Source organism: Primulina tabacum, chromosome 3, assembly GCF_025594145.1.
Source record: "Primulina tabacum isolate GXHZ01 chromosome 3, ASM2559414v2, whole genome shotgun sequence".
Classification (NCBI taxonomy): domain Eukaryota; kingdom Viridiplantae; phylum Streptophyta; class Magnoliopsida; order Lamiales; family Gesneriaceae; genus Primulina; species Primulina tabacum.
In genome coordinates this window covers 6,193,792-6,337,970 of record NC_134552.1, presented here as the reverse complement: position 1 = coordinate 6,337,970, position 144,179 = coordinate 6,193,792, and the positions used below count along the sequence as shown (strand labels likewise).

The following is a 144,179-nucleotide window of genomic DNA, read 5'->3' as shown; positions in this document are numbered from 1 at the left end:
CATGACATTATGAGGCTTGACATCACGATGCATGATACCTTGAGAGTGGCAGTAATCTAAAGCCTGCACATAGTAAAGAATAAACAGAATCTTTGAAATCAAAATAAACAACAATAACAAATCATATTATGGAAGAGTAATAGAGTACCATTTTTCTTTGTTGGGGGGTGGGGTGTTTAGTGATTCATCAAGAAAAATTAAAGAAAGCACCGTATTACTATAGACAGTTAATAAATATGAGCAAGACTAGAAAAATAGAAGTCATGGAACAGATTACTGAAATTAAAGCCAAATCCATCAAGTGACCTGTTATGTGACTCTTTGAGAACCCGGAATCGTAACTCGAGAGCCATACTACCTATAAGCTGGTTTTACAAGATGAGGATGGCAACTACAGCTAATTTACAATCATTACCTGTCAATGACATGTGCGCACTAATTTCTTCTCTAAGCAAATATTGTGACCTGATCCCATAATTTTTTCACTATTAGTGGCTGTATAAAAATGAATCCAACAGAATACCAGAGGAGCAAATTATAAACTAAATGTGTGTTAATCTATTCTTCTGATAACATGGACACCTGAGAATGTGCTGACACAGTAATTAACATGTTTTTTTTTGAGGATTCAGGAATCCAATTATATTTCTGTTACAATTTTTGCCCCTTTTCTCCCTCAAAATCAAACTTTTCCTCGACATAATCGTTTGGGTCCTATGAGTATCCACAATGACACAAGTCAAATCCAGATGAGGAAATATAAAAAGTCAAGTCCACTCTCCGTCGAAACAAATGAAATTATCGCGGATATATAACATTCAAAAATTAACCAGATCAACCCGATGTAGAGGTTCAGAAAAACAAATTATTGGTCCATCTATGATTCACTCATGATATTAGTAAAGATGGAATTTGAGATGAACACATGAGACTTCATGGCTTCAAAACATGAGGAAGAAAACAAACTCACCTTTAATAGTTCATATATGTAGTATCTAATATCGAAGTCTGAAAGTGTGGGATACAGCATTTTAAAGTCTGTATTGTTCACATATTCAAATATAAGACTTGGTGTCTTTGACTGCTGGTCTCTTACAATATCAAACAACTTTACAATATTAGGCCCACCACAAAGATTCTGTAATATTTTTATCTCCCTCTTGATCTGCACCAGTAAATATGATTGTAAGTCCTCCAATATATTCATCTCCATGCTCCAAAAGAAGCATCGAACCCTTTCACAAAAAAAGAAAAAAAGTAAAAATGAAAATATGGGTTGAAACATTATAAGAACAACCTGCGATTTTACAGATAACTATAGCCTGCATACAATAATTCTACAAAATCTCATTCATAAAGCCAGGAACAAACACTTTTCTAAATTGAAGCAGAATGCCACAATCTTGGTGCACTTAAATCCATAAGAACCAAACATTACCATAACTAAGCGCAGAAAGTCTAAGAAACAAACGGCAGACAGCTAAAAAAAAGTCGGACAGGTTTAGACAGGGCAACTCATTTTACATCAAAATAGCGCACACTTTTCAAAGAGGCATAAACTAAATAGGCAAGATATACTTCGATTCCTAGGTTCAAAAAGCCTCAAGATAGGGTCCCATACATTTACCAACCAAAAAGTAAGAAGAGAGCAATCTGACTTATATTTATGCACAACCGTTGCTAAAACAAATGGAGTTCAGAAACACAAATTTCTTAATTGATAATCCCCAACCCCCTTTCACATAAGGTTTGGCCACCTGTTCGGATCTTCATGCAATCCATTCACCGAAAACACCGCACTCTTTGATTTAATCAGAAGCTTTTCATATATATGGTAAAATAACAGGGATTCTGCAACACTAAACTCTATATAGTGAGAACTCAATAAATAATCTGCATCACAAAATTTGCCATTAACTTCAATGTATCCCTTCATTTATGGTACTCATTAAATTTAGATCTCAAGTATTAATCGCAAAAAAACAGCAGAAAGTAGTTTAAATAGACAATAACTAAATTGAAATTAGACAAAATGCGCAAAGCTAAAAGAACCTTTTTCTTCTTGACAGGTTTAAGGATCTTGATAACGCATTTCTCATTGTTGGTGGCATGAACACCCTCAAAAACCTCGCTATATTTCCCCCTCCCCACCTTTCTCGCCACCTCATAATCATCCTGTTCCCTATCAAGCCCAATCAATCAAAACCCTAAAACATCGCAGAAAACAAAAAAAAATCAATTCCAAGAACCAAAATCATGTAAAAATAATCCGTTACCCCCATTGAACAGCGAGGGACTCGTAATCCCAATACTCCTTAGGGCGGATGACATTGACGTCGGGGTAAACCCGCGCCTTGGATGGGGCCCCAGGCCGGCGAATAGATTTTCCTATCTTCTGAGCCATGGTCTGAGGAACAGATACCCCGGAGCGTCGACTGATAGAGGACAACTGCTGCTTCTGGTTCTGCGGCCGCGGTAATGGCTTTTCTTGTTGCTGCCGTTGTATAAGAGAAATTGAGGTGGATTGGAAGGCGATGCGGCGGAATAGAGCGGCCGGCGTAGAGAAGAGGCAACGAGTTGGAAAATGCCTCACGACCGTGAAACGGAACAAGGTTTCCTATAAAAATATAGTTATTTCCATTGTTAATAGGGACCCCTCCCAATTGGAACCCCTTTTTCTTTCCCCCAAATCAGAGACAAAAACGACGTCATATTTCGATCGGATAAGGTTGGGCCATCGAGACTGGGCTTTTCCGAATACTTATCCCACACACGTTTGACAAAGTAATAATGTTTAGCCTGGAACATTGAAATGTCACACCATATTTATTTTTTGCTATAGAGATTTACTTAAATATAACCTAATTGAACAAACATCTTAAATAAACAATGCGATTTACCCTTGTATGTGAGAAGATTTTGGAGATCACGTAAGTTTATCCACTTAATTCTTACCGAGGCTGAGCATCTCCGCTGCGGATTATTTTGAAAGCGAGTAACGAAATTAGTAGTGTTTGTAAATGATTAAAAAAAAGATTATGAATTTTTCTGAATTCTAGAATAATATGATTGTTTTTATTTCATTTAAAAAGAAAATGGCAGGGGAAATTTAAGAAAAGATGGATTATTCAATCAAGACTCAACACATAAAGTAAATAACATAAAAAAAGAATATACTTGGTACATCAAAATAGAATAAATATGAATAATAATAATTTATAAGAAAAAATGGGATTTTTTTTATATACACCGGGAGTGGGGGAATATTTTGAAAGTTTTTTTTATTTCTTTTTATAGATTTTTGAAAATACATAAAATTATGTTTTTACTACCCTTATTTATGATGTATTAATGACAGTAATGATTATCACTTAGATTTATATAATGTCTATTTACTGACACTTAGATTACAGCTATATTGTAGTAAATAACATCTACGTTCGTGGATGAGTGTTCCAGACTTATTAATGTGAAACGTCGTTCATATTAATCTATGTCCTTCACATTCAAATTTTTATTAAAGTTCTGTAAATTTAATGTAAACTTATAATGTTTCTCGTACATGAAGAAATGGAACGTCGACTCGGAGATCCCCGAGGCAGTTTGATGATGGCTTGACACGGGATCCTAGCGTAGAGCTTATTAATTAATTTTTTTTATATTGTCCGTGGGTGAATAGGGCTGAGGGAGAAGATTTCATCCTATCTCATGGGACACTGTCTCCATGAAAAGATCAAAAGCTCAAATTTATACACACATACATGCAGAGGCGGAGCCAGAAATATGGTTCCGCCCGGACTAGAATTTTAAACTCTAGAATTTTTTAATATTTTAAATTGATATATCCGGGCTAATATCATATTATTCTAAAATTATACAAAATTTAACTATAAATTTTTTCAAAAAAAATTGGGCCACTCGGACTAAAGCCCGGGTACAAGCTCACATAGCTCCGCCCCCGCATACATGGGATCCACCAGTTTCTTTAAAATCAATGGCCCATATCCTGTGGGGCAGTGCTCACGCAGCAGGAGCCATTAGCATGGCTGATGCGCGACGAGGACGGCTGTAGAGATTGCATTTGCTATGGCTGCAGCCACACAGAGGCACGATTGGCGCACAGTCGGAGTGCGAGGCCATGAGGTCATGTATTTCGTAATTGGAGGAGACGGTTTCACTACTCGTTGCTGGGATGGCACGCGGAGCACCGATCCAGACCCCACACGGCAGCTATTAGAGCTCTCAAATGGGACGGGTCCGGCGCATTTGCCAGCTATGACGATCGCGGTCCCTCACGTGCTTGTGGCTCCCCACACAGCTCCGCCGGTCGCAGTGGCGTGACATACAATATTTTTTATAATTAATTTGATTTATATTTAAATGAGAATCAAAATATAATTATTAGAAATACTGAAGGACTACAATGTAATTTTGATTAAAAAATAAATAAGAAAAAGAAAGGAAAAAAGACCATAATAGGAACTGAACCTACAACTTGATACGTCACATGAGACTTACTTCAAAGTTTTAACACTTTACTAAGATATATAATTATTAAAACAGACTATGACACCAAAAATTAATTACTCTAGTATCTCATACTTAATAATATTGTATAGATGTATAGATAAACAACTAATTTTAGACAAAAAAATGAGAATTTAAATTTCAACTCAAATAGTCCTCAATATTGGGACATGATTAAATAGAATGGCGTACACTTCCCGATATTTGCATTAAAGCATCCATATAATTTCTTGCTCTCTAAATGTTAGTGTCTTAAGCACGTGATTATCTGTTCATTTCCAGTGTTGATGCTCTTTCGTTTTGTGTATTTTGAGGAATTAAATTAGCTCAAATTAAATAAATTTTGGCATTTTCCCGAATTTTATTGTATTGTCGAGAATTCCTCTAAACAAAAAATTCCAAAATAATTAAGAACCCCCAATTTGTTTTTCACACAAATATGTCCTCTTGCATTTGAATTCCTCAGAGTCATCTTTAGTACTAAATTAAAATTCAACTCCCTTGTCTTCACTTGATTCACCCTATATGCTTACTTCAAGATTCTTCTGATTAATATTCATTACATACTCATAAATTTAATAAAATCTTAATTCTTTATTAAATTTGGACCATTTATATTAAGGACAAGATGGGACAACGAAGTGAGTCAAGTTATTTTTAAACTAATAGAATATATAATTTTGAATTTTAATATAATATTTTCCCAAATTATTTTAATCAAATTTTCTGTAATTATATATATCCCGAGAGCTACGTTCTATATCCTGTTCTTTTTAAATTTTATATGAATTTAGAACAAATTGAGGATGCCGGAGATCGCATTAATAATATATAGAGCTGTTTTTTAGTCTTTTTAATACAATAAAATGTTTTCTCTCCACTTTTAGTCCTTTTTCATTTTAGTGTTGACGTGACGACATCTATTATTAACATGATACTAAAAATTACGTACCTATATGTCCAACGTCGTGTCAGTACTCCAATGAAAAATAACTAACAACTGATTGAATATTTTTCTATTTTCGATGTGGGGGCGGAAGGCGGAGCAACAACATATTTAATCTAAAACTTACGTATCAGTAGATGAAACAAAATAAAATAGAACAAAAGATTAAAAAGAAAAAGGCGAGAGTGTCACATGCGGAGGTGCGAAAAGATCCAAACAGAGAATGATAAAAAAGGATCGCATATGGACCCGTTTGATATGATCCAATATATGGAGTGTGATCTTCACATGTTACTCCACATTTGCAATTCTCTTCCGTCGCTTACATGCCAGGTTTCTTTCCCTTGTCTGGTGGATATCACTGGATAAGTTTTTTATTCACATTTTTTGATATTTGTACTTGGTTGTGTTGCTGCTAGCTAGTGGCCTGGATATACACATGCACAGAGTTTTTTCTGCCACAATCAAAATTAAAATATGCACCTGTAAAACTTTAAAAAATATATATAATAAAGACAAATAATAATCAGCAATTTTGATATGTTTTCATCCACCGTGTCCACCAATAGATGTCACTCATCCATTGAATCACCACAGTATCCACCCATGCAGGTGATATATATATGTGTAGTACACACTTCCTGCAAGTGGGAAATACTAGTCAATATTAAAAGGAGTATGAAATTCCTGAATCAGAGGCTCGTCCTCATGAATTGTTAAATTGACATGGAAAAAGACCTTTCCTTGCGCTAACGTTGATTGCATGCAGCACAAATATTTGGCTGCGTATTGAGTCATCCGAGGGTCCCTCGATTGCGAAAACCTAACATGCAACTATTCCCGGTCTATTTAATTTTACTTTACCATGAAAAACCAAAACGAGCGCATGATAGGCACACACAAATATGTATATATATAATTTTGATATGATGTCAATTAACTATGTTCAACTCTATGCCCACAGCTGAGATATCACTCACCTATCGAGCATGGTGAAGTATATCGAAATTGTACATCCACTATGTTAGTGTTACCTTAGTTGTGGATACGATTGGTTTCGTAACGTAATTTCGTAGAAAATCTTCTAATATTTACCCTCGTAAAAAAATATTGGGTCCTCCCCTCGATAGATAATTCCATCTACGTTTAAATATTTCTCACATATGATTCAAAATAATTGTATGAAATCAAATAAACAAGTCCATAGACACAAAAATCATAGCCACATCAAAAGGGTATAAATAATGTTGCGGTGCTGAAGTGTTTATTAACAGTTTGTCCCCACTTCATCCAAAGAATATATATGACACAAATATAGAGGAATTCTTGAAGTTGGTGTAGTTAGCAGCGGAATTTTTCTATTATAATGATTTGTAACCCTCAACAAAAATGATTTGTGCATCATGAGTCTGTACACATAGCTCGTGAGTAAGCCAAAGCTTTACTGCGTCCAGCCTTCACTGTTACGTGACAAATTACAAGTCCCATATGTTGACAAATACTGATGCCTGGCCGGCCACCTCACATGTTACCAAAACCTACGCCTAGTGGAATTAATCTTGCATCCTAAAATCAAAATTTCAAAATATATGTTATTTCTTTTAAAAAAACTGTGCATATATTTTGAAATTTAGGATGCAAGATTAATTCCACTAGGCGTATATATATATTAGTGAAATGAATGATTGGAAATTCACTTAAAAAAATTCATCCAAGCAGCCTAATTAAATGACTTTGAATCCATGAATTTCAAATTGATGAAGAATTTCATGAAACCACAACCTGAAGTTAACAAAGATATAAAGAGGGTAATAATTGATTTTGGAAATGTCTAATTACTGATTTTATTTGTAATTCTTATTTTTAAAATAATAATAATTTCAATAAAATTTACTGATAATTAAATAATTAAGTACTTGATTAATTTTTATTTAATATTTTCACACACATAATGCATGTATTAATGACCAACATAAATATTCAAAATATCAAAAGAAACAAAACCCTACTTATAAGAACATGCTGTAAGTTGATAATGACTTGATCTAGACCATAAATGTAAGTATTTAATTCTAATAATCAGAAAAAACAAAATTTATATTTTAAAAAGGTCGTCTTTTCTTGGCCGCTCCTCCTTTCTCCGTCGCGCACCCACCAAGCCACCCCTTCTCCTCTATATTACATCATTTTCTCTTTAATTTCATCTGGTTTTTATGAACGTTCGTACTAGCTTTGAAAGAAAGTCCCCTCTTTTATTTCTTGAATCAGTCACTATATGGTGAAAAAGTCGGCTAAAAGGAGTTTCTTTTCCCTAAACTTACTTTAAACTAAGATTTTCTGGGACACGAGAGATCTTCGATTTCCCTTCAACAGATCCCTTTGAACCCACAAAAGGAAATAATTTTAACCCCTTTTTGGAAAAGTTGAACAGTCGATTTCCAACTGATTCATTTGCAGAATTTTCCTTCAAAATAAAACATAATATATGGATCGTTTAGCAATTCCCAATTGTCAGGTACCACTTCCAGTATAGTCCCTTTCTCTCTTTCTGTCCCCATTTCGGTTTTCTGAATTTTCTACTCGTTCCTCCAAATTATTTTTCATCGTATATATAAATATTCTTTCTTTTCCTGTCATAACAATTATTTGCTGGTTTTAATTTATCCCCAATGGTGCAATTCACTGAAACATTACCCCCATTGAATCAAATTCCTCCATTTCCATCTCTTCCAATGAAAAAGAACCAGCTTTTCGGGGCCCGGCCCTGGCCAGGATTCCCGACGCCGAAATCCGTGGGAAATTTCGGGGATGCGAATTGCATGGAACAGTTGCTGATTCACTGCGCAAACGCCCTGGAAAACAATGACGCGACTCTTGCTCAACAAATCTTGTGGGTTCTCAACAATATTGCTCCTCCGGATGGGGACTCGAATCAGCGGCTGACTTGCGGTTTCCTCCGAGCCCTCATCGCACGCGCCGCCAAGATTGGAACCTGTAAATTGCTCACCGCCATGGCTAATGTCCAAGCAAATGATCTGTCCATGAACAATCATAAATTCTCTATCATCGAGCTCGCGGGATTTGTGGACTTGACTCCATGGCACAGGTTCGGTTTTACGGCCGCTAATGCGGCGGTTCTGGAAGCTGTCGAAGGTTACTCTGTGGTTCACATAGTTGACTTGAGTTTAACACATTGCATGCAAATTCCTACCCTTATTGATTCCATGTCGACGCGGCTCGACCCACCTCCGCTGATCAAGCTTACGGTAGCCGGTACCATGGAAGATTTCCCACCAATGTTAGATCTCTCTTACGAGGAACTAGGCCTGAAATTAATTAATTTCGCAAGATCCCGCAATATCATAATGGACTTTAGAGTCATTCCTTCGAGTTCTAAAAATGGGTTCTCTTCTTTGATCGAGGAACTCAAACTGCAACATTTTGTACGTGCCCAAAATGGCGAGGCACTAGTGATAAATTGTCACATGATGCTTCACTACATCCCAGAAGAAACCCTATCAAATATTCCGAATCCACCTCAAATTTCGATCCGAACCTCATCCAGGCTGTCGCTTCGAACCATGTTTCTCGAGTCCATACGTGGTTTGGAGCCGACAATCGTCATATTAGTCGACGAAGATGCAGATTTCACATCAAGCAGCCTAGTGTACAGATTAAGATCAGCTTACAATTATCTATGGATACCCTATGATACAATGGACACTTTTCTTCCGCGGGGAAGCAAGCAGAGACAGTGGTATGAAGCGGACATTTGTTGGAAAATAGAGAACGTGATTTCGAACGAGGGACCTCAGAGAGTTGAGAGGCTCGAACCAAAGAGCAAATGGGTGCAAAGAATGAACGATGCTAGTTTTCGAGGTGTAGGATTCAGCGAAGATGCGATTTTAGAGGTGAAGAGTATGTTGGACGAGCATGCAGCTGGTTGGGGAGTAAAGAAAGAAGAAGAAGATCATGTGGTGCTTACATGGAAAGGACACAATGTAGTTTTCGCTACTGCTTGGTTGCCTGTAATTTGATGGTGTCCATCGTATTGATTGGGGAATTTTATTACAATATTTTCTTCCTAGATCAAGATCTTGATTGTGATTCTTAGCCATGGATAGAAAATCATTCGAACCAGTTCCATGCTTCATAGTTACGATCTCCCTGTAGGGCCCGAAATTAGAAGCTCCAGCGTCAGCATTCGAGCCGAGTTAATTTTGTTGTGGTGATTGAGACAAAGTAGGCTTCAAGCTTATTCACATGCACAAAGCTTGAGTTATGATTTAATTATTTACTATTATTTAAGTTACAATTTCTATCTTGAACTTTTCATGAATTATATATTTAACTTTAACGTCTTATTTAAAATAATAAAGAACATTTCCATGAAAATTCTAAAATTTGATCTTATAATTTGCTCATTTCAACCTTTTAGTCTAAGTTGCATTTTTCATTTTTAGTTATTTCATAAAGGTACTGACATGACGCTGAAAAATAATATTATTACATTAGTTGTGTACGATAAAAAGATGGTCTGAGTCACAAATGATTTTTTCGTGAAATTCACAATGCATAAATTATAGTGCGGGTGAGTTATTCATATTTGTCACAAATAAATTCTTCCAAAACCAAAAACACGACATGATGTTGCTGAAATTCGAGATGGTAGCAGGGAGGTCGGAATTTTCACTTGGGGAGCTCGGATCGGACCTTCGAAATCCGGAAGCACAAACAAGAACGTTATAAGGGGTTTGGAAGGTTGTTTTGTCGTAGCTCTTCGATGCTCAAGTCAGATAATAGAAAACACAGATAATATTGTGTGTAGAGTGAGTGAATATATTAATGAATAAACAATTGAATGAAACCTGATATTTATATTAGAAGAATAAAGTCCTGATTTGGTAAGTCTAGATTCTCAGAATCTTTGACGATATTAGATTAAATCTTCGCGGACTTTACCTTTTTGGACTTTGTTTCTGTGGGCTACCCGTTAATGTCTGAGTGGGAGCTCTCCTAGGCAAGAGCTCGTCTATAGTCTGGACCCTGTGGGAGCTCGGCAGAGACATTCCCAATAGATATGTCACCATAATCTGGGAGGTCGGCTCGGTTCGTGATGGGAGGCCAGCCACCTCTTTCTGATTGGTGAGATTACGGGCGTTGGGAGGTCAACCTGTATGACCCCCAGATGACCTCCCACCAGCTTAGTATGAATGAGGTGACCTCCCTACGGGCTCAGTCATGAAGATGACCTTCCTGGACTTTCTGAGTACTGGGCCCAAATCTATCCGGGCTATCGAGAGTGGGTCGGACCCATCTCCGGTCCAGGATTATCACAACATTTAAAGTATTATGAGCCATAAAAACGTTTTAAATATAATGATAGTTATTCAAAGAGAAAATGATTGATCACAATATATTGAAATAAAAGGGATGAGTTATCTTTTTCTCTCGAAATATCTCGACTCTTGTGTTTCACATTGGTATTTTATTTCGTATGCTTACGTAGATGAATGAGAAACTTATGTCAAACAAACTTGTAATTTTCTAACAGAATGCTATCAATATAAGTATTCTATTATGATTAGTTAAAGCTTCCACAATCGAAGCGAATATTTCCGTTCCTCCCGGTCTTGACTTTGACCCGACTCGACTTAGTTATAGCCTCGACAAAAGCATTGTTAAAAGTGAGTGGCCTTTTTTCCCACGTATTCACGGTGAGCCCGAACCTTCGATCCCTGAACAAAACCTGGTCCGATGTGAACAGGCCCTTTCCATTTTCAAGGTTTATGAAGTAGAAATCTTGAATAACTAGTGAATTACAATTCTACTATATAGGGCATTGATCTTCGCTGCATTAGCGCTTTTTGCTGCTTGGTTTCATTATAATAAAGCGGTCACAATTTGACTTGGTTTCAAAATGTAGAATCTATGTTGAATCACTGTTTAGTGGGTGCTAGGAGTTGGGTATCTCTCTTGCGCGGGCATGTCCAATTTTGTTGGTGGTGTTGGGTCCATATCAACGGCAATTGTTGGGCCAACTTTTCTTGGGCACGTTCTCTAATTGGGCCGCATACTGTTCTTCGAGCGATGGGTCCACCGGATTTTGACGGCTGAAATTGTATGTTCTGTTCGAAAATTTGTTGCAGTGTAGGGGTGTCAAATGGGTGGTTTACTTGGATTGGGTCGGGTTGAGTAATAGTATTATTCAAAAATTGTTCAATCCAACGCAACTCGAACCCGAGCCAATCGGAAAACTCTCAATCCGAACCCAAACCCGAATCAAACCGATCAACTCGATTTTGAATTTTTTTAAAAATAAAATTCAAAAAAAATATTTTAATTTAAACACATAATAATAAAATCTTCATCATATATATGATTTAAATTTGAAAGTCTAATTGTAGAAAAATAAAATATATTTACTAAATCAAATATAATTGTTTAAAAAATTAAAAATATTCAAAATAAATATTAAATTATGAAATTTATGATATAAATATACAATATATAAAAATGTAGACGATATTTATTAATTATATTTTTATAAAAAAATAATTAAAATTTTCAGGTCAACCCGTGTTGACCCGAACTCAACTCAACCCAACCCAACTCGATCATTTTTTTCGGGTCAGCTATCGAGTTCAACTCGATCTGACCCGAACCCGAAAATTTCAAATCCAAACTTAATTTTTTTCCGTTTGAATCATATTTGGTTGGTGAGTTGTGTTAGGTGATATTTATTTAATGGGATGAGGTCCACATTAAATAAAATAATATAAATCACATATCCCACATCGGTTTGTTTACAAAAATGAACGAGGAAAATTTGTTATAAATTGAGCATTCATTCTCAAAATCAAAAGCTTTTCAGCTTTGATAAAAAGAGAGTGCATAGAAAAAAAGAGAGTATTTTTTTCTTGAGTGCGGGAATTCTCTTGTGTGAGTTAGAGAAATTATTTTCTCGGTATACTCGGGGTTTGGGAGTGAGAAATATTGAGTGTATTGATGTATACACTTGTTGTAATATTTCTTCCAGTTATAAAAGTTGCAGTGCTCCGTGGACGTAGACTATCTTGGGTGAACCACGCAAATCTTTGTGTTGTTGTTGGTTATTTTATTCCGCAAGTTTTTTGGGTATTATATTATCATCGTTATCGGCATCGCTTTGGTGTAATTTCCCAACAACTGGTATCAGAGACTTGTTGTGAAAATTCTTAAGAATTCTGAGTATGCTCTGTGGTTGCAGCTTTGTCTGATCTTCCACATCAGAAAAGATTTTTTAGATCTTTTACTAAGGCTAGAGAAGTGATGGCCGGAGATGATGGATCGGGAGCGGGAATCAGCAAGTTCGACGAAACAGATTTTTCGTTCTGGCGGTTACAGATTAGAGATTATCTGTATAGCAAGAAGTTGCATCAACCTCTATCAGGAAACAAGCCGGAAAATATGGAGGATGATGACTGGAAGCTTCTTGACCGACAAGTGTTAGGTGTAATACGATTGACCCTAACGAAGAACGTGACACATAACGTGGCGGAGACAAAAACAACGGAGGAAATGATGTCCATTTTGTCAGACATGTACGAAAAGCTATCAGCAAATAATAAAGTATATCTCATGAAGAAGTTATTTAACTTGAAAATGAGAAAATGCATCGGTGGCTGAACACATCAATGAATTCAACATGATTGTTTCACAGCTAACATCTGTTGAAATTAAATTTGATGATGAGATTCGGGCACTTATTCTTTTGGCGTCTTTACCAGACAATTGGGAACCGATGCAGGCAGCGGTTAGCAACTCTGTTGGAAAAGAAAAACTAAAATTCAATGATGTCAGAGATCAAATTCTTGCCGAAGAAGTTCGCAAGATGGATTCTGGTGAAGAAACATCATCAAGTTCTGCTCTAAATCTCGAGAATAGAGGAAGGGGCAGGAGTGGCGAAAAGTGTTTTAATCAATGGCATGGTAGATCCAAGTCAAGAAATGAAAAAGACAATAACACATTTGAAAAGAATGCGAAGTGCTGGAGCTGTGGTGAGACTGGTCACTTGAAAAAGAATTGCAAATCAACAAAGAACGACGCTAATGTTGTTACTAAGGAGGTACATGATGCTCTGTTACTATACATGGAAAGCCCGGTTGATTCTTGGGTTATGGACTCGGGAGCTTCATTTCATACCACTGGTAATCGTGATGTATTCGATAATTACATTGCGGGAGATTACGGAAAAGTTTTCCTGGCTGATGGAAAACCTTTGGAAATAATTGATATGGGTGATATGCGGATGAAGATGACAAATGGATATGTGTGAAAAATCAACAAAGTAAGGCATGTACCAAAGTTGATACACAATCTGATTTCAGTGAAACAGCTTGAGGACGAAGGTCATAAAGTGACCTTCGGTGATGATTCTTGGAAAGTGAAAAAGGGAGCCATGATTGTTGCTCGAGGAAAGAAAACTGGAACACTTTATATGTGGGGCCCTTAGCTCCTAATCGTTATTACAATGCAATCTGATTAGGGTTAACTAATTACAGCGGAAACGAGTTTAAATTTTCTTTAAAATGAGGCCAAATCATTTTATTTGAATACTAAAAATAGTATTTAATCGTACGTCATAAACATGCCCACACGTAATCAAAACCAATCATATACAAACAACTCATATCCTCGGGACATGCCCCGGTATATAGATACATATACATATATACTGGGAACAAGACATAAACATAAAACCTCAGCCCAAGCTGTGGCTCCCTCCAGAAGTACCCTCTCCGGTCTCCTGATATCCTGGAGTACCTGCCATTGTCCACACACAAAGACAACAACAGCCCCCCTTGGGGGTGAGCAAAGATCCGTATGGAACAACCAATCATATATACCACAAGTATCTAAACAATGATATATGGTATGCAATGCATGTATGTCGTGGAGGTATCGGGTCAAATGCCCATCCACTGAGCACATGTCAGAATCAATCGAATCGCTATCAATATAATGCTCGAGCTGGCACACCGGCCTCAATAAGGGATACTCGTATGATAGCGTTGACGAAGCGCCATCAAATCCCAAATCTCATATCAATCGTCAAGGCCACAATTGTCTATGCTTTACGGGTCATATAATACCAAACATAGCATTGTGTTCACAAACCCCAGAATCCAATCAAATCATATCAGGGTATCCAAGGATCATAGCTCAACGTGCATGTCATGTATCGATGTATGCATCAAACGATGTGTGTTAACAAAACATTTATTTTATACATCGATATCTCAATCTCAATGTCATGTATGTCACATCAATCAACAAATAAGGCATATAGACATGTATTCTCATTCCAATCCATCAAATCAATCCGACATATATCATATAGTACAGATACCTGTCGTATGTTACACGGTCGCAACATACCTCAATTCTTCATTTCCGGTTGATGTAGCCTGAAGATATCGGTAAAATACTTTATCTACATCAATACTATACTCATTCCAATCAATAACATACTCATTCCAATCAATAACATAATTCAAAATCATTAATATGAGTTTCAAATATCATTTGAAACTTCAAAAATTCATATCAAATCATATCATAATTCAATTCCGACTTCGAATATGAATTTATTGTCGGTTATTGTACCACATATAGGAATTTCAACTTCAAATACATGCTATTCCAGCACTTTGATATTTAGAGCTGCTGGAACCAGAAGAAATTTACCTCAGTCAGAAGCCCTCGACGCGAAGATCACAAATATATAATTTGTTTCGCGTTTAGACAGCGTTTCAAAGTCGATTCGGATGAAAGAAATTCGAATTCCCTCGCATTCTCTCGAAGCCTCTGAAATGAAATGAAGAAAACGAACGGCAAAAATTGTTCTTATCTTCCCACCGCTCTCGCGCTCGGGCGGTAGAATTCTCGCGCCCGAGCGCGAGACATTCTGCCTCGAGTGTGAGTTGTGCCGCGCTCGAGCGGTCAAACATTACCGCTCGGGAGCGGAGTGTTCTGCCCGAACACAAATTTTACATACCCTGGCGCTCGGACGGTCATTTTCTAGCGCCTGGGCGCCACACGTTCTGTACAAATATAAATTTTTGTACTATATTGGCGTCCGGCTTTTCCACTCAAGCTCTTACAACGTCAATTCATATTCAATATTCATTTTCTCAATTTCATTGTCATGATATACATAAATTGCATAATCACATATCAAATTCATGAATTATCGATAATCACATAAGATTTACGATAATACGATACACGGTCCTTACATTTCTCCCCCACTTAAAAGATTTCGTCCTCGAAATCTCAAACATCTCTATATACATAATATTGGCAAACATATATATGTTACCAGTTATAGTACATATCAAAACTAAAATCAGTAAACGGATCAGAATACATTGAATACAATGGAACATGTGGAATAGAATCAAATAAGTGCGGATATGATTCTCGCATCTTGCTCTCCAATTCCCACGTCGACTCTTCCACACCATGTCGTGTCCACTGTACTCGAACCAATGGAATCGATTTATTTCGCAATATCTTCTCCTTTTGATCCATAATGCGAACATGTTGTTCAACATAGGAAAGAGAAGGATCCAGTTCAACCTCATCAGGTGCAAGCACATGCGATGGATCTGGTTCATATTTCCTCAACATAGAAACATGAAACACATCATGAATCGCAGATAGAGCTGGTGGCAATGCCAATCGATAAGCAAGATCGCCAACTCGATCCAGAATCTCGTATGGACCAACATATCGAGGAGATAATTTCCCTCGCATGCCAAATCGAACAGTGCCTCTAAAGGGAGATATTTTCAAAAACACTTTGTCACCTTTCTGGAATTCCAAGGGTCGTCTTCGTTTATTCGCATAACTCGTTTGACGATCCTGAGCAGCTTTCATACGCTGCCGAATTAACTGAACCTTATCGTTCATTTCCTGTATCATTTCAGGTCCAGTCAATTGTCTCTCACCAATCTCATCCCAGAATAACAGTGATCTACATCGTCTCCCATATAGAGCTTTAAACGGTGTCATAGCGATACTCGTCTGAAAGCTATTATTATAAAAAAATTCAACCAATGGTAAGGCATCTTGCCATCCCATTCTGAAGTCCATCACAACAGCACGCAACATATCCTCTAACGTTTGAATCGTACGCTCAGTCTGGCCATCAGTTTGAGGATGATAAGCAGTACTCATAGCCAAACGCGTACCCATCGCTTCTTGAAAACTACCCCAGAATTTAGAAGCAAATCTGGGATCACGATCAGATACAATTGAGACTGGCACACCATGCAGTCTCACAACATCGGGAATAAAATGTGCAGATTTCGAAAGCCGATCAATAATGACCCAAATAGCATCGCAGCCCTTGGGCGAACGAGGTAAATGAGTCACAAAATCCATAGCAATATGTTCCCAATTCCATTTCGGGATTTCAAGACTATCGAGTAATCCTCCAGGTTTCATTCTCTCGGCTTTCACTTGCTGGCAGACAAGACATTTAGAAATAAACTCAGCAATGTTTTTCTTCATACGTTTCCACCAGAATTGAGGTCTCAATGTCAAATACATCTTTCGACCTCCAGGGTGAATACTGTATTTGCTACAATGTGCTTCTCGAAGAAGAGCAGATTTCAAATCAGAATCATTAGGAACTACCAGCCGACCATTAAGTCGTAAAGAACCATCAGAAGAAATTTGAAATCCAGACTGATGTCCTGCAGATACAAGTTCTTTCGACTTTTGGATCTGAGCATCACTTCGTTGGGCCTTTCGTATTTTCGATATCAAGTTCGGCTCAATTTGCAATGCTAAGACAGTGACAGAATTCCAATTCGAGTGAAAAATCCAACCAGAAGTACATATATCCTCATGTACCTTGGCGACACAAACAGATACTAGAAAAGAATCATAAACTTTTCAACTAAGGGCATCCGCAGTAATATTCACCGATCCAGGGTGATATTGTATCTCACAATCAAAATCCTTCAAGAGATCCATCCACCTGCGTTGCCTCATATTCAAATCAGATTGAGAAAAGAGATATTTCAGACTCTTATGATCTGAATAGATAACAAACTTTTCTCTATACAAATAATGGCGCCAAATTTTCAAAGCAAACATAATGGCAGCCAATTCGAGATCATGAACAGGATAACGTGTTTCATGAGATTTCAATTGACGAGACGCATAAGCAAACACTTTGCCATGTTGCATCAGAACACAGCTCAAACCTTTACCAGACGTATCTGTACAAACCACAAATCCTCCGGTACCTGAGGGAATAGTAAGCACAGGTGCTGTGGTCAATCTCGTCTTCAATTCAAGAAAACTAGCTTCACATTCATCTGACCAAATGAATCGCTGATTCTTCTGTGTCAGTTGAGTAATAGGTTTAGCTATCTTCGAAAATCTTTCAATAAAATGACGATAATATCCAGCTAAACCCATGAAGCTACGAATCTCAGGAACATTCGTAGGTCTTGGCCAATTCAATACAGCTTCGACCATCGCAGGATCAACAGATATGACATGTCTCGAAATGACGTGGCCCAAAAATACCACCTTGTCCATCCAGAATTCACATTTGGACAATTTAGCATATAAATGACTAGTACGAAGAGTTTAAAGTACCAGTCTCAGATGTTCAGTATGCTCCTTTTTCGATTTCGAATATACAAGAATATCATCAATAAACACAATAACGAATCGGTCAAGATAATCTCGAAAGACACGATTCATTAAATCCATAAAGATAGCAGGAGCATTCGTGAGACCAAAAGGTATAACCAAGAATTCATAGTGGCCATACCTCGTACGAAAAGCAGTTTTGGCCACATCTTCGTCTCGAACTCGTACTTGATGATACCCAAAACGAAGATCAATCTTCGAGTATACAGAAGTACCCCGAAGCTGATCAAATAAGTCATCAATACGAGGAAGTGAGTACTTGTTTTTCACAGTAGCCCGATTCAGTTGCCTATAATCGATACACATTCGCATAGTACCATCTTTCTTCCGAACAAATAAAACTGGAGCTCCCCAAGGCGATACACTCGGTCGAATATATCCCTTATCGAGAAGATCCTGCAATTGTTCTTTCAATTATTTCAATTCCAATGGTGCCATGCGATAGGGAGCTTTCGAAATAGGCGTAGTCCCCGGCACCATATCAATACTAAACTCGACTTCTCGATGAGGAGGAAAATCAGGAATCTCATCGGGAAATACATCCGGGAATTCTTTCGCAACAGGAATCTCAGATAAGGAAGACTCCTTCTTCGAAATATCAATAGCGTAGATAAGATAACCCTCATCTCCGCTAGTCAACAATCGGGACATTTCCAAGGAAGATACCAATGGAATTTTGGCTTGGGAACCCTTGCCATAAAAATTCCACTTTGGTCCATCAATCGGTCGAAATCGAACCACTCCATGACAACAATCAACAGTAGCTCGATTCGTCATCAAGATATCCATGCCAACAATACAATCAAATTCGTGCATTAGGAGGACAATCAAATTCAAAAATACCACATTATCCTCATATATTAATACACAATTATGCACAACTTGCTCAGACAGAATAATCTTTCCTGATTCTGAGTCGCAGGGCAGGCTGCTGAGCTGACAGTTAAGGTGGACTGTAGACCTCCTCGCCTTAGTCCAGCTTCGGCTGCCTTTGCTCGTTCAACTGCCTCTGCGTAGCTGGTAGGCAATCCAGAAACAACATAAGTTTATAAAGTAGGATGTAATCCATTTACAAACCTGTTATATTTTTGCCCTCGCATTCTCAGCTACGTAAGGTGCATACTTCAATAGAGTAGAAAATTTCGAAGCATACTCTGCAACAGTCATAGTTCCCTGCTGCAGATTATTAAATTCATTCTCCTGAGCAGTATAATAGGAAGGAGGGGAATACTGCTCCAGAAACTGGGCCTTGAAGACATCCCATGTGACTTCAATCCCGGCCTCTTTCAGTCCAATCTCAGCGGCTTCCCACCAAGATTTAGCTCGGTCTTTCAATTGATAAAGAGCAAGTTTCAGTCTCCGAGCCTTGAAATACTCAACAATATTAAACAAATGCTCGATATCTTTTAACCAAGCCTCTGCTCTTTCAGCACTCTCAGTGCCAAAGAACCTCGGTGGTTTTAGATCCTGGAATCGAGCCATCACTACATCCATGGACAATCCTTCAAATTGCCCAACTATTCTCTCAGTACTGCTACTCGCAGTTTCATTTGTGGGATCCATCTACAAATCAAATGATGAATATCACAAATCAATATCAATTTCGCAATACCATCATCTCATATCATCAATCTCATCAAATACTTACTCAAATCAAATCAAGTAGGAGCAAGTAATACAAATAAATCAAACACATACGCACAATTCATTTGTGCCTATTCAAGGGTACAAAAAACTCAATCGAGCATTCTCAGCTAGGCTCTAATACCACCTAGTGTGGGACCTTTAGCTCCTAATCGTTATTACAATGCAATCTGATTAGGGTTAACTAATTACAGCGGAAAACAAGTTTAAATTTTCTTTACAATGAACCCAAATCATTTTATTTGAATACTAAAAATAGTATTTAATCTCACGTCATAAACATGCCCACACGTAATCAAAACCAATCATATACAAACAACTCATATCCTCGGGACATGCCCCGGTATATAGATACATATACATATATACTGGGAACAAGACATAAACATAAAACCTCAGCCCAAGCTGTGGCTCCCTCCAGAAGTACCCTCTCCGGTCTCCTGATATCCTGGAGTACCTGCCATTGTCCACACACAAAGACAACAACAGCCCCCCTTGGGGGTGAGCAAAGCTCCGTATGGAACAACCAATCATATATACCACAAGTATCTAAACAATGATATATGGTATGCAATGCATGTATGTTGTGGAGGTATCGGGTCAAATGCCCATCCACTGAGCACATTTCAGAATCAATCGAATCGCTGTCAAATAAATGCTCGAGCTGGCACACCGGCCTCAATAAGGGATACTCGTATGATAGCGTTGACGAAGCGCCATCAAATCCCAAATCTCATATCAATCGTCAAGGCCACAATTGTCTATGCTTTACGGGTCATATAATACCAAACATAGCATTGTGTTCACAAACCCCAGAATCCAATCAAATCATATCAGGGTATCCAAGGATCATAGCTCAACGTGCATGTCATGTATCGATGTATGCATCAAACGATGTGTGTTAACAAAACATTTATTTTATACATCGATATCTCAATCTCAATGTCATGTATGTCACATCAATCAACAAATAAGGCATATAGACATGTATTCTCATTTCAATCCATCAAATCAATCCGACATATATCATATAGTACAGATACCTGTCGTATGTTACACGGTCGCAACATACCTCAATTCTTCATTTTCGGTTGATGTAGCCTGAAGATATCGGTAAAATACTTTATCTACATCAATACCATACTCATTCCAATCAATAACATACTCATTCCAATCAATAACATAATTCAAAATCATTAATATGAGTTTCAAATATCATTTGAAACTTCAAAAATTCATATCAAATCATATCATAATTCAATTCCGACTTCGAATATGAATTTATTGTCGGTTATTGTACCACATATAGGAATTTCAACTTCAAATACATGCTATTCCAGCACTTTGATATTTAGAGCTGCTGGAACCAGAAGAAATTTACCTCAGTCAGAAGCCCTCGACGCGAAGATCACAAATATATAATTTGTTTCGCGTTTAGACAGCGTTTCAAAGTCGATTCGGACGAAAGAAATTCGAATTCCCTCGTATTCTCTCGAAGCCTCTGAAATGAAATGAAGAAAACGAACGGCAAAAATTGTTCTTATCTTCCCACCGCTCTCGCGCTCGGGCGGTAGAATTCTCGCGCCCGAGCGCGAGACATTCTGCCTCGAGTGTGAGTTGTGCCGCGCTCGGGCGGTCAAACATTACCGCTCGGGCGCGGAGTGTTCTGCCCGAACACAAATTTTACATACCCTGGCGCTCGGGCGGTCATTTTCTACCGCCCGGGCGCCACACGTTCTGTACAAATATAAATTTTTGTACTATATTGGCATCCGGATTTTCCACTCGAGCTCTTACAATGTCAATTCATATTCAATATTCATTTTCTCAATTTCATTGTCATGATATACATCAATTGCATAATCACATATCAAATTCATGAATTATCGATAATCACATAAGATTTACGATAATACGATACACGGTCCTTACATTATATGACTTCCAGTTGGAGAAATAAATTAGCGGATGTGGATGCTGGAGCTAATTCAAGTCTATGGCATAGTAGGCTTGGGGATACGAGTGAGAAGGGAATGAAAATGCTTGTTTCAAACGGGAAGCTACCGGAAATAAAGATCGTTGAACACAAGCCGTGTGAAGCTGTATTTTTTGAAAAACAGAAAAAGGTGAGCTTTTCAAAAGAGCTTAGAGAATCGAAATTGGCGGATTTGGAGCTGGTACATACTGATGTATGTGGACCATCTTCTATGACATCCCTTGGAGATCACTCAAGATAATATGGCATTACTGTTGACGATTCGAGCAGGAAATTTTGGGTTTATTTTGTGAAAAATAAATCGGATGTTTATGAGACTTTTAAACAGTGGGAGTTAGCCATAGAAGATGTGATGGATTCACTGTCATTCAATCACATGTGGGAGTTGTCAGAACTTCCTGAAGGTAAAAAGGTTTTACATAGCAAGTGGGAGTACCAGGTTAGAACACGACGGTAGCAAGCGGTACAAAGAAATACTTGTTGTAAAAGGTGAAAAGGAAGTCATTGGTTACACTGATATTTTCTCTCTGGTGGTAAAGTTAACTACTATCAGGACTGTATTTGGATTGATGGTAAAAGAAGATTTACATCTGGAACAGTTAGATGTAAAGACGACGTTTCTTCATGGTAAGCTAGATGAAGAAATGAATCAATCATAGGTATTTGAAGTACGAGGAAAGAGAAAATGGTGTGGAAACTTCAGAAGAGCTTGTATGGTCTCAAACAAGCTCCAAGACACTGGTACAAGAAGTTTGATGGTGTAATGTATAATGATGGTTTTCTGAGGTATCATGCTGATCACTGTTGTTGTGTGAAGCTTGGTGGTTATTATATCATACTACTGATGTATGTATATGATATTTTGATAGCTGGAGCTTGTCTGGAGGAGATTGATAAACTCGAGAAAGAGTTATCAAAGGAACTTGCTTTGAAGGATTTGGGTGCTACAAAACAAATCCTTGGAATTGGGATCCTTAGAGATCGGATGAATGGAGTCTTGAAGCTTGAGAAGATTCCTGGAAGCAATAATCCAGCTAATATGCTCACGAAGGCTGTTATCTTTGAAAAACTGAAGTTGTGTTTGACTTCAGTTGGTGTCCTGGACTAACAAAGGAGGTATGAGCTGCTGCATTGATGGTGTGAAGACATGATTGAAATCAAGTCTTCAAGTGGGAGAATTGTTATGTGACATTTATTTAATGGGTTGGGGCCTATGTTAAATAAAATAATATAAATCACATATCCCACATCGGTTTGTTTACAAAAATGAACGAGAGAAATTTGTTATAAATTGAGCCTACCTTGTTTGTTTTTAGTATCCCAAAATCAAAAGATTTTCAGCTTTGATAAAAAGATAGTGCATAGAAAAAAGAAAGTATTTTTTTATTGAATGCAGGAATTCTCTTGTGTGAGTTAGAGAAATTATTTTCTCGGTATACTCAGGGTTTGAGAATGAGAAATATTGAGTGTATTGGTGTGTATACTTGTTGTAATATTTCTTCCAGTTATAAAAGTTGCAGTGCTCCGTGGACGTAGCCTATCTTGGGCGAACCACGTAAATCTTTGTGTTCTTGTTGGTTATTTTATTCTGCAAGTTTTTTGGGTACTATATTATCATCGTTAGCGGCATCGCTTCGGTATAATTTTCCAATAAGTTGTGTCTTATTTTGACACCCTACTGCAGTGGGAGAAGCCTATGGTGTGGCATGCCGTAGACAATCAAGAAAATGGGGTTAAGATATTAATTATTTTATATTTAAATCTTATTATATGATATGCACCTTATTATTATTTAAAAAATGTTCGTTTAAAAATTAATCAAGTGACGCTATTGACTGCAACAATATGACAAGTAGGGACACAAAGTAATAGAAATAATGTTTTTGGTCCTGCAGTCTATAAGCTGATTTTAGATTGAAAAAATATTTAAATATTATATGGGATTTTTCTAAAATTACTTAATTTTAAGCTCGTCGGAACTTGTGAATCTATTTACAAAGATGTAATGATTTCAAGGAGATATTTTTCTTAAATATATAATTGACTAAGATTATTTTACAAATTCTCTCTTTCAAGAGGGCTATAACAATTATAGAATATAACCTCACTGTATATATATCCTTTATTTAAGGGCACCCACATTGGTGCATTAATGGGTGTTAATAACGCCCATTAATGTTCATGCACCAATGTGGGCAAGAAAATTATTAATCTTCGCTGACATGGCAACCAAAAAATTAATGAGAATGAACGGCGTTATTCTGGAATTTGCGACGGTTTTTCAAAAACCGTCGCCAATTCAAAAGCGTCGCTACTTTCGAAAGTTTTTAAAAAAAGTCACTACTAGCGACGGTTTTTCAAAAACCGTCGCTAACATTATTCGCCAACGACTCTTTTGAAAAATAAATACTACGTATCATATTTAACAAACTATAACGGCTAGTTTTTATATAATATTGTAAAATACAAACTATAACGGCTAGTTAAATAAAATAATAATAAAAAATCACTATAAATACAAATCAATTTCTACAAATTTATTCATTCATCCAACACATTTCTACTCATCAACCACACTCAATATATATTCTCTATCATTCTCAAACTTCTATTTGTAGGTTCAATATTTATTTCTTTAATCCTTATTTGTATACAATGTCTCATTCTTCGAGCAGCTCGAGCTCCATCTCTAGCCCAACAAGCGAAGACGAAGTACAAGCTGAAGTTAATGACGAAATTTGTGATCCGGGAGAAGAAATGATGTTATGCATGCTTGAACTAAGCAGAGAAATACATGAATCTTCTGAAAGTAGTAACGATATTCGACGAAGAAGAAGGTTCATCCAAAGAAATCGTGAAGCCGGTCACTTGCGGCTCGTCAATGATTATTTTTCCGCCAGCCCAGTGTATCAAGATCATATATTTCGAAGATGATTTCGTATGCGAAGAGAGTTATTCATTCACATTGTGAATGCACTTGAGGCTAATTCAATGTATTTTCAAATGAGGAACGATGCTGCTAGAAGGAAATGATTGTCACCACTACAAAAATGCACAGCTGCTACTACATGACCAACTTCATGCCGACTTAGTTGAGCATATTTGGACAGAGTACAACAACAATTAGTGAAGTCAGTTTATTACAAATTTCAAAATGTTTGATTTATATGTTGTTTTTCATTATGTTCAACTGTTGTTTCCTATGTGTACGCTTTCAGTCAAATTTGTAATAAATTTTTAAATTTACATAAATGAAACTCGTAAAATAATAAATAAAACTATTAAACAGTTGTTTTTTCATTTTTTAAATAATATTTTAAATAAAAAAGTCCAACCTTTTTTTTCATTTCTTAATAATATTTTAATGAATATTGGAATTAAGTTATTTTTAAAATAATAATACTAATTATTTTTAGTAATATTTGTTGTAAAATTTTAGAAATATTAGAAAGAAATTGAAATAATTAAAAATAAAAAAAATGAGTAAATGGACAGTGGGACCCATAAATAATGAAAGTTGAAATTAAATGAATGTGATTGTGTGTTAATAATGGGGAAGTGTTAATGTAATGAATATGTGGCTCATGAACCCCATCATTTTTGATGAGATGGAGAGTTATTAACATGGATTAATTTCAGACGGATGCGGATGTCCTAACTAGTAAAACATGAAAATAAATGCACTAAAAAGCAAATGTTTGACAATTAAATCCAGTTTTCATTACTCGTGGATCAAGAACCTTGTTCACAACTTGCAATAGAGCATGCACCCGTGTCAGCATTTGTTCCTTCATGGATTTTCTGAAAGAATTTCAGAAGCTTCAACCATGTGTGTGTGTGTGTCAGTGTGTGTGTATTATATATAGCAAAACCCCTTTCGGAATCCTTTTTATATTTTATTATTATACACAATTTGTTTTAGGGTTCCTCAGTTTGCATGAATCCCAATTGTTTTACAACTTCAAGTTAAAATGCAGAAAAGAAATAGTATGTCTGTCCTTTTTTTTTAGTATTTAGCAGCACACTCAAGAGAAAATTAATTAAATTTATCAAGAAGAAATGATTAACAAAATGGTCGAAGATGAAGGAATTATGCGGTGATTGAGTTCGAAAACGGAGCCTTCAGCCACGCTCAGTTCCTCTGAATTGGGAATGTAGCCCCTACTCCCTAGCTAGGGTAAACAAGGAAAACGACATCTTTACAGTACTAATTACTTGATGGAGAAATCAATTTTAGAGGGAGAATTATTTAATCAAGATTAGGGGTATCAAAATGGAATCTGATCCGTCTATCTAATAATATTCTACTAAAAAAAATCAGAGTTGAGCTTGGAGTTTCGGGTTTGAATCAGGTCGGATTGGACCTGATGCTGACTCGAAAAAATAATAGAGATATGGTTGGGTTCAATTGATCCGAAAATTTTAATTTTTTTTATAAATATATATATAATTAATAAATATTCGTTATATTTTTATATATTGTATGTTTGAAAAATTATTTGTTGTATATTAATATCATAAATTTTTATAATTTAATATTTATTTTGTATATTTTTTTAAATAATTGTTTATTTGATTCAATAAATATACTTTAATTTTCTACGATTAGAATATCAAAATTATATTATATATAAAGAAGATTTTGTTATTTTAAGTATAAATTAAAATATTATTTTTTGTATTTTTTAAAAAAATCAAAATTAGGTTAGTCGGGTTCGGATTGTGAGTTTTCAGATTGGGTCGAGTTCATATTAAGCAATTTTAAATCATATTATGTGTCAACCCGACCTACTTGAATGGATACTATTGAAGATACAAAATATATAAATTAATATAATATTGTTTTAGCAAAAAGACGAAACAACCAACTCTGAAGGCACAGGAGAGATAAGAACGTAAGTGATTTTTCATCAACAAGGTCGCCATCCCTTTTGCTAGATCACACAATTACAACCAAACACGCAGTATTTCTTTTTCATTGCGTTTATTTTATTTCAAATTATATATTAAAGTTTAATGTGGAAAAAATCGAATCGTAGATATATATGATTTATAATTGTTATTTTTTAAATAAAAAACTTAGAATCATATATTGTTTAATTTGTTTAATTTAAAGTCTGATGCATCTAATTGAACTTAAGTTGAATATATTAAATTCAACTTAATTAAAAAATGAAAGATTTTTAAACGGTGCACAGTTTACTATGGCTATAAATTATTATTGGAAACTTGTTATATATTAAACTTAAGAGTATCTCACTTGTAAGACGGTCTCACGAAACCGATATTCACAATAAAAAATAATACTCTTAACATAAAAAATAATATTTTTTCATGGATGACCCGAATAAGATATATGTCTCACAAAGTACGACACGTAAAACTGTTTCATACAAATTTTAACAAAATACTCTTAGCATAAAAAATAATTTCTGTTAGACCAAATGTGTGCTTAGCATAGTCTTAACAAGACATCTACTATATATCTAGGACGAGATTGCTAGCTTGTAAAGGTATTTTTTTAGATAGGAAATTTTTCATTTTGTTTATGTATAGATTTCTTTTTACGATTTTGATCTATGTAAAATTTCAGTTTTAGTTTGATATCTTTTTTTTAAAAAAAAAAATAGACATTTTTCCGACATGATACTAATATGGTATCGATACGAATAGTATCACATCAGCACTCTCGATGAAAATAGATATAAGTTGTAGAAAAATGAACGACATATAATTAAAATTAAAATTTGATAATATAAAATATCAAACTTAGAAAAAAAACAAACAAACGTAATTGACCAAAGTTGTAATATTTCCACAAAAAATCAATAAATAACACAAATATTCACTAGAAATGTACTTGAAATCGAAAGCAAGAAACTAACAAAACATTAATCATTAAGTGAAGTAGAAAATTATTTCTTTTCAAAAGTAGACTGATTAATAACTGCCAAATGGTATACAAATTTGATAAACTCTATTATCTAATCTATTAATGTATCACATCGTTTCTTTTATTATTCTCGCTCTTGACGACATATAATTAGCAAAAAGGACGATAAAAATCAATTACATCTTATTAGTTGAATCTCGACCACAATCAACCTTAGTTGGAAGAAGTAATTAATTAAATTAATTATAAAAATAATTTTTTTGCTTTACTTATTTTTATAATTTTGGGTTTTAGTCAATTAATTTGTCAAACTTTTGGTCTTGTATAATAATTTTTAATTTATTACAATTTTGATCTAATTGTTGACGTGACCAAATACAGTCATGTGAAGATTATATTTTTTTTTTTTATCTTTTTCAAACATTGTAATTAATATTTACAAAGAAATTAGGATCTTGGATTCTTGTATGAAGTGAGAAATATATTGGAAATCCTTGTGTTTTGGAAATCTCTAATGATGGAGCTTAATAATATCTACACTTGTGCATGCAAATTTTGAAAATTGATAGGAAATATTACAATATCATAGAAGATTTGTGCAAGCCAAGGAAGTAAGGAAAGTAAATAATTACATGAATGGTGGATTGTGGCCCTAAATTTGGAGATTTTGAATTTAATGGCATGCATATACAAGAACATATCTATGCATGAATTGGAAAGTCTACTAAATAGAAACAAATCAGCAAGACATGCACAAGAAATCAATAGGGTTTGATCCAAGATTCAGCAAATCCTCCCCACCCTTGAACCTAAATTTCGAGCCAATAAAGGTTGTTGGATTAAGGAACGATTGGAGTCAAATAAGGGTGAGATTAATTTGGTGACTGAAATGAAAAAAAAAATCGGGTGATTTCGATGCCATATGGGTAGGATATGACTGTCACATTAAACTCATTCCCTCACCTATAAAAGGCCATCCTCCCCACACCTCACCACACCACAATCTCGAAATACTTAGCTGAAAGTTTCGAAATTTCCAGTAGCATTCCCTAGCCGAAACCCTGCTCAAAGATAGTCCAACGCTAGCCTAGAAAGTGAACCGAAGTGCTGTCCGAGCAAAGAGAAAGAAGCGATCCAATCCCCGAAATCGTGCACTTGCGTGTTAGTATTCAAAAATCAAAGTAAGTGGGCTTGTTTTAAAGATTAATTTCACTTATGCATATTTATTTTCGTTTTCAAAAGTGTGGTCGAGTACAAATTCTTCTTCTACTCCGTTCATGTGTTGTTTGGCATATGGTTTTGGGCACTGGGAGGACTGTATATGAGTGGGAATCCCAATATGTTATGTTTATGACCCTTACACGGTGTGATTGTAACTGTTATATGGTCTCGTATCCTTAGAGAAGTAAAAATTAGAGACTGATATCAGCAAACCATCATAAGTAGAGGAATCTCAGTGACTGATCAATGTTATACATGTGATATGAATTATGTTATGCAAGTCATGTGATTTTCGAAATTTATGCACGTTGCTATGTTGTACTTGATTCGGCCCTCACTTGCTTAGTATTTCTCAAAATACTCACTTCCTTACTCTCCCCTCCCAGATAAAATCGAAGAACATGTTGAGAAAGAAGAGTCAGAACAATTTTGAGGCTGGTGATGTGCAAGATCAGTAGTAGATAGATATTTTGAATTTTATGTTATTTAATTGTAAAACGATTCTGCATTGCTATTTCATTTGGTTGTAAAAACAATGAGATTTGTTTGGGATTTATGAAATAAACCGGCTTTCGGTCTACACTGTACTACAACGCTAGTTGTTTTTCAATTGTGTGATTGTTGAACAACGCCAGTGTCGTCCCTGAATTTCGGGGTGTGACAGTCAGTATTTTTCGGTACTAACCCAAGAAATTTTCGATAGTGAAATATGCTAAAAGATAACAATAAAAATAAAAAATCAAAGTCACTACACTAAAATCAAACTATGACAACTTATATAATTGACCAAAACCTAAAATATTGCTTGATAAATTATAAAGTTTTGTTTAATTAGTTTGAGATTAAAATAAAATAAAATAAATTATAAAGTTTTGTTATTTTATTTTAATCTCATCTATTGATGTCTGAGGCGCCGTAACTTATATATGTAACTTTCATGTACATGTAATTCACTATGGCATGCCTTGCACTTTCATTTATTTATTTATTCATTCATTCTTGAAGTGGCCTTTATGATACAGAACTATATTATATAATTTTCACAATATTTTAATAGTGACTGGTAATGTATAATATAGACAAATTTTATAAAAATAATATCCTGTATATGGTGAGAGCAGGATATGTCTGGGGGCATCTCTTTCGCAAAGTGGAATCAGATTGGCCAAAGGCACTGGGATTTGTTTGGCATGCCCTCTTTACCATCATTCAAACCAAATCCAAACTCCCATTTGCAACAAACAATTGCTTTGATTTCTGTGTCTCAAAAATAAATTTATTATATTCTCTCCAATCCCATGTTTCTTAATTTGCCTATCCAAACATTTCACCCCCATACATATATATTAGCCAGAAAGTGTATAACAATATATATAGTTGAAGGCTTGAAGCTGAAGATGAATAGCGAAACATATATACATAGATCTGATGTTTTCTTGCTTCTTTGTCTTCTCCAGATGTGATTGTTTCTATTCAGGTAAGAAGATTTTCTATTTTCCGCAAATTTGGTAAAAAAGAAAAAGATTTATCTTCGAGTCAATCGATGTTTAGTTAAGTTTAACTATTTTTTCTGATTGATTTTGTACTATAAGATATACTATATATGAATGTCGGAAGATAAAAAGGTTCTTGGTTTTAGTTAAATTCAGTATTTATTGAGAATTTACTCTCTTTTTTTGCTGAATTTATGCTTAGGAAATAAACTTGGGTCTTCTAATTCTTACCCTTTTTTTTAGGAAATATTTTTCTTTTCTTTTTGGTGAATGTATTTTTCATATGTGTTGGTAAATAATATTGTACGTGGTTATGGTTCTTGAATGAATATATAATATGATAAAATTAATAAAAATATATGAGCCAGCCAGCATGCATTTCAGCATACATGATCTTTAATGGAAACACTGTTCTTACGAAAAAGACAGGAAACCACGCTTACAGATATTTCATACGCAAAATAATTATCAATGCCCGAAACATTATGACACACAAAATTAATCAAAGAAGACGTACAAAAAACATGTGGGTTTTCACTGTCATGAACTTTTTAGCACGATACTTTCTCGCTACTCTTTATTGTCCATAAATTTCTCTGCCTGTGTTTCTTGATTGATCCGCAGGTGCTGTCCCAAGTACAAGATTGATCTCCAGATCATATTCTAGATTTACTTCCAGCGGTAGGATTTCGATTTCGCAAGAAAATAGCTAGGAGTTCGTGTAGTAGTAGCTTTTTGGTTTCTCAATCTGCTATGGAGTCGAGGTTTCTGAATCCATACGACAAGGAATACATGAAAATGGCGATGCTAAAGCACGAGGAAACATTTCGGGATCAGGTCCACTTCCTTGATTTTTGATTGAAGAATTTTATTCCAGGGTCTCAGTTGGATTTTACTAAATCAATCTTTTGAATTTGTTGAAATTTTTTCCAGGTTAATGAGCTACATCGTCTGTATCGAATCCAGAAAATGTTGATGAAGGAGATCGCTAAAAACAGGCACAGGCCCTGGAAATGTCTGAACCTAGAGAATCGGGCCGTGGAGTTCATATTTTCAGAACCCGCGGGCGGAAAATGTAGGGTTTTAGATGTTGAAGATGATCTTGAGAATGATCTTGAGCTGACTTTGGGCCCGAAGAGCTACAACCAGAAGAAAATTAAAGCTGCTGAGCAGACTGTTGCATCAGATCTCGGGCCGAGTTCTTCTTCTTCGAAGAGAACAAGAAATTCAACTAGAGAAGAATTGTTGAGCCAGAAGAAATGGGCCGGGCTGGAAATGAGTAACTTAACAAATCAAGAAAGATTAGATAATCCCCATTGGCATTTCAAGGTCTTGAGCTTGAATAAGGCTTGAAAATTGGGAACATGCATGATTGTACCTTTTCGTCAATTGATTCTGTGAATGTTGATTAATGTATCATTCAACTTCTCCGGGAAATTATGGGATTTTGTCCTTCAATTCTTCTTATTACTATTTTACTCTTTCTTCTGAAACGAACCCGAAAACTAGATCCATTTTTCGAATTTTAAAATGAAAGATCTTGCAACACGTCGTGCTTCTGTTTTCGAAATTTTTTATCAGTACTGAACTATGTCCGTAAAACAAATGATCTGTATATTCCATAGGCAACTATCTTGGCTTGATTCAAAAATATCTATGGGAAATCCCGAGAATGCAGCATTGTCCCACATGCGTCACATGCATATAAAGACAATGTACGATTGGTCTTTTATTAGATTTAAATGTGATGAATACCAGAAATCATGTAATGAAAACTAGTACAACTATATATATACACATTATCAAAACCTCTCCTAACTTACTAATCATGCATGGATATCATATTAAGCATAATCCAAAAGAGAAAGGTCTGACAAACAATAAAAGAAATAGAAAAAAAAAAAAAGATTTGATTGAATAGCCTTCTAGACATTTAGTACCGAGACGTCAGTAATGTTGGATTATATTTTACTTTCAATCGAATGACAACGATATCGAGTTTAATTATTCGAAATTCGTTATAACTAATACTAATTATTGATATGAGATGAATTTGAAATCCATATATTAAAAATCCCTGAGTCTAAGTGATTTGATCCAAGCGCACTATTGATGTCCGAAGCAATATTGTTCTGTCTCTAGATCGACCTCAACTTTTATTTAACAAAAAATTTATATTTTAAATTATAAAATCATTATTTACAATATTTTTTCAAGATTTTGTCACCATAATCCATCCTTCGCATTGCTTTCCAATTGCAAGAATCAAAAGATCATTGGAAAACTTGCGTTTCTTTTATATTTAATATAATTAGGCCGACAGAGAATTTCAATTCCATTATTGAGAGCCAATATTATACTTAAATTGGAACCTTTTACAAGTGATTCCATTGCTCTATTTTCTGCAGCAGAGTTACCTCATCAAGGGCCCCATGTATTGTATAATTTCCAAATTATGTTAGTTTTATACTTTTATTCTCCTTGAAAAGATAACAAAACGGGGAGAATCTCAGGTAGATAAGGTTGTTCATATTTCGATGAATTATTATTATTATTATTATTATTATATGAAGAAGTCGACCATTCATGCAATCTTGATATTTTTTTAATGTGCTTCATCTGGAAACTAGAATATAAAAAATTTCCCTAATAAACAATGATTTGAACTGTTTTTATATGTCTGCCATTAAATAAACATAAGATTCCCTTTCAAAATTAATTAACGATAGATTATTCACTTCGAAGTCTTGATCGAAACATGGTCTCAAAACCATACGGTTTATCATCTTATTTTTTATTTTTGTTTTGGTTTAAAAACTAGAGACTTTTTTTGGTTTAAAAAGTAGAACATGTTTCTTGTAAGACGGTCTCATGGATCTTTATTCGTGAGACTTGTCAATCTTGCTCATATTTACAATAAAAATAATACTTTTGACATAAAAATAATATTTATTCATGGGTAACTTAAATAGAATATATGTATCACAAAATTGATATGTGAGACCGTCTCACAAAATTGATATGTGAGACCGTCCTACATAAGTTTTTGTGTAAAAAAATATGGGCATTGATTATATCGCTTTCTGCCCGTCATTTTAGTATCACATATTCTTCTGGACCGCTATTGACTTGGGTTTTATAATTCTCCATCCATACCCAATCTTTTACACTACCCGTTTAATTATTTTTTTACTAGGAATGGGTCGAGGAAGATATGTGTATTCCAAAATTTAAACATGTCGTGTATCGAGTTCTAGTCGACACAACTCATGCCTGAACCAATTGTCATCGCTAGTTGTAATTAAATTAGTTATTATGGGAAGAAGAAAACCCATCATGGAAAAAGGAATGAAATTATTTCCTCCAAAAATGATATAATTGACTTTTAATTTACATTATTTGACAATAAATTTTATGCACAATTGGATATTATTATAAAAGTATGTTTATAGTACACCAATTAAATATAATTAAATTCCTAAATATCAAGGATTGGAATCTCCAATATGATCATCAGATATAATTTCGTTAGTCGGATGCCTAATGCCCGAGTTATTCAAGAAATGGAAGTACTATTGATAAAATTCAACAGATATGCTAAATAGAGAATTTTGGAATTTTCCTAAAATTATAGATTTTTTTTATGAAGAATTTTTGGATTGATTGTTGAGGACAGCCAACAAAATTGATTTTTGAATTTATGAAGAATTTTCGTTAGTCGGATGTCCAGTAAAGTTGATCTGTCATACATATAAAATGTGTGGATTGTGTAAACAATTTTTCAATCCGTCTGTCCCACCTCATTTAATGGTGGGTTGCAAACGGACAAATTACAATAAAATTGTATATCTCCGGCCACCACCTAAAATAAGTAAGTTGAATTGATGATTTATCAACCAGTTAAAAAACGGGTCTTCCCAACCAACTAGTCTATTTTGACATTACTAGACTAATAACTAAAATAAAATTAAAAAGTCGAATGATAAAAAAGGTTTTTCATCAAGAAAATACTTAGAAGAAACTCAATCTCGAATTCCAACTTAGCAAGAAGTCGAATCTCAATCTCAATTTGATTAATACATAATTCATAGCAACAAAAATACATATATAATGTAGACCATCTTCCTATGCACAAACCAATACAATGAATGATCCACATATATTCTTCATTTCGTACCCGAAGTAAAAATGAAAAACTAACCTAATGTACATGTCACGATATCGAGTGACGCCTAGTTTTAGTCAGTTTATTCCAACCTCTGGTACCTGGTAATAATCTACCGAGTTTCCTTGAAACCGAGCTTATGAACGAATATTTTTGCGACAAAGTAGGTTTATCGGTGGACGTGGTGTGGCTAGTCACCAAGGTGCTAACAGGTTTTGACAAAGATTTATTGCCTGAAGATTTTTCTAATTCATTTAACTTCATTTTCATGTTCAGGAGCTCGAGTTTCAAGTCGTGATTCTCCCTTTGTAGAGACGAGGTCTCGTCCCGCACCACAGGGTGAATGCCGACGGACTTATGATTTAGTTTCCCTGAATGAAGAGAGGACTCGTGATTAAGGCTACTATTCATGTCCATGACTTCCCTTAAACGTTGCTGCTCGTAGTAAAGTACTTGAATGATAGTTTGAACCGGTAGCCTATCGTTCTGAGCTGCGTGCGCACATGCCTCTCGAGAGAGCTTTTGACAGTTCATGACGCTGCAAAGTTTCTTTCTCTCCATATCACTTAAAGAAGGATGAGCCCGCTTATGTATACATGAAATGAAACAGAAATATATTGCATAAACGGAAATATTTTTATGTATAACATAGAATATTGACTGAGCATATGTGCTTAAAGTTATAGCTGATGACAACTACGTTTTCAACTAAGATTCACTAGATGTCTTGGCCAATAGAATAGGCCAATGAAAAGAAAATGTGCAAGTACAAACTTATGAAATGAAAATCTCTTAAGAAAATAGTAACTCGTTGTGAATTTGATTTTGACACGCAATAAAATTGTATATTTGAGTACGTATGCTGTCGTATTGAAGGTTGTAACTAGCAGAAATGACGGCCTAAGCAGCACGTTTCGACTATGTCTCTATTTTTGCCTAGATCAGAAGAATCGATCAATGTGAAGAGAATTTACAAAGTACAAACCTTCAAATAAATGTCGATGCCTCTGTACATTCCATCTTCTGTCACTCTTGGCTGTTCAGGTATAAGTTCTGCAAAAACAACAAACTTAGTAACAGATAGATTGCGATCAGAAGCGATTTCCGATAGATAATTCTCCAATAATCGTGTGGCTCTCTCCATATCACTTGCTGAAGGGGAATTATAATCTTCAGCCGCATTATAATTATACCCTATTTTATTCATCTCCCTTTCACATTCAAAGAAATTTTTTGTGATTCTTAGCACGGCTTCAACATCGAACAAAGTATCACCGGTGCAGGAATAAGATGGGATCAAAAGATCATCTAGCGCGGCCTGTGCAAGATGCGAGGCCACTCTCCTCTCCAAATCAAGCTGACAAGCAGCTGTTGTCTCTAAGTATATCGAAGCTCGAAGAAGCATAGATAGAAAGCTGACTGAGATCAAGTTTTTCGCTCTTGGTAAGAGGCTAACTATTGTTTCTAACACGACCCTTTTCTCGTGTTCTTTTCTTGGTTCTATTTTCTTCCGACCCTTTCCAAATATCTCCTAAAACACGAAGAAATTTTTTTTAAATAGGCTATTCATATATGATCAGGAAATAAAAGTTTCTAGGGGTATGTCCTCACCAAACCTCTAAGAGATCTTTGTGCATATAGCATAACTATTTGAGCAAGATCGTGTTGCTTAAATCCTCTTGCTATCAACGCAATGAGAACCCTTTGGAACATATCGATTCGTAGGATGGCCAAATCCTCACCCCACCAATCGGCAGCTCGCTTTGAGCTATCATGACACATAATGATCGATATGGTGTCGATGCTTCTGCTCACCAACCGTACTTCCTCAGCGACAGGAAGAAGGTTTTCCGATGAATGTAAAATTGATACAGCCCCCGACACAGTCTTTAATGCGGCTTCATTTAAATAAGACTCAGTTCGTTGGATCAAATTCCCTGTGCCGCAGTCCTCTGTCATTTCAAGAAACTCTGCTGCACATCTAAGCATGGCGATGTTCTCGGAGGTGATTTCAAAGCCCGTACCATAGCAGAACTTCGCTGCAAGTTCAAATGCCTCCGCCCCACCCGGGACATCGGGGATTTCAATCATGGATTTTGCAGTATCAGTGGATTCTGAGAGTTTTTTGTTTATGTATCCACTTTTTGAGACTAGAGGAAACTGTGTGCATGTAGGAAAAAACATGAAAATAAAAAATTCAGAATTCACCTTGGCCTTTGAATATCAATCAAGAAACTATAATATAGCATCATTCTTTCGGAAAATTTGGTTTGTCATTCCTATCATCGAGTATTATGAAATATTGACTTCGAACACTGTAAGAAATCACCTTCATATTGAAAAATTAATTTAAGAAAGCTAAAATTCAACACCATGAATCAAGATTTCGATTTGGAAACATAGAAATATGTCACCTTGTGCAAAGAAAAGGAAGTTCCTCCTGCAGTAACCGTTACATCACTTGGAATTTCATGGGAGAAAACCCTGTTCAATACAAAAAAAAACTCTAAACAATTTCCCATTTTCATTCCCATTAAAACAAAATTCAAACAAATAATATAAATACTTGGGAATATGATAAAATCCCAGTCCAGTAAGTAACCAGAATGACAAAAACGAAGAAACCAAACCATTGGCCAGTCCTCATCATGGCACAAGAAAGATGCTTTTTTTTCTTAGCAGACATGTTTGCAGCACAGGAAGGTGAACTCTGCTCGTTTTCAAGATCCATCGTCTCAACGGGAGTAGTATTTTTGTAAACCAGAATGTCCAAATCATTAATAAGTTGCTTGGAAGACGAATGGATTCTTGCGGGAAATTGCGATCTGATGAGTAATAAATGTCGATCCTTGTCTTTTTGCTGACAAACACTGAGTGGGCTGAAGAAAAGACTGAATCAGTGATTCTGAGATTGCACAATTATGGTTTCCCGGTCTTATATTGGTTATTTTATCAGCCATTCAGCTTCACAAAGATCATTTGTAGTACTCTTGAGAATTCCATTTACAGTAACCCATTTTACCTAGAACTGGGTGAATATGGTGATGAATTTTGTCCATCGAATCATAATCCTACCTAAATTTGATTTTTTTTTTTAAAAAAAAACAACCTTCCTTTGTTAAAATATACATAGTTTTTTTATAAAAATAATTTTGGCGGTCAAACATCATTTTTTTTTGTTTAAAAAATATCATTTCAAATGTTGAGTTATTTTTCTAAAAAAAATGACCAAATACCACACTGTTTTTATCCAATGAAGTCCAAATAAAATGACAAGGCTTTGAAAAATATTAACATGGTCAAATGGATGGGACAATGTTTTTTTTTTATTTTTTTTTTAAAAAATAAGGTTATATTTTGAAATTTAATTGTAGGAGGTTATCTAACATTGGTCAAATGGATGAGCAAATTATTGGATTAGAATCGAATTTTGACCATTTAGAAAAAAATTGAATTTATAAAATGAAATATGTATTATCTTCCTTTTGAAATAATCGTATTTGTAATACATAATGCCCTTTCAATTTTCTAAGCAAAATTTGGAGGAAGAAAATGATATCAATAATTCTGCAAGTGTGAGGACCCGAACCTAATTCAACACTTAATTGTTATTAAGATCAAAGTTAACAACTAAGTAATAGCGGGACATAAATTTTTTTTTTTAATATACAAGTGCGGAAACATAATATAATAAATCTGGTACACGTGTCAGTGTAATAGTACAAATATTGCACAACATTTATTTAACTTAATTAAAGTTCAGTCGCTAGGTCAAGTACTGAAAATCACTCTACTCTAAGTCCGGATCTCCACGCTAATTCTGAATCTCTCATCCTCTTCCTGATCCTGGTCCTGCCCCACCTGTTGTCATGCACACATACAAAACAAGACAACAGCCGCATAACTCCGGTGAGAAATACATCCCATTATAAACAATGTATACATGCAATCATATACACAATATAAAAGCATATAATAGATATTCATGACATGTATCGAATCAGAAACATAATTCAATATCACGTAATGAATCACACTCAGACTCGGACTCGACTCAATCCTAATCTAGGGATCCCGGTGTCTGGATATTGAAAAATATATCGAATCTCAGTCGATAGGAATGAATCAACTCCTAAACTACATCGATATAATTTATATATCCAGTGTCTGGACGAATCAGCCACAGAATTGGCGAGTCAGCCAATGACTAGGCGAGTCAGCCAGTGCCTAGGCGAATCAGCCGATAGCTAGACGAATCAGTCTATGACTCAATACATACATTGTCTATGAATCAATAGACCACGCACATCAATATCATTAATTGCAAATATCACTGCAATAAACTAAGGTATGTGATTTAGGGAAACTCGAGTCAAACCTCACTCGAGTTGTGCAATCCTAACTCAACATTAATTTATACCTTTCGTTCTGTTACTCTGACTCTGTCGAAGTCTCGAACTCAAAGCCTGTCAATATCAATCTGGCAATAACAATATCAAGGAGTATAATATCAACACCCGTTCAAATCACTACGGGATATAATCAGAATCCAATCAAATTCCGTTTCAACGGCATAGTGGCGTAATCTCAATATACCCAGCCATATCATATCTATCAGATATCAATTCCAACATCTCGTAATCAATAAAGACTCAATTCTGACATCCAATCAACTCCAAAATTCATAACAATTCCATATGATATTTGTTCTTCAGTCCGGTTTCGATTATACGATGTTTAACATGTCAAGAACATCATATATGAATCATATCAATTCCTACAACATCATATTTTCAAGTGATGATAGAACTCAGTAAAACTTACGTCCAGTTGTAGCCTGCGTCGGTAGGAACACAGTACTGAAGTCGGATTCACAATCAAACGGACAGATTTTCTGAACCTTTCTCTCCGTTTTCCCTCTTTTCTTACCTCTGAATGAAGGCTTGTATACATTATATATTCACACGTTGCATGTAAAGGTTAGGTGGCTCGCCCTTTGTAAAACACGTCTCGCGTATATGCGCGACATCACGCGGCGCATATGCGCGAGACCTACTGGGCTGCGCAATATTCTCCTCGGCAGCTCGCGCATATGCGCGTGCAACCTCCGCGCATGTGCGCGACATGTTCTGGAAATCAAATTTTGGCTACTGGACATCTCGCGCATGTGCGCGCTCCCCGTCGCGCATGTGCGCCCACTTCTCTGGAGTTGACTTTGAACCCTCGCACAGCTCGCGCATATGCGCGCACACCCACCGCGCATATGCGCGAGACCCTCTGCCCGTTTCGCGCATGTACGCGTCTTATGTCGCGCATGTGCGCGAAAGGCACTGTCCTCGCACATACATCTTTTCATGCTGAATCAAATCGTGTCCCGATTAATCCTCTCATAATCATATCAAATTATAAATCAATAATTACAGATTACTAGGATTAAATTCTCGGGCATTACAGCAAGATATATTTTGAAATGTGTTCTGTTGTTCATACAGGCTGTGCCACTAAAGCCATGCCCCAGTCTTCGTCCAAATTCTTTATAATACGAATTTTGCAAAGGCACATAGGGTCTACACTATCCATATCAAACCTAATAAAGATGTACTGTAATGTCTCAGATTCGATGACTGTCCTCATTGTACCAAGACGAGTCTTTCCAGCGTGTTTATGTTCTCACTCACATGCATCCTGGGAAACTTCCCAGGAGGTCACCTATCCCAAAATTACCTCAAGTCAAGCACGCTTAACTTTGGAGTTCTTATTTAAATTTAAAAGATTATTTCTCCCTCAATTTTTCAATTTTATTGATTAAAAGCCTAAAAAATATAAATTTTTTTTTCACTTTCCTCCTTGTCCCCATCTTTTATTTTTTAGCTCCGTTCCCGGCTATAATGATATGATCTTTGTATATTTAATTTACATACTTTTTTTTACAAATATATATGTGCATTATGTAAATTAAATATACAAAGATCATATCATTATAGCCGGGAACGGAGCTAAAAAATAAAAGATGGGGACAAGGAGGAAAGTGAAAAAAAAATTTATATTTTTTAGGCTTTTAATCAATAAAATTGAAAAATTGAGGGAGACGGTCGCACTCACCCGTCCCCATTGGCTCCGTCCCTGATGGTAGCTACATTTTTCTAGGGTAATTTCACTCCGCGATCCAAGCGAATCGATGTAGAAGAGAGTCCTAGTTGCCAGTTGCTTGTTTATTTTATTGAGGTGGACAGTGGAATTTATGGTCTCTTGCTTTCATACTCAATAATGGTGTATCATATGTTAACATCCTATTCTATATATCACTATACTATATTGTTCCAGACTGCAGGATCATCCCTACTAGGATCCAAATTTATTTGAATTAAAATTTAATTTTGCACATTTTTAAAAAATATTTTACAACTTTATTTTAATGTATATGGGGTACATGACTGTAGTTTCATATCAAGATTCTGTGGTCACAACTTTCAGTCTCCTTGGTAAAGGGCTCCCTACCTCTTGTTGATTGATCATCCATTATTTGGAAATAAATTAGATTGGTTATCTTGGTCCTAACACCACCCGCGGTGCTCACATAGATGTCAACGACGGGTGATTATAATTAGGGATGGTATACCGTACCTTACCGTATCGAAAATTTCGATATACCGAAAATCGGTATACCGAAAATTTCGGTAAAATATAACTAGCATACTGATTATACCGAAATTGTACGGTATACCGAGATTTCGGTACGGTATCGGTATATACCGTTTTATACCGAAAAATACATTACATTTTAAAATTTTTATGAATTTATTGTTTTAAAATATTATATATTTTAAAATTTTTAATATTTTTTCGGTATTTCGGTATTCCGGTATATACCGAAATTTTCAAATTGCATACCATTACCGTACCGAAAAATTCGGTATTCTTACCGTACCTTACCGAAATCTTTGATATACCGCAAATTCGGTAAATTCGGTATTTTTCGGTACGGTAATCACGGTATACCAAAAATTCGGTATTTTTTGCCACCTCTAATTATAATATCAAAACTATATATCTGTGTGTGTGCACACATCACAGCACAAGAAAACCTGTGACCTTCAAATTCAACACATTTCAATGAAAAAAGCAAGACTTATCATAGGCAAATAATAATGCTGTGGACCAGTGACCCTTTATCCTCTACATAATATATATAATACCTATATGTGTATGACTGTATGTGAAAGGGAATTCAACACCTAACATATAAAGGAGAGGACTGCAAATGAATGGTTGTCATCCAATGGTGAACTTTTAAATTTAAGACTTTGAGTAAAATCCCCGCTCTTAACATATGTAGTTGACATAAATTACACAAAAAGATTCTGCAAGTTTTACTCCAACTCCGGCTGTGACAAATACAGTCCCAGCTAAAACACCCCGAACACAGAAAACATCGGTTTTTTTTATTGATTTTTTGACCCTCTTCCCTTCCTTGTAAATCAAGCTAATATGTTATATGTTTTAAGAGTTTTCTGTAATTTGAAATATTTCGAGTACTGAATTATGGAATCAAGTTGTCGGAAGATATCTTGAACTTTGTTTCTGACCCTGACGAGGTGGTGTGATAACCACTGCTTTGTCACAGGCATGCTAATCAACTGCATCAAGTACTTAACTAGACATGAGAATCAATACAGAAGAAAATTTTAAACATATATGGTCACTTTGATATATCAAACCTGTAAAAATGTCTATTAAATTTAAACACCCCGAGTTTTGACAATAAAAAAGCACCACCGAGTTGTTTCAGAGTCCGGCTGCTAATTTTATTTATTTACAGGACTCTAGGCGTTGGACAAGTCAAGTTACTCATATTCTATCAGAAGCTCAAGCTGTATATTTTATAAGATCATCTCTTGAATATGTTTATAACCAGACCTCTTTATCTAAGAAATGTTCAGAGTCAGATCGTTCAACTCTAACCATGTTCCAACCGATCAGACATTAACAGATCAAGATGGATACAACAACTCAAGTTGTTCAATGCTATCAAAATAAAGTGTCGAACACAGTATCCTTTTAACTCCCGATTGACAGGAATAGTTTCCTAAAATATCAAGAGTCAATCAACTTTTCAGAAACTAAAAGAGTCGAAGCCGTGAAAAGCAAATAAACATTAAATGAGCATTTAATGCAGTATATGATAAATAGAGATTTACAATACCAATTTGTCGAGAGATAGTATAGATGACCATTGACAAAATATTCCTACTTAGCGCACACCTATATGTTCAAATCATATTATCAATGGCCAACTTGTGCTACCTTATTTACTCTAACCGTTCAAGAAAAGATTTTAACACCTAATAATTGTTAAAGTCGACTTAATTTTTGCAAAATATTTTTAAAAAATTATTAAATTTACCCTTTAAACTCTTTTCGAATTCCAACAGACTCTCTCACCCATCTTTTATTTATTTTCATTTTAGTTTGTTATCCATATTAAGTTTTTCTCGAAATCAAACTATTCTAGATTTGACCAATTTTGCCTCCATATCATAATGGGCCTACTTGCACTACTTTCATTTTAGTTTGTTATCCATATTAAGTTTTATCATATACTCTCTCAGTCCCAGAAGCGGAGCCATGATTAAAAATAGTTGGGGCTGGCTTCGCATTGTGTTACTATAATTAATATAATAAATTAATTATTTAAAAATATAAATATAATTAAAAATGTATATGAATATTGATTTTTCAAAAACATAGAACAATAGTATTTGATATTCATTACTTTCAAAAGTATGAGAAAAAAGCATTATCGAAATTGTATTATTCGATTCTTCTTGGTACATAATAAAACAAATTAAATGTAAATAATCAGAAGTAACTTAATACAAGATTATATAGTCCATGCAATTATTAAAAAAAAAAAACAAATGTCAGAAAATATTTGAAATTACAGAATTAATTTAATTCGGCATTAAAAAAAATGTTAATTTCGATCAAGCCTACTTTCCAAACAATAACTTTAAGCATTAAAATTCTGAAATCGCGATTTTCAAACAAAAATCCTCGAACTTAACATTTTTTGTTCAAAAGTCGTCAAACTATAATTTTAAAAAATTGTATTTAACAATTCTAAAGCATAGCAACAACCAAACTTCAATTACCCGACACTGAAAATTCGAAATCCCGAAATATTATAGACTGAAAATTTGAAAATAATCAAATAAATTCCAAAATTTCGATCAATATCTTCAATTACTTCAAAGTTAGTACCAACAACCAATAACAAAATAAACATCGATTAATGGAACCAAACTCACAAAAATCAAACCAAAATTTGGCTCCTCCTTAAACAACCTCTAAATGTCAGCAAAGACGAGATTTCGAACTCCAAAAGTGCCCTAAAATTGGAGAGAGGGGATAGATTGTTGATATTTTTTGGTTAAAATTGGACTTGATTTTATTTATTTCAACATCATTGTTTTAATTTTATTTAAATATATATTTTAAAATCGTCCGTCAATTATAATTTTTCTACATATTTTTAAACACGTGATTGAATTATTTGACAAAAGTGAAAAAAAAAAATTGTAAATCAGAGTTGTAAACAATTTTTTTTTAAAAAAAATGTATTCATTTTTTAAAAAAACATAGGTGGGGATGGAGCCTACTTTAGCTCAAGGATGGCTCCACCCTACTCCGTCTGAAATATAAAGACTAAATTTATTACTTCTTTCATATCAAATATATAATTTGATTTCCATATTTAGTATGATTTTCTCCATTCTTTTATCAGCATACCATCTTCATTAAATATTAGGGTAAAATGGGAAACTTCTTTGTAAAAATTTAATTTTTTATTAACGTTTTTTTATAATCAAGTGTTTACTAACAAGTCAAAAGATATGATTGTTTTGTCAAGTCGCAAATTTATTTACTTATACTTGTAGCATCGCAGAATACATCTATTTGTGCCAATGATTCGAACTGTTAGGTGCATGTTTATCTACTGATGTTCTCTCATATCCCATGGAGATTAGTCTTACAATTTACATACCGTCAGTTTTATTCCCAACAGACAATATTATCCTGTTAAAATCTTACAAAGTTAGCAGCATGACGTATGAAATTTCCCAAAATATCACCACTTATATCAATATTATCCTCACTCATTCACGTTTCTTACAAATAAATCTAAATATATGGAATACAACGAGTGTGATATTTAGATTTGACCAATTTTGTTCTTTTTTAAAAACCAACTCCAATACATTCATTTTTAAAGATCCATGTCACTTTTATTTGGAGCAAGGTAGTGCAAGTAGGCCCATTAAGCTACCTACATACATACCAAGTTGTTTGGGTCTCAATGCGGGTACGATCCGGTTTGGGTCCAACCCGAACCTAGTTACTCAAACTCTCAATTCTCTGCACAACGCTTGACATTAGAAAACCAAATGCGTTTTTTCTTATGTCATTCGTCACGCTTTTTTAGATTCGGGAGTTATCGTTTTCACTGACACTGACCCGTTGGCGAGCCTCTCCCCAAAAACCAGTTGCACCTTATCCCCACCACCTCCGCCAATCTGTGTTGCAAAACCCTGCAAAAACCTCCTTCAATGCCTGCCATAATCGACACAATTTCACTGTAAACCCCTACTTGTCAATCTTAGTACCAATTCCTACCAAAAGATTCTGTAATTTAATCTTCTCAATGGAGCTATCTTCGTCTTTCAAACTCCAATCCGCACCAGACTTATCCTTTTCCTCTTCTTTATCGTCCTTCCCTTTTCAAACCCTCCTCAAATACCCTAAAATCCCATCAAATTTCCATATTTTGGCAGTAGCAGTGGACCCAAAAGAGCTGCCTCAGAACAGCCCTAAGAGACTCTTGAAAGAGCTGGCAGAGCGCAAGAAAATAGTGTCCCCCAAGAAGAAGCCACCCCCAAGAAGATTCATCCTCAAGCCCCCACTTGATGATGCGAGATTGGCTGAAAGATTCCTCAACAGCCCACAGTTGTCGCTGAAAGCTTTCCCTTTATTGAGTTCTTGCTTGCCCTCTATGCGGTTAAACAATGCGGACAGAACCTGGATGGATGAATATTTGCTGGAGGTGAAGCAAGCTTTAGGATACCCATTGGAGCCTTCCGAGAATTATGGAGATGATAACCCGGCTAAGCAGTTAGATACATTGTTGTATTTGGCATTTCAGCACCCCCATTGCGACAGGACCTAATGCGCGGCATGTGAGATCGGGGCATTCACGGTTGGGCTTCTTGGGGGAGCATGTATTGGAGTTGGCCTTGTGTGAGTTTTTCTTGCAGAGATATCCAAGGGAATCCCCGGGGCCAATGAGGGAGAGGGTCTATGCTCTGATTGGGAAAAGGTTTTTGCCTAAGTGGATCAAAGCTGCTAGCTTGCAGAATTTGATTTTTCCTTATGATGATATGGATAGGTTGATTCGAAGAGATAGAGAACCTCCGGTCAAGTATGTTCTTTTTTTTTCAAGTTTGCTTACTTATTTACTCAATGGGACTTAATTGTATACATTTGGATTACTAATCTAGATTCCTTTATCGGATGTGCTTTGAGATATATTATCTCAAGGCTGTGCTTGGTGGAAGATGAGAGAGATTACATTTCAGTCAAGGTTATTCAAATTAATTTGATTTGAACGTAGTCTTTAAAATCTCACAAGATGTGCACCTAGGCTCAAGTCTCGACTGAGACTCGGTGCACCTTGACAGGAGCCCTGGCTCAGCCCTTCAATGAAGCCCTCACTGGAGCCCTGAATTTGGTGTGCTTTAAAGGCTCGAGGCACTTTTTTCGTGCTATTTAAATTTAGGGATAATAAATTCAGGGTGCGTTGTGTAGGGATGATAAATTTAAGTTGAGACGCGAGATAATAGTCATTCATTTTCACTCATTAACAAATGAGTGTTTATGATAGTGTCAGTCAATTGTTTGTTACGTATATATTTGGTTACAGTAAGAAATTTTCTCCAAATAGTTAGATCATGTCATTCTATCTCACAGTGCGGCTCATTTTAATGAGATCCAATTCTTACCTTGCACTTTTTACCTTATGCTCTAGGCATTTTTTACACCTTAGGGCGTCTTGTGCTTCTAATAAATATAGACCAACAAAATATAATAGATACTGCAATTGTCTGTTATATGCTTCAACTATACGAATATGTCATTACATATGTGGGTTGTGACAATTCTAAGTTGTGGAGTCATTTATGCTGTGTTTCATCAGTTATGCTAAAGTGAGTCTTTGAGTTAGATGATTGATAACATTTTGAATTCATATACATGATACTGGCAGAGCTTGCCAAGTAATCAAATATGCATACATTACAAAAAACAATGTGAACTCTAAATCCTTGAGGAAAATTTAATGATATCAAACGTGAACCAACGTATTTGGCTGTGTAATTCCTTGCCCACGATCTTTGTCATTTATCAAATTGGCTTATTATGATTTACTTTCATTGTATATGTTGGCGGCAGATCTGTATTCTGGGCCTTGTTTGGTGCAATATATCTGTGCTATGGCATGCCAGAAGTGTATAGAGTTCTTTTTGAGGTGTTTGGAATGGATCTTGAGGCTGAAGATTGCCAGCCTAAACTGAGGAGACAGCTTGAGGATGTAGATCATGTATCTGTTGAATTCGAAAGTCAAAAGCTGAGTTGGCAAGATGTAGCTGCTTATAAGGCTAGCATTATTAGTTCCTTACCATCTCTATTCTTTTTCTTTGGATTAATTTACTGTTAAAAAACTATGACCTTTTATTTCTGACATTCTTGTTTAAAAAATGGTGTTTCTATTATTCCATTTATTAAGAAGATGGATTGTCAACTCATTGGTGTATTAATGTTTGACAGCCCCCAGAAGACACCCTTTTTACTCACCCAAGGCTTTTCAGGGCGTGTGTTCCACCAGGAATGCATCGATTCCGAGGCAACATTTGGGATTATGATTGTAGACCTCAAGTCATGCGAAAACTAGGATACCCGTTAGTGAGGACTGATAGGATTCGTGAGATAACGGATGCCAGGAATATTGAACTTGGACTTGGATTACAGGTAATCCTTTCAGCTTGATCTGGAACACATGTATTGGTTGGTTCCGTTACTTTACGTAGATGATGCTCTAGGCATAAACTGAAAATTTAAGGGGGCTGGCAAAAAAATACAAAATGGAACTCTATGTACAACACTATCAAAACTTTGAAAAATGTGAGTGACTTTTCAGTTGAGTATAAAGTCGAAAATGATATATATCGCTGTTGCAGCTCCTGATAACTCTATGTGTGTATCTATCAACCCTGAAATTCTTTTTGTCCTTGCATCTAAATGAATAACATAATATAGCTATTATATATCTTTTCATGGTATTAGGTAATAGTGTGTTACATTGTTGCCTTGTTGTGCTCAAATTAAGGTTGAGCATCAATTTTTTCCAGGAAATTTTACGGTTTCTGACAAATCTTGCCTATAATGAAATACAGCTTTGTTTCCTTCACCCGTCCAAGTACAAGTTCGAACACCCACGCTTTTGCTTCGAACGACTGGAATACCTTGGTCAAAAAATCCAGGTATGTACTCTGTAAATTTATAGTGTTCTGTTCGATATATCAATTTACTAGCTTTGTGTGTAACTTTATAATACTCCTGTTCCATGTTGGATTCTGGGAAGAGTTTGCTATGATTTATCTAGTTCTGCCAACTCAAATTAATCATTGAGTGTAGCTACTATAAAAAAGCATCATGTACAATCTTGTTTGTGCTGGCCCGTCATCACAGGGCGTAAATATTTTGAACTTAAATCTTCTCCGAACTTTCACTGCATAATTGGCACAAACGCAACTCAATTTCCCAACTGTGTGCAGGACCTTGTGATGGCCGAAAGGCTGCTCATGAAGCATATAGATGCTCCAGGAAGATGGTTACAGGAAAAACATCGTCGCATTTTAATGAACAAATTTTGCGGGAGATACTTGAGGGAGAAATATCTCCATCCTTTCATAATTTACAGTGAAGAAGTGCAAGACGCATACGAACACAACCGAAGGCTTAGAAATCCGGCTTCAACTTCAGTTCAACAATCCCTTCATGGACTCGCTTACGCTGTATATGGAAAGCCAGAAGTTAGACGTCTCATGTTCGAAGTTTTCGATTTTGAGCAGATTCAACCTAAGGCTGTATCATGAAAAATGAAAAAAATATTTGTGCTTTATCTTGAACGAATGGGCTCATCTTTATTCACTTAAATGGCTCCTGAAAGATTTATGTTCATTTTGTTTGTTTTTGGCTGAACAAATTGCACAGAAAAAAGGCATAAAACTGCACACGGTCGATTAGATTCGTATAAATTTTTTTATGGAGTTCGTGTATCATGCGTAAGTAGTGTAACTCTCCCGCTACCGCGTGATTAACTCCTAAAAGAAAATGGGCCCTATTCGGGCCTTACAACCCAACCAGCAACAAATATATGTCAGGTAAACATTAATGATATTGCTAAAGTCTGGTCCTCTATTAAATGTTAATGTCTCTTTTTTCCAATTAATTAAAACTTGGATACATTCATTTATAATAAAAATAAATAAATAAAAATTGATACGTTAATAATGTTAACGTATTTTATTAAATTAAATACAATAAATAATATTAACTTCAATTATTACCAGATTGCACACTTTGTACTATTTCAAAGAAAAAAAACATTAATTATGTGACATGTGCACGTACATTATGTCAAAGGATATAAATATATTACTACATATGATGTAATTAACTTTTAATTTTTGTTATTTTGTAAACATAATTTTTTTAAAATAACAATAATAATAATAATAAAATAAATAAATTTCAAAGAAAAAATACACTAATTATGAAATAAAATATTATATAGAATAAAAAAAATTACCAAATAATGTGACTAGAATGAATGAGAGGAACAATCGGATAAGACTTCCAGAAACGCAGGCTTCGATGTCGTTTACTTAATAAATAATGAATAATTTCCATACTAAACAGAGACAGAAAACCTGGGTTGATTATCGGATAATTAATATGCATACAAAAATTAATTAGCGGAACCTTTGTCCCCTGCTTAAAGTGCATCACGTGATCCCTAACCTTTTGTCTTCGAAGTTTCAACATTATTGACTTTTGTCCACTTTATAGTTTGTATTTAAATTTATTTTTTTTAAAATATCTTATTTTATTTTTCACCGCCATTATTTTAATAACGATAAATGATATATAATATGGTCATCCTTGTTATATTTTTTTCATTAGAAAACAAATATACGCGCGATTAGCGTAAATACCTTCGTTATATGACTAACATAATAAAATTATAGCATGAAATGCTATCTATCACAAACTAGGATGGCCTCGACTCGAGCTCGATTTTACCGAACTAGTTTGTGGTCAGACTCAACTAGCTTGAACACAGTACATTCTTGTTTATTTTTATTCTTTAATTTAATTAGTATTCTCTGGGATGGCCTTGATTCGAGCTCAGTTTTATCCAAAATGTTCTCTATCATGAAAAACACAACAAAATAAAAATATTTGTCCATATGAACATATTTAATCCATCGAGCATCTCAAAATCCATCACATTAAAGTAGTCCACGTAACTTCTCCATTTCCCCATACAGATTTTAAATACCCTCACGCTTCTTCCATTGAACGTACGCTCATTTTTCACTTCTGCAAACGAAAGCCATTAATAAAAAGCATCGTTTGTAATAATAAGTCTGAGGAAAAATGGGTTTTTTTTTTATGGTTGGAAGTTGCAAGTTGAAAGGTATTCCACATCTGGTCTCCACCCACCCAACCACTCCATGGATAATAAATTTCAATCACTTACAGCAATGGGTCGATGATGTCAGGTTCTTTATCGGTCTCACCAAATGTATCTTAATCACAGGGAAGTTTTATGTGAGACGGTCTCATGAATCTTTATTTTAAGACGGTCAATCCTACCAATATTCACAATAAAAAGTAATACTCTTAACATAAAAAATAATACTTTTTATGGATAACTCAAATAAGATATTAGTCTCACAAAATACGACCACCGTCTCACACAAACTTTTGTCTTTAATTAAACGAAAAATCGTGGAAATGGTCTTTTTAAGTCAGAATTTGTTCTATTACAATAGTTATTTGTGTCATATATATGCATGGTTAATTTAATTATTAAAATATAATTTATAATTTCGAATAAAACAGTTCAAACGTTATATATGTTTCAATCTATTTCCGTTCAAAATTAGTTATTGCTCCCTGTGATTACACTTTTGCAATCCAGAAAAATAGAACTGATGATATCTCGGGATGACCCGGGTCATGGTTAATGCCCGGAAGGACCCGGACCAAGTAGCCTGGTCATGGGTAGTGTCGGGTCAGTAGAATGGAGTATTCCCGGGTCAATCTTCCCGGGATGACTCGGGCCATGGAGCCGGGCCGTAGAACACCAGGGAAGTCACCTGCCCAGCCTATTGGATACCCAGGCTCTCTTATAATTTTTCGAGAAGCATTCTACCCGAACAACTTCGATATCAGCGCTGCATTTAATTGCGCCGACATAGTAGGGTGTGTGCAGCCGACATAGTAGGGTGTGTGCAGCCGACCTATCTCTGACATTAATATAAATGTTTGACAAAATCAGGTGGGCTTGATGTGACTAGTATGAGATTTGACATGTCAGAACAATATGGTATAATCAGTCGCCCTACTATAATTAATGCTCAACACAAAGAACGAGGTCATCATTGCATTATCTACTATAAATATCAGGTTCTTTACTTGCATTTACTCTCTATTCAGATATTGGGATACACATTGAATGCTCTCATTTATTGTTCATTTACTCTCACTCTCCACACTAATCACACAGCCATCACTTGGCTACATTGGTTTTCTTGCTAGAGTTATTCACTGACTTAAGCATCAGAGTGTTCACGCCGGACACCCCTCCGGCGCCCATTCACGTGGTTACTCTCTTGTTCGTAGATCTTTCAAATCATTCAGGGAGTAAAAGAAGTTCAGCCCAGACGTCCAACTCATATTTTCTTCAACATTTTGATAGCAAATCCGGTAGAATACCCGACCCGACTCGTTCATTTCACCCAGATTGCATCAAGAATGTGTTCAAGCGACAAACAAAGCTTGTGGTAATCTGATAGATATAATATAAGAAATCGTAGCATATTTATATACGAAAAAAGATTAATAATCCAAAAAAGAGGCAGCCCGTGACCAAGTAAACGTAATGTTGAAGATAAGATTTATGTTCCCAATTAGCGGCTGCGGTGAATTGCAGTGCGGTTCGTGAATTGCGCCACTCAATGGACCAACGGGTTCATCGAAGGTTTCTTTTATTCCTTTATGATAATAATAGAATAATTTGTTGAGATTAAAGCCTGACTACACGTGATCAAAGGTGATTAATTCGAATATATTCCATTTCCACACGACCATATTGAATTGACCATGTTACGAGTAGATCTATTGTGAGACGATCTCACGAATATTTATTTGTGATACATGTCAATCATACCGATATTCACAATAAAAAATAATATTTTTAGCATAAAAAAATAATATTTTTTCCTGAATGATCCAAATAAGATATCCGTCTCACAAAATATGATCCGTGAGACCGTCTCACATAAATTTTTGTCCTATTGTTATTCTTGCAAACACCAAGTTCGATAACCTAATAGATCCTTCTACACGAACTGTCGATTTGATATCCTCTAACGAGCTTGAAATGCCTAAATGCAATAAATGGATGAACAAGCAACTGCTCCTCCGATGGAAAAAGTTCTGCTCAATAAATGCGATCAAATACGTGACAAGGTGAAAATACAATCCGGGACGAGATCTCGAGTACGATATTATTTACAAAATATGTGTGACATTTTCAAAATTGTCTCAATTCAATATGGGAGAGTGAATGGATTAGTAACTCGTGAGTATATTTATCAAACTTCTTTTGAATTTTTCTTTCTAACATGCATTTTCATCTACGAAGGCACAATTATAAAAAATAAAATGACAGATGAATATTGGCTAATTTATTACCAATGTAATTCGAAATAGGATTGTTCATCAATCTTCAAACTTTCAAAGCCACCTCCGAATTAATCTCACGCTCAGTGCGGATTATATAAGTTCTTGATGGATTATGTCAAGTCAAATATATTTTTGTAATTTAAAATCAATTTTCAAGTTAGACATATTATGAATTATTAAACACAAAAAAAATCTGATGAGAACTACCCGTGAATCAATTTTGTTATACGAATCTTTGGTCCGATTCATTTTATGAAAACTATTATTTTTATTCCAAAAATATTAATTTTTTTTATAAATATGCACTGGATCACCCAGTCTCACAAATAAAAAACTAACTATTCATTAAATGCTTTCATTGTATTTAATAGAATCAGACTAACACATGAGCTTGCAGATCACATTAACCAAATAATACTGCACTGAATAAGTCTTATGTCATGTGCTCATCCGAATAGACGTTGATTAAAAAAATGGAACTATTAATTATCAGTGAAACACTTGTCTATTTTATCGAGTTGGACACTCGATTGTGATATGGAATATGTATTTGATAAAAAAAATTGACATATCAAAATATTTTAAATACTTTTAACATGCTTATTTTCACCAATTATATTGAATTTTGATAAAAGATTATATTATGTTTACTGCTCAGGTAAAAGAAAAAAAAAATAAAATCAGATATCATGAAATGAAAATATTTATTTAGGCGTATGTGTTAGTAATCTCTCTTTCTACCAACCTGTCTTCCTTTTCCTCTTTTGTGGCAACGCAATCATTCACGAACAGGACAAACTACAAAGTCCCCACTCACTCACATCTCCATGGTTTCACACTTCTTCGTTTTCTTCAAGCCTCCTACTCCAGCTGTATTTCTATCCAGTACTATTTAGTCCAAACACTTTCTTCCCTACGAACTACACCAAGAAATGGGGAAAAAATCTGAACTTTACGTGTTTTGGATTCTGGGTTTCATTCTGTTGGCGTGTTCTTGCCATGTTTCTGTTGCTGTCACGGGGACTAGAACTTACATTATCCACATGGCGAAATCGAGAATGCCCGCCATTTTTGAGGATCATTCTCACTGGTACGACTCGTCTCTGAAATCGGTGTCGGGCTCGGCGGAGATTTTGTACACGTACGATAATGCGATTCATGGATTCTCAGCCCGGATGACGCCAGAGGAGGCTGAGGCGCTGGCGAATCGGCCTGGAATTGTTTCTGTTATGCCCGAACTGAAGTACGAGCTTCACACGACGCGGACGCCATCGTTTTTGGGATTGGACCAGAATTCTGCTATGTTCCCGGAATCTGAGTCTGCCAGTGATGTTATTGTCGGGGTTTTGGACACTGGTGTTTGGCCCGAAAGCCCAAGCTATGATGACACTGGCCTTGGGCCTGTGCCAAGTTTCTGGAAGGGGGAATGTGAAGTTGGAACGAATTTCACTAAATCCAACTGTAATAGGAAGTTGGTTGGAGCCAGGTTTTTCTCTAAAGGTTACGAGGCAACTCTAGGTCCAATTGATCAGTCCAAGGAATCAAAATCTCCGTGTGACGACGATGGCCACGGCACGCACACCTCCTCCACCGCAGCTGGATCGGTTGTCACCGGCGCTAGCCTGTTTGGGTACGCAGCCGGGACTGCACGAGGAATGGCACCGCGTGCCAGGATTGCTGTGTACAAAGTCTGCTGGATCGGGGGATGTTTTAGTTCCGACATTTTGGCGGCAATTGAGAAGGCCATAGACGACAATGTTAATGTTCTATCAATGTCTCTCGGCGGCGGAGTTTCCGATTACTTTAGGGATAGCGTTGCATCGGGAGCCTTTGCCGCCATGGAGAAGGGTATTTTGATTTCTTGCTCCGCTGGTAACGCGGGCCCAAGTTCTTATAGTTTGTCTAATGTAGCACCGTGGATAACAACAGTCGGTGCCGGCACCCTTGACCGTGACTTCCCGGCGTATGTCAGCCTCGGAAATGGGAAAAACTACTCCGGAGTTTCACTTTACAAAGGCGGCCCATTACCTGGAAAAATGCTTCCTTTAATTTACGCCGGAAACGCAACCAATGCCACCAATGGTAATCTCTGCATGACGGATACACTAATTCCTGAAAAAGTAGCCGGAAAGGTTGTGCTCTGCGACCGTGGGGTGAACCCAAGAGTTCAAAAGGGTTCCGTCGTCAAAGCTGCTGGCGGGGTAGGGATGGTTTTAACCAACACCGTGGCAAACGGCGAGGAGCTGGTGGCAGACGCCCATCTTCTTCCAGCCACGGCAGTGGGGCAAACCGCCGGTGAAACAATCAAATCATATCTGTTCTCCGATTCAAATCCAACCGCCACAATTTTCTTCGAAGGCACCAAAGTCGGAATCCAACCCTCGCCCGTGGTGGCCGCTTTCAGCTCCAGGGGACCAAACCCCATCAGCTCGCATATTCTGAAACCCGACATTATAGCACCAGGTGTCAATATACTAGCAGGCTGGTCCGGTGCTGTGGGGCCCACAGGCCTCGCAGAGGACAACAGGCGCGTGGGATTCAACATAATCTCCGGCACGTCGATGTCCTGCCCCCATGTAAGCGGCTTAGCAGCTCTGCTTAAGGGCGCGCACCCAGAATGGAGCCCGGCCGCCATACGATCGGCGTTGATGACTACGGCTAAAGTCGTAGACAAAAACGGCAAATTAATCGAAGACGTCTCCACTGGGAAACCATCCACACCATTCGACCATGGCGCCGGCCACGTGGATCCCGTCTCCGCCCTGAATCCAGGCCTCGTCTACGACTTAGATGTGGATGATTACTTAAACTTCCTCTGCGCATTGAATTACACGGCCGACGAGATCAGCGGCCTGGCCAAGAAGAATTTCACATGCGACTCCAGCAAGAGCCACAGCATAAACGACTTCAATTATCCTTCTTTCGCGGTGTCCCTTCCGGCTACCACAGATCGTACCCTCGACAGCGGAGATGGTACCTCTTCGAATACAGTGAAGTACACAAGAACTGTAACAAACGTGGGATCGCCTGGAACGTACAAGGTTTCGATTTCGACGAGTGCTGCCTTCAAGGTATCAGTGGATCCTGAGGAGTTGGCTTTCAGTCAAACAAACGAGCAAAAATCATATACGGCGACGTTTACCTCGGTTTTACAAGAGCCGGTGGATGCAAATGAATTTGGTAGGATCGAATGGTCAGACGGGAAACACGTCGTTGGGAGCCCAATTGCTGTGAGTTGGACGTAGACTTCTCGACCGAAGGGGAGAGTAATTTACATTATATTTTAGTTGCTTTTCACTTTTCAGTCATTATTATCGTGTTCAAATCGTGTTCATCCATTCAAGATGAATTTTAGTACGCTGTTCTGTTATTTTATGCTTGAATCGATAGATTCTAATTTCATATTTTTCAATTAGTTTTATTATTTACTGTTAAATAGTAGATCAAATATTAAATTTATATTTTATTTATGTATATATCAGTAATACAAAATAAAATGTGGGGGGAATCAATCTTATGTGTCAACCACATTCTTAATAAAATACCACACAAAAATAAAGATGAAACTATATATGAATTATGAAAGGATCACAAATCATCTTACAAATACCTAAAAGTGTGGGGGTGTTTGGCTAAAGTAGAAATATCTAAGCCAAAACAAGTTAAAATTGGATCCAAAACAGTTAGATTGCATTTTTATTTGATATGTATATAATAGTAGTTCATGTAGGTTTTTGGTTCATAAGACAACAATTCCTGATATTAATGAATGAATAATTTAATATTTATTTTAAACTTGTGAAGTTACTATCGACTCAAACAACCACCTAAGCAATGACATGAAAAAATTAACCTTACAATGAAGTCAAATGGTTTCAAAATGAACGAATGTGACAAATGTGTCTATATTAAAGGTAATGCAAATGCTTATGTAATTGTCTATCTTTATGTAGACGACATGTTGATTATGAGAAGTAATCATGAGTTGAGTATAAATACCAAGAAAATGTTGAAAGAGGGTTATGTGATATCATATTAGGAATTAAAATCTTTAGAATACTTGATAGAATTATTATATCACAAACTCACTATATTGAAAAGGTACTTGAATGATTCAGCACCTTAAATAGTCGTCCCACTAGAACATCTATAGATTTAGGCGTTTATTTAGCAAAGAATCGAGGAGAACCCATCTCACAACTTGAATATGCAAGGATAATAGGTAGTCTAATATTATTGACTAACTGTACCCGTTCAGATCTTCCATATACAGTAAACAAGTTAAGTAAGTTCACAAGTAATTCAAATAAGGATCGTTGGAAAGCCTTAACGAGAGTGATTTTATATTTAAAATATACATTGAACTATGGTTTAATATATACATTATCCAAACAACTGAAATGCATTTGAAATATATTCATCCAACTACGATCTTTATCCTATGAAATGTGAAATCAAAAAATATTGGTAACCGAAATGAAATCGTGTTTCATGTATCGATTTCGTTACTAGTATGATTAAACATTTCTCATTGTAAAACATGTTTTGTTGTTAGCCCCTGCACACAAGAAAAAACAATATCTTTCCATCCAAAAATCAAACATCACCAAAAATCCTCGGAGACCGTTGACTCGTCTTACTTGGTTGCAACATGGAATCACCTGTCCTCGTAACTTCAAAAAGAATCCACATGTGTGTTCGTTGTCAAATCAATTTGATTTATTTAGTGATGTAACATTTCATTTTCCAAAATCTTGAGACTCTATTTTAGTCATCCTAAAGTGGCGGAGCATGAGTTGCGGACTAAATTGGGCACGACAATTATGGGTTCTAGAGCGAAGCGTGGTGTATGTGTCATCGCTTGGTGAGATGAAATCATTACAAGAAATCAAAGTTAGGGTTATTGGATCATTTGGTGGGTGTAAAAAGTCTTAACATCGCTTAACTAACCATTTAAATACACATAATTGCCACACGTAACTGAATACTAAATGTATGTGGAACTTATAATACTTTTTATATATATATAAAAGCAATAATAAGTTTGAAATGATCAGTTTTGCTACGGTGGTAAGTAAACAGATGAATACGTGTAACACACTTTATTATCCACGTCAGCACAAAACCAGAACAAGCATGTGGAGCTAGTTGTTAAGTAAACATATGAATACTATATGTTGTTAACTATTTCAATTAATTTAAAAGGAATCAATGGTTGTCTTAATTTGGTTTAAATTTAATTATTTTTATGCATTTAACAATAATTAAAGTGTAAAAAATACATATACAAATGTAGACGCATGTTTCATTTGCTTGAAAAAACATAAAAATGGTAATATGATGCACTGCATGCTTGGGTAAACATCTCAAGAGTTGAGGTGACCATACATAATATTGGATAAAAATGTATATGATTGTTCTCCGAAGGAATTATATTTCTTTAAATTTTAAATTCCACGTTCAAAAATCAATCCTGGAGTACTATGCGAGTCTGATAGCAAATTGGATAAGCCCACAACCACAGTACAAGAATCAGAAGGGGGATTTTCCATAAATTGGGCCAGAAGTAAATCGTAGACCAGGCCAACCCTATCTACTGTTTAGTTAAAATGTTAGAAGAAAGCAATATGGAAAGATTCAAAATTGATTGGCTTTACATACACATAGCCTTGGGTCACTCAGAAATAGACACCTCACGCAAAGAACAGACAGCTCCAGGACTCGTGTCACCTTCACAAAAACACATCGTTGTTAGATTTTTTTAATTTTATTCGGTGAAAAAAAGAAACCCTTATAAATAAATTCGACCCACAATCTCACAAAAAGACCAGAAGAATTATGGAGAAGAAACAAGATAGTGAGAAGAAAGGGAAATGTACAAGGGTTACCCGTGGAAACAAGTCCTTACACACAGTACAAGGACCTGGAAGATTACAAACAGCAAGGGTATGGCACACACTGCCACCTCCAACCTCAACCTGGCCGTGGCGCCGCCGCCTCCACGGATTAAAATTTTCTATTTTAATAATATGATAGGGTTATTTTCTATATTTAAATAATGTTACACCAAAGATATTAAAAAAAATAGTTAATCTAAGTTCATCTATTAAGTATAATATAATATAAAGAAAAGATAATTTATTTTGCTTAAAAAAACTTGATTATCATATTTAGTGCGATGGCCACGGTAGGGCCTCGCGCGGTGGAACTTTCTGAAGGGGAAAATGTCAAGGGGCGTTCTTATTTGTTTAAGATCAGATTTGTGAAGGAGTTGAAGCTATGCAAAGTGAGGAACTCTCCTATATTCCTCGTGATATATTGCAAGGGATGGACTTGGTAATGAAAGAAAATCCTTGTAGGCAGCGAGTTTGTGTTGGGGGATAACTTTTACTCCTCGGAATACATGAGAGATGATGACTTTGGTAATGGAGTCTCGCAGCTTATAGAGGTTTTTTTCGAAACTTAATTCACAAGGTGTTTCTTCGTGTTTGGACTACTCTGTGTTAGCATTTCGTGAGCCAATGTCAGTCACAGATTTCCTAATGGAAAACGTTCCACAAATTAAATCAATATATGACATCAAAAGATATAGACAGTCGACCATCAAAGCTCTCAAAGGGTGGAGAGCATGAATAACACACCGCCCCTGTAAACAGAAGTATCTCATTGTAGGTCTGGCAGAAAAGGATACTTGCCATAGTTGGTTTGATCTTGTTGATCGTGAAGGTAAAAATCCTCCTTAAAAAACGAGCCTTGTTGCCTATTTTTTTTCTGGAAAAGTTGGGAAGAAATATTGAGAACTTAAATATTCCTTGTGGGAGAAGCAACTAATCAGCAGACGATGTTCCTGTGGAATTATGTGTCTTGGTTGAGGGTCAGAGGTACCCCAGGGAGGATTTGGACCACCTGAATGCCAAATATTTTAAAGCCTGGCGACAGAAGAAGGGCCATCAATGAAATGTTGCAAGGTAATCATGGACCTTGCTGGTATGTGATAGTTTTCCTTGTATTGAGATCTTTGTTGTTTGCATGCAAAATCTCTCTACAGTTGTTAGTTTTCTTGCGGTCTAAAATTTTGTATTTCGTCTTCATTTCATAATAATCTGATAAATTTGTATATGCATATGTAAATATTTATAATTATCACGTCAGCGCATCAAATTGGTATTGCTATATGTTGTCTTTATGTATATAATGAGTTCATCAATAGATAGATCTTTGGATTACAACTTCTTCTTACATACGAACAATTTTAGGCAAAAAATGAATGAATTAACATGCAGTATATGTGTACGATGACAATGCTATTGTTTATGAATATCTATCTGCCTTTCGAATTATCCTAAAAATATCGTTCATGTACTAATTACTATTAAATTATTAGAAATAAGTTTAGAAATGACAAAAATAGGAACCACTAGTTAGTTTTTGAACTACCAGAAATTGAACAAAATGGCAGTTAAAACTGCGGCCTTTTCGAAATTTTGTTTTCAAATTCTTTTGGGATATTCGAATATTTAATCTTTGAATTGCCTGAGAGACTGCATTTGTTGTTTGCCCGTGGAGGAGAATGGTTATTCCTCGGAAAAAACTGTGTGGGATCTGGAATTTTCGACCTAGTTATTTCTAAAGTTACCTGTTTCTACCTGTCAGTGGAATCTTACTCGTGATAGATGTCTAGTGGTGGAAAATCTGTTGTGCACAGGGCTTTGATAGATTTACTGATGGTGAACGATATTATAAGCTGCAGAAGGAAATGTTCATTGGCAATCTGAAGTGGCACTGTGGAAAACCAAGTATCCGCATGGACGATCCTCTTGTTTCCCATATGGCATCTATGCGTATATTTTCTTTAGTTGAAAGTCTTGAGAGTCTCCTGAAAGATGTCGTGGATAGAGCTAGAAGTAAGAGCAAAGAAAATTTACAAATAATTGTTTTTGTGATGGCTAAGAAGGATCCTCGATACAGGTTTCTCGAGTATGTTTCTGAAACTAAAATTGGTGTCTTGACACAATGTTGCTTGTCCTCCCATGCCAATAAGGGATAGGGCCATTACCTAGCAAAATTTTTGTCTCAAGATCAATGCTAAACTTGAGGGCAGCAACTATGGCAAAGCTTCCCCATTTTGTGGGTTAGACCATGTGACGTTTATAGGAGCTGATGTGAATCACACTTATCGTTGCTCAAAAGCGCCACAAGACTCGTCTTTTTGGTGAGAGCAGATATGACGTCGGGCAAACCGGCAATGTGCCTCCAGGAACTGTGGTGGACAAGGTAATCGTTCATTCTTTCCACTTTGACTTCTATCTCTGCAGCCACTATGGAGGTTTGGGTACAAGCAAGCCAACTCACTACAACGTGCTTCTGGATGAGAATTTCTTTTCGTCTGATCAGTTGCAGAAACTCAAATACGATATGTGCTATGCCTTTGCTCGATGCACAATGCCGGTGTCACTTGTGCCGCCAATCTACTATGCCGATCTTGTCGCGTACCGGGGGCATTTGTTCCAAGATGCAGCGATGGAGTCTCAATCTTGTTCCCCAACGTCATCCTCTCATGCAATAAGCTCGACTTCATTGTCTACTGCCTGGTGTGAAAAGAGACTCCACAGTCTGCACCCTGAATTGGAGAACATCATGTTCTTTGTTTGAGTAGCACCCCTTCTGCTATTCATTTGGTGACAGTTTGTGCACGAATCTAAATGGGGGTCTTGTTTATCATTTCTCAAAGCAGTTACACTGAGATTTTAGACATCAAGCATCCCCTGGTTTTTTCCCGCTTGTGTGTGGTATGTGCTGTCTTCGTGTGTGGGGTGGAGCTTTTTCCCCCCTTGTGGAATGGTGTTTTTGTGTTGTTTTCGGGTGTGGACTATTGTGTTCTTGGGTTTATCTATGTGTGATTTGTTTGTGTCAAATAAAAAAAAAGAAACATTGTGAATTAGTCTCGTTTTCTTTCCTAGGATGGCAGGCATTTATGTTTCATAAATCTTGATTTATTGTTGAATCGAGGATTATTGTGAAGACCAGAGAATTTAGAACAGAGCCAAGCCTGGAACAAAGATAGATATATATTTTAAAAAATGAGGTATTTATCAATATATTTTTTTATCAATATTAAAACCCACATTATGTATCAAATTGTAACGGTGGATATACGTACAATTTTAAGCCATTTTTCTTCATCGGATTTCAAATTTTCGAAATGCGCTCAAATGCCAAAATTTAAGGATCAAGATCATCTACTGTGGGGAAATTTATTTTTCTTCATCGGATATATATATATATTTAGGGATATAAGAAATAATCCAATTAAAAAAATGTACAAAAAATATAAAAAGGTTGGACCTATCGAACAATTAAAAATAATACCAAAAAATTGACACGATGTAAAAAGAAAATCATCTTGTATAATTTTTCTTGTTCAAACGTTTAGTCTTTTTTAAATTTTTTTACATTTTTTTTAAATTGGATTATTTCTTAAATCTCTGAGAAAGAAAAAAATATTTTTTGTATTCAAAACTTAAAAAAGAAATGAGAAAAATTAACAATGAAAAAAAGAGAAAATAGTTTTTCAAAATAATTAGAATATAAAAAGCCAACAAGATTATTATTTTTATTACAAATATGTGATTGATAAAATTTTAATTTCTAAATAAAAAATTATCAAGATAAAAAAAATGAGAAAATAGTTTTTTTTTAAAGAACTATAATATTTAAAAAAATTGAATGTAGCATCGTTTTTTCTTGTTCGTTCAGAATCACATATTTGTAACAAAAAAAATAAATTTTTATTAACATTTTTTTAAAAAAGAGTTAAAAAAATTATTAAAGAACAAATAATAAGAGATAAATCATTTCACTCCCACAATATATATTTGTAACCAAAAATAAAATTGTAAACTTTAAATTATATTATTAATCACATATTTTAATATAAAAATATAATTTTGATTTTGAAATAATTAAATTATAAAAATATCAATTTTTTAAAAAAATAATTTTTTTTAATAGTACATAGTACCCTCTATGGGTTTCCCACAGTAGAAGATCTTGATCCAAAATTTAACCATCATTATACACCTATTTACAGAAATGCATGGTTATTCGTCAATTGGATTACAAAATTCCTACTGATTATCTTGACGAGTATGAGTGAATCAATTATCATCAAATGTTTTTCATTTACTACGGGTACATGGTTGAACTATTTGATGATTGATACATGAAAAGATCAAATGTTGATGATGTTAACTTCTTTCTCAAACGCATGATGAGAGGCACGACTTTCCTAGCATATTGTGCATCTTTGATTGCATGTTGGGAATGGAAAAATTACATAGTTTATTGGAAAGACGGGACACAGGCACCAAAAATTGTGTTTGAATCGTGACATCTCAATTCTCAGCACTTGTGGACATGGCCATACATTTTTTGAGATAGTCGGTTTACGCAATGATATTAATATGTTGTACGAATATCTCATTTTCAACAACATCATGAAACTGGCATAGCGGACTTTACTTCATCTCTGGAGCAAGGGTTGAACGCATCGCAATGCCTATTGTGTCGGCTTGTCCTTTCATACCACGAAGATTAATTTCATGATGAACAACGCTCAATATACAAAAGAGTATTATCCAACATATTAAATATATTAAAAATGAACTACTTTATTAAAGATATTTTCTTGCCCGAAAGATCCTAAGATGATGTTGTTTAGGGAAAAATTTCTATATATTTTTATTTTTGGGTGGCAGATGATTGACATTTATTAAATATCTTGTTTCCAATTGCAAGTGTACCCACTTCTAGATGCAGGATATTTTATCATCTCCAGAAGTACTAAATTTGTTGTCCAAACAAAGAAGTGAAGAACGTGCGCCCACGTGTAATAATTTAAATAACATCCCGGATTCGAATTTTATTATGGATAAAAAGATGGATAACGATAGGCTTATCCCGGTAATAGATTCGTTCTGATTCGATTTTAAATTAAGTTGGACCTAATATGATTATGAAAACAAAACCTTGTCTGTTAAATAAAATTCTATTGAATGCTATGTTGCCTTGGGAAAGCACGCTATTTTAGAAGATTACATGCAATATTTATTTTCCAAAAAATAAGAAGATGGATCAATCATATCATATGTATTTCTACGTTATACTATACTACAGCTCAAGGACCTTGTGAACGCATTACATTTAACGACAAAATCTCATTATCTATGCAATATTGTTAATTCTGAGAATTTTAAAGTAACTATTTTAGAGGACATTAAAATATTTAATTTCGTAATTATCATTCTTGTCCTACTAAAAATCTCCTCAAGTCACTCCAGATTTTACGCAGAAAAAAGTCTAAATAGTTTTTTTTTAAAATCGAACGATTCTTCTAAATTGAAAATAATTTCATGTTAATTGTCTCGTATTATTTGATCAAATTAATAAATAATAATAACAAATACAACACGTGTACATCTTTTACTAGTTTGAATCAATTCCACTTAACCTATAACTAACAATTAATTTAATTATTTAAATTTTATTTTAATCATTTTGTCATTCTATAAATAAGTAGTTTTGTATTATATGACTAATTGACCGCCAGCAGCAAGGTTGATAAATCCAACGAGATTTAATTGAACTGAATTAATTCAGCAGCAGGATGCACTAAAAAATTGTGCACCTCTTCTTGAATGCACTAGGACGATACAATCCATATTCTAAAACACGGAACTTGATTTATTGACGAGATTATAAAAAAAAAATACAAGAACGATATATTTATTATACTTGAATAAGAAAATAATTTCACAACGAAAGAGTAACATCTCATCCACGTACGTTTTTTTGCCAGAAACAGTTTGTTCATGCTAGCATAACCCTGATCAATTATCAACCTTTCTTTTTCAACCTTTTTTCATTAACACAGACGGTTTATTTCATCTTACTCATGTATGCATTGCCCCTATGATAGGATAGATGGAAAAGATTTGTTCATGCATATATATGACCTACTTTTTTTTTTTTGAAATTGTATGTTTGACAAGATGTTATTCGTTGAAATGAAGTGAGAGTAATGTCCACACGGTAACAGAGACAGTATAATGTATACACACACTTGGCCGACATCGACCCCACACAAGTCGCTTTATGCCAGGTCATGTGATGGCCACCACATACAAAAAGTCAAAAATTATCAGCCCATAAATCCCAATTCCTTAAATGCAAACTGTAGATTAAACCCAACTCCTCAAACATGGGCACAGTCGAAGAAACCCACAACGTACAGGTTCTAGGCTCCGGCCAGCAGACCGTCGTCCTCGGTCATGGCTTCGGTACCGATCAATCTGTGTGGAAGCATTTGGTGCCTCACCTTGTCGACAATTACAGAGTCATAGTGTATGATAACATGGGCGCCGGGCCGACGAATCCGGACTATTTCGATTTCGAGAGATACGCGACTCTTGAAGGGTATGCGTATGATTTGCTTGCGATTCTTGAGGAGTTTCGTGTCGAGAGATGTATTTATGTGGGCCATTCTTTGTCCTCCATGACTGGAGTTATCGCATCCATCTTCCGCCCTGATCTGTTCCACAAGATAATCTTGATTTCAGCTTCTCCGAGGTAAAATCTTTCCTGTCTTTTTTTAATTTTTATTTTGGATAATGGGACAACGAATGGAATTTCGCAGAGCTGAATTCACTAAACACCATTTGAGCAGGTTTATAAACTCGGACGATTACTACGGAGGATTCGAGAAAGAAGAAATCGACCAACTGTGCAACGCAATGGAAGCAAACTACAAATCCTGGATATCAGGTTTCGCCCCGCTGGTGGTGGGTGGAGACATGGATTCGGTGGCGGTGCAGGAGTTCAGCCGGACGTTATTCAACATGCGACCCGACATCGCACTCAGTGTGTTTCGAACCATTTTCACGTTTGATCTGAGGCACTTCCTGTCGCGCGTTACTGTCCCGTGTCACATCCTTCAGAGCTCCAAGGATCTGGCCGTGCCGGTGGCCGTGGCGGAATATCTACACCAGAATCTCGGCGGGAAATCCATCGTGGAAGTGATGTCAACCGAGGGCCACCTGCCGCAGCTCAGCTTGCCGGAGATCACCATCCCGGTGCTGCTGCGACATATTACGCGGGATATCGTTGACGAATGATTCAACGGAAAAACAATGGTGATGAAAATGTTCGATTGTGCTTAGGTATCGTGATAATGTCATTATTCGGTGTTAACTATTTAGTTTATGTTTATTTGTCGAGTTTGACTGTATGAATCATATTTTAGAACAATAATAATATTGCGTTTGAATATAAATATTTGATTTGAAAATTATTTTAATAATAAAATTATGAAAAATAGTAATTTGATATATAATGAATTTGAAATTAACGTAATTTTAGTCTATTTTGAAATCCAATAATTCGAAATTATTGATCTATATGCACAATGGGTGTTTTGTTGGGTTTTTTTTAAAATTAATTTTATTTTAATTTTTTTTTCAAAAATAATGTAAAAAAAAAAGGTTTGCAAATTTACGGCAAATCGTGCTTTGTAAGCACGGATGCTGCACGCGTGGAGCAGCGTCCGTGCTTACAAAGCACGGAGCATGCTCCACGTTGGAGCGTCCGCGCTTCGTAAGCGCGAACGCTGCTCCACGCGTGCAGCGTCCGTGCTTACGAAGCACGGCCTTTTTTTTTTTGGTTTTTTTGGGTCCACTCCTTTTCTTCGTTCCGTAATTTCTTTTGACCATGACTTTTGTTTTTTTCCATTCATTTTCTTTGTTTTGTACTATCTTTTCAGAAGTTCACGTGGTTCAATTATACAATGAAAATCGATTTCAATATATAGATCATATATTCGACGGATGGTTGATCACTTTCCTCTTCATTTTCCTCTCAGATTTTTTGGTTGATCAATTTCCTCTCAGATTTTCATTGGAAAAATGTCTAACATCGATATACGCTTATATTTTGGTGGTCATGTGGTTCTCGGTAATGGATCTGTTGAATATATCATTCCATTTGATATGTTTAATGACTACTAATGTCTTTTTGTCCTTTTTTTATTACTTTTGTTCAATTGCTCATAAGATTTAATTGGTTTGTGGAACTCATTATTAATTTTGGACAATTTCTCCCGCTGTAACCGCGCCCGAGCGGTATTTTTTCACCGCGCGTGCGCGGAGTGTTCTGCAGATATGGAATTCGCGACGGTTTTTGAAACTCTGTCGCTTTTTTGCGACGGTTTTACAAATACCGTCGCCATTTGCGAGCCTGATAGGTTTTACAATAAACCGTCGCAAATGCGAGCCCGATAGGTATTATTTCACCGCTCGGGCGCGGTATGTTCTGGTGAATTTCCCAAGCGGACCGCGTTCTCCAGAAGAATCCGCGCACGAGCGGTGAAAAAATACCGCTCGGGCGCGGAACTCTCTGGGAAATCCTCCAGAACTAGTTGCGCTCGAACGGTGAAAAAATACCGCTCGAGCGCTTAATAGCGACGGTTTGTAAAAAAACCGTCGCTATTAGCGACGGTTTATAAAAATTCGTCGCTAATTGCAGATCCCTCGTACACATATAACCTCCATCCTCTCCCTTATCTCATTCTTCCCCATTCTTCATATAAACTTGTAATTATCTGGTATTTAGACGTGTAATTGTGAAAACATTATGTTGGACGTGTTTGTTTAATTTATGTACGTTTGTTTTTAATCGGCACTTATGAAAAAATTGATATGATATTTCGCTTTTTTTGACATGTTTCGTTTACGATCACTATATAGCATAAATAAGACAATTTAGACAATTCAACAAAGCAAACGATACAATAACGAAAATTATGTAGTTGCAATTAACCAGAAGAATCATCGTCATAATTATAATGATACAAATGGCTCCAGGTACCACAATCAGGTGGATTCCAGTCTCCTCGTCCCTCTACGCAATCTTACATCCTCAGGATTTTCCTCGTTCGAGTAACCTGGAAAAGTGATAGGTGAAATAACATTCCTTTGTGGTCGAGTGTCATGCACAAGATGCTGAGGACCAACATTAAGCAAATTCGTAAAACTTTGTGTGTTCGACCAATAAGGAGTCTGAAAATCCGGCTGACCAAACGAACGAAAGTCAACAAAATCACTAAAAAAACCAGGTTGAGAAGTTGAGGTTCCTGCAACATTCAATTCAGTTGACGGAATAATAGTAGAGTTTCTTGCGAAACCACTTGGTTGCCTAACCATGTCACTTTCCCGCCCGAATGATGACTGATGCGAGAAAGGAGAAGGAGTACTGAAATTTTGTTGAACATTAAGTTGTCCGACAAAAGTGTTGTACGGAAGTGGTTGAAAACCAACAATAGTAACTGCAGGTGATATGGTGCGCACAGTTATTCGATTATATCATTGGAAGTAGTCTTCGTCTGTTTGCATCGATCGCCCGTGTTGCACTCCTTTAGCAACATATCTCAGCATATTATTCCACAATCCAATTGAATGTCTATGATAATCTCTCCAATCGGTGTTACGATGTCCTATTCTGGTGATATTATGCATATCATCATTGTCCACGGCAGACTCTGGAATTGATTGACGTCTTCGAAATTGTCGCATCACCCGATTAGGACGATGCATCTCCACGATGTCGAAGCATATAAGGGGACAAACACATCGCCATATTTTGTTGTCGTATGAATCGGTAATCGTCATCACATCTATGTCATTTTTTTGGTAAACGACCCAATTAAACTGTAAAAAATTATAATGTTCAAATTACAAATTCATATATTCAAAACAAAAATATTAAAATTACATAATACCTCGTTATTGTTCATACGATCTAGAGAATCCCTTATAATTTTTACAGCATGTATTGGCGAATGTGTGTAACTAAATCCAATCTTCCACCTACAATAAAAAAAAATGTTACATATCAAAAAATTATACAAGATATATATGCTATAAACAAAATAATTTTTTACAAATTACCGTGCACCATATGGAGAAATTGGAATAAAATCATCTGGATCAACGGGAGGTACACCTAATGTTAACCCATATCGGTCGGGGTTAACACATTTAATCATGCCCCATGCTCATATCTGCTTATAATAATAAAAATAGTTAAACAAAATTAAGATAAAAATTGTGTTAAATAATCACATTACATTAACGATACCTGCAGGATATATAAAGGTCCAGCAATTGTTGTCTTCTCTATACGTGACGCGTTATACAACTCACGGTATAGAAATGCTAAAACTGCACTACCCCAACTATACGACTTCACGGTATCAATATCTCGTAGCAGTTGCAAAAATATTAGTCTAGCAGACCCTCCTTGATAGTCAGGTAACATTATTCCTCCAATAATCATTAACGCTATACAACGTGTAAATTTCACAACATCTACTTCTGAAGTATCATCAGTAACAATGTTAGACATACAATGATCATATAGTGCAGTCATAGACAGATGACCACCTTTCAAATATTTTGAGGCTGGCAAAAATCCCAACATATCCAAACATATGTGTTGCTATTCCTCAACTTTATTTGACACATCTACTCCTGTTACTGCTTCACCATCAATTGGTAGACCCCAAATTATCCAAACATCTTCTAACGTGATTGTTGCTTCACTACATGTAAAATGAAACTTGTGTTTTCACGTCGCCAACGTTCAACAAGAGCAGTAATCAGATTATTATCATGAACTTGTGAACCACATTCTAAAACTCCATAAAAACCCATATGATTTAAATATGCAATGACACGATTGTGTACGTAATTATCAGTAAATAACTTCCAAATCAAATTGTCTGACCTCCTCACTTTGACAATATCATCAACGGTTGAGGAAGAAACATTTGAAAACATATGCGTCGCTTGTAAATTTAAATTATTTTTGAAAAAAAATTAAAATTTAAATTAGTTTTAAAAAAAACCCGTGTTTTGTTTCTTTTGTGTTTAAAGAAGTACTTTAAAGTTTAGTAACACTTCAAGCAATTGATTAAATTTCTATAATCTGTTCTAAGATCATGACTATCGAGTCAATTCAACTAAAATAAATACGCTAAATTATATAAATTCTGGTGATTATAATTGGGAAACGTAGGGTAAATCAAAATAAACTAGCTCAACATGAATTGCTTGTTTATATAATAGTTTATTTAGTTAAAAATTAATTTTTGGAGTAAGTAAATATTTTATTTTAAAAAAATATTATTAAAAGTGTTAGAGGAAAGAAACACGTTTTTAGTATGTACAAAACAACACTTGCACATATAAATAGGAGCTTGGTAGTTACCGTGGCTTCTTCTTTTGAGTTAGGATATTTTCTTTTCTCTCAATTGTTGTACTCGTCTGTTGACTGAGTTTGAATCAATGATGATTTCTTTGTTCAATTGGTATGAGATTTCTAATATGGTATCAGAGCAAATAATTCACCGAGCTTCCGTTCTGATCTTCCATGGCCAAGGGAAATCAAGCTTCGACTTCTTCTCAAGCTGTGAATAATTCAAGTGGCCGAGCGGTTTCTGAAGATTCAGCCAGTCCGTTTTACCTTCAGAATGGAGATCATCCCGGATTGATGTTAGTTTCGCATCCACTCACAGGTACTAATTACAATACTTGGAGTCGAGCTATGTTGATGGCGTTAACAGCTAAAAATAAGCTTATCTTTGTTGATAACACTTGTTTGCGCCCTACACTGGATGATTTGCTATATGGAGCTTGGAATCGCTGTAATAGCATGGTAATTTCGTGGATTCTGAACTCTGTCAGTCGCGAAATAGCAGATAGCTTGATGTATATATCTACGGCTTCTGAAATTTGGATTGATTTAAGAGATCGGTTTCATCAGAGTAATGCTCCGAGAATTTTCCAAATCAAGAAGCTGCTGACCGCTTTACATCAAGGATCCATGGATGTTAATGCATATTACACCAAATTGCGGACTCTCTGGGATGAATTGAAGGACTTTCAACCTGTATCTGTGTGTAATTGCGGATCAATGAAAGATTGGGTCAATTATCAGAACCAAGAGTGTGTGATGCAGTTTTTGATGGGACTGAACGAATCTTATACACAGATCCGTGCTCAAATATTGATGATGGATCCAATCCCTGTGATTTCTAAAATCTTCTCGTTGGTGGTTCAAGAAGAAAGGCAGCGGTCCATACATAAAGACATTGTAAGCTCTTCTGTGAACCTATCTACTGATCAGGATTCTTTCCCTCAACAACCCTTTGTGGTGGCTGTGGCAAAGGGGAATCAATACAGTAAAGAGAATGCGAAAGGGAATCAATCTGGCAAAGAGAATCAGTACACTAAGGAGAGTACTGGTGATAAACCGACTTGTTCCCACTGTCATCTTAAAGGCCATACCATTGAAAAATGTTACAAAGTTCATGGATATCCGGTTGGGCATCCGAGGTATAAACAACAACAATGGAATAGTGGTCGACATATACACTTCAATCAGACAGCCACCTCCCCTGCTCCCTCAATCAACTCAGCAAACTCAGCAGCAGGTTATCTAAGTTCTGATCAATGTAGACAACTCATTACCTTCTTGAGTTCACAGCTTCAGCTTGGTCATTCCAACACACTGGCCACGCAACAGCTTGAACCTTCTGCTTCTTGCTTTAGTGGTACATATTCCTTATCCTCCTTATCTTTTGGTCCTAATCCTTCTCTTAATTCAAGTTGGATATTAGACACAGGGGCAACTCATCACATTTGTTGCTCCTTGGACCTTTTATCTTCCAGCAAGTTATGCTCTTCACAGGTTACTTTACCTGATAACTCTGTGGTTTGGGCTACACATGTTGGCTTTGTGCAGGTGTCTCCTGATTTATGTTTGGATGATGTGTTGTTCGTACCCCAATTTACTTTCAATCTGCTTTCTATCAGCTCACTAACTAGTAAGATTCCTTGTTCAGTTTGTTTCTTTTCTGATTCATGTTTTATTCAGGAACTTACCACCAAGAAAATGATTGGGATGGGTAGCAGAATGGGAAACTTATATGTTCTGCGTCATTCCTGTCCGCCTTCTCCAACAGTTTGTAATGTTTCATTTTCCAAACTGAAATTGTGGCATTATAGAATGGGTCATCCTTCTTTTCCTAAGCTGTCTTTTTTGAATAATGATTTTGGAATTTGTTCTTCAGGACACGATGATGTAATGCATTGCTCAATTTGTCCTCTATCCAAACAAAAACGATTACCTTTTATTTCACAAAATACACTGTGTAATGCTCCTTTTCAGTTACTCCACATTGATGTTTGGGGTCTTTTTTCCCCTTTGAGCATTGAAGGATACAAGTATTTCTTTACCATAGTTGATGATCACACTCGGTTTACATGGCTCTATTTGTTAAAGTCTAAATCAGATGTTTTGACTGTCTTTCCGACCTTCTGCAAGATGGTGCAGACTCAATTTGGACATAAGATTCGATCTGTTCGATCAGACAATGCTCCTGAACTTAATTTTTCTGACTTTTATAAATCCGAGGGAATCATTCCTTACCATTCTTGTGTTGAACGGCCACAACAAAATTCTGTTGTGGAAAGAAAATATCAACACATCTTGAATGTGGCAAGATCTTTGATGTTTCAATCCAACATTCCATTGCCCTATTGGAGCGACTGTGTGCTTACGTCAGTTTACCTCATCAATCGCACACCGTCCTCTTTACTTTCAAATAAAACTCCCTTTGAACTTATTTTTCATAAGAAACCTTTGTATAGTCATTTGAGAGTTTTTGGTTGCTTGTGCTATGGCTCTACCCTATTGATTCATCGCACAAAATTCTTCCCTCGTGCCATCAAATCTGTATTTCTGGGATATCCAAGTGGTTACAAAGCTTATAAACTTCTTAATGTCCTTACTAACGAGGTGTACATAAGCAGGGATGTGGTTTTTCATGAAACCATCTTTCCTTTCATGGATCAACCATCTCATTTTACACATCAGGATGTTTTTTCTGATAGTATCCTTCCCACACAAAAATCTGTTGTTAGCGAAACAACTCCAGCACCTGCCTATTCATCTCGGTCACATAGAGTTGTCCATAAACCTCCTCATTTACGTGATTACCATTGCTATACTACTAGTTCTTCTCACATATCCTCCACTGCTCATCCCCTATCGGTTGTTCTTGGTGGTACTCGCCTCTCCAAAACTTATTCCACTTTCATCCACAATGTTTCGTCTGTCATTGAACCTCAGTCCTTTTCTCAAGCTGTTGATAAGCCTGAATGGTGTCAAGCCATGGCCACTGAACTTGAAGCTTTAGAGGGGAATGAGACTTGGTCTATTGTTTCCCTTCCTCCTGGGAAGACTGCTGTTGGATGTCGTTGGGTTTATAAAGCAAAATTCCATGCTAACGGTAGTCTAGAAAGATACAAAGCTCGTCTCGTTGCTAAAGGATACACGCAACAAGAGGGAATTGATTATCTTGAAACATTTTCTCCGGTTGCAAAATTTGTTACCGTTCGAGTTTTATTGGCTTTGGCTTCACTTCGGGGCTGGTTTTTAACTCAACTTGATGTTAATAATGTTTTTTTACATGGCGACCTTTCTGAGGAAGTTTATATGTCTCTGCCTCCTGGTTATCACCGAAAGGGGGAGACTCTTCCTAGCAATGCAGTGTGTAAACTACACAAGTCTATCTATGGCCTTAAACAAGCTTCAAGGCAGTGGTTTGCCAAATTTTTCTCAACATTAATTCAGATTGGGTTTGTTCAGTCACACGCTGATAGTTCCTTGTTTGTTCGCACTCGTGGTCATATATTCTTGGCATTGTTAGTATATGTAGATGATATTGTGTTGGCCACCAATGACGAAAAGGAGGCCATGGATTTGAAAGTGTTTTTGGACAGCTGTTTCAAGCTAAAAGACCTTGGAGACTTGAAGTACTTTCTTGGTATTGAAGTTGCAAGGTCTTCGACTGGGATATCAATATGCCAGCGTCATTATGCTCTGCAACTTCTTACAGAAACATGATTGCTGGGTTGCAAACCACGCTCAACTCCTTTGGATGCTAACCTAAAGTTGAGTAGTGAAGATGGTGAATTGTTGACTGACCCTTCGTTGTATCGAAGATTGGTAGGAAGGCTATTGTATCTCACCATCACTAGGCCAGATCTAGCTTATTCGGTGAACAGATTGAGCCAATTTGTTGCCTGCCCAAGAGAACCACATTTACAAGCCATGTATTCTGTCCTTAAGTATGTGAAGGGCACTGTTGGACAGGGTATGTTCTATAACTCTTCATCACATCTAAAACTCAGTTTTTTTTCGGATTCAGATTGGGCAACATGTCCAGATACGCGTCGTTCTGTTTCTGGCTTTTGTGTTCTCATTGGAGTGTCTTTGGTTTCATGGAAATCTAAGAAACAACACACGGTTTCTAGGTCATCTGCTGAAGCAGAGTACAGATCAATGGCTAGTGCTACATGTGAGGTCATTTGGATGCTTGCATTACTTAAAGATTTATGCATCCCGTACAATGAACCTGCGGTGTTGTTCTGTGATAACCAATCAGCCATACACATTGCTTCTAATCCAGTGTTTCATGAGCGTACGAAGCACATAGAGATTGATTGTCATATTGTTAGAGAGAAGTTGCAGCGTGGTCTCATCAAAGTCTTGCATGTCTCCTCCCATCTTCAGCTTGCAGATTTGTTCACCAAGTCCCTATTGCCATCTCGATTTTGCATGCTGCTTACCAAGATGAGTGTTCACAACATTCACACTCAATCTTGAGGGGGAGTATTAAAAGTGTTAGAGGAAAGAAACACGTTTTTAGTATGTACAAAACAACACTTGCACATATAAATAGGAGCTTGGTAGTTACCGTGGCTTCTTCTTTTGAGTTAGGATATTTTCTTTTCTCTCAGTTGTTGTACTCGTCTGTTGACTGAGTTTGAATCAATGATGATTTCTTTGTTCAATTGGTATGAGATTTCTAATAAATATTAGTGTTAGATTGTAGTTATCTTCCATATATATGTGAGTGTATATATATATTTATAAGATAACTAAAATAAATAATTGTTTTAATAAATATTTATATACTTTATACCAGTAGTGTGGGCTGTAGTCCCGCCCTTGTCGCCCCACTTGACAATGGGGCCTAATGTTTTCGTGCCATTATTCATTCAGTTCAAAATCAGCTGTTATCAATTATTGTGGGCTGTCCAAATATGTGATATATTTCGCTTCAGCCATTCTTGGTAGAGGTGAAAGTAAACATCGGAAAACCCGAAAATCGAATCGCTCCGGTGTATACACTTCTATTCCAGAAGATCAACTAGTAAAGTATATCAAACCATGTTCACATAATCATATCTTACATTCTAGAGTAAAGCAGGGGGTATTTTGGATTCACTGGTATTCCTGAACAAGGTTAGAGTTCAAGCTGGAATAACTTGAGAAGAAATCAAACTCAAAAAGCACTACCCATGAAGTTCGATTTAGATATTATTCTTTATCAGTTGGGATTTGAACAGTGTATCACTCAAATTATATATCATTTTACAAGAGACTTATTTTTTTTAAAAAAAATAATGTTGTGATTTTCACAATTAAATTATAAATATAAAAAGTATAGTATACAATATAAATACAAAATCACTATTTACGAAGCATTTTAAACTTTTACTTTACAATCCTTCGAAATTTCGAATTCACCAATAATTGATTTAATACTAAACATGACACAATCCTTTCCAATTGAATTTGTGAATATTTGATATACATACATAAGTGATCCGACATTAAAAACCTCACTCAAAAAGATTTTTTTTTTTATTTTGGTTATTTCATCGAGTAATTAGATAAATTGATTAGTTTATTTTATTGAAAGATAAAGAAAAGAAAAAGTAGGCAGCGGCCAGCCAATCCTGCATTAATAGCGGGATGAGATTCCAGATAAAGCTAGCAAGGTTTCTTGTCATTCATGGATCCTTGCTGGGTTTGTGTCTATTCTTCTCTACACTTGAAGTATATCATGGTGGGCATGTGATCATGTCGAATTATTTCAATATTACTGTTTGTCACAAAAATTGCGGGCGTGCCAGGCATGTGTTAGTGTCAAAATTGTAGAATAACCTGACTTCTTTATCAAACGTTGCGACTCTCGATTCGATCGTTCGTTCTAATTCCATCGAAATGGCTCCAAAAATATGAACACAGAATGAGGAGTATAATGAAATTAAAAGGGAAATCCATAAACAACATCAACATTCATTATGCTGTTATAAATTCAAACAAAGTTTTTACATAAAATGTTGATGGACATACTAGAGTCTATAGAAAAAGATTGCTGGAAATGGAAATAAACATCAGACAAATGAGAGAAATTCTGCAGAGAGTTTGCTATGGATTTTTTGTGTTGATTTGTCGAGAGCTTTATCTGATTCCCTTCCCTCCCTTTTGTCACGTTCCACACATCGGTTTCTCCTCTCCACGATCACCCCACGATCTTCCACAATCTTCCACCTTGTGTACTGGCCGTAACTAGCAGCAACGTTCTTCTGCTGGGCTAACTGCAACTACATTGGGCTTCATCTGTTGGGCTTTTTCTGTTGGGCTTTTTTAACTATTTTTTAGGCACAACAATTGCCCCCCTAGCCAATTTGGGCCAATTGCCAATTTGGCCCATTTTGGCTAATTTAACCAATTCAGCCCAGTGGGCCAAGTTGGCTATTTATTTGCTTTGTTTGGTCTCTAACTATTCAGAGCACAGCGTATAATCACATGGTTGAAAGGAATGGTTCTACGGACTTGAAAAAGAATTGACCGAGACACATGTTTTTCTTCCATCAAGTTAAATCCAAGTGTGCATTCCCTGAACCCCCTAATTCCTCTCACCTTCCTTAAACCTTTTTTTATCTCTTTATTTCTCACTTTCCCCCAAACCTCTATCGGTGCCCAATGATTTTCTCGAAGAAATTGCCGCTCCATCGACTTTATGATGTCATCCAAGTTTCTGAAAATCGTCATCATCAATCTCCTTTACATCAAACCACATCTTCTCAAGGTAAGTATATTTCACTATTTTTTCAATCCTCCATCACAAAAACATTGTAGAATTTGCCACATTTCATGTTGCACTCAAAGTGTTTGTGAATATACCTGAATAAGTTTTTGATGAGCAACACCTTGCAACACCCACGGCTTGCACCTCAACAGAGCGGCTTCCTTGGTGTGCATATTCAAAGCTTGGTCTATAGCTTGTGCAACTTATATAATCTTCCATGTGCTTACAAGAAATGCACCAGCATAAGGAATTGTGATGCTATACCAAATTCACTGAGGATGAGATCCCATTTTCCGGAATCTTGGCAAGCCATAAACTCAAAAATGACAACATTCATTTCATCTCATAAAAAAGTGACAAGTGCCACATATATGACAATATATAGCGCACACAAAGCATAGTTTTGTTGATCAACACTCCATTATTTCTCATGTGGTTCTCATTTATTTTTCAGGAAACATGGTTGGAGAAATCAAATATTTGAGAATCTCATAGGCCGATGCAAGAAAGTACCTTAAAGATCAATGGAGATGAAAAATCCTCATGGTAGTGCTGCTGGACAATTCAACAGAAAATTACCAAGCTTTGATGAATATCTCTGCCAGCGGCTGAACATACATGTACGGAGTGTCAAATACATTGAGAGAAAATAAAATACGTAGGCTAGGGACATTAGGTGTACGTTTTGCACTTGTTTGCCATTGTTTGGCAATTGTTTTTTTTTTTTTATGATGTGTAGAGTTGGGAAAGTGGCTTGAAAGCCAAATTTATTATGGAAACATGTTGTTTACCTTATACATGTTGCTTGGGATTTGTTTCCATGTATTTGTATTTCTGGGATGTCACGTTTACAAGGAAAACTCTGCCCGGATTTCTGTAAAATAAATTAAGAACAACGGCTAAATAGCATGTTTTCTTCAATACTATCACAACATGTTATCACCATTGCTCATTATCACCCATACTTTTTAAACACCATCAAAGTATCGAAATATGTAATAAACGTACTATACACGTCATCAATTCGGCTATCAAGACAACACATTATTCTCTTAAAAACACATCAGCTGCAAAGGATTCCATGAGCAAATTTTCTTTTTATTTATTCACAGATACTCCATCACTATTTGCAAACAAGTTCAGCAGGGAATGACTTAAAAGTCTATTCCTCGCATATTACAGAAACTTTCTACGAGTCAATATCTCAAAATTAGCCAAAGTGGCTATCCAACCTACTTTGTACAATACTTCTCATCTATTCCATCTTTATAAAACATATGTCTCCGGCTGTCGATCTTTCATCTGAGCCGGAGCTAAGATTAAATCCTCCATTTGTAACTCTTCTTCCTCACTACCTTCAGTAGCCTTCCTCCCAAATTTTTTCTTCTCTCTGAGTGATTCCCCCGTCTTAGATCTGCGATCAACAGCTTTTTCTCTCAACAAACGTCGTTTTTGGGTCCGAGAAAGCGGTTTTGGGAACTTTGGATGCTCTACTTGTTTCCATACGCCGTTGGAGATTGCTTTGGGAGGAACAACAAAACGGGGTTTTCTTTCATATTTTTGAGGTGCTGGCCTCTGTATTATCTTTTGGGATAACTGCGGATAACTTCTTCTCTCGCTAGTCACCAACCCAGGAGACGAGTTCCTTCTGAGGTATTGTGTCTCTGGCGTTTTGGCCATAGATTCCCTAATATACCTCATATTCTTCTCACCATAATTCACACCACTCCCACTGTAATAGCTGTCTTTTTCATGAAAAATTTCTGTTTTCTTCCCCTTAACCTCAAATATCATTTTCCGAGGCACCCAACACTTCCTTATAGTAACTCCTGGCCTAATGGACATGTCCTCACCTCCATTCATTCTCCTCTCATTGATTAAGAAATGCAAATCGGTACTGCTCATGTTCACATTGGCTACCGGGGGAAAAGGATCTTCATCCACTATCATTGCTTCCTTTTTCTCAGGAAATTTCAGGATCCCCTTGTTGATTCTTTCCTGCAAGACATTCTTGAAGGCCCAACAAGCATTAGTATTATGGTTGAAGGAATTGTGATACTTACAGTGATCTCTTCCTTTCAACTCCTCCCTAGTGGGTAGCTTGTGATCTGAGGGGAATGTTATAAACTTTTCCTTCACTAGGTGATCAAAAATTTCCTCCGTCTTTGATGCATCAAAAGTATTAGGCGTTTGCACTGGAGGGATGTTTTTCTTGGAAAGTTCTTCACTTTTGCGTTTCAAGAAAGGAACAATACGCGATCCGGAATTTGCTACTTCTACCAATGCAACTTCCTCCATTTCCTGAAAATAAGAGCCCACTGTAGACTTTCTTTTATGACTCTCCTCCCGTAACAATTCCTCATACTCTGAAACTTTGGCAGCAAGTTCATAAAAAATCACGGAATTCCATCCCTTGGAATTTCTTTCTAAGCTCAAAATCGAGCCCTCGTTGTGCCATCTTCACATATTATGACTCGGGGAGGAAAACTCGGCATCTGCTTCTCACCTTCTTGAATTTACAAATAAAATCATTAGCAAATTCCCCGGGTTTTTGGACCACCATTGACAATTCCGCTATACTGATCTCCGGCATTGTTCTGAAGAATTGTGTATGGAACTGACGTTCCATATCATGCCAAGTCATAATAGAGTTCCGAGGTAGCGTTGCATACCACGTGAAAGCAGTGCTGGTCAAGGAATTGGGGAACAAACGTAGCCTGTAATTGGAAAAGTTCTCCAAATTTGCTAACTTCCCACACTGAATTGTAAACCTGGCCACATATTCCACGCTAGATTGACCATCTTCCCCGGAGTATAACATGAAGTCTGGAATGTGGTATCCTCTTGGATAAGGGTTGTCACGATCCACAACATCAGGATACGGTTTATAAAATTCTGGTCGGTTGATTGGCCTCACTCCTGGGCCATACAACTCTTGGATAACATCACGTACCGTCTCAAAATCCAACACTGGAGTTTGTCGTACCTGGTGCGGAAGATAGATTGCCCCCCGGGTATTATTCCCCAAACCTGGCACTGAATATCCACGCATTCCCCCATCACCATACATCTCTGAATGTAAGTTAGGAGACGTAAGAGAGAACATATTACCAGCCATTTGTTTACTGTTACGGCAATTTTGGAATTTAAACCCCAATTCCTCATCCCTTTTGTGCGGAGGAGTGTACCTTCCTTCCCTGGCAGATTCAGGAATCAGTGCTTCTCCCAAGCGGCGATTTTCACCTGCTTGAGGAATCCCCGATCCTTGGCCTTGATCTTTAAATAGTTTAATGTATGCTTCTTGAAGTTTATCATTTTCTGATGTAACAACCTCTCCTTTTGCAGACTTCCTCCATTCCTTCACCTCTGCCACAAATTCCATCATAACAGTAACGAAAGCTTGGGTCATTTCTCTAAGATCACTGCGGATATTCTTTTCCATAGTCAACATGAAGTTTGTTGAAGGTCCATCACCACCAGAAACGACAACTCCTTCCTTCATAGTCTCTTCTTCGAACTGGTGAACAAGTCTTTCAACAGTTCTTTCATCTGCATCAGTTTCTTCTTCATGTGAGCGATGACATTTCCCCTGTGATGGAGGAATTCCCTCATTCTTCTCAGTACGCTTTGGAGGCATTTGGTCCCACTGGGCGTGCCAATTTGTTTGTCACGAAAATTGCGTGCGTGCCAGGCACGTGTTAGTGCCAAAATTGTAGAATAACCTGACTTCTTTATCAAACGTTACGACTCTCGATTCGATCGTTCGTTCTAATTCCCTCGAAATGGCTCCAAAAATATGAACACAGAATGAGGAGTATAATGAAATTAAAAGGGAAATCCATAAACAACATCAACATTCATTATGCTGTTATAAATTCGAAAAAAGTTTTTACATAAAATGTTGATGTACATACTAGAGTCTATAGAAAAAGATTGCTGGAAATAGAAATAAACATCAGACAAATTAGATAAATTCTGCAGAGAGTTTGCTATGGATTTTTTGTGTTGATTTGTCGAGAGCTTTATCTGATTCCCTTCCCTCCCTTTTTTCACGTTCCGCACATCGGTTTCTCCTCTCCACGATCACCCCACGATCTTCCACGATCTTCCACCTTGGGTACTGGCCGTAACTGGCAGCAACGTTCTTCTGCTGGGCCAACTGCAACTACATTGGGTTTCATCTGTTGGGCTTTTTCTGTTGGGCTTTTTTAACTATTTTTTAGGCACAACAATTACTATAAAATTTTATTGCCATATTTTATTTTTCATTGATAATTAGATCAATTTTTTAAAATTACGACGAAGGCAAGGGATAATTGTTTTAATGTGCGTCGAACTCATGTCTTTCTCTTATCGATAAAAATTTACGTAATACACTATTATGATTATTGACGTAGAAATTAAAATCTAAAATAATTATATATATTTAGTTTTGAATGTAAACAAACATTAAGATTATTATTAAATAATTATTTTTTATCTCTCGTTTGGTTCATTTTTTATTTAGTCTGCAGACTCTTATTTGAGTGTGTTATTATACTCCAAAGGATAAATTATATGAATTGTAAATGTAAAAATGAAGGGATTTAAAGATATTAAAATTAAATCTTAAAAATAATTTGGGTGTTCCAACACTTCATTTTATTTTTTTAAAAATATAATAAGTTATCAAACCAATGTTAAAAAAAAAACGAATTAAGCGTTAAACTTAAAAGAAAATATTCTCTTTGTGGAAAGAGCGGTCAATTGTAAAAAAAAATGCGTAAAAAGAGTTCAAAATCATGATTAAGATTGATTTTTTAAACAAAATTTTAAGTTCAATTTTATTTTTAAAATTTGAAGTTAATTTTTTTTAATTTAAATTTAAATGTTTAAAATATGCATTTTTTTATATAAAAAGCTTAAAGACACCTAAGTGTGTGTACTTTAATTATTATTTTTGAAAATTTAAAAAATCCTAAAATTCATATGCTCATCAGTTTATACTTATTTTGTACATTTTTGTATTCTTTGATCAAATAGATATAATTAAAATTATATTACAATTAAAAATATTTTTTTAGCTTAATCTCATATTAAACTTGCTTAAACTTGTAAAATTGGGAGCTCGACAATCACGCTTCACGGGTTTTAGAATCTTGTATCAAACAACTTATAGAATATTATAAACTAATTTGAAAAAAATTAACAAAAATATTATGAAATCAAATTACAAGCCTCCCAAATAGATTCTATTTTGGCACATGAACAGCTGATTTATTATTAAATTATTATATGTAAAATACGATGATTTAATATATAATATATATATATATATTTATATATTAAATTAATTAAATTTGATAGTGAAATGAAATGGATATACGAACTAATGGTAATTAATGGATGCATGAATGATTATTATTATTTTTATCATGATACATGAATTATTAGTATATATCAAGCTGGAATACGGTATATATATTACTGATCACTTTTTAAAACAAATTTATACTAGCTTTTATCTAAACTAGCTGATCGCGGCACAGGAGATGTATGTGTTCAATAAAAGATATTTTATTTTTATTGCAACATTAAATTTTTTTTTAAAAAAAAATTCCCTTATTTTTTAAAAAAGAAATAATTAACAATCAATTGTAGCGTAAAATCAGATTCTATTATTATTGTATAGCTATTACTTATTTCTTGATTTATTTATTATTATTAATTAACAATCGATTTTTACTTTTAGCGTAAAATCAGATAAATAGAAGTATTTTTAGTATTATTCATGTAATTTTTTTCCTATGAAGTAAATTGTGGAATCTGGATTGAATTTGAAAGAGAAATTGCTCCATGATTATCGCTGCTTTACAACTTGTGCTGTTTCAATCGATTTATCACCTCACCGAACCTTCCATTCCAGCTGCAACAATAGCTCCTAATCAACTAATCTATTTTTATATATTTAAAATAATATTTTTTTCTGTTTTTTATTATAAAAAATAAAAAAAATCGTTTTTTTGGGGAATATTTTAGTCGTAAATGAAATGTGATTTTTTAGATCTAACAGTAATGTGATTATCTTTTTATAAATATTTGTTGTTGATTTGGAAATTTCGTTTAAAAAATTAAAACATTATTTTGAAATAGACCTTGATTGAAATTTCTCACTTCCCTAACCTTTATATTGAGAATTTGTATTTAAATGAACGGGTAAGGACAATTTTCTTTTTATCAGAAATACAATAAAATTTTGGCAACACATACTGTCCAATAAAAACAGTAACAACAATATAAGAAAAAGAATCATACATACAGTTTTCATATGTTTGCACAAGACATCGTGCACACAAATGTAAGAGATATCGAATTAATTTCACCTATTAGATGTGATAAATATATCAAAACTGTACATATAATAGGTACGTGCGTTGTTTCAACGATAAACAAATAGGTGTCCAATTTATGTTTTGAGAATCCATTAGCTTCATTTGTAACAATTCATTATGTGCATACAAAATTCATTTCCGGTTTAATGTCACAATAATGATCCAACATACATTTATGAAATTATGAAAATATCGAAGGTTCGGAGAATGCATAATGTTTTAAACACCTATGTTACTCGCCGACAAATATAAAAAGATCAATTTTTTTGTCCTAAAATATTTTGAAATCATAAAACAACTATTTTTTGAATAAAATATTTAAAATGTAGAATTTTTTATACACTGTTGTTGAATGTTTTTTAAAAGTGCTACATTTGGTGTTCAACATATCATTCTTTTAATCAACCACCAAGATTAATCAATCATCTCACCAACGGCTTACTTTGATTTTAAAATTATAATAACTTTATTTGTTTATTTATTTTAAAGAAAAGAAAAGAACATTACAACGGCTTATATATATATATATATATATATATATATATATATATATATAGCCGTTGAGTGAGGTGACCAGCTCACAGGCTAAATGGGCCAGATCCAGTCTGTTTAATTGGCCTCAGTACAGCACACTGATTGTCCGGCCCACGCAAATTCAGGCCTATTTATATATCACTCCGCCCCTTCAATTCTATTAAATCCACATTAATTATTTCTTAATTAATAGTCCATTGTGAGCGTTTTCGGTTTCCTGTAAACATTTCACGCTTCTATCAACGAAATTGCGGCCATGGATCGGAGAACGGGATTTCTTATTGCACTTATCTGCATTGCGGCTTCCTCAGTCAGCGGTCAGTCCCCAGCGGCTGCGCCAGCTCCAGCCACCGTCGCCGTCCCCACACCACCGTCAGCTGCGCCCGTTGCAGCTCCAGTTTCGACTCCTCCGACTTCAGCTCCGGTAAGTTCTCCACCTGAAGTTTCGATTCCGCCTCCGGCTTCCACGCCTGTGAGCTCGCCGCCGACACCTGCCCCAGTACAGTCCCCGCCAACTCCGGCGCCCGAGGCAGCAACTCGACCTGCTCCGATTTCAGCACCTCCGGCCACCGCACCGGCTCCTAGCAAGAAGAGCATCTCTCCTGCTCCTGAGCTACTCAGTCCGCCTGCACCGCCGACCGAAGCTCCTGGCCCCAGCACTGAGTTATCTCCCAGTCCCGCGGCAGTTAAAGATCTGGTGCGCATAATAACTCCTTCAATTTTATTTAACCTAAGAATCATCCAGATCTGGTACCTACGATTCGTTATTTGCTCGTAAATCAACTTATCGTTCAAATTGATTGTGACTGAGGAAAAAAGCGATTTGTGCTTAACAGGTGCACGATAGCGCCGCAATGATATCCCGACTGTTTTTTTTTGGGCAAATTTTTTAATATTATATCATGTGCTTTTCTTTACATATTTTGTTTGTTTTTTTCAGAGTGGAGCAGAGAAATTGGGGAGCGCCGTACTGGGAAGTTTGGCCCTGTTCGTTGGATGCTTCTTCATCATCATCGTCTAGGAAAATGAGCGATAAATCTCTTTTATTCAACAATTTGCCACACACACAGGACACCTGGCGTCTCTCTGTTCTTTAGGCACCCTTTTCTTTCTTTTTGAGTTTTGTATGACGATTTGATGATTCTATTGATTATTTATTTATTAATTCCAGCGTGCGTTTTTTATCTTGCGATTTAATAATACAGTTATGCTTCTCAATTTAAATTATTATTCAGTTTTGAATTTTGAATATAAAATTGGATCATACCATACGAATTGATGAAAATGAACACATTAATAATGAGTTTGTCAGAAGATGCAATTTATGTTTATGGAGGAAGATGCCAATCACAAATATCGAACAAATGAGTAAGTTTTTTTTCATGAATTAAGTTGAATAGAAGATTCGTCTCAAAAATTAATTCGTATCACATAAGAGTTTCTAGACAAACAGATTATTTGCAATTCAAAATTTTTTATGATATAATTTAAACAAAATATATATGATCTTGATGTATCTTTATTTTTTTTTTTATGTTGCACCAAATAAAGATACAAACAGAAGTGTAAATTTTAAAATAATTATTCGATGAGCCATAAATATTATTGTTTCTCCTCATAAGAGATTAAATAAAATCATCTTAGGGATACCAATTGGAAAAGAAGACGAGCAAAAAAGTTTGGCCACAAAATGTAAACGGCAGCACCAAGACAAAGTGCGGCCATCCAAGAAAGTGCAAATTCAATAAAACCAATAATGATCATGGCAGCTGTCACATTTATAATTAATTAATTTTTTTTAAGTGCAGGTAGGCAACACTTTACTTCAAAACCAAGATTGTGTCCTCTAGGGCTCAACAGGACGAAAACGCCGCCAATCGGTGCCTATTATTGACACCCAATTTACAGCTTGTAATGCCTTTTTAACTTTATATTTTTGTTTATTTTTTAATGGAACTCCTATTTGTGTTGACAAGTAGTATAGTGATGATTTCAAATTATTGGAGTCACAGATTAAATAATATGTCCACGTCGTTCCGGTGTGAGATCTATTATTTTATTTTTCCTTCGTTTAAAAACTTGGTAGGAACCATTCGTCGTCTTTGTAATCTCATGACACCGACAATCACCTTTTTTCGGATCGAGCGTCACATGAAGGTCTTGTTTTGTAGCGGATGTTGTAATTGCCCGCGTCTCCAACCCCGGGTAGTAACATTTAGCCTTCAATATCTCTTTAAAATCTAATGAAACACTAGGTGTCACATTTGTTATTAAATTGTCGTTGATGGAGAATCATATGAAATACTCGGTGTTCTTATCTTTTGTTGTATTGCCTGGTATTTATAGCACGTCCTATGTCTTGATTCGATAGGATGTTCGTAACAACCCTTTTGTTTTGCAAAAACGAAAAAAAAAGAAGAAGATTATGCTAAACTACACTTTCCAAAATTTCGAAATCCTCCAAATAGTGGTTTTTACACACTAACAAAGCTTGGAATGTGTCACCCTACAACTGGAAAGTATATGATCAGAATTAATATATAAGGTAGACATGAGCAGGAATCAAATGAGCAATGTTCGTCTTCTTGTTCAGTCGCAAGATCATGTAATGCAAAGTGCGATACCAGGTGTGGAAAGCAGTAAACTACAAGAACTGCTTTAAAAACTGCTGCAACAAGTGCAACAGATGTGTATGTCCCCTCGGGGACATACGGAAACAAGTCGGAGTACCCGTTTACAGATACATGCTCGACTCCAAGGGCACATCAAAGTGTCCTTGATTAAATTATATCTGCATTTGCTCATTCACTTCACTGTTGTTACAAAATAAGGATTCACAATACTCATTGAATGCATAAATTTGCAAAAATTTGTAAGCGAAAAGTTCATAATCTCTTTTTTTTAAGTATTTGCAAACGTTCTCAAGAAAATTATCATATATGAACTGAGTGGTTAGATTTTGCATATCACGAGTCATTACAGTTCCCGCCCAAGGACCTAATCGGTCCCAATCAGATCAAGCTCAGATAAACTATTTTGAATAGGCCAGTTTTTGACCAATCAAACTCATTCATTGATATCACTCTATTCCACAGAGAGAATAAGATTGCACTCTTGATCCATTTGAAGATTTACAGAAACCAATAATATCCTTTGGTTAATCGATCTAACAGTAATATCATGATTCTATAAACATACAACTATTCCAACTCCAAGTTTGTGTGTACACAAGCATATTTTTGTATTTTACGACTTTCATAACAACTTCCGAACTGGCGACATTTTATAAATAAGCCTAAACTGTGACTGAACCCCAACTCCCCTTGCTTGAAACAACGTTGGCTCGCGTTGAATTTTGTTTCGTTTTATTTCAAACCTTCAGAATCCTAAACCAGACGATTTAATTATTCATATCTAATATGTGTCTGTCACCTATAAATCTCGGCTCTTTCTTAGTATCTGCAGGTGCCTGTGTTGATGGATCAAATGCAAGAACCAGTAGTCGATTTCTTGGTTTTTCGAATCCAACTTGGAAACAGAGTCCCCCTTCCAACAAGATACATGATGAAACAACTATATGCAACTGCAAACACTGATACCACAGGAGTAAAGAAATTTGCGCGTCCCTTGGATGAGAAAAAATCCACCAAAAGATAGATGTTGATCAACATCACCAATCCAGCTACACACCATGATGCTACCTACCAGCATAAGTATCCAAATTATCATGTTTTTGTCAACATAAGTTAGGATTGGATTTCATATTATTAAGATTATCATTATATCTTAATTTTAGTTTTATTGCAAGGATAGATGACCTAACGTACTGATGCATTTCATCCACTTTCATCTTGTATTGCATTTAATTCTCTCTGTGATATATTTCTACTATTTAAGTTCAACAATTCTAATATTGACTCTACCGAATGCACTCATGAAGAAAGAAAGTACCTGAAGAGCAGTGCCGATTCGGAAAACGCCCATGATTTCATCTTTTGACACAAGACAAAGGAGGGGGATAAGAGCAAAAGGGAACTGAATCGCCTGAAGCACGTTAAGCCATTCGTTCAAAACATCCAACGAATCCTCAGACGTATCAAAAACTAGAGCAACGATTAGTGTAGGGACGATAGCACAGCTTCTTGTTATAAGGGCTCGTAGCCATTTTTTCAACCGCATGTTCAAAAATCCGCCCATAATAAACTGTCCAGCGTAGGTACCGGTCATGGTGCTACTCTGGCCAGAAGCTAGTAAACCAATAGCCCAAATGTATGCTATTGGAAATGATCCACCATATTTTTCTTGAAGATACTGCCCTGAATTTCCAAGACCTATACTGTTGGCTTCTTGCGTACCGTAAAATGCCTTCGCGAAAACCGATGTAACTAACAGATTTATGACGAAAGAGGTAGTTAGGGCAGCAACAGATTCTATTGAAAAGTACGTGAGAGCTTCCCGAATTCGTGAAACCTTGCGATTGTCGACTTCTCTAGACTGTACAAGTGCGGAGTGCAGGAATACATTGTGAGGCATTATAATGCACCCCACCACTCCTGCTGCTTGCTTTATTGTGCTGGGACTGAGTTTTGGGACCAAAACACCTAATATCGCAGTTTACATATTAGATAACCAAAAATGCAAAGAAAGTTAAATTTTTCGGAAAGATCATTTTATCACCGCTTAGAAGTTCAACACCATTAGGCTTTGTTTTGCCAAAGAGCCAAGCAAATGATATTGCCATAGTCGCTATCAGGACAGCAAAAAGGGCCTCTAATTTCCTCACACCACAATGCTCCAGAAATAGAAAGACGAAGCTGATCAAGACGAAGAAAAAAAACAAGAAGAAGAAGGAACACAAATCATAAGATGAATACAAATTTTTAACGGAAATATATATTTAAAGAAAATAATAAATGTATTAGTTTTGTTCGTATGAATCTCAACCACTGTAAACGTAGGAAAAAAAACACAAAGATTTTAATCTTCATGCACAAAACTGAAATTTTATGTACACAACTTACCATTTTCTTGTCAGGACACCCTCCTGGCCCAAAAAAAAAAAAAAAAAAAAAAAAAAAAAAAAACTTACCTGATGAAGAATAATAAAATACTCAGTTTATAATATAAGAAAAAGGTAAAATTTGATTAAAACTAAGCTCTCCGAATTGGACCAATTTACATTAGCTAAAGATTTAAAAAATTACCTTAACTCAAAAAAATGATTTCAAAAACTATGTTGTCAACAATCTCCAAATATTTACCAGTCGAGAGCTGTGATGATGACACCAACCCATATGGGGATGAACCCATGGCTCAAAATCTTGATCGCAATAGCACTACCAATTACTTCCTGAATGTCAGCCCCGATCAAGGCAAACTCAGCCATCACCCAAAGTAAAATATGGGCCCACTTCGGGTACGCTTCCCTGCACAGCTCCGCCAGGTGTCGGCCGGTCACCACACCGAGTCTGGCCGCCAGAAGCTGAACCAAGAGACCCATCGCCGTGGCCCATAACAGAAGCCATAACAGGGAGTACCCGGCCACAGCGCCGGCCTGGAGGTCCCCCTCCAGGTTACCAGGATCCAAGAACGCTATGCTCATCAAGAATCCGGGCCCAGTGAAAAGCCACAGCTTCCGCCATGAGAACGACGGTGCAGCGGAGGAGTACTCGTCAGCTTCAGATCCCACGTCCACTCCGATCACATGGATTCTCTCTGTGGAGTCGTAGGCACGCTCCTCTTCGTTTCCCTCGATGAAAACGAGAGGCTGATTTGAGAGTAATCGTTGCTGGGATTCTTCTTCGTCATGTGGATTCATTTTGATCAAAAAGTGTTGATCGGTGAAGAAGAAAGGTAGAAAAGTGAAGGGATTTTGGAAGAGATTTTAGGAGAGCAAAGTTCGACGTGGGAAAATACAAGAGTCGAAACCTTCAGTTATGGTCACAATGTTGTTTTCAAATAATGCAAAAAAACATAATTATAAAAAAGGCTATAATATTTTTTATAGGACAATTTGAATTTAAACTTTTAGTGGATTATAATTTTCGAAATAATACAGAATTCTCGCACCCATTATCTTTGTCAACCGAATCAGTTTTTTTTTTTTTTTTTTTAAAAAACATGTTTTATGCAATTATTATCAAATATAATTTTAGTAGGTCTCTTGCAAATGATCTCTAATTCTATTCATATTTACAATTTGGCAAAAACTTGTGTTAGACGGTCTCACGGGTCGTATTTTGTGAGACACATCTCTTATTTGGATTATTAATGAAAAAGTATTACTTTTATGCTGAGTATTACTTTTTATTGTGAATATCGATACGGTTGACTCGTCTTATATATAAAGATTCGTGAGACCGTCTCATAAGAAACCTTCCTTTTACAATTTTATGTTAATTATTTAATATCATTTGATCAACTTAAAAAAATAATAACACACGAACGTATCTTCCACTAATACTAATAAACCAAGATGATTGAATAGTAACCACTTTTGGTATAAACCTTTTTAAAAAAAATTCCAAAACAAGTCTTTCACACGTTTAACTCTAAAAATATATAATTTTGTAGTGTGTTTAAATTTTAATATTTTATATAAAAAAATATCTTACTAAATGGCATGTCATATTTAATTTTATACAATATTATAATTACATTGGAGCTTTCAAAACAAAATATGCGCAATTATATTATGTCATAGACACAACGTTTGTGTTCGGTCCCTTGTTTAAATAAATTGTTTCCCTAAACTTAAAAATATTTCTAATCTTAAAAATTTTCATATGAAGAATAGAATTAACCTACAACAAATTTCAATGACAGCGGAAAATAATGTAAGAAAAAAGTATCTTATAGCTTCAATTTAAGTTTAAACACTGATATATTTTTTTATATGTTTCGAAATAAAATTTAGAGGAAGAAGGTAAAAAAGTTTCATAAAATGTTGGTATTGATAGCTTCGTGTAACAATGGCATTTCAGAAAACTTAATATATATGTCTTACACTTAATAAAATAGCATAGATATATATATTTTTTTAAAATATATATATGTTATTTAGATTTTATAGAAACAATAAGATTTTTTTGGGATACATTTTGAGTAGGATAATTTTTGTTATTTTAGTGTAATTATTTTTCATAATTGTTATAATATATAGGGTGAACTCAATTTAATTATTCAAGTCATTATTGAGGTTTTAAATTAATTATAAAGGTTCAAGCTCGCTATACACTCTAAAAAAAGCTATAAATAAGATATGATTATCATGATTCAGGGGGTATAGGATTTTATGCTTAAACTTTTTAGCTCTCAATTTACATCTTTAAATTGTTTTCTGACTTGAGCGTCGGAGTGTCTACGCCGGACAAACCCTGGCACCTCTGACGTTTGTTTGTAACGCAGGTGATAACCCAAAAAGATTTCTCTCTACCAGCTACTTGGATCCATTTACGAGCTAGCTAGAATATCCTTTTACGATTATTTGAATTCGTTTACGAACCTGCAGAGTAATTCGGATATTCACAATTTTTGGCTACATCATAGGATTATTTTAAATATTTGAAAATTTAGATAAGTCGTGATACCGAAATTAGTTAATCGACATCCGTAAGCCAAAAAAGATTGTTTACAAATCAAATGATAATTCAATATTCAAATTACTGTAAATTTTGACCGATTCATATAGTGCATGCCCACTTATTACACTAACCTCTTAAAGAAAACTTTAAAAGTGAACTTCGGCCATATTAATAATAATGTGTGTGGGTAATTTAATTTTCATAATAAATAAAAGATTTCAACCAATTAAAGGGCGACCGGATTAATGTACAATTCAACAATATTTAATATCAAGGTGACATCGGGACAACTGATAACTGATAGGGAAATGATAGTTAATCAAATTAGTCAATTTTTTAGAGTAAGCAGTAAATAAGATAGTGTATTATCGAAAAATAATGAATACGAGTTCTATCATCTATTTATTGTCTTATTAAAAATAAATATTTAAAAACTGAGATAATGATGACAATGGACGACCATATAAAGATTATCGACTTTTTATATAAAAATAAATATATAAGAATATTTTAAAATTCATAATTTCTTATAAAAAATTATCCTCTTTTTTAAAACAGTTATAAGCAAGAAATTATTATTTGAGACGAGTCAATTATGTCTATATTATGAAATTTTTGATGGTTTAAAATGAGTTCGCGAGATTTCGTTTGATAATTCTCATCTATCAAGTTTTCATCAAACACATTTTCTTCAAATATAATTTAACATGTTACGTCGTTATTTATCACATACTTAGTTATAACTCAAATCAAGGAGTCAGCACCGAATTTTTTTAATAATTTGTAAATAGCATTATTATTATTTTCATTTGGAATAGATAAATCGTGTATATTCTCGAAATTGATTTTGTCGCGTTATCTTTTCAGGTTGAGTTCAACTTAGCCGAAAGATATTATCCAATTATCCACATTTTCTCTTGCATATTTTAAACAGAATATGTGAAAATGAATAAAGATTATCATGTGTATCATTAAATTAATGCTCGAAAGTTAGCTTATGCAAAATTATTTATCATTGAGTAGGTCTCTTGTGAGACGGTCTCACGAATCTTTATCTGTGAGACGGATCAATCCTATCGATATTCACAATAAAAAGTATACTCTTAACATAAAAATTAATATTTTTCATTGATAATCCAAATAAAATATATATATCACCAAATATGATTTGTGACATCGTCTCACACAGAATTTTATCTTTGTCATTTACGAAATAATATAAATCAATCATTTGTAAGAAAGTAAAAGATTCCAAATAAAGTAAAAGATTCCAAATTGGATGGAAGGAAATCAACTCAAATGTCGTATTCACATTTATTAACCTTTTAATTTTATTTTTTTTGAAGGCATCTAATTACACTATACATTACACCCCTTTCCTTCGTATGAAAAAAGGAAATTGTAGTAGATTCTTTACAATATTTAACCGAGTAGATACATCATACGAGTACGGATATCCGTCACGTTTTATTATTAAAAAATATATATAATTTTTTAAATCACAAAACTTATATAAATTTTACGTAATAAATTAAAGGTAATGGAGATTAAGAGTAGTATACAGTAAGTATCATATCGTACCGAAAATTACGGTATAAAAAAATTCATACCGATATTGTAAAGAAAATTTCAAAATGATATCGGTATATAACGTTTTATACCGAAAAAACTTTATATTTTTAAAATTTTATAAATTTATTGTTTAAAATATTATATATTTTAAAAATTTTATATATTTTTTTAAGTATTTCGATATTCTGATATATACCGAAATTTTCGAATTATATATATATTATCGTACCGAAAATTTGATGAATTTGATATTTTTTCTATACGATAATCCCGATATATAAAAACATTCTATGCTTTTTCAACCTCAACTTGAGATTTTCTCATACAAATATTAAATAACATTATCCATGATTCTTATCAAACTAAATAGGCAATTTTCATGGGCCCTCGCTTTATTTTATATATCTTACAGATTTTAATTAATGTGTTGTCCCATCATGAATATTGCCGTAACGTTTCGGAGTTGTACGTAGTTTTTCTTTGTTTATCCATACTATACATGTTAACAAAATTTAAATCACCCAAATGCCTCCATCATTTATATATGGCACGACTTAACTCCAAAAACTATTTCAAAATCAATTATATAAATATGTTTATATATGCTATATATGTTTATAATACAATCAAAATATAAGTGGTCTCGAACGTTATGATGACTTAGACTTAAAATAGATCATATCATATTATTCTGGAGATATGTGAGTTTCATTGTGAGACATAACACGAGCTCACAAAGTATGCACAAGAAATCAAGGAAGTAACTTTATTTTTTGAAATCGCGAAAACGATTTATGCAATGCGAGAAATTTTTTTTATGTGATTAATCCGAAGAACAAAACTATGAACAATTGAAACATGACAAAAACTTATATGAGATGGTATCACGAGTCGTATTTTGTGAGACGTATTTCTTATTTGGGTCATCTATGAAAAAGTATTACTTTTTATACTAAAAGTATTACTTTTTATTGTGAATATCGGTAGGGTTGACCCATCTCACAAATAAAAATTCGTGATATCGTCTCACAAGAGACCTATTCTTGAATCAATGTAATATTATTCTTATGTTTCTTCACTAGACCCGTTAATCTAGTTCATACTCGCTGCCCGTAACCGCTGTTTGGTAGAACAGGCCCATCACAAGTCTAAAAGTAGTATGATTTTAAGATGGGTTTAAAATAAATTATTTAAAAATTTTGTAACCATAGCTAATAATTTCATTTCTAAAATTAACTATCCCTTGAAATTAATTATACAGAAATTTTAGAATACATTTGTATTATTATTTGCAATTTGTAAAATAGAAGTTACATATCATTTCACATCGCAAGCACATAAAAAATGAGACTACATTTTAAGTCCATAACTAATAGTTTCGTGAATTGATGTTTTTATTTAGATAAAAATCTTTTCAAACGTGAATCAGGTTTGTCATCAGTTTTCTTTAAGGATGACTACGGGAAGAAGATCGATACCCCGAGCACGTACGGCAAAAAATATGCTTCGAACGACAAAGTTAGGCATCTCCCCACCCAAACCCTAGCCGATTACTTCCTCCTACTCGTATTTTACGTGAAGTTGAGTCGTGTGGGAGGGGAGGGTTTCTTTTTCTTTATTTCAGATTTTAAAGTCGTTAAATATTGGCTTAAAAGTGCTCTAACTTATATCAAAAAGTGAAATTTTAATCACATTTGTGAGTGCTGAAACCTAACTCTTAAAAGTGCCAGAGGAATTTGTTAGAAGTGTTGAACTAAATTTTTTTACTATATTAGTATAAAGTCGAAAAAAATGCCAAATTAATTTTTTGTAAACAAACAAACAAACAATTTTCTACTTTTTCCCCTTCTCAACAAATCTTTGAAAGCCAAATTTAGAATGGGATAATAATTGACAATAAAAGTTCGTCACAAAAACCGATATAATTGTGGTCTTATATTATTTTTTTAATTTAAATATCTATTAATTTTTTATTAATTTTTAACAATATCATTCCGTACATGACATTGATTAAATACTAATTATTATTATTATCAGTACAACGGTAGAGAGGTCGGAATATCAGTAGAGCAGGGCCAGGCGTACATCGAACCATCCATTATTATTATTATTACTTATTTGAGTAAAGGACCATACTTTTGTAAAATAAATTTATTGGATAAATCCCAATCTTTGAGATTATAATTATATTACAATATATATTAAAGTAATACGACAACAATTAAGCGTTCGTCATTAGCCGGGTCAGATTAATTACCATCAATTTTCAATTTGGTTGCCCATTTTCTTTAAATATTTCAATCAATAAGATTCCTCAACAAAATTACACAGCTGTCAGATAATCCAATTACAAACGTCCAAAAATTAGTTAAATGAAAGTGATTAAAAATAATTTATCGTAATTAAAAATGAAGGTTAATTTAATCAATTTGAAGCAAGATACGCCAAATTTAACATGCTGGTTGATATATAAATTGTATGAATTATTCACAAGAGACACATAAATAATCCATAGGTTGAAGTTTATTATAATATTATAAATTCAAAGCTTGGCTGTTCACGTGGGAATATACATATACATATACATATACATATACATATATATATATATATGTGTGTGCGCGCGCGGGGCAAATGAAAATTGTATTTGAAAACTGATTTACGAGACAAATATTAAATGATTATTGTTATGCATTTATTTATGATCGTTTCAAAATGTGGAGTGCACTCAACAGTCAACCCGATTTTTCCTTGAAAAAGTGACTCGTATTGCTAACACTGACACTATTATATTTAAAATCAAAATAATAATGATTCCACATATGTTTTGGTGTTTGTATAGTGGTTGATGTTATTTATTGAGCAGAACCCGATTTCTCAAAATATTTTATAAATTTTTTAAATCCCTAATTCTATATAAAAAAATTGTATTTCCTAGTATATATATTTATTGGTGGCGAGATCTCTCCTGTTTTTATACTTATATTTAAGGTTTGTGTCATCAAATTTTCAGTTTTTTTCATTTTTATATTTTATGTACATTTAAATAGAAAGTTTTGAGAAATTAAAGTACGTATCACAAATTTTGAAGAGCGAAATTGTCGAACCTTTGTACATTGTCGTCATTTAAGTATATGGCAACCCCACGCCTAAAATCCTAAGCCGCCGCTGGCAATAGTATTCATTTATATCACCGTCCAGTTCAACTTTTTTCCTCCACGTGCAAAAATAATTATTTTAATTTATCGAATTGGCATGACAAAAGTTTTCGATGGGAATGAAACATTAAAAATCAATGGATTTGAGCATGTAAAAGTCATGAGGTTAATTATTCTGTAAAAGTTACTAAATCCAAAAAAAAAAAAATCCCTAAACTATAGGACGAAAATGAAGATTGTTGGATTAAAGCAGGGTTTAGAAAAATAATTATAATTCGGTTTAAACAAAAACTTGTGTGAGACGGTCTCACGGGTCGTATGTTGTGAGACAGGCCTCTTATTTGGGTTGTCCATGAAAAAATATTACTTTTAATGTTCAGAATATTATTTTTTTATTGTGAATATCGATAGGGTTGACCTGTCTCACGGATAAATCTCACAAGATACCTACTTTTATGTAGGGATGTCAACTTTCCCCACGGGTTTGGGGCCCCACGGGAAAAACCCGAAATGGGGATGGGGATCCCCGATTTTTTCGGGTTCAGGAATTTTTTTAAATCCCCGATGTAGTTCGGGGCGGATATGGGATTACTATCCCCATCCCCGAACCCGCCACGAAAATAATATCAATAATAAAATAATAATATTATTAGTATTAATAATATAATAATAATATTATTTTTTAAAATATTAATAATATTATTTATTATTGATATTGATATTAATATTAATATTATCTCTAATAATAATAGATAATAATAAGTTTTGGTTTGAGAAAATCTCTGAATCCGTCATCGTCTTGTCATATTAATGTTTTTGAAACGGGGATGGGGACGGAGATGAGAAGTTGATCCCCGAAGTTACGAGTTTGGGGATCCCCCGAACCCGAAAAAGCGGGGATTGGGGCGGGCATGGGATGGGGATGGCAAACCCGCCCCGGCCCCGGCCCATTGCCATCCCTAGGGATGATGTGGGGATCAGAAGTTGATCCCCGAAAGTTTCGGGTTTAGGGATTTCTCGAACCCGCAAAAACGGGGATCAGGACGGGTACGAGGATGAGGATAATGGTAGTCTGGATTCTTGGACCACAAAATCCCATTCAAAATTGGAAATGAGGAGCTAATTAATTCTCACCACATTTATAGAACTAATAATACAGATTGAAAAGAGTTCAAAAGAGACGGAAATGTAATCTTCCGAGCTCTCTCTTTCAGACCAGATACACACTAGCTGTGTTTCCGTGATGCTAACTAGTTTAGAATCAAGGCAAAATTTTGAATCCTGAGATTCAATTGTTTTGTAATTACAACACTCTCTGAAACAAAATAATAATAATAAATAATTGGATATCCAATAATTTACTGAATCCCAGAAAGAGTATTACATCATTATGTTCTCGCCACCAACTTTCACATCGTGAAGAAATAATAAAAAATAAAAAAAGTCACACGTATTTATATGTTCTCACTATAAAAAAACTATATAATATAAACTCCAATCAGGAGTTTTTATTTATTATATAAAAATATAATTAGTAGAATATACTGTGATAGTCATATATAATTAAGGGTCCTTCGATCTTAAGGTTTAGCCGTTAAGCATACATACCGTTTCTGCACCGAATTATCTTTGAAATAAATTCTGTGGCGAGCTCGAAATCTTTAGTTTTCACCGATGTTTGGTCGGAACGAACGTCAATCCCATAAAAAATCCAAGAATATTTCTTCTAATTTAGATTCTGCTCGAGTTATTTTATGCAAATGTTTCCAGCTTCTGATAATATTCCTCGTCTTCCAAGGTTTATTCCTGTACTATTTTTCCAGCAACCCACCAAAACACACACCCATTCGTGAAGCCGTTGAACAACAAATCGAGCCTCCGCCGGAGAAGGGGATATGCCAATACGGTATGTTTTATGTCTACGAATTGCCGGAGATTTTCAACAGAGAGATGTTGGTCAACTGCCGTGATTTGGACCCGTGGCACTCCAGGTGTAACGCGATTTCAAACGGCGGTCTGGGACCGAGAGCGGTGGGGTCCGGTCGGGGGTCGGACGGTCTCGGCCGCGTCGTGCCGAAAAATCTTTCCTCCGCGTGGTACTGGACCGACATGTTCGCAGGGGAAGTTATTTACCACGAGAGAATGTTGAGGCACGAGTGCAGGACAGCGGCGCCGGAGTACGCCGCGGCGTTTTACATACCCTTCTACGCCGGGCTAGCGGTAGCTAAGTATTTGTTCACAAATTACACCGCCAAGGACAGGGACCGACAGTGCCAGATGCTTCTTCGGTGGCTGGCGGAGCAGCCGTATTGGGCGAGATCCAACGGTTCAGATCACTTCATCATGCTCGGCCGGATGACGTGGGATTTCCGGCGGTGGAAAGACGAAGAATGGGGCTCGAGCTTCGTCAACATGCCGTTGATGAAAAACATCTTACGGCTCTCCGTTGAAAAGGACCCTTGGGACCAGCTCGAGATCAGTGTACCGTACCCCACCGGATTTCATCCCAGGTCCAAGTCAGAGTTAAATCAATGGCTGGAATTTGTCCAAACCCACAAAAGACGCAACTTATTCACTTTTGTTGGTGCCAAGAGACCATTAGAAGGTGATTTTCGGACCCTCTTACTAAACCATTGCCACAACGAGTCGGGCTCGTGTCGAGTCGTTGATTGCTCGGGTACTCGATGCTACGACGGTACTTGGGAGATTCTCGAATCGTTTTTGGACTCAGATTTTTGCTTACAACCTCGAGGTGATGCACATACAAGAAAGTCAACGTTCGATTGCATGTTGGCTGGTTCGATCCCGGTTTTTTTCTGGCGAAGAAGCATTAAGTATCAATACGAATGGTTCTTGGGCGATGAACCGGATGATTTTTCGGTTTTTATAGACCGGAGAGCCGTGAGAAACGGGACGTCGATAAGAAAAGTTTTGGAGGGGTATAGTAGGGACAAGGTAAGGAAGATGAGAGAAAAGATTATTAGTTCGATTCCCAAATTTGTGTACAGAAATACGAGTAGTGATGAATCGGGGGATTATAGAGATGCTTTTGATATTACAATTGAAGGGGTGTTGCGGAGGTACGAGGAGAAAAAGGGTTTGATAAAGAGTTGAGATTGTTAGATACATTACAAGGAAAGAATCAAGAATTATGTAAAAACCATCTTCACACATTAAATTTGTTGTTTTGTATTTTACTTTTGAAAGAATGCATGTGGTGTCGTATAGTTAAATATACGTTTTGTATATACATGTCTTTGGAATAAAAATCTAGAATTTTTATGAGATAAAAGGCGATTTTATTTTTGAGTAGTTCTTTTGCGAGACGATCTCGCGAATCTTTATTTGTAAGACATGTAACTCTATCGATATTCACAATAAAAAATAATACTTTTTATCATAAAAAGTAATATTTTTTCATGAATGATTCAAATAAGAGATCCAGTTTAATAAAATATGGTCCATGAGATCGTATTTATATTTTACAAACTTGCTGTGTTTTTCAATATCATTTTTTGTGTTAAAAAACGATAAAGGAAAATCTGAAGATAGCCTTTGGTTTCGTGCCAACTTTTGTCGAAAGTTGCTGTTTCCGGATAAAACAAATCCAAGAAATACGGGATTAATTAACGAGATTTCAGGAAGCGGTATTTGTTTATTATTATTATTATTATTATTATCGATCGGTTGGGTTTTTTTTTTTAGAGTTTTTGATCGGTGGTATTTGTTTATTAATGTAATTTTAAAATTATTTTTGTTACTTGACTTATCTTATATATTATATATTATAAAGTTGAACTTAGAATAACTTTGATATTTTTGATATAGCATACCTTATCTATGTTAAAAAAAATAAAATTTATAAAAATGTTTATTTATCTTTATTATATATATCATAAGATTTTTTGATATTGTTCATAATAAAATAAAAAAAAATGTATAAAAGTGTTTGTTTATTTTTATATATCCACGTCATTAAATATTTAGATATCATCAATAATATAAAAAAAATTATATAAAAAATCAATGATAATTATTCTAAGTAACAAGTACACATCACGTGCAACACTAATATTTAATTTAAAAAATTAGTAAATACCGTGTATATTTTTTTGTTCGGAATTATGTATGGCAACCTGGTAAACGAAACATGCCTAAATAAACTTCGAAATTGTGTCTAAATGGACGGATTACGCGAGAAAGAAACATTTTCTCTTTCTTTTTTTCTACTTTTTCGAACGAGGAAAAACAATTTCAACCCATTCGAACAAATCGACTCAACTTGAAGAAAAAAGGGTCCATTACGTCGACATCCACTTCGTTCCGACTGAAATACTTGATGGATTTTTAGATTTCAACTCATTTAACTTAAATTTTGGGCTAATCTGCGATCGATGAATTTGATCAAACCCTTACATCCAAATATCCCACGGCTTCCCACCAAAGATTGCTATCCATTAAGTCCAAGCCGAAGGTATTCGGATTCATGTAATATATCAATTACAAGGTTTCCGGGTTGGCTGGCTCTTCTAATGAAAATCAAGAAGACTCTTTACGCACAATAGTGTCAAATGTGCAGTTGGTTTATGAAACCATAAAAGTACTTCATAAACCATAAACCAATCACACATCTGACTGTGTATGTACAAATATATATATATATATATGTTCATATGAAAACATATGAATATACATATGTTTGTGAGTATATATATATATATGTGTATGCTCCCACTTTATATACCCAACATGACTTCTGACCAAACATTTGTACAACAACGTTCTCAGCATAGGCAACAAACAAAAAATAGTAACTAGATCGGGCAAGGCATCGAATTCCAATCTCTAAACTAAGAATCAGATAAATAAATAAATGAAATTAAGTTATCTTTCAGAGTTACCCAAGTTAGATTTAACCCAAAACATCACATTTTTCCTTGTGTCAATTTCTAGGTGTTGTCCTCAGCGACAGCAACTTTATATGCACTTTCTCTATCCCTTCATATCCCTAGCTTTTTTTGGTATTATCTTTACCTTCTCCTTATCGGCAACTCTGCCAGTTGCTGCTTCAACGGTTTCTTCATCCAATTTCCTTTCTCTAGCCTCCTGTTTCCTGTCCCTTTTGTTCTCAACTATTTTATATAGCTCGTCGACGTCCTTTGTGATGAGATCTAATGGTCGCAAATATGTGAAGTCGTCGACCTCGTCAATCTCGGCCTGATAAGCAAGATATTATATTAACAGACATAAAACACATGCCTTCTATGGAAAATAAAATAATTTGAGATGAGTTATGTAACTTCTAACATTAGTAACATTTGCTTCCATTTCCACAAATTGAAGTCCTTTTTGCACAACTTTAACTAAAGATCCAGGTGGAATCAGATTGCCATCAATCGAGGATTTGTTGAGACCAGACTCAAATCCAAAAGTGAAAGCAGCATGCGTAAATCCTATGAAAAAATCATACGAAGAAATGCATAAGCAAGATGGCATGGAAAGGAAGGGATGGGAGAACCACCATTTGTCTCAAATGCATTGTCTCATCTCTTACCATAAAAATTCAAATGTTGTACAACATTTACCACATTAATTGCTAAACGTTTTCTAAGACATAAAACGATAGGAAGCATCAAAACATTTAACGAATACAGACATAAGAATTTTGAAAAGACAGTAGATAACAAACAGAAAAGGAAAATACAGCCACATTATCACCGGGCTGAGTGGATCAACAATTTCTAGGAAAGGGAGCAAGTCAATAGAGTTCTTCTAAGGGTGACAGTTGAACTTTTAGAATCATTACACATAGATTATTAATCTTTTTCCACTTGGGGAGGAGCGACTGCCACATCACCCCAGCTGGATCCGCTCCCTGTGACCAGAATAATGTCAGTTAAGAAACTGAACTCTCTGAGGTAATCTCACATAAAGGGAGCGTGACAAAGCAACTTCCTTCTATACTTCCTTCTATGTCTCGCATCAGACGAAATAGATGTATTACGTCCTACGGCCAAGGGCGTCGTTAAATTGATGCCTGACTGAATGTCAATGCAGGCTCTAATGAACAACAGTGACAATGTTCTTAAAATATTATACAGTTTTTGTTTTTGTCTTGGTACCAGCTTGTTAAGGTGTGAAACGAAGTGCGCAAAAAACTCATTTTTCATTATGAATAATAATGTAATAAAGAGTATGAATCGTTTATATACAACTCAAGTAACGAACTAACCTAACAACATAATCGTAATGTGTGAAAGGTGAAAAAAGGTAAGAAACAAAACATGCTTCTATAACTAATATAACCAACACCTCTAAGCATTAAGAATCATATCTCAAAGTACACCTAAAAATTGCAGAAGCTTGATGATATGATAATTTCTAAAAATTTCCACAATCAAACTTGCAGAAGCTTGATGATATGATAATATCTAAAAATTTCCACAATCAAAATTGCAGAAGCTCGATGATATATATGATAATTTCTAAAAATTTCCACAATCAAAATTGCAAAAGCTTGATGATATATATGATAATTTCTAAAAATTTCCACAATCAGAATTGCAGAAGCTTGATGATATGATACTTTCTAAAAATTTCCACAATCTAGACTCAGAAAGTCTAAAGATGACTACTAAAAACCAGGGAAGGCACAAATTTACACAACTAACTCACAAGAGCAGAGGAGGAGACCACCACATCGGAATTAATCCATTTGAAACATAAACAAATATTTTCAAATCTATATCACCTTGATGCACAATAAAATCTACCATCCGAAAACTTATTATACATACATATGTATATTTTTGCAGTTCTCCAATGACCAATTATATTTTATAGGTTAAATTGGAGATTATAAAAAGGTACAAATTTTAAGAATATCTTCTCATGGCTCCCTCTTCCCAGACGAAAAGAAAATACTTCTGATTTGACAGCAAAAAAAAGCGATTCAAATCGAAGACAAGAAATAAATTACAGCTCAGTCGCACAGTCAGAACTAAATCAAGGTAAACAAAACCATATATCCAAAGAAAGGCAGGGAAGGGGGTGTTGAAACTAAAACATAAACCACAGATTTTCAAGTAGTTAACATCCATATGGAGAAATAAATTCCAAAACAACCAATAATGGCCCTACATGCGAGGGCAAAAAGTTATACTGCAAAAGAACCGAATCTGGAAGACAATAGACCTGATTCATGTAGATAACGGTATACGAGATAATTCAACTCCAGAGAAGTGATTGACTCCATTGATTTACCCAGAAAAAAACTTGAAATTTCAGGAATAATATGGACTGGAACGGCTCGACGACTTAAATTTGAGAATCCCAACAAATCAGTCGCGAGACCCTGAAGAATGGGGGATGTTATTTATAGGTTGTTCACGCGGAAGAATAGGAGCGTATCGGGCGTGACTCATCGTTCCTGTAAATTCTGTGTTTTTGAAGCTGGGCCAGGATGCCTGTTTGACAGAATGTTAAATGGGCCTCATGAATTTCTAGTTTTAATGTGCAAGTGATAGCCCATAAAAATTAATTTCCTTTTCAAAGCCTATTCAAAAAAGCCCATAAAATTTAATTTCCTTTTTAAAGCCTATTCAAAAAAGCCCAAGTAAAATGGAACAATTTGATTTAGACTTCTTAATAATCAGTTCGGCTTGTAAATAGCTCTAGACTTCATTGGTTCAAAATAAAAAATTTTAATATGTATATCTCTCGCTGGATGTTCGTTTCAGATCAATTTGATTTTATTATCACTGAAACTTAAATCCAAATTGTTATCTTAACACAATAAATTCTACAAAGTAAAAAATTTGAACATATTTTATTTAGTTGGCTAAATAACTTATATACTGTATCTTTAAACATGTTTAAAATATTATAATTTAATTAAAGATTAGAAAATTTATGATACATCCGAATACTTTTATATACTGTAAAAAAAAGTTAACTAAAATTTTATATATCTCTATTGAATCTTGGGATAAACTTTTTAATTTTATATTTTATTTGTATATAATAAAAAATATGGGAAATTTTTTGTTTTTTGTATTTATAAATAAAAGTAGAGTATGTCTCTTGTGAGACGGTCTCACGAATCTTTATCTGTGAGATTAGTCAATCCTATTGATAAGTGCATTTTGTGCACTTAAATTATTCTTATAATTCATATAGATTGTTAGTTTTCTTGGGCAGAATTATGCGTTTTTGTTATATTTGGTGTGATTGCAGGAATTTAGGTACGACTACGACATGGATGTGAAAATGAACTAAAATGACGCTTAGGAGAGAAAGTGTGAGCAAATCAAGCATTGAGGGCAGTGAAACCCGCGCATATGCGCCACTCATGGCGCGCATATGCGCGTGAGACATGAGGCGAGACCAGAGAACCTCGCGCATATGCGCCGGACATGGGTGCGCATATGTGCGCTCGAAGAAATTCCAGCAAACAAGACAGAGTCTCGTGCATATGCGCGGAACTTGGACGCGCATATGCGCGAGAGAAGAAGCTCATCATAGAAAGAGGCGCGCATATGCGCCGGTCTTGGTCGCGCATATGCGCGCGACGTCAATTTCAGAATTAAATAGGTTTCGACGTGGGCTTTGGAAAGAGTTTCGAAAATTGTGACATAGCCGACTGCTCATACGCAAAAGGCAAAAAGTTAGAGCACACAGAGGACGGAACGCGAATAACAAAGATAGAAGACGCTGAATCCGGACATGGAGACGCACTGTCATATCTCGTCAACACGTTCCTAATTCGGTTCTTTACTTTTACGTTTTTAATGATTACAAACAGGTTTTGTTGTGATCTAGATTTGAGTATGAACTAATTTTATTTTCTAGAGATTGACGTAGTTGTGTCGAACCTATGTTATTGACGTTTTGAATTTTCATTGAATTAATTCATCGTGTTTATTTGTGATTTTTTGTCTTTAATGCTTTTGGATTACTGGCCATAATTCGACTGATCTAATAATTGAGATCTAACACTCGAAAGAGGTGCTTGAAATTAGGATAGGGGAAATCACATCGTCAGATATTTATAACGTGCAAAAGACGTATAACTTTGGCGAATCCATAAGAGGGAATAGAAAAAGGGAATAGAAAATATTGTGAGTTCTCGGTTAATAAATATGGTGCAAATTAATAATATGTTAGACGATTTTAATTTAGCATAGGGGAGACTCGACGAAATCATATCTCTAGATTACTTTACTCACTGAATCTTGACGTGTGCATAAGATTTACATAATTCGTTATTTTATCTGAATTGATTATAAACCAACTCTTTAATTTTTCTAAATAAAGTTGAACTATGTCAATTGTGGTACTTAATATACAATTTTAAATAATTACTCTTCGTGGGATCGATATCTGTACTCATACATGTATTAAAACTTGACACCGTACACTTGCGGTAGTGAAAATACGCAACACCTATCGATATTCACAAGTAAAAAGTAATACTCTTAACATAAAAAGTAATACTTTTTCATGATAACCCAAATAAGAGATCTGTCTCACAAAATACGACCCGTGAGACTGTCTCACACAAGTTTTTGCCATAAAAGTTTTAGTAGTTGAATAAGTTTAGTCTTTAGATTTTTCAAGATGAATCAAGAATTTATAATTTAAGGGAATTATCTGCAAGAGTTCATTCGTCTAGAAATTGACTAACTAATAGATAAGGTAAGATATTAACATTTTTTGTAGTGTAAATAACGCTCCCCAAATATAATATAATATTCTATGATTAAGTTTACAAAATATCAAGATAATAAAATCTGGAATGCTAATATAGAAAACAAAATCTAGGGTTTTTCTTTTAAACATTATTAGGAAGATTAATAGTCAAAACCCAAAATCACATACAAAAAATCAAAAGATATATAAGTTAAAAGAATAAAAAATCGACATAATATAAGAGAGAGATCTTGCCCAAGTGATTGTTTGCCAATGGATTTTTCCCTTAAAATCTAGCCCCCTAGATTCAAAACATTAATCTATTATCCTAATTATCGTAATTAAATACTCGATCCAAAAATATCAAGTTAAATATGCTAGATATTTAGGGTCAGTTTATAACTTGGACAGACTAGGGTTGGATATGAAAAAATAATGAGTAGGTCTCTTGTGAGATGATTATATTAATGTAACTAAGACATGCTGTTTAGACAGTGATTCCATTGTCTTATAATACTTTTCTGGAATTGGTCAATTAATTATTCAGAAAATGCAAATTATATATTACGTTAGATATTTTATCAGTTACTTATATAGCAACAAAATTTGCATATTTATTCATCTTTTTTTTTACCCAAAAAAAGATGATTAAGACTGAAGAGCAACCATACTAGCTCGTTCCGATGAATGAAAGCTGGAATTTAAATTATAAGTTCAAAAAAAAACTATATCATAAAATTAAGCACCATCTCCCGTTTGGTGTCTAGCTCCCTTGTGCTGCTCAACTGCATTTGGTGTCTAGCTCCCTTGTGCTGCTCAACTGCATTGTTAGCCTTAGTGTGTAAATGAAATTACAACATTATTAAAAATTGATTAATATTGTCATTAAAAAATGCTCTCTATTATTATTATATCGGACAACGAACGAGCTATATCTCACTTGAATTTAAATTGAACCAAAATATCTCAAACTCTAGATAATCATGGCTCATGATCCCTAAAATAAATACTTCAAACCATCATTTCGCGATTCTCAGTCTCCTTTCACCATTAGGGCCTACTTTGATATTGTTTTAATACCCACCCCTACTACATATACCGTCCCAAGTTATCAAAGTAACATTCTATCCCATACATATTGCCCTTTACATTATTTTCAAAACGATATATGATAAACAATTCTATATCAATCGTAATTTCTCAAATAACTAATCAAAAAAATGATGAAAGAAACGAAAGTGACCGCCTTCTTCGTGCCAGTGTTGATGCTCAGCTCGATCGTTTTGGCAAATGCTTTCGCGGTTCCAAGACCTGCTGTAGAGGGATATAGACTCGCAATGTCCACGAGCATGGATAAAGCGATACAAATTAATTGTTTTGGTCCAAGCCTTCCACGAGATGGACATAGAGTCATAAAAGATTCAAACGTGGTTAGAAGAGAAAAAACCGATGGCTCTGATCCAACCCCCCGCACAAGAACACGGGCTCATAATATCCCCCGGTGTGAGTAAAGAACTAAAAACTGAACTCTTACCGAAGCCCTCTTGGGGAAAGGACATGTAATCATAAACTTTCCAAGCCTCGGTGAAGGATCGAAATCGTCAATGTCCGAACCTCGAGTGAACATCTCTTCAAAAATTTCAACTCGTACTCATTTTTTCCCTCAACTGAACTAAAAATGACAACAAAAACCAAACCAGCCGTTTTCTTCGTGCAAATTTTGACGCTTAGCTCAATTCTTTTAGTTACTGCATTCCCGGCTCAACAAATCAACACCCGATTCTTTAATCGGTTTGATCTTGCTGTGGCCAAGGCTAGGCAAAATACAAGTGCAGACACACGATTATCAACATCCCGAGTGTGAAGAACCACATGGAGAGCTCGGCCAAAAGCCCAGACTGAAGAACACAAAATTGAGAGCAGGCGCCCAAACTCCCCAGGTAGTGGACATAGGGCTCCTATCAGTGCCCCGAGCTTCGGTGAAGAACATAATATTGACGCATCTGGCCCTAGCCCAGGAGACGGGGAAATTAAGAAAATGTTAACTAGAAAACTAATGGTTTCAAGTCTAATTTTGTAAGAAAAACTCAGAAGTTGGAGGACATCAACTGACTTCTGATTACAAAATATATACCGCTCACAATTAACAAAAAGTTCCATGTGCTCATTACATAAATTAAGCAATAATTGAGGCAAGTATTGGGACAGAGCACCGATAATCATCTTTACAAACTTGTAGCCTTGTGTACTCATAGAATTCGTTGTGGAAATTAGTCTTTATGTACACATTTTGCTAGTTAAAGTTTCACCTTTTGTGCATTTCTCGTTGCTAGACTTAATGCAGCACAATTTGCTCGCATATCTCAAAGTACGAGGTTTGCTTAACTTCTTATTATCTTGTCATCCTCTGGTCTGACAGAGGGAAGATAGAAAACGCAACTTTTTGTTCTACTATATCTCAGTTAGATCAAGATCGCTGCGATATTGAGGTTAATTCGAGTTCCATCTTTATTTTATGGTCTCGGCAAGACAGTTGAAATATTAATGGATCAATGTTTTATAGCAAATTTCAAGTTTGTGGTCAGATACACGGTAGAAAATTGGTTTCTTGCATCTCAGTTTCCGAGCTTTGGTCATGGCGAGCGGAACGACAAAAATTTATTGACCAATTATTTGAATCGATAGTCGATGAAGATTCCAGAAAAAGAATGAGATTACTATCTTTTCTGATGCAGACAATGGCCCTAAGATTTGTAATTGAGGTGACGGGGGAAGGATAATGGACCGATAGCCCACTTGGTTCAAAATCAATTGCTGGTTTTAATTGGAAGAGGGATTCTTATGGATTATGGTTCTGACCCAAAGCCCATATTTTGCCTTGGACCCTTCAATTCAAATCAACTGATAATAGACATATAAGTAATATTGTTGACATAAAAAAAAACGATATTTTTCATGAATCGAGTTGGATATGAGATTTGTCTCCCAAAATTGATTTATGAGATGATCTCATATCAGTTTTTGTATAAATAAAAATTCTCTGATTTTTTGCATGATTAATTTCATTTATAAAAATATACATTTTACGTGGTTTTTTAATAGGTCTGAACAGTCTCACGAATCTTTATCTGTGAGACGAGTCAACCATAGTGATATTCATAATAAAAAGTAATACACTCTTAACATAAAAAGAAAATGTGGGATTCAATACATCAAAAGAAAATGTAGGAAAATATAAATTTGCAGTTGCAAGGCTTCGATTAATAAATAACGAGTCACACAATCTCAAACCTCCGTAAAGAGACTATCTCCGGTTTATATTCCATTCATATTTTTCTTCTTAAAAATAAAAAATAAAAAAAAAAGTCCCCACTAAGCACAGCGCAGCCTACAGTGTAGGGTGGAAGCATTATCAAGAAATGTGCTCCAAACTCAGAAAAATTCGCTCGATCTTGATTGGACCCTTCAATTCAACCAACTACCACTAGCTCGTTTAGGTTATTCAAAATCATCCTCTGCATCAGATCGGTTCTTTTTACAAAGCTGTTTGCCTTTATTAATTAGCTTTTATTGTAGCCTGTACATTTACCAACTCTATCGACATATTTCATCTCTCAGTCCCATATATTTACATTTAGGCTTTTAGCTTTTGTGTGTTTTTCTTCAAAATAAATTGTTTATTTTGCCTATTATTTAAATATTTAATGAATTTTTTAATAATTAACAAATAAATTGATAAAACAGTAAAAAAAAATTAATATGAGATAAGCAACTTTCCTATGTTTCGCATCCGCAACAAGAGAATAATCCCCAGCAATCATAACATACCGAGAGGGTAGCACATAGACAAAATCCTTCAAAGTAGCAAAGCAAGTATCAGTACCGGCTTGACCCGGAGTCCCTATAGCAGCTCCATCCAAATGGATAACAAACCAGTATTAATAAGGAACTGACCATATTGAAAAGGAGTGATTTTCTATTGACGAGAAATCTATGACAAAATTTAGCATCTGCAGGTCGACTGGGCTTCGCCTTACCAACGAGTCGAAAAAGTCTAATTCACTTAGTTATGTCAGCTCGAATTTGAATTGCACACAGCGCTTGGTATAAAACCGTCGGCGTTGTTATGCATGAATCAGCTTCTACATTCCCCATAAATTTATGCCAAAGACCGAGTTTCCTATGAACTTAGGAAGACCTAACAATACTAAATATTTGAGATGACGAATTCATTAAAAGCTTCGACTAGCATGGGTTTTTTTTACCTTGAAGAGACGAGGAAGAAAACGAATTTTGTATTTAAGTAGTCTGATGAAATTTGTATTAATTCAATACATATAAATGATTAAATTCATACAATTAGAGCCAAGGAAAGCGTGCCCACTTTGCAGTAAATTCGAACAGAGCCGAGGGATAGGAATAATCACAAAAGCATATTCATACATTTCAACCAATGGGAATGAGTCCTACAATTCAGTCTACTTCTGGGTTTCGCTTTCAGTTCCCCACAAACCATCAACTTGCTCATAGATATTATGAGCCCTTTTTTTAACCTAAACTAAAATTCAAGAAGAACCATAAATTAAAACAAAATTTAAGATTGTTTATTTATATAGATTTAGAAAAAGGAATATAGAGATAAGAGAGCTCATAATTAACATGGATTTGATTGGAATATGATTTAATTTAATCTCTTTTTTTCCCTTGGATTTTGCATTTTCTGTTTCATTTTTCCCTCAGTCGTCTCCTCGAAACCTTCTTCTTTTCCCTAACTGTACACAACGAACTAGAAACAAAGATCGTTTCTTTCTTTCTTCCCAAACTCCCCATTAGGCCGTTTCTGAATTTCATTTCTCGCAAAAGACCTGAACACCAAGAACTTAATCGATTCTGCTGATTCCAAGGCGATTTATGGTTGGATTCCTTAGTCTCTCGTTGACATTGGCTTGTTGCATGCACATCCCCATCTGCTGAACCTCCTGCTGAATCTGCTGTTGGATGTAATGCTGCTGCTGTTGATGGTGGAAAAGTTTCTTTTGATGCTGCTCCGATCCCATCATATAGTTCTGCACCTCTGTTTTTATCATCTCCTGCATCACGGCCATCAGTTCCGCGCTGAATGATGTGAACACCTTCTCCTGCTGCGGTATCTGAACAGCCAACGAAGTGGGCGCCGCAGCAACAGCTAAGGGCTTAGGCGACGCTGCCAACGAAAGCAGAGGCGTCGGCGGCGGGTGTCGGGGTGGAGTTTGGTTCCTTTTTGCCTCAGTCAAGTCAATCTTGAGACTCGTCGACTCAGATGAATCCGACCCTGGAAGGGAGAGGCTAAGACTCATCGGAGGATCGCCGCCGGCGGATCCTACTTCTAGTTTCCTCGGCGAGACTCCACCGGGTCTCGCCACGGGTTTATACAAATTCGACCCGGACACAACAGGCAAACTCGAGTCGCTGACGTCAGAGCAAGACGGGCTTCCCGGGCTGAAGTAGACGGGTAGACCCGACCCTTCGCTGGCGGATCTCTTCAACGGCGGCTGCTCCTGGTGAATCTCGAACTCCGCGAAACTGCTATCACCGCCACCCTCATCGCACTTGCGCTTGAGGGTCGAGTTCCAGTGATTCTTGATCGCGTTATCGGTCCGACCCGAAAGGACACGGGCTATGGTGGCCCATTTGTTCCCGAACTTGGCAGTGGGCCCGAATGATGATCCGATCCTCCTCCGGGCTGAAAACCCGATGCTCCACCTGCGGAGAGAGCTGATTACACCACCTGAGGCGGCAGCTCTTCCCCGACCTCCCGACGATGGATTTGCTGATAAGGGACCAGTTTCTGGGGCCGTGCTTCTGCACCAAATGCTGTAGAAGGTCGTCTTCTTCGGGGCTCCACGGACCCTTGATCCGATCCGTATTCGTTTTGTGGATATTCGCTGCCATTTTCCCCTATAAATGGAAGAGAAATCTGAAATTAGATTGGGACGACAAGGAGTTGAGATGATTTATATGAGAGAAGTGAATAACGGGTGACCGGAGTAGGCGGTGGATTTGGAGGGGGAGTTATGGGCTGTGCATGGGGAAACAAAAGGATGAAGCGGTTGAAATATATCCAGTGGGATACAGCTGGAAAACGAACACGCGTCACATCCCACCTCTTTAACTATTATAATATTTTAATATAAAATAAAATTCAAGTTTTTTTGAAACAAATAAAATTTAAGTTTAAAAAATAATTAAAATAAAATACATCATTTTTTAAAAAAACAAAAAAACCTTATAACTATGCATCAAAATATGAATATTTAAACAGATTTCATAGATATTTTTATTTTAAAAAATCTGTAAGAACACATTCTACGACTGGTGGTTCTAATTAACATTTTGTGGTAAGTCCAACTTTGCTTTTAGTGCCGTAACCTTCACACTATCAACCTTTTGATTCATGAGTAAGTTTTTGACGAGACGATCTCACGAATCTTTATATGTGAGACGGGTCAATCCTACTGATATTCACAATAAAAAATAATAATTTTAGCATAAAAAGTAATACTTTTTTTCATAGATGACCCAAATAATAGATCTATCTCACAAAAATACGATACGTGAGATCGTCTCACGAAAATTTTTTCATGACTCATTCTCCCATGACTTGCTTTTTCTTTTCAATATAAAAGGAAATAAAGTAATAATAACTTCCTTTAATATAAAAACGTAAATTGAGTGAAGAATATAGAAACTAGTTCAATAGTCAAATTACAGTTTAATGCAGAATCCAAAAATATTTATTTTCTTTGATAACAAGGGATGTGTTGATTTATATCATATATAGCGAGAAATAATGGACATTTCACCATTATTTTTTAGCTTATAATTCTTGTGTATATATGTAATATAATTTTTGTAAAAAGTATTTTGTTTGATATAATTTCTTTTCATAAAATATATGTAATATGATAGGATCATGAAATTAGTATTATATTCTGTATATAGAACAAAATAATTATGTAATGAATTAGGTTTTGGTATGGTGCTTAGTTGGCATTATTGTTTATTGCTACTTATCCTTTGTGTCCAATAATACCAAACTACTAATATAAAAATTAAAAAGAAGAGTTGGGTCTCGATAGCATGTCCTTGTTTCGGTAGTGGTAGACTGCGCGTTTGAAATTTGAATAATAGCCTTTTTGTTAATTAACTAGGCGACACTTACGTTTAAATTTCTAGAAAATTTCAAATGACTATTCTTCAATTAAATCTAAAAAATTTACCGACCGATTATATGAAAATTACAGTGCAACTTCACTTAAATTTCAAATGATTTTGAATGTTGTTGACATATTTCCGGCTAATTAGATGGCCAAAATCCAATTTAAGTGTGACTTTGAAAAAAGTAAACCGATAAATACAATTGAATTCATCGTATCATCAGAGTACGTCTTTGTGAGACGGTCTCACGAATCTTTATTCGTGAGACGGGTCAACCCTAACGATATTCACGATAAAAAGTAATACTCTTAGCATAACAAGTAACACTTTTTCACTGAATGACCCAAATAAAATATATATCTCACAAAATACGACCCGTGAGACCATCTCACAGCAATTTTTTTTGTCAATATCATCATTATCACTCAAACATGCCACAAAAAATCAGAAGATAAGATCTTTTATTAGATGTTGTTAGCATAAATTATACGCTAATTAGCGAAATAATCTAAAACTAGACAGAAGATAATAAAAGAGCCCGTCAGCTTTGACCGATACACCACAGAGAGAAAGTTATAAAAGGGGCCAGCCTGGAGAGCATTTCCTTTTTATTGTGAAAGCAACATTTTTATAATTTTCTTTAAACTGAAAAATTATATATATATAAAAAATAAACTTTAAATATTGTTTCTAAAAAACGATAATATAATAGAAAATAAACGGCCGCACGGAAGTGATGACATGGCGCAAACCGACAAGATTTGTCACCGAACCGGAGGGCGAATCATTTCTGCAACCCTGTCAGGCCAGCCTGTAATATATATATATTTATTTTAAATTGTCATTATTTTCCTTCCTTTTCTCGGTGTTCGCCAGTTTTAGCCGGTCGCCCTAACGTCCTCTGACTTTGAAGCTTTACCTGTACGGTCAGGTAAGCGCACGCCTCCCCATGCATTTCGGAGCGGATCCTATTTTATTTTAGTAATAAAATAAAACAATTATTATTTTATTAGAGGGCTTTAATGTTGTTTAGATCAACGTTAAAACACTGGGTTTAGGTCGTACGTGCCTAGTTCCTTAGCTAGTTCACACACAAAATGCATGAACAAAAATGTAATTAAATAATATTTATTTCATTGTTCTCAAAAATAATTAATTAAATCTAGTGTTAATTTTCGTCTCAAGATGTCAAAAAGAAAATTCAGGATTAGCGACCAAAAAAAAATTTATTTTTCACAGGGAAGATACGTTCTAATAATAATATCCCAGTATGGAGCGAGGCATATAATTTGCCTTCCGAAGTGAAAACGATGGGTCTTGGTCGTCCACTCCACTGAAGCGATGTGTGCTTTCATTTTCTACATCTCCGAAACACAAAAACAAGGTTTAATTTTATTAGGACTCCGTGTGTATTTTTGTTTGTTACGATGATTTCCTTGGCTTTTTATATGCCGTTGAAATTTTGAAATTGGCAAGTCCTTTATAAGTAATCCCACAATTAAATTATTGTATGTAACCAATTATCATAAAAGTGGGGTTCTTGCTTTTTTTTTTTTTAATGTAAAATAAAATATGACAAAAACTCTTATTGTAACGTCAATTTTGTGAGATAAATTTCTGATCAAATCCGACTCTATTCTCCACTTATTTAACTTCTGAAAAACGGATCACGTTATTTCCTTAAGAATTGTGCAAAGATTAATAAGATTGAACATGCTCTTTATTTACGTCATCAATTTAATTCAAATTGTTTTTAATATGGGTGTCAAAATCAGACATTACCTACCAACCCGATACGGTTCAACCCGAAAAAAATCAGGTTTGGGTTTGGGGTTATCGGGTTCGAATCAGATCTGATTGGACCCGATAGCTGACCCGAAAAAACAGATCGAGTTGGGTTGCGTTGACCCAAAAATTTAAATTTTTTTTGGATTGACCCGAAAATTTTAATTTTTTTAAAAAATATATAATTAATAGATATTGTCTTCATTTATATATATTGTATGACTGAAAAAATATTTATTGTATACTTATATCATAAATTTTCATAATTTAATATTTATTTTGAACATTTTTTATAAATAATTGTTTATTTGATTTAGTAAATATATTTTATTTTTTACTATTAGACTTTCAAATTTAAATCATATATATGAGGGAGATTTTGTTATTATGTGTTTAAATTAAAATAATATTATTTTTTATTTTTATTTAATTTTCGTTAGATAAAATTTAAAAAATTCAAAATCGGGTTGATCGTGTTCGGGTTCGGGCTCGGGTTCGTGTTGAGCAATTTTTGAATAGTACGATTGCTTAACCCGACTCAACCAACATGACCCACACGAATTGACACAACTAGTTTTCAATAGTTTAATAAGATGTGTGTGTGTGTGTATATTTGATATATTGCTCTTATTATAAATGGCACGAATTTTGAACACATTTGGGTTCGCTTGGTTTGTAGGATGTGATAATTGAATGATTAATAATTTGATTGATAAATGTTTGATATGATAAGATATGTAATTCGAGGGATATATAATATTATGTGTGGTGTGAATTTAATAAGAGAGATAAAATTATGATAAACATATTTATGACCAAAATACCATTTATATTATATTTTCATTTATCTCCCATCCTTCGTTATTTTTTCCCAAACCTCACAGCCTGTTTGCAAGAAATTAGAGGCCAATTGGAAACACTCTCCATTTTTTTAGTTCCTCGAGATGCAAAGATGAGCAAACCTCACATCCCGTTTGCAAGAAATTAGAGGCCAATTGAAAACCCTCTCCATATTTACGAATGTCTGCTACAATCTCACATTAGCAAAAATTTTGAGGATTTAAAATAAAAAACAAGTTCTCATCACAGTAGAACAGACCAAACACACGTCAACAGAGCAATATTCAATTTCTACAGAGATGAGGATTTATGGTTGGCCCCTTTGAATTTCTAAGTGATTCTTCAGCGGTCCTTTGCACGATGTTTCTTAAGAAAAAAGACAATTAGCTTTACAAGACCCACTTGCTAATTTTTATTTTCATTGAGGGGTATCTTAGTGATTACGTTGTATAAATGTTGATGATTGTAGTGGGATAGATGTTGTCCATCTTCAAGACTTGGATTTGTTTTCCAAGAACAACAGTGAAACTAGTCCCACCTGTAGTCAATGTGAAATAAACAAAATCAATCAAATAAAGTATTAATGAATAATCCAAGCGTAATCAAACCTACCAAACTGGGCCAAAATAGATACAACGATCCACGAATTAAGTTTGTACAAACAGTAAATAGCGTTCGCGTTTGAACATTGACTCGCATCTCATTGAAGGGAAAGGCTATTCTTATTTATTATATCATTGTTAGAAAAAGAGAGAACCTTGGAATTTGTTTACGCTTAACGATTAAGTAATAAATCAAACAAATATATTTCTAAACAGTTTTAATTACTTGAAGTTATATCATCTTCATTTATTGGAACCAATGCTTTAAGAGTAGGTCTCTTGTGATACGGTCTCACGAATCTTTATCTGTGAAACGGGTCAATCATATCGATATTCACAATAAAAAATAATACTTTTAGCATAAAAAGTAATACTTTTTCATGGATGACCCAAATAAGATATCCGTCTCACGAAATTGATCCGTGAGACCGTCTCAAAAGAGTTTTTGTGATGCTTTAATTATTATGAGTTTTAAATTCATCAATCTTATAATGAAATATAAATATCAGCTCAGCAGCTCTGTTATAATAAGAAGTTTAGTATATATTGTGTTTCATGAGTGTTTTTTTGAATATATGATATTCACTTTATCGCATATCTCATCCGTCTCAATAATATAAGTTTTATTTTCTTTTTAGCATGTTCCAAATATATTGTCTATTTTCCACAATAGCATTTTTTTCCTTCTTATTTTTGTTACCTAATACACTCTTTTTAACCAAGTCTAATAAATAAATAAGGATTAAGGACGACAGAACAGGAAGTTTTTTTAGAAAAACTTTGCTTTTTTGATATTTTTTAAAATATTTATGAAAAAACAAAACCTATATATTTGAGCCAAAATAGAGTATATAATATACTTATCATCTAAAGAGTAGGAATACCAGATTTCAAAACTCTCAAAAAATAAAAATAAAAGTCAAATAATGTAGTGTGAAACTTTGTCATATTCAATATTTTATAGTTAGAGGAATAACTTTCGAGGGGCTAGTTCGATTTTATTTTCCAAAACCATTTGAAATTAACTGACCCATTTCTTTAAAATTAAAATTTTTACATCCTTTTCAAACCAATTGGACATCATATTTATAGATAGGGATATCAGTTTTCGATAAATGGAGCAGGTACTTTTTTATATAAAAAAAATAAGACCAATATGTTTAATTACTCTCACATGAAATTTTATTACATAAAACAGTATTTTATATTAAAATTATAAAGTGCATACACGTATCGTGAGTCAAATATTACTAAAGGCGATTTTCCAAAACGACTCATGAAAAGTACGCAAAATATTTTTTTTTTTGAATTTTATTTAATTTTCTTTAGATAAAGTCTAAAAAAATTCAAAATCGGGTTGATCGTGTTCGGACTCGGGTTCGTGTTGAGCAAATTTTGAATAGTACTATTGCTTAACCCGACTCAACCAACATGACCCACAAGAATTGACACAACTAGTTTTCAATAGTTTAATAAGATGTGTGTGTGTGTGTAATAAGTAGTTTTCAAAACTACCAACCTTGAGTTAGAATCTTCACTCCGTTCATCATCTGAATTTTCATCTTGTACTCTTCCACTCTCAGTACTTTCAGGAATTCCCTCAGTTGCCGCAACAGAATCAAGAACAGAAGGTATTCCCTCGATTAATGAGTCAATATCATCATTGGCGGCACTCAACCTCCCATTTTTCACCTTGAGTCTCTTCGCAAGTTTCCTCTCAAATCTTAAATCATCCTCTGCAGATAAAGACCTTCCTCCCATCTCCATTTCAAGATACTGGCTGAAACCGCTTTTCGAACACCCTCCTAAACCTTTTTTTCTCTTGGATTCCTTCGACTTAATTTTGGAAACTGCTATTGTAGAAAGTTGTCCACTGCAAAAATGAATATATCATCATCAGAAAGCACAAACTCCGCTGAATTAACTATTCGTTGAAACTGATCAATTAGAAGCAAACAAAAACAGGGCATATAAACAAAATGAATCCATCATACTATATATATATATATATATATATATATATATATATTACTTGATGTTGGACCCAAGAATCGAACTTTTTCTTGTTCTTAGCTGATCGAGCTTCTTCTCTGCGCTCTCTGCGGGATTTATCACTGGATTTTTCAATTGCAGCTAAATAACAGACGAATTCCAAAAGGAAAGATAATAAAACATCAGTTTCTTCCATTTTCTCCTAATAGACTGAAATACACATGGAAGTTCGAGAAAATCTCACCCATTATTCTTCGGCAACAGCAATTGTATAGATATTGAAACGTGAGATTGGATCGTCAGCACGGCAATTCTGTTTCAATAAATTATTCCAAACAGATTGATATCGAAATTCATTAACACCACACAGTCAAGAAAAATCATACTTAAACACTTCTCCGGCAACGTCATAACCGAATCAAAAACCTAATATATAGTCGAGTCTGATGAAATTTGATTCGATTAAGGTTTTATTCTTTACATACTACTTGGGTTTCCGACCTAACAGAATATACCGAAACACAGAAAAAAAATTAAATAAACCAAACCAAGCGAATTGGTAACCAATGTAACCGAATTTTCTGGAAAGATAAAAATCAAAGGCAAGAAAAAAAATCATGAAACAAAGTTTGGGCGGAAAGTGCTAGGCTGAACTTGCCCAAATACCGTACACAAAGGATATACGAATACCTCAGAGAATCTTGAGAGAAACAATAATTGATAGCAATTTATAGATATCGAAAACTGTAAAGTTAGGGCTTATAATTTAAAAGCATTTTATAGATATCGAAAGGTGTAAATTAGTGCTTAATAGCAATACATCTGAACTCTGATTCAAGTGTCGGTTACTCGATTCCTAGCTACCTTCTATCGCGGCTATGGATAGTGAATAAAGGATAGCGGCAAAGGCTTTTGATATAACTTGTAAGACTCCGGCGATGCTGCGGCGATGGCAATCGACTTGAGGTTCGGCCTTGGGTTTCTTCGAATATGCAGGTTTCCAAAACTTGGGTGCATGCGTGTGTTGGGGTGTCATGATTCAAATTCTTACTCCCAAAGCTATTACTCCTTGTCGATCATAAACTTTGCCTTCTGCAAAGAAGTTTTCTTTTCCCCACCATTTTATAAGAATTTTCCTAATTAATACAGTAGGGGCAAATTTAATTTCAAACTTTTCTTTAGCCAGGTCTTGAAGTCCATATTCCCATCGAATAATCCAGGGAACATTATAATTAATGGCAAATTGAATCATGGCTGTTAAACCATCGAACTGGGTATTAGCATTTTGGAACTTAATCCATATGTTCTTAACATTTCTTGGAAGGATCGAGGGCATTACCCCCATGAAAAGAAAAAAGCTTTGAACCATGTGGGTATGAATTGATGAATATCATCTAATTGGAATTTCATCCACCAAGAGTGTTTTCTTCGAGAATTCTCATATAATACAATTGTATCCCAAGCCATGATATAATCATGATAATTAAACATATTAGACATTGCCTGAAAAGTGTTTAATTGTCTGGCTTGACTAAGGGGTAAACCCCAATTAGCCGCTGGGATAATCTTTTTTATTATCATTTTAGAAAATGCATAATCGCGATTGCGATCCATATGTTAAATTTCAACTGATCCAGTTTCTACTAAAATTGTTTCAAAGTAGTCTGGTTTTTCTGCCCAATATGGGTTGTAAATCTTTAATTAAATAGCTTTGAGCTATATGGATAGGTGATAGATCTTTAAGGTCTTTATCAACAGGACAACAGTTAAGGCATTCTGAAATTAAATAGGGATATTTTAATTCTTCTTTTGATCCCTTTAAGGCAAATATAGCATTATTATAATAATGTATTTCATATGCAGTAGGATCTTCTGCGAATTCTTTAATTGGATCAAATTTTTCTTCTTTTGTGGTAGCCATATTAGGCTGAGGAATAGTGACACCTCTTTTAAAAGGTGGTTTATTCATCGGCTTCTTCCCGGTGGCTGGTCTTTTTAAGACTGTCTTCCAAGGCTGATCCCTGCAAGAATTCTCTAGTTAGAAAGTCTGGAAAAGAATTAAATTTTCCAGATATATGTTCAATGTCAAAATCAAAACAAGCTAATATGGCTTGTCATCTAGCAAATATTTGTTTAGATGCTATAACTTTAACATCTTTTAAAATAATATCTTTGGCAGATTTGCAATCAACTCTTAATAAAAATTTCTTATTTAAGAGACCACTTTCCAATTTCGTAATACATTTAACAATTGAAAGAATTTCTTTCTTTATTGTAGAATAATTTTTCTGTGTATTATTCCAGGTTTCAGAGGTATATCTGACAAGAATTTCTTTAGATGTATTATCTATTTTTTGTTTAAGTATTCCTCCATATCCAATATCAGAGGCGTCTATTTCAACTATTTTAAATGCTTCAGGATTAGCAATAGATAGACAAGGGAGTTCTTTGACTCTTTCTTTTATTTTTTGTATTGCAAAAGTATGATTATTAGTACATGGTTGAGGATTTTTCTTTAACCTTTGAAATAATAATTTACAATCTTGTGCGAGATCTTTATAAAAATCTCCTATATAATTAAGACTTCAAAGAAATCTCTGTAGTTGATTTACATCAGTGATTTTATCTGGAAATTTATCAGCAAAAACAATTGCTCTTTCAATAGGAATCATTATTCCATTTTTTATATAATGGCCTAAAAATTTTATCTTAGTTTGGAAAAATTTTACTTTTTTCTGATTTACTGTTAATCCAGCTTTTTTAGTAACTTGAATAAAAGTATTAAGATGTTTAAAATGCTGATCAATATTATCAGAATAAATAAGAACATCATCTATGTAAACTATGATATAATCAATATAAGAATTATAAATTTCATTCATTATATTTTGAAATTCCATTGGAGCATTTTTTAATCCAAATGGCATTACATTCCATTCATAATGTCCAAATGGTACAGTAAAAGTTGTTTTGTATTTATTTTCTTCTTTTAAAAGAATTTGATAAAATCCTGATTTTAAATCGAATGAAGAGAATATTTTTTCTTTAAATAATCTATTTAATAGATCTCTTTTATTTGGTAATGGATGCTTTATCCATTTTAATGCTTTATTAAGCGGTTTATAATTAATAACAAGTCTAGGAGCTCCTCTTTCTATTTCAGCTGCATTTTCTACATAGAAAGCTGGACAACTCCAAGGACTATTACTTGGTCTAATTAATTCTTTTTTAAGGAGACTATCAATTTCTTCTTTGCAATAATTTAAAAGTCTAGGCCCCATTGCAATAGGCCTAGCTTTTGTAGGAATTTTATCCTCAGAAAAATCATCTGTATAAGAAAGACTGACTTGATGTTTTTTCCTATTCCAAAAGGCATTAGAAACATCAGCACATATCTCTTTAGATATTGTATCAAAAATAATTTTTATTTTTTCTTGGATTTTATCAGAATTTATTTTTTTTTAATATTTTTAAAAAGACCTTCATCTTTTAATGAAGTAACAAAATTTTCTTTATTAGTCACAATTTTTTGCAAAATATTGATAGATTTTGAAACTGGTATTGTTGTAAATGGAAAAAATAAATCATTTCCTTTGATGTTGGTATATAACCCTTTTTCATTAATTTTATTAATGGGAAACAACATTTGAAAAAATGGAGTTCCTAAAATAACAGGAGTAGAAATATTTTTAATAAGAATAAAAGTAGTATTTAAACAAACTCCAGAATTACATATTGCCACATCGGACAATTTGTAATTTACTATGAGAGGTTGCTTATTAGCAGCTGTTATGAACTGAGTGGTCTTTTTATAATATTTAGAAGGAACAATTCCTTCACTGATGCAATTTATATCAGCTCCTGTATCTAATAATGCTTCAATCGTAATTTTAAATTTTTTATTAATAATTAATGTTACTTTTGAGTACCATTTTTGAGAAATAATCTGATCAATTTTATTGATCCAAATCATTTGATTTATTTCATTATTATTGTCATCTTTGGATAAATTTTCTTCTTCTTCATCAGAAGTAGAATCTTTTTCCCAAATATAATTATTATTAATACTAAGAGTATTTACTCTTTCTTTTAAATATTTGATCTCAGATTTTATCTGATCTATTTCTCATTTTAATTCGGATATTGTAGGTTCTCTTTCTTTTTGTTTAGCTTTTTCTAATATTTTATTATAAGAATATAATTCATATTCTTGTATAGTATTTTGTACAAGTTTAGTTGGCTTATGATCTGCCATGTTTAAATAATGTTCTATAGCTTTTCTTTTTTCTATAGGGTCTTTTATTTGATCTATAAGATCTAAAATGAAAGTTTCTTCATTTGATATAACATTTATCTCTAATCCCATAAAATTTATGAGACATGTATCACAATCACAATCTGGTTCACAGATTTTATTTTCTGATATTTCAGAATCATTTTCTGAACTATTATTAGAATACCGAGAATTCATTATCAATAATATTGATATAAAAATCTTTTTGTTTTAGATTTTCTTCTTTATTAAGAAGAATATTTATTAATGATTCTTTTAAATCATTATTTATATTAAGATTATTAATCTTTTTCTTGACATAACACTTATTAGCTTTATATCCAATCTTTCCACATTTCCAGCATACTGGAACTTTGGTAGAATCATTTTTTATAGGTTTTTTAAACCTTTTATTATAAATTTTTTTAGATTTCTCTCTATCTTTTATATAATGTTTTTTCTTTTTAAAAGGAAATCTTTTTCTTTTCTTGTCCTTTTTAGGATATTGTATTGGTTGAAAACCTATTTGCTCACAAAAATCACCAATAATATTTCGATTTTCTTCTTTTTGCATATCAAGTTGTCTTTTTAACTTGATATCATTGCAAAGAGTTATTCCTTCGGCAGTTACTTCTGCAGATAAATCTCCATAAATCAGAATACTCCAATCTATAGAGTTTGTTGGAGATTTAGATTTTAATCTATTTTTAACTCTTTCAGCAAAAAGAATTGGAAGTCCAGAAATAAATTTTTCTTTCCAGAAATTTGCATTGCAATCATTTCTAGTTAAGACTTTTGTCATAAACACATCTTTATACCATCTAAATTCAGATAGTGTTAGACATCTCAAATTCATTAATTGTTCTTGAGATCTATCTAATTGGAGTTCATTAGCTCCAATAAAATTAGATAGAATGGTATAAATCAGTGTATTAACTGCATCAGACTCTTCTCGTCCATTAAGATCAATTATAGAAGAGTTAATAATTTTATTTTTTGCTTCTTTTGAGAGATAAAAATCCCACAAACCTTGAAGTTGGCCAGTAAAACCAGTAATAATGGCTTGAGCAATTTGCCTATCATTATTACCTTTTATTTTTGCGGCCGAAGAGTATATTAACATTTGTTTAATAACAGTTTTAATCTGATATTCAGATTTACCATCTATGTTCCATTCCGTAATAGCCTCACCGTTAAACTGAACATAATCTTTCTTTTCTTGAATTTGAAGATCAATAGGTGTTGCCTTTTTATAAAAAGGTTTTACAATTTATACTTTATGCATTTTATTAATCTGCATTTCATCTTCAGAGGAACTTGAAGAATTTTCAAGTTGTTCATCTTTGGTAATAACCGAAATAGAACCCTTTTCACTTATATTTATTTTTTGTAATCTGTCTATTAGACCTTCCATAAAATTTTCGTCTTTTTTAGAACTTAAAAGAAATTTTTCTTGTTTAAGATTAGGAGGAGGTTTTATAATCAAAGTTTTTGAACTTTCTCCACAAGAAATTTCTTGTTTAGATTTAGATAAAATCTCTTCTATTCTTGTAGTTTGATTTCTTAAAGAATGTAAAGTTAAATTGGTAAAATTATTTTGCTGAATTATATGATCAAAATTACCATTTCCTAACTCGGATTTTATAGGAGCATCAAATATTTCTTTGTTGACCTTTTTAATTTGTAGAGTAGTAAATGGAGGATGAATTTCAAAGGATTCTTCTTCTGTTTCATGAACATATAATTTATATGTTGATTCAAAAGTATTTATAAAAGACTCATCTTTACAATTTGGAAATATTTTATTTCTGGCTGGAAAATATAATTTTTCCATCCATTTGAAGAAATCCAAATTTAATTTAGTTTCTTCAACCTATTCTGTATATCTTGAAAAATATAGATTTTGTTATTTTGAATTTAAAAAACTTAAAAACCATTTTTTCTTATTTAGATTTTTAATCTTTTCTAAACTTTTTTGAATAGAATTGTTATTATTAATAACCATAACATTATAACCCATATCAGAAAAAGTAGGAGAATCTGATTTTCTATTATTAACAGAATAACTTATTTGAAAACGAGAAGTGCTAGATTCAGGAAGATCAGCCTTATATTCTGGTTGAGATATATTATCCTTAGTCTTTTGAAGACCAGATATACTGATTTTTTTCAAAATCAGATATAGAAGAAGTAGAATTTCTACTTTCTTCTGGGAGTTTAATTCTTAAATGTCTTTGGGATGAGAATTTTATTTCAACATCACCATCTACATATTGAACTATACTTTCTAGTTTTCTAGATTCTTCCTTAATAGTAGGAGCAATATTCTCCATCTTCCAGATTTCTGGTAAAGTGACTTGATTCCAATTTATTGTTTTGGGAATCATAATATTACTTTTATTAATATCAGTAATAAAGAGAGTAGTTTCACCTATTTTAGAACTAATTTGATTAGTATTAATTCTAAAATTAGAGATTGTAGAATTCATAACTTTATAACAAATTCTATATAATAGAACAACATTTTCTGTACCATCTATCATATCGAAGCCTTCAGTTTTTATATTTAATGTGAGGGCTTTCATGATATTTGGATCAGAAAGAGAGATCGGAAAATTAGGGAAACAACTAAAATGTATAGGTCCTTCACATAATGAAGACTCTACAATTCATAATAAGGAATCTTCAAATTTATTATGCCTTTGATCCCGTACTAGGATTAAAGCCGAAGTATTTAAACCTAATTTGGTGAGTGGTTTTAAGCCTACTTGAATCATACCCAGATGCATAAATCTATAAGATTTTATATGAATATTTATAAGATTTTGAGATAACAGACTAAAAGAATCATAACCTCCTTTTAGAGGAATAGCTTCTTCAATAGTTTTTATAATATAGTCAGATTTAAAATTAAATCCTTTAGATCTATATATCTTCGTATTAGAAGATACTGGTAATTTCCAGTTTTGAATATTTTTCTCGAAATTTTCGGAAATAATTAATTCTTTATTTTTAGTATTACTACTTGAAATTTATTCTTGTTAAAAGATCGTATTATTTTATCCATTCAGGAAATTAGTAGATACGGTCAAGGATTTACCCCTTACCTTACCCTTTGGCTTTACAGGATTTATGGAACCCGACTTGTAGAGCTACGATCTTCTTTACTAAGATAAAAGAATATGATATTTTACAAGAATAAACCAACTTTATTGAAGATTTTTTCAGATAAATGGCTCTGATACCACTTTTACAACAAAAATCACAAAAAACCTTAATAAAGGTAATCTTCAGCTTTAAGCAGCAAACTGTGAGCTCTGCTTCTCGAATGCCTTTAAGGTAATCTTAGATATCTCCAAATGTGGATAAATAAACCACTATTTATAAACAGGATTTATCTCTGGATCTTTTAATCGATTTTCAAGTTCTTCAATTTGAGTTTTGATTAATTTAATTTTCTTTTTTAAGATTTTCAAATAATTTGCAGACGGCATGATATAATCAAATGGAGGATCATAAATATAATCGTATGACATAAACTTACATAAATCTTGATGAAATGATGAAACTCAAAACTGAAGTAGAGAAAACTTCGGAACTTTTATTATCAGAGAGAGTAGTAGAGAATATTTTGCCAATTTACAAGGATCCAAAAAAATTGAATTTCAATTATTAATTTTAAAAAAATTCTAGATTTAACTCGTTTCGGAGTCCAGATCATATTATTATTAGTCCGAGAAAAATACTTTTATTTTCTTCAAGTTATAGTTAATAAGAACTTATTTTCTTACAATAATGTCATAAATATGTAAATTCAATGTAGTCATTGATGGATCTAACTTGGGTCAAATTTGGGTTATACCGTTATAGTCCAACCCAGATTATTTTTTTATTAGGTATGCAAGTTTTTTTTATTTTGGCTCACCAAGTCCATCTTTTCCACATATAAAGTCCACGTCAACCCTTTAATTATATGGCACAACTTCGTTAAACAGTATAATGTAATGATTTTTTCTGTTATACGTATAATTTTTTATATATATTTTAATAATATATAATTTATTATATTAAGTTCAACGTCTTTCCACTCTAATTTTTAGATATGTATCAGAAGTAGCAACGATATCAAATGAGAGAGATGGTTGATAATCTTGATTGTGCAAACTTAAATAATGCTAGTGGAAAAATAGTGAATCGAGTAATTAGATTTATAAATTGTTCGTGTTAAATATATTATAAATATTATTATACGTTATCATATTTTATATATGTGTCAATACTCCTCGAATTTAGTTTGAAATGTCTTCTTAGTTAAAATATATATGAATTCCTATTCATAATTGAAATTTAAAATTTTAAATAATAGTTTATGGGCATGCTTTGTATAAAAAAATAACTTTAAACTAGAAATTATTTAAAATATAATTTATAAATTAATATCAAATACAATTATGCATAGCATTACGATCATCATACCACACATTGCATATGAGTTATAACGTAAATTGTCTCTGAACTCTGATTCAAGCGTCGGTTACTCGATTCCTAGCTACCTTTTATCGCGGCTATGGATAGTGAATAAAGGAGTTTCTGATGACTCAGCGGCAAAGGCTTTTGATAATTGAAATTCAATTTTTTTTGGAACCTTGTAAATTGATTTTCCAACGAGCGCCTTTTCGATCTCATGTTAGTTCAGTATGAGCAAAATTTTATTTAAACTGAATTAACCGACCAAATATAATTAATTCATAATTTTGATTTTCATTTTTAAAAAATCGGTTAAATCAATTCGATTTTGATTATCTTCACAAAAATTTAGTTTAATCGATTTAATATTTAAATAAAATTTAATTTTTTATAAGGCCATAAATATATGCATAATATTGGATTGGGTCTGACCCATACTTAACAAAAAATCTTTCACTAAGCCGGCAACCTTTTCTCTTCAATCAACCCTCGCATGCACACAAGCTTTGAAAACCTGCATATTCGAAGAAACCCAAGGCCGAACCTCAAGTCGATTGCCATCGCCGCAGCATCGCCGGAGTCTTACAAGTTATATCAAAAGCCTTTGCCGCTGAGTCATCGGAAACTCCTTTATTCACTATCCATAGCCGCAATAGAAGGTAGCTAGGAATCGAGTAACCGACGCTTGAATCATAGTTCAGAGGTATTGCTATTAAAAGCACTAATTTACAACTTTCGATATCTATAAAATGCTTTTAAATTATAAGCCCTAACTTTACAATTTTCGATATCTATAAATTGCTATCAATTATTGTTTCTCTCAAGATTCTCTGAGGTATTCGTATATCCTTTGTGTACGGTATTTGGGCAAGTTCAGCCTAGCACTTTCCGCCCAAACTTTGTTTCATGATTTTTCTTCTTGCCTTTGAATTTTATCTTTCCAGAAAATTCGGTTACATTGGTTACCAATTCGCTCGGTTTGGTTTTATTTAATTTTTTTTTGTGTTTTGGTCTATTCTGTTAGGTCGGAAACCCAAGTAGCATGCAAAGAATAAAACCTTAATCGAATCAAATTTCATCAGGACTCGACTATATATTAGGTTTTTGATTCAGTTATGACATTGCCGGAGAAGTGTTTAAGTACGATTTTTCTTGACTCTGTGGTGTTAATGAATTTCAATATCAATCTGTTTGGAATAATTTATTGAAACAAAATTGTCAGTAGGTATATACAGTGCTGACGATCCAATCTCACGTTTCAATATCTATACAACTGCGGTTGCCGAAGAATAATGGGTGAGATTTTCTCAACTTCCATGTGTATTTCAGTCTATTAGGAGAAAATGTTCTCAACTTCCATGGTTTGCTGAAATCCTAAAAGCGCGTGATTAGAGCAAGACAGTTAATTACCGAACCCAAAAGCTATGCAGTGGTGGTCGGTGGTCACCAAAATATCTTAAGAACAGAACCAAAACAAGACCATATCATAGAGGCATTGGTGTCTGCTGAGATAATCAAATAACTTATACAGTTAACATTAATCCGGGTATAAATCATAAACATATACAGAAGTTTTAGCATCACCACAACAAATTAAAACATAAATTACGGAAAACGCCGATTTCATGCAATTATAACATATATAAGCCACCGTAACAGAAAAATTGGAGATCAAACCAATAAAAAAACCAGAGCACCAGGAACAAAACACGAAAAAACAGCGAAGGAATAAATCCCAAAAATCAGAATAAAACACGCGGCATTTTCTCTTTTCGAAACACCTTAAAAATCCTGATCCGAAACCCTAAATACCTGGTTGCGCAAATATCCAATAAATCAACATACGCACATCAAACACTACTCCGATCTAGAAAAAGAACAGAACCAATCTAGAATGTCGCAACTTGTAAGCGAGAAACGGTACCGCGTCGGTTTTACCATATGAACGGAGGAAACAGGCGCTCCTTCTCAATCCTACCAAATTTTCAATCGTGAATCGTGCGAGAGAGATATAAAAGGGGAGAAACAGCCTCGCTTCCCAGAATCGAGAAACCTAGGCAAACAAAGAGGGCTTATTCTATAGTTGATCTGGGTATTTATATTACAAGGTCGGGCAATCAGAGACGCGTGGTTGGTTTATTTTTACAGCATCATTGGAGCCGACGCAAGGATAAAACATTTCAAAATAACACTTTTAGTCCTTCAAAGTTTTTAATTTTATAGAAAAATATAATTGTAATGACTAATTTATAATATTTATTAAATTTTAGGGACACAAAAACAACATAAAAATTAGTAAATAGAAATATTATGGAAAGATGAAAATATAAATATTCTTATTTTGTGATATTTTTCTTACATAAAAAAGAATACAGCATAGTTGTCTTGTAAACAAGAACTATCTATATATTTTTACTTTGGAATTTTACATGAAAAATACACAAATTCGTTTTTTTATCAAGTTTTATTTAAAAAAATATTGATTACTTGATTTAAAAATAATCAAATTATATAATCGTTTGTTATTTTTAATAAGCTTGAAAATTTTATATTAATACGTTAAACATCAAGCATAAATTTACATTTATTAAAAAAAAGCGACAAAATATAGTCTGTCAACCGAAATATTATTTACTATTTTATTATCTTTACCATAATTAATTTTAAAAAAAATGGTTCATTTTTTTGTCCTAAAATATAATAAATATCATAATTTAATCCTTGTCATTATATTTAACAATAAAATTGATGGTGATAACTAATTTTATTACATTTTTAAAAGGTCTAGGGAATAAAAGTGTTTAATTAAAATATTCAAGAGAACAAGTCTTTTTAGTAAGAAAGAGAGTAGAAAGACTAAAAATAGAGTATGTATCTTGTGAGACGGTCTCATGAATTTTTATCTGTGAGACATGTCAACCCAACCGATATTCACAATAAAAAGTAATACTACTATGTGAATGCTAGATAATCTAGGGCAAGGGGGGGGGGGGGGGGGGGGTTGGAGTGGGTATGTCAAATATTGCTATGTGAATGCTAGATAAGCTAGGGCAAGAGGGAGTATTTCCTTCTTGAGAGTAGGGGTGAGAATCGTCTTCCTGTAATTCTTCTTATTATACCAGCAATATAATTCAATACATTTTACGTTCATAACATATTAGTTCCATTCATCAATTTTTTCCATTCGAATATCCTATTTGTGTTAACTATTGACGACTGCGTTAGAACCATATACACAAATTCTCAAATAATGTGTAAACCAAAATATACATCTGACTGGCGCAAAAAGTTGTAAACTTCTAATTCATTGATAGTTCAACTGGGGGCAAATGAGGGAAAAAAGAGGAAACAATAAGAAACTTAGAAGAGGCATCAAACTCAACTGTTCGAAGCCACTTATCTCCCTAGAACATGATCTGACAACATCTTCACAAACAATTTGAGAGTAAACATTGTGGCTAGCTGACTGCATATAAATCAAGTTATCAGAGAATGGAATGCCAACAAATTTGCTCTGCCATTCCATAATGAAGCAGGCATTCATAAGAACAAACGATAGTTGAAAAAGTGAAATAACACTCCAAATATCATATAAATAGATGATACAAAATGAATATAGTAATATGCGGCCTACTTGAATACATCTAAAGACTTCACCCGTTATTAGCTCAACGTCAGAAAGGTTATTTAATATCCCTGAAGAAAAACAAGTAAATCAGGAGATATAACATCATGGTGAATAGATCATACACTTTACTTATTGTCAAGTGCACTGCACCTTCACTTATTTATTTATTGGTATAAATTGACAATCATGCACTTTATAGATTAATTCTCAATCTAAAACAAAGCCACCTCAAACTTTAGTAGCTAAAAAATTATATTTACTAACATTGTACACATGAAAAGAATTCAAAATAATTTCTTTAACTTCAAAATTTACGAAAAAACAAAAGAGGGTATACTAGGCATTTTGCCAAAGAGAGAGAACGTGGAGTGCACTCGACAAGGAAAATGGCGAGCATCTCTCAATCAGTACAAAATTAAAAGGAATCAACATGCCAAGGTAAATTTGTACCTCGTACTTGGAGACGTAGTTGATCGTATTCTTTTTATCCATCTCCACCATGAGATCTAAGATGAGGATGCAAATATTTTGTTGGTGCCTCGTTTGGAAAGTTTTCTAGCACCACATCAGCGAAAGATGATTCAACCTTAACAGAGGTTCTAATATCTGAATCATTTGCTAGTTCGGTTTTTTGTTCTTTTTTGAGTCGCTTACAAGTTTTAAGTTTTGCAGCTGAAAATTGGTTATCGAGGTCTTTGCTAGGAAGAATTTGCATCTGCCCATCCTTTGATGAATCAATTACTGAAGGAATACCATCAAACAACATGTTGATTTCATCATCTCCCCGCAAGTTCCCTTCCTTTATCTTGAGTTTCTTTGTGAGTTTCCTTTCCAATGTCAAATCAGCTTCAGCCAAATTTCTGTCACCTAGCATGTCTGCCTCAAGATACTCTTTAAACTTTGTTTTCCTTCCTTTCACCTTTTTGGTATGATTTGGTAAGATCACCTCCTCCACCACATTGTTATGCTCCTCAAAACTACCAACCCTTGAGTTAGAATCTTCACTCCGTTCATCATCTGAATTTTCATCTTGTACTCTTCCACTCTCAGTACTTTCAGGAATTCCTTCAGTTGCCGCAACAGAATCAAGAACAGAAGGTATTACATCGATTAATGAGTCAGTATCATCATTGGCGGCACTCAACCTCCCATTTTTCACCTTGAGTCTCTTCGCAAGTTTCCTCTCAAATCTTAAATCATCCTCTGCAAATAAAGCCCTTCCTTCCATCTCCATTTCAAGATACTGGCTGAAACCGCTTTTCGAACACCCTCCTAAACCTTTTTTTCTCTTGGATTCCTTCGACTTAATTTTGGAAACTGCTATTGTAGAAAGTTGTCCACTGCAATTCTCATTACTTACGCCCTTTACAGTTATCAGATCACTTGATTTCCTTTTGAATTTCTTCACCTTCTGGGGCTGCACAACGCAACCTTTTACTATATTATCCATGGGAGTTAATTTTTGGACATGCTTCGAATTGAACTCTGTGGAGGATTTGTTTGATTCCCGGGACTGCTAACACAATTTGCAAAAATAAATATCTCATCATCAGAAAGCACAAACTCCGCTGAATTAACTATTCATTGACACTGATCAATTAGAAGCAACCAAAAACAGGGCATATAAACAAAATGAATCCATCATACTATATATATATTACTTGATGTTGGACCAAAGAATCGAACTTTTTCTTGTTCTTAGCTGATCGAGCTTCTTTTCTGCGCTCTCTGCGGCATTTATCACTGGATTTTTCAATTGCAGCTAAATAACAGACGATATAACTTGTAAGACTCCGGCGATGCTGCGGCGATGGCAATCGACTTGAGGTTTGGCCTTGGGTTTCTTCGAATCTGCAGGTTTTCAAAGCTTGGGTGCATGCGAGGGTTGATTGAAGAGAAAAGGTTGCCGGCTTAGTGAAAGATTTTTGTAGTATGGGTCAGGCCCAATTCAATATTATGCATATATTTATGGCCCTATAAAAAATAAATTTTATTTAAATATTAAATCGGTTAAACTAAATTTTTGTGAAGATAATCAAAATCGAATCAATTTAACCAATTTTTTAAAAATGAAAATCAAAATTATGAATTAATTATATTTGGTCGGTTAATTCAGTCTAAATAAAATTTTGCTCATACTGAACTAACATGAGATCGAAAAGACGCTCGTTGGAAAACCAATTTACAAGGATCCAAAAAAAAATTGAATCATAGATTCTTCGGAAACAATCATTCGCAAGGGTGATGGCGTGCATTTTCTCCTCTGCTGCTTATTAGATTCCACAAGTTTAGAAGTGAATTAAATCATATCGCAATCTTGTTCTGAACGGAAAGAAATCAAATCGCAATCATATTCTGAAAGGAAAGATTTGGTCCGAGCTCTCCTATAAATAGTCACTTCTCCCCCACAGAATTTACTATTCACTTCATTCAGTAACTCTCTTCCATCTACGTCTCACCTGCGCTTTAACCTTAGCACCGCTTCATCACCGCTCCACCATTGCCCGCGCCACACTCGCCTGCCAGCCCCTCACCCTCGCACCTAGCCCCGCGCAGCGCCCAGCCGTCCCCCTAGCCCAAGTCGCCAGCCTCGCCTTCGCCCTCTCGAAGGCCCTCGCCTGCCCGCTCGCCCATACGCCCTACGCCAGCCGACCCCGCCCTCGCCCTCCTCGCCAACCTCCCTGTCCGAGCGCCCTGCCGCACGCCCTCGCCCAAGAAAGCGCACGCTCGCCCGTACGCCCTACGCCAGCCGACCCCGCCCTCGCCCTCCTCGCCAGCCTCGCCAACCTCTCTGCCCGAGCGCACACTCGCCTGAACTCGCCCGAGCCCGAGCCCCCGCCCCCGCCCCCGCCAGGACCTCGCCTTCACCCTCCTCGCCAGCCTCGCCAACCTCGCCTCTCGCCCCTAATAGCCACCCTCGCCACTCTCTTATTGCCCCTCGCAGCCGCCCTCGCCACTCGCCCCTCAATGCCTCGCCCTCTCCCTGCCCGAGCGCGCCCGAGCCACTCGCCTCTCGCGGCCTCGCCCCTTCCCTGCCCGAGCGCGCCCTCGCCACTCGCCGCTTGCCCCTCGCAGCCGCCCTCGCCATTCGCCCCTCACAGCCTCACCTAGGCGCCTGCGCATCCTCCCTCCACACGCTCGCCCACGAGTACCCACCAGCTCGCCCTGCCTTCGCCTCGCCCTACCACACGCAGCAACTCGTCCTATGCCCTAGAGCCTCACCCCCAGCGCGCATCACACGCTCGCCCGACAGCCCTGCCGCACGCCTTCGCCCAAGACACCGCACGCTCACCCGACGCGCCCTCGCCCCGCACGAGCGCGTACGCCCTTTTGCTCGTCATCGGCTCATCCTTGCAGTCCTACTTTTTGAGTATTTTTCCACGTCTCCTCCGGGTCAGTTCTCTCATTTTCCTGTTTGATTATCCTTAACACTTATGTCTTCTTCCAATTCCGAGTTTAATTCTTCAAGTGACACCGAGAGATCTAGCAAGTCTGACAAGAGTATCAGACTCCCCTAGCAGATCCTAAATTTACCCTTGATTCTCATGAGGAGGAAGTCACCACCCATAGCCGTCCTGGTAAAGAAGTTCGTCATGTGACCCAACAGATGAGCATATCGAACGCCGATAACTTATGGTACGGTCACTTGTCATCCCACATTCCTCCTACTAGCGAGTCAAAACTTAGGACTTTGTGGCATATTCCTTCCTCTCATCAGATCATCATTCCTAGCCCAGAGGACCGACCCTATATAGCCCTTACGGGCTGTTATACTTTCTTTCAGCACCATTTCGATGTAGGTCTTCGCTTACCCCTGTGCGATTTCCTTCAAGAGTTGAGCAAGTACTATCAGGTGCATTTAGGTGTACTCACTCCCAATGCTTTCCGCTCAATATGCTGCTTCGTCGTGTTATTCCGGGCTTTAGACCTTCCTCTAAATTGCACCACGTTCTCCTATTTCTTGGGGTCTTTCTATGTGACCTCCCGGTCTAACCATAAGCTTTTTGACGGGACCCCCCAGTCATGTGAAGGATTGGAAAAAATATTTCTTCTTTATTCAGCCCCCTAAGAAATTGACTTGTTTCACTGATTGGTACCCCACTTTCACCAAGCCTAAGCTTTCCAAGGGTTACAAGAAAGATAAGGAGCATCTGCGCATAATGAGAGTATTAGGAGATCGATTTTTTATTGTTCCCCAACTCTTATCAGAGGATCTCCTGTGCCATGCCGGGTTGAGTTCAACCAAAATTAAGCTGAAGGAGAACGCTGGTAGATTCTCTCATTTTTATCATGTTTCTTGTTTTTCTTTTGCTTATTATGTTCCTTGATAATATTCTCACTTGGTTCATTGTCTTTGCTTGCAGGTACAAGAGTCATGAATGCTGTAATGCTCCGTGAGGCTGCGAAGAAGAAGGCTGGGAGTTCATCTTTAGCACCCCAGAAATCAGTTGCCCCAGCGGTCAAGACAGGGATGAAGGGAACATGCTCTATCACTGCGACGAAACCTGCTGGCTTGCCTACCCCTGCAAAGAAGAAAAAGGCAGGCTCATCCTCCTCCACCCAGGAGCGAGCCTCCTCCCCACCTCCCCAGGCTGAATCCCATCCTCCATCTGGTAAAGAGAAGACGTCTAATGATCCCGGTCAGTCAGTCCAACAGGCAGGGAATCACAAGATCTCCGAGATCTCAATCACCTCGTCCCCAGACCAGAGGCGTCTGGATCAGACGATGAGCATCTTGCTGGGCCGACGATACACCCTTTGTATACCCCGGAGTCAAGCATCGTGGGTCGGGGCCCTACTCACATAGCTCAGAAGCTGTTATTCAGCTCCCCTCCTCCACAGTCGCAACTTTCTTCGGTTCATTGGGATGGTCTGATTTATCTAGTCGGACATGCAGCAGTATTGCTGAGGCATATCTCTCTTTTCAACATTAACCTGATATTCGATATATGATTGATATTTCTCTTGTTCTCTTACTTTAGTCTTCTTGATTCAGGGCATGCTGTATCTCGGGGAGTTGGCTGAGCGCGCCGACCTTCTCAGGTCCAGCGCCCGCCGCGACTTACGTGAAGGTGAGGTTCTTCGCGAACAACTCCAAACGACCATAGACGAGGCGGAAAGCGACACATGCTAAGGAGCTTTCGGAGTCCCAAGCTCGATGTGGCGAGCTTCTGAAGGAGAAATAAGAGTTTCAGCGATTGAAAGAGGATCAAGCTAAAGAGATCCAGAAGCTGAAGGAAGAGTTAAAGAATTCACGAGCTGAACTTAAAGACGCCAAGGCACGACATGCTGCAGAAGCCTCCTCCTTCCAAGAAGAATTCCTCAAGTCTGATGAATTCAATGAGATTTGCGGTCCTAAAGCTTATCATTACTTGGAGATGGGCTTCGAGGGTGCGATTGACCTCTTCAAGGCTCATGGCTACCCCCCACCAGGCGCTCCCACCGAATTCATTGACATAGAGGATTTCATAGCGAGTCTCCCTCCTGATCCCTAGACTGCACTCTTCTATTTATGCTATTTTCCCATTTATGCAGACGATGTATGCCTTCGGGCCATTTTTGTCACGTACTGCACTGCTTTACTTTCCGTAGTATTATACGACTTTTGCGACGTTTACATTTGGTTATTTTCTTTTGCGCACTTTTGGCATGTATGAAACTCGCTTTATGCAACATTGAGTATTTTGCATTTGAATTTACTACTTCTTCCAAGTTTATCTTTGATGTTATTAAACCACTAGGGTCAATAAAATCTCCACCTCTCTTTCTTTCTTACTAGACGTATCTTACATAGGTAATATACAATTTTCGATCTCTTCACTACTTCTCCATTATTAACTGTGGCCTTAATAATAAAAACTTCACATCTACACCCCATGACTCTCCGTAAGAAAGTTATAAGGACTCCATCCCTTCTCTCCTAACTCCCCTGCTAGGCAAAATCTTAGCAGGAGAATTTAATTTTTCTCCTAGCCTTAGTAGAAAATTTTAATTTTTCTCATGCACTCTGCTCCTCTACTAGGCGACGCCTTAGTAGGAAAATTTTAATTTTTCTCCTTCACTCTGCTTCTCTGCTAGGCGATACCTTAACAGGAAAATAAAATTTTTCTCCTTCGCTCTGCTCCTCAATAGGCGATGCCTTAGCAGGAAAATTTTAATTTTTCTCCTTCACTCTGCTCCTCTGCTAGGCGATGCCTTAACAGGACAATAAAATTTTTCTCCTTCCCTCTGCTCCTCTCCTAGGCGATGCCTTAGCAGGAAAATAAAATTTTTCTCCTTCTCTCTGCTCCTCTATTAGGCGATACCTTAGCAGAAAAATAAAAATTTTCTCCTTCCCCACTCTGCTCCTCTGCTAGGCGATGCCTTAGCAGGAAAATAAAATTTTTCTGCTTCACCACTCTGCTCCTCTGCTAGACGATGCCTTAACAGAAAAATAAAATTTTTCTTTTTCCCTTTGCTCCTCTACTAGGCGACGCCTTAGATGGAAAATAAAATTTTTCTCCTTCCCTCTGCTCCTCTACTAGGCGATGCCTTAGCAGTAAAATAAAATTTTTCTCCTTCCCCACTCTGCTCCTCTGCTAGGCGATGCCTTAACAGGAAAATAAAATTTTTGTCACCCTCACAATACAACAACATTTATGAATTGAAAAAGGGAACTTGATTTTATTGAATTTTAACTAATTACATACGAAAATTCGAAATGAAGTACATCAACAAGAAAATCGAGAATAATATTTTCTAAGGTAATAAGCGTTCCAGGGCCTCTTCAACGCCTTGCCTTGCGCATTCTCCAAGTAATAAGCTCCAAATCCCAGCCTCTCGTTAACTTTGAAGGGACCCTCCCACTTTGTGTCCAACTTTCCTCTCTGCTCTTCTTGCACCTTCCTCAGGACCAAGTCACCTACCTTGAAGTTTCTCTGAATGATCCTCCGATTATAAGACTGTGAAATGCGGTTCTTATAAGCTTTCATGTGAATGCTGGCAGCCTCTCTCTTTTCTTCCAAAAGATCAAGGTTAGTGGCGCGTCTCGCATCATTGTCCTCGTCATAAAACATTACCCTCGTTGATTCCAACCCAATCTCACCCGGGAGCACTGCCTCATTACCATAGACCAAACTGAATGGAGTTTCTTTGGTTCCTTCTCTTGGAGTGGTTCGGTACGCCCATAAGACACTTGGTAGTTCATCCACCTAATTTCCCTTAGCACTGCCAAGTCGAACCTTCAGACCCTGTACCAGCGTTCGATTAGTCACCTCCACCTGCCCATTACTCTACGGGTAAGCTACAGATGTAAAGATTTGTTGGATCTTCATCTCTTTACACCAGGCTTGGATCTTAGCCCCTTGGAACTTTCTCCTATTATCAGATATAAACTTTCTAGGCACCCCATATCTGCACACTATATTCTTCCACAAGAATTTCAGGACGTCATTCTCAGTGATTCTTGCCAACGGCTTTGCTTCCACCCATTCCGAGAAATAGTCAACTGCCACCAATAAGAATTTCTTCTGAGCAGGAGCTATAGGGAAAGGCCCCACAATATCTATTCCTCACTGGTCAAAAGGACAAGCAGCTAGGATAGTCTTCATCATCGCTGCCAGCTGGTGCTGCAACCGAGCATGACGTTAACAACTATCACATGACATTACTAGTTCTTGGGCATCATGCGAGCAACACTTTCCTAGCCAAAGCATAAGCTCCTAGGTGATTTCCACAGCACCCCTCATGTACTTCCCGGAGCACATAATCAGCATCTTGATAACTCAAGCACCGAAGAAGAGGCCCTGCAAAAGACCTTTCTGTACAGCACTTCTTCGACTATCACATAGCGCGAACACTTTATCCTCAACTTACGAGCTTCCCGAGGGTTATCATGAAGCTTTCCCTTTTTCAAGTAATCAATTATGTCAGTCTTCCAATCCTCCTCCTCCTGTTCAAATGTAGGCGAACTCGTGTGAGGTGTGAGTTCGACTTGAAATACCACATCCCTAGTCTTCCAACTTCCCAATGTTCCAGCTATTTTGGCTAGAGTGTCCGCCTTTTCATTTTCTTTCCTAAGAATCTGTTCGAACGTAATCTCTGTGAATCTCTCTGACTCTATCTACTTCTTGAGCATACTCAATAAGTTTTTCATCTTTCACATCATATATTCCCTTCATCTGCTGTGCTACCAGCTGTGAGTCAGAAAAAATAAATACTCGGGTAGCTTCCACGTTTCTGGCTGCTCGAAGTCTTGCCAACACAGCCTCATACTCCGCCTCGTTGTTGGATGTTCGAAAGTCCAACCTTACAACTAACTTCACCTCCTCCCCAGCTGGCGAGACCAGTACTACTCCCACCACACTTCCATCCTTTGACGAGAAACCATCTACATATACTTTCCAAGGGTCCTCATTCTTCTGATGCACGGTCTCAGCCAGAAAATCTGCTAAGGCTTGCGCTTTAATAGATGTTCTTGGCTAATACTGGATGTCATACTCTCCCAGCTCAGTTGTCCATTTTACCAAACGGCCAGACATATCTGAATGAGTTAAGATCCTCCCCAATGGACTGTTGGTGAGCACCACAATTGGATGAGATAGAAAGTAGGGTCTCAAACGTCTTGCAATCATCACTAAGGCTAAAGCCAATTTTTCCAATCCTGAGTATCTTATCTCTGCCGCTTTGAGTGCATGTGAAACATAATAGATTGGCTGTTGAGTTGATCCCTCTTGCTTGACAAGGACCGAACTTATAGCTCCTTCAGTAGCAGATAAATATACCCATAAAGGCTCACCTGCTGCCGATTTGGCCAGGACAAGCAGCTCAGCAAGGTACTTCTTCAACTCTCCAAAAGCTTTCTCGCAATCCGGTCCCCGTTCAAATTTCTTCGCCTTACGCAGAATGCGGAAGAATGGTAGGCTTCTGTGACCAGATCTCGAGATAAATCGCGCCAGTGCTGCAATCCTCCCTGTCAACTGTTGTACATCTTTTGGTCCTTGGGGAGAAACCATCTCTTGGATAGCTCGGACCTTCTCAGGGTTAGCCTCAATCCCTCTCTCTGTCACCATATAACCCAGAAAGTTCCCACTACTCACCCCAAAGATACACTTCTGAGGGTTCCACTTCAGCCCATAAGATCTGAGGGTGGAAAAGGTCTCCACCAATCAGGTATGAGTTGGGTTGAGTCCCTCGACTTCACCATGATGTCGTCCACATACACTTCAACATTCCTTCCCACGTGCTTAGAAAAGACTCTATCCATCAATCGTTGGTACGTGGCTCCGGCATTTTTTAGTCCGAAGGGCATGACCACGTAACAGAAAGTTCCTTATGAGGTAATGAAGCTCACTTTATCTTGGTCCTCCACAGCCAAGGGGATTTGGTGGTATCCCTGATAATGATCCAACATGCACAGATACTGGTGTCCAGCTGTGGAGTCCGCCAACTGATCTATCTGGGGCAAAGGATAACAATCTTTAGAGCATGCCTTATTAAGATCTCTGAAGTCCACACACATCATCCACTTCCCAGAACTCTTTGGGACTAGGACAACATTCGATAGCCAAGTAGGGAATTGCACTGCTCGAATGTGCCCAGCCCCCAGCAATTCACCCACCTCTTTTCGTATAACTCTATCTTTCTCAGGTTCGAAGTGTCTTTTTTCTGCTTTACAGGGCGAACATTCGGCAAGATGTTCAACCGATGCTCTGCAACATCCGGATTCGTCCCTGTGAGTTCTTGAGCCGACCAATCGAACCCGCTAAGGTTAGCCTGCAAACAAGCAATGAGTTCCTCCCTGACCCTTGGGTCAAGGTCAGGGGCTATTCTGAGCGTCCTCTTTTCAGGCCCAAATGCTACGATCTCCGGCTCTTCATCCACCACCTCCTGCACCTCCTTCCTCACCACGGGCAACCCACTTCTTCCCCTTCCGATCATATTAACTTCCACACGCGCCCTCTTCCCGTCTTCTTTTACTATTCCCTCATAACATCGACGTGTAACTTTTTGGTCCTCGCACAGGACTCCAACTCCCTTCCCTACAGGAAACTTCAGTTTCTTATGATAGGTGGAAGCTACAGCTCTGAATCCTTTAGGGCTGGCCGTCCCAAAATTCCATTATATGCTGATCGGGTGTCCACCACGGTAAATGTTGTCATCTTTGTTACACGTCGCGGCTCATGTCCCAAAGATAGAGAGAGGACAATCTGACCCAACAGCGGAATGGCATGTCCTGCAAAACCATAAAGAGGAGTACAGATCGGCTCAAACTCAAACCCTTCCACCTTCATCTGGTCCAGAGTGCTCTTGAACAAGATATTCACAGAGCTTTCATTATCAATGAAGATTCGTGCCACATCGTAATTGGCAACGGTGGCCGTCACAACCAAGGCATCGTTATGTGGAGCCACAATACCTCGGAGGTCCTCCGGTCCAAAACTGATGACAGGATCCCGGGGTAGGTCCGCATCCCGAGATATTTCAAAGTTTTCCAATCTCCTCCCATGCACTTTTCGAGCTCGTCTGGAATCTCCATCAGTAGCACCCCCCGAGATCATATGAATAATTCCTCTCGTAGGGTGGTTATCTTCATTTGTTCCCCTCCACGGTTCAACGGGCTCCCGAAGGACATCTTGACCTTGACCTTCCCTCCTCGGCTCCCCGACCCTCTGATTTATCCACGGAGGACCTCGACCCCGCACAGGAGACGGGCGAGATCTCGGCTCACTCTCGGATGAGGATCCTTCTTGTCTGCCCAGCGGTGGAAACCAAGCATTGCTCTCCCTCCTCTGTGACTTCTCCCCCCCTCCCTGACTCCCTCACCTCCATCACTTTATCCCGGTTTTTATTCAGAGGAACATGCGATGAGAATTGTCCTTTACCTCTAGTCTTGTCCTCCTCCCTTCCACCTGCACCTTTCTTCCTTCCTCCTCTCTCCGTTCCCTCGACTATCCCTCCCCCAGAACGCTGCTCCAACCTCTTGTACCGCTGGGCATCCTCCAGATTCACATAATTTTCCGCCCAAGCTAACAAATCATCATAGCTCGACGGAGGCTTCTTGACCAGCGATTTGAAAAACTCCCCTCCCCTCAGTCCTTGTGTGAAGGCACTTATCATGATGTCAGAGGTAGCCACTGGTATTTCCAACGCTACACTGTTGAAACGCTGGACAAATTCACGCAGAGTTTCAACCTCTTGTTGTTTCATCACGAACATGCTCAAATAAATTTTCTGATGCCTCTTGCTACTAGCAAATCGGTGCAAGAAAGTCGTAGAAAAATCCTCGAAAGACCGTATGGAGTTGGGCTGCAGGGTATTAAACCATTGCTGGGCCGATCTCACCAACGTGCCCAGAAACACCCTGCACCTGACTCCATCCGAGTATTGATGCAACAGAGCCGCATTCTCAAATCTCCCCAAGTGTTCTTTGGGGTCACTATGTCCGTCATATTCTCCCACGTTGGACTGTCAAAAATTTGGAGGAAGCCATTCTTCCAAGATGGTTAGTGAAAAAAGACTTTCTATCTTGGGTGCCGGCGCTCTGCTTCCTACCTGCTGCCTTAACTTCCGTATCTCCCTCCACATCTCCCTCATCTCAGTAATTTCCCCACTTTGGAGGGGCTGTGTCTCTTCAACCCTGCTCTGATGGCCCTCAGCATTTTCCTCCCGCTCCTGGTGAGTGGCATGTTCTTCCGCAAAAACAGAATCTTGGTTCCTTTTCATAACTTCCTCTACTGTCTGGGTAATAAATCGATCCAACCGTTCCAGGGTCAAGTTCCCCACGTTCTCATTGGGCTGGGGCTGCTCGACAGTGGCCTCACGACGAGCTTGTTTGGCTCTCGTCTCCTGACGAAGTTGTACGACTCTTTTCTCTCGACGGGGTTGTTCCTGCCTCGTCTCAAGACGCGATTGTTCTTGTCTGATCTCAACATAAAATTGTTCGGGTCTCATCTGAGGACGCAACGATGCTGAGTTAGTTCTTCTGCTCCCTCTTCTGCCTACCATCTCTACGTCTCAGCTCAAAGTTCTCACAGACGGCGCCAAGTGATACTCGCGGAAAATTTTAGGGTCCGCTTCCCGCAAGTGTCACTAGTCCAGACGCAGGTTTTGAAATTGTCCTGAACCTGAAATCAAGAATAAGACCGTTAGAAGGGGACCGGGAGGGTGTCCCGGCGTAGCCCCTCCGACGCTAAAGTCAGAGACTGAGGATATATGGGAGGAACAGCTAAGGGCGCTGCTGAAAACAAAATAGTGAATTAAATAACTGAACACTCAAAACTGATATTTATAGAAGAATATATAGGCCCTTGATGGGCTTGTCTTCCAATTGGGCTAGGGATGGGCCAGGGATAATGGGCTCATCCATGGGGTATCACACGGTATAGAGGTAGAGAGAGATCAAGAACCATACTTGAGAACCATTGTTGTACACGGTTTGTAGAATCAGCGCGGCTTGTAATCCTAAACAAATGCTGAAACCCTAGTTTCCCAACCGCATATATACGGTCTCGCTTCTCATTGATACGGTGTCGGTATCGGACTTGGGCTTTTGAAGCCCATTTTTGTAGTGCTTGGGCTACATTTTCGAAAAATTAAAGAGCATGATTTTTTATCGCTAAACAAATTAATTAATATATTAAAGTTATTTCATAAATTTTAGATTGAGAATTAATCTATAAAGTGCATGATTGTCAATTTATACCAATAAATAAATAAGTGAAGGTGCAGTGCACTTGACAATAAGTAAAGTGTATGATCTCTTCACCATGATGTTATATCTCCTGATTTACTTGTTTTTCTTCGGGGATATTAAATAAGCTTTCTGAGGCTGAATCAATAACGGGTGAAGTCTTTAGATGTATTCAAATAAGCCGCATATTACTATATTCATTTTGTATCATCTATTTATAAGATATTTGGAGTGCTATTTCACTTTTTCAACTATCGTTTGTTCTTCTGAATGCCTGCTTCATTATGGAATGGCAGAGAAAATTTGTTGGTATTCCATTATCTGATAACTTGATCTATATGCAGTCAGCTGGCCAGAATGTTTACTCTCAAATTGTGTGTGAAGAGGTTGTCAGATCATGTTCTAGGGAGATAAGTGGCTTCGAATAGTTGAGTTTGATGCCTCCTCTAAGTTTCTTATAGTTTCCTCTTTTTTCCCTCATTTGCCCCCAGTTGAACTATCAATGGGTAATGGGCTCATCCATGGGGTATCACACGGTATAGAGGTAGAAGAGAGTTCAAGAATCATACTTGAGAACCATTGTTGTACACGGTTTGTAAAATCAGCGCAGCTTGTAATCCTAAACAAACGCTGAAACCCTAGTTTCCCAACCGCATATATACGGTCTCGCTTCTCATTGATACGGTGTCGGTATCGGACTTGGGCTTTTGAAGCCCATTTTTGTAGTGCTTGGGCTACATTTTCGAACAATTAAAGGGCATGATTTTTAATCGCTAAACAAATTAATTAATATATTAAAGTTATTTCATAAATTTTAGATTGAGAATTAAGCTATAAAGTGCATGATTGTCAATTTATACCAATAAATAAATAAGTGAAGGTGCAGTGCACTTGACAATAAGTAAAGTGTATGATCTCTTCACCATGATGTTATATCTCCTGATTTACTTGTTTTTCTTCGGGATATTAAATAAGCTTTCTGAGGCTGAATCAATAACGGTGAAGTCTTTAGATGTATTCAAGTAAGCCGCATATTACTATATTCATTTTGTATCATCTATTTA

At 35.7% G+C, this 144,179-nt stretch overlaps 14 protein-coding genes, 1 long non-coding RNA gene and 2 pseudogenes across 21 annotated transcripts in view; 10 read left to right on the top strand and 7 right to left on the bottom strand.

The window, feature by feature from the left end:
- Window positions 1–2,659, bottom strand: part of LOC142539662 (casein kinase II subunit alpha-4, chloroplastic) — a 5,516-nt gene extending 2,857 nt beyond the window's left edge. The window contains exons 1-5 of one of the 5 annotated variants that reach the window (XM_075645263.1): window positions 2,277–2,659; window positions 2,053–2,182; window positions 1,129–1,235; window positions 971–1,038; window positions 1–63 (exon numbers count right to left, since the gene is read on the bottom strand). The exon at window positions 1–63 is cut by the window's left edge and continues 95 nt beyond it. In XM_075645263.1, the coding sequence (XP_075501378.1) occupies window positions 1–63; window positions 971–1,038; window positions 1,129–1,235; window positions 2,053–2,182; window positions 2,277–2,331 (423 nt within the window). In that variant the 5' untranslated portion in view covers window positions 2,332–2,659. Of the gene's footprint in view, window positions 64–970; window positions 1,236–2,052; window positions 2,183–2,276 lie in introns of all 5 variants that reach the window. The other 4 variants (XM_075645262.1, XM_075645261.1, XM_075645260.1 and 1 more) reach the window with 4 other exon arrangements.
- Window positions 2,660–7,691: 5,032 nt separating this feature from the next.
- LOC142538881 (scarecrow-like protein 32) lies at window positions 7,692–9,838 on the top strand. Its single transcript, XM_075644179.1, has one exon. It carries the CDS (start codon window positions 8,143–8,145, stop codon window positions 9,508–9,510), a length of 1,368 nt encoding a protein of 455 aa, XP_075500294.1. The 5' UTR covers window positions 7,692–8,142; the 3' UTR covers window positions 9,511–9,838.
- Window positions 9,839–30,052: 20,214 nt separating this feature from the next.
- Window positions 30,053–31,895, top strand: LOC142539661 (uncharacterized). The gene is made up of 3 exons (XM_075645259.1): window positions 30,053–30,421; window positions 31,062–31,274; window positions 31,371–31,895. Exons 2-3 carry the CDS (start codon window positions 31,191–31,193, stop codon window positions 31,788–31,790), a joined length of 504 nt encoding a protein of 167 aa, XP_075501374.1. The 5' UTR covers window positions 30,053–30,421; window positions 31,062–31,190; the 3' UTR covers window positions 31,791–31,895.
- Window positions 31,896–33,957: 2,062 nt separating this feature from the next.
- Window positions 33,958–37,670, bottom strand: LOC142539660 (BTB/POZ domain-containing protein SR1IP1-like). 2 transcript variants are annotated; one of them, XM_075645258.1, is made up of 6 exons: window positions 37,233–37,670; window positions 37,017–37,086; window positions 36,214–36,762; window positions 35,589–36,133; window positions 34,639–35,185; window positions 33,958–34,059 (listed from the first exon to the last, which is right to left on the bottom strand). In XM_075645258.1, the coding sequence occupies exons 1-5, from the start codon at window positions 37,331–37,333 to the stop codon at window positions 34,651–34,653; spliced, it is 1,800 nt and encodes a 599-aa protein (XP_075501373.1). In that variant the 5' UTR covers window positions 37,334–37,670; the 3' UTR covers window positions 33,958–34,059; window positions 34,639–34,650. The 2 variants fall into 2 exon arrangements, with proteins under 2 accessions (XP_075501373.1, XP_075501372.1); XM_075645257.1 differs by lacking the exon at window positions 33,958–34,059 and having other exon boundaries at window positions 34,478–35,185.
- Window positions 37,671–45,069: 7,399 nt separating this feature from the next.
- On the top strand, window positions 45,070–48,894 carry LOC142539659 (ribonuclease III domain-containing protein RNC1, chloroplastic-like). Its single transcript, XM_075645256.1, is given in 6 exon segments — window positions 45,070–45,823; window positions 45,825–46,078; window positions 47,107–47,311; window positions 47,482–47,682; window positions 48,108–48,194; window positions 48,489–48,894. Coding segments are annotated over 6 exon segments (1,587 nt in total). The 5' UTR covers window positions 45,070–45,304; the 3' UTR covers window positions 48,810–48,894.
- Window positions 48,895–53,416: 4,522 nt separating this feature from the next.
- On the top strand, window positions 53,417–56,104 carry LOC142539658 (subtilisin-like protease SBT1.7). The gene has a single exon (XM_075645255.1). It carries the CDS (start codon window positions 53,625–53,627, stop codon window positions 55,935–55,937), a length of 2,313 nt encoding a protein of 770 aa, XP_075501370.1. The 5' UTR covers window positions 53,417–53,624; the 3' UTR covers window positions 55,938–56,104.
- A 2,766-nt stretch (window positions 56,105–58,870) lies between these two features.
- LOC142538329 (protein argonaute 2-like) lies at window positions 58,871–59,655 on the top strand (annotated as a pseudogene).
- Window positions 59,656–60,448: 793 nt separating this feature from the next.
- LOC142538328 (protein argonaute 2-like) lies at window positions 60,449–61,569 on the top strand. Its single transcript, XM_075643674.1, has 2 exons — window positions 60,449–60,669; window positions 60,864–61,569. Exons 1-2 carry the CDS (start codon window positions 60,449–60,451, stop codon window positions 61,342–61,344), a joined length of 702 nt encoding a protein of 233 aa, XP_075499789.1. The 3' UTR covers window positions 61,345–61,569.
- Window positions 61,570–64,920: 3,351 nt separating this feature from the next.
- Window positions 64,921–66,022, top strand: LOC142539657 (karrikin insensitive 2 receptor IA). Its single transcript, XM_075645253.1, has 2 exons — window positions 64,921–65,319; window positions 65,417–66,022. Exons 1-2 carry the CDS (start codon window positions 64,952–64,954, stop codon window positions 65,862–65,864), a joined length of 816 nt encoding a protein of 271 aa, XP_075501368.1. The 5' UTR covers window positions 64,921–64,951; the 3' UTR covers window positions 65,865–66,022.
- Window positions 66,023–67,499: 1,477 nt separating this feature from the next.
- On the bottom strand, window positions 67,500–69,432 carry LOC142538880 (serine/threonine-protein phosphatase 7 long form homolog). Its single transcript, XM_075644178.1, has 3 exons — window positions 68,691–69,432; window positions 68,522–68,609; window positions 67,500–68,450 (listed from the first exon to the last, which is right to left on the bottom strand). Exons 1-3 carry the CDS (start codon window positions 68,786–68,788, stop codon window positions 68,106–68,108), a joined length of 531 nt encoding a protein of 176 aa, XP_075500293.1. The 5' UTR covers window positions 68,789–69,432; the 3' UTR covers window positions 67,500–68,105.
- Window positions 69,433–83,800: 14,368 nt separating this feature from the next.
- LOC142538879 (uncharacterized) lies at window positions 83,801–84,823 on the top strand. The gene is made up of 2 exons (XM_075644177.1): window positions 83,801–84,355; window positions 84,599–84,823. The coding sequence occupies exons 1-2, from the start codon at window positions 83,915–83,917 to the stop codon at window positions 84,677–84,679; spliced, it is 522 nt and encodes a 173-aa protein (XP_075500292.1). The 5' UTR covers window positions 83,801–83,914; the 3' UTR covers window positions 84,680–84,823.
- A 1,904-nt stretch (window positions 84,824–86,727) lies between these two features.
- On the bottom strand, window positions 86,728–89,601 carry LOC142539656 (metal transporter Nramp3.2-like). The gene is made up of 4 exons (XM_075645252.1): window positions 88,920–89,601; window positions 88,336–88,472; window positions 87,610–88,259; window positions 86,728–87,359 (listed from the first exon to the last, which is right to left on the bottom strand). The coding sequence occupies exons 1-4, from the start codon at window positions 89,474–89,476 to the stop codon at window positions 87,141–87,143; spliced, it is 1,563 nt and encodes a 520-aa protein (XP_075501367.1). The 5' UTR covers window positions 89,477–89,601; the 3' UTR covers window positions 86,728–87,140.
- A 7,908-nt stretch (window positions 89,602–97,509) lies between these two features.
- On the top strand, window positions 97,510–99,231 carry LOC142539653 (xyloglucan galactosyltransferase XLT2-like). Its single transcript, XM_075645249.1, has one exon. It carries the CDS (start codon window positions 97,646–97,648, stop codon window positions 99,083–99,085), a length of 1,440 nt encoding a protein of 479 aa, XP_075501364.1. The 5' UTR covers window positions 97,510–97,645; the 3' UTR covers window positions 99,086–99,231.
- A 1,530-nt stretch (window positions 99,232–100,761) lies between these two features.
- On the bottom strand, window positions 100,762–103,390 carry LOC142539654 (WD40 repeat-containing protein HOS15-like). 2 transcript variants are annotated; one of them, XM_075645251.1, is made up of 3 exons: window positions 103,166–103,390; window positions 101,288–101,424; window positions 100,762–101,188 (listed from the first exon to the last, which is right to left on the bottom strand). In XM_075645251.1, exons 1-3 carry the CDS (start codon window positions 103,224–103,226, stop codon window positions 100,964–100,966), a joined length of 423 nt encoding a protein of 140 aa, XP_075501366.1. In that variant the 5' UTR covers window positions 103,227–103,390; the 3' UTR covers window positions 100,762–100,963. The 2 variants fall into 2 exon arrangements, with proteins under 2 accessions (XP_075501366.1, XP_075501365.1); XM_075645250.1 differs by having other exon boundaries at window positions 101,279–101,424; window positions 103,166–103,385.
- Window positions 103,391–110,239: 6,849 nt separating this feature from the next.
- Window positions 110,240–111,678, bottom strand: LOC142539652 (transcription factor MYB44-like; annotated as a pseudogene).
- Window positions 111,679–129,802: 18,124 nt separating this feature from the next.
- LOC142539650 (uncharacterized) lies at window positions 129,803–132,350 on the bottom strand. The gene is made up of 3 exons (XM_075645248.1): window positions 132,107–132,350; window positions 130,896–131,958; window positions 129,803–130,283 (listed from the first exon to the last, which is right to left on the bottom strand). Exon 2 carries the CDS (start codon window positions 131,893–131,895, stop codon window positions 130,930–130,932), a length of 966 nt encoding a protein of 321 aa, XP_075501363.1. The 5' UTR covers window positions 131,896–131,958; window positions 132,107–132,350; the 3' UTR covers window positions 129,803–130,283; window positions 130,896–130,929.
- Window positions 132,351–144,011: 11,661 nt separating this feature from the next.
- Window positions 144,012–144,179, top strand: part of LOC142539651 (uncharacterized) — a 3,694-nt gene continuing 3,526 nt past the window's right edge. The window contains exon 1 of the long non-coding RNA XR_012818959.1: window positions 144,012–144,137. This is a non-coding gene — a long non-coding RNA (uncharacterized LOC142539651). The remainder of the gene's footprint in view (window positions 144,138–144,179) is intronic.

What these genes read in the sequence shown, in the direction of transcription:
- LOC142539650 (XM_075645248.1), bottom strand. Translation starts at nt 131,895, where the DNA reads ATGGATAATATAGTAAAAGGTTGCGTTGTGCAGCCCCAGAAGGTGAAG.
- LOC142538881 (XM_075644179.1), top strand. Translation starts at nt 8,143, where the DNA reads ATGGTGCAATTCACTGAAACATTACCCCCATTGAATCAAATTCCTCCA.
- LOC142539658 (XM_075645255.1), top strand. Translation starts at nt 53,625, where the DNA reads ATGGGGAAAAAATCTGAACTTTACGTGTTTTGGATTCTGGGTTTCATT.
- LOC142539653 (XM_075645249.1), top strand. Translation starts at nt 97,646, where the DNA reads ATGTTTGGTCGGAACGAACGTCAATCCCATAAAAAATCCAAGAATATT.
- LOC142539656 (XM_075645252.1), bottom strand. Translation starts at nt 89,476, where the DNA reads ATGAATCCACATGACGAAGAAGAATCCCAGCAACGATTACTCTCAAAT. An exon ending in TGGTGTTGAACTTCTAAGCG is followed by an intron (nt 88,260 to 88,335) that starts GTGATAAAATGA and finishes CTGCGATATTAG; the next exon opens with GTGTTTTGGTCCCAAAACTC. An exon ending in GAATCGGCACTGCTCTTCAG is followed by an intron (nt 87,360 to 87,609) that starts GTACTTTCTTTC and finishes TTATGCTGGTAG; the next exon opens with GTAGCATCATGGTGTGTAGC.
- LOC142539654 (XM_075645250.1), bottom strand. Translation starts at nt 103,226, where the DNA reads ATGGAGTCAATCACTTCTCTGGAGTTGAATTATCTCGTATACCGTTAT. An exon ending in CCGTTATCTACATGAATCAG is followed by an intron (nt 101,425 to 103,165) that starts GTCTATTGTCTT and finishes ATTTTTTCATAG; the next exon opens with GATTTACGCATGCTGCTTTC. An exon ending in TGGAAGCAAATGTTACTAAT is followed by an intron (nt 101,189 to 101,278) that starts GTTAGAAGTTAC and finishes CTTGCTTATCAG; the next exon opens with GCCGAGATTGACGAGGTCGA.
- LOC142539661 (XM_075645259.1), top strand. Translation starts at nt 31,191, where the DNA reads ATGGAGTCGAGGTTTCTGAATCCATACGACAAGGAATACATGAAAATG. An exon ending in AGGAAACATTTCGGGATCAG is followed by an intron (nt 31,275 to 31,370) that starts GTCCACTTCCTT and finishes AATTTTTTCCAG; the next exon opens with GTTAATGAGCTACATCGTCT.
- LOC142538328 (XM_075643674.1), top strand. Translation starts at nt 60,449, where the DNA reads ATGTTCATTGGCAATCTGAAGTGGCACTGTGGAAAACCAAGTATCCGC. An exon ending in CCTCGATACAGGTTTCTCGA is followed by an intron (nt 60,670 to 60,863) that starts GTATGTTTCTGA and finishes GATGTGAATCAC; the next exon opens with ACTTATCGTTGCTCAAAAGC.
- LOC142538880 (XM_075644178.1), bottom strand. Translation starts at nt 68,788, where the DNA reads ATGATTAAATGTGTTAACCCCGACCGATATGGGTTAACATTAGGTGTA. An exon ending in ATTTCTCCATATGGTGCACG is followed by an intron (nt 68,610 to 68,690) that starts GTAATTTGTAAA and finishes TTTTTATTGTAG; the next exon opens with GTGGAAGATTGGATTTAGTT. An exon ending in ATCGTATGAACAATAACGAG is followed by an intron (nt 68,451 to 68,521) that starts GTATTATGTAAT and finishes AATTTTTTACAG; the next exon opens with TTTAATTGGGTCGTTTACCA.
- LOC142538879 (XM_075644177.1), top strand. Translation starts at nt 83,915, where the DNA reads ATGGATCGGAGAACGGGATTTCTTATTGCACTTATCTGCATTGCGGCT. An exon ending in CCGCGGCAGTTAAAGATCTG is followed by an intron (nt 84,356 to 84,598) that starts GTGCGCATAATA and finishes TGTTTTTTTCAG; the next exon opens with AGTGGAGCAGAGAAATTGGG.
- LOC142539657 (XM_075645253.1), top strand. Translation starts at nt 64,952, where the DNA reads ATGGGCACAGTCGAAGAAACCCACAACGTACAGGTTCTAGGCTCCGGC. An exon ending in TTGATTTCAGCTTCTCCGAG is followed by an intron (nt 65,320 to 65,416) that starts GTAAAATCTTTC and finishes CCATTTGAGCAG; the next exon opens with GTTTATAAACTCGGACGATT.
- LOC142539660 (XM_075645258.1), bottom strand. Translation starts at nt 37,333, where the DNA reads ATGGATCTTGAAAACGAGCAGAGTTCACCTTCCTGTGCTGCAAACATG. An exon ending in ATGATGAGGACTGGCCAATG is followed by an intron (nt 37,087 to 37,232) that starts GTTTGGTTTCTT and finishes TGTATTGAACAG; the next exon opens with GGTTTTCTCCCATGAAATTC. An exon ending in CTTCCTTTTCTTTGCACAAG is followed by an intron (nt 36,763 to 37,016) that starts GTGACATATTTC and finishes ACATGCACACAG; the next exon opens with TTTCCTCTAGTCTCAAAAAG.